The 131,449-nt window shown below is 44.4% G+C and overlaps 1 protein-coding gene across 1 annotated transcript; it reads right to left on the bottom strand.

Annotated features, from left to right (window-relative positions):
* Nucleotides 1-14,753: 14,753 nt before the first annotated feature.
* Nucleotides 14,754-116,005, bottom strand: LOC134395783 (zinc finger and SCAN domain-containing protein 16-like). The gene is made up of 5 exons (XM_063121945.1): nucleotides 115,838-116,005; nucleotides 112,503-112,629; nucleotides 111,848-111,913; nucleotides 20,760-20,830; nucleotides 14,754-14,786 (listed from the first exon to the last, which is right to left on the bottom strand). The coding sequence occupies exons 1-5, from the start codon at nucleotides 115,985-115,987 to the stop codon at nucleotides 14,754-14,756; spliced, it is 447 nt and encodes a 148-aa protein (XP_062978015.1). The 5' UTR covers nucleotides 115,988-116,005.
* Nucleotides 116,006-131,449: the final 15,444 nt, after the last annotated feature.

Raw genomic sequence — 131,449 nt, 5'->3', positions numbered from 1 at the left:
TCCTTTGCAGGGGAAAAGAGGCTGCAGGCGGCGGACAGACGAGACTCGTAGGAGCAGGGGGAGAATCCCAGGATCCTTTGCAACGGGGGGGGGGAAGGGAAGGAAGTGTGGGGCAGGAAGGGAGGGGCCTCATCCAGCCTTGGCTCTAGGACCCAGCCCCCTCTCCGCCTCTTTAACCCTTGCATGGAGGCAGCACGAGAGAGCCATAGAGGCTCCTGGGAGAGACGCGGACCTGGGAAGGGGGCTTTTCCATGGGGGTCTTTTATCCCCCCAGCAGCATCGCCACCCCATCTGCTCCTGGGGGCTCCGCGGGATCCACAGCTGTTTCCCCTTTGAGTGCGTAACGCAGCCTCCGGCATGGGAGCCCTCCCTCCTTCTGCCTGCCCTTGCTGCAGAACAGCGTTCCCCAACCTGGTGCCCTTCAGAACTCTAAACACGAATAGATGCTCTAAAAAGAGAGAGGTCAAGTAGGGTGACCCTGAGAAAAGGAGGACAGGGCTTTTCTATGAAACTGCTTTAGCGGTTTCATAGAAAAGGGAATTTTTGCAGGTGTCATTTGTATAATATGGAGAACCTGGTGAAATTCCCTCATCACCACAGTTAAAGCTGCAGGAGCCCTGCCCTCTTTTAAATCTGGTCACTATAGTATAGCGCCTGCAGCTTTAACTGTTGCGATCAAGAGGGAATTTCACCAGGTTCTCCATATATACAAATGACACCTGCTGGAATTCCCCTTTCAATGCAACTGTTAAAGATACAGGAGCCCTGTTCTCCTTTCCATAGGGTCACCCTAATGTTAGGTGAGGACCTATCAGGGTACAGGAAGATTCTGGACCCACGGAGCAGCTAGCCGTGAGGAGTACAACACACATGGCAACTTCTTCTCATGATGGCCTCTTGTTCCACACCTTGACCCCTGCTTTGAGGCAGGAAAACCTTCGGCCCTCCAGGAAATAAGAGGTCTGATGATGAACCAGAGTTTCTCTCCCAATGCATCCCATGGCTCCATTCTAAGCCCTCTCTGTTCCCAGCACTTGAACCCAAACAGGGACGGAAGCAAACAATGATTTCCACCTGCTCTTAGTATGTGAACAGCAGGGCTCGCTTCATCCATTTATTTATTTATTTATTTATTTATTTTATTTATTACATTTCTATAGCCGAAGCTCTCTGGGCGGTTCACATAAAAGCAGGACATATTAAAGCCAATGAAAGCATTTGCCCATAGCAAATCCATACTTGCCCACAGAGAAAACATAGCACAGTCCTTGCCTTTCAGTCAGCTGCACTTTGGTTTTATTTAGTGTAATTTGATTTTATATTTCTGACTTTTAATTTTATTTATTGTGATTAATTATCTTCTTGTGCTGCATTGTTTGGCATTGCAGTAGTAGTATTTATTACAGGGAACACAGCAGTTAGCTTCTTTCCACCTGCCTATTACAAAGTACATCCAAGTCATATGGGATATGTGCTTTGGGACAGCCAGGTGGAAAAAAAGTAACCTTTTGAATGGATTTCTCAATGTGAGCGAACAGTGTAAGGTTGCAGCATACAAGGCAAATGCAGTTTTTGGAAGCAGTATTTTAAAATTCATTTAAATCTCTGATGTGGCTATTACATGTGACTTCCAAGTCATATGTAATAGGTACGTCTTAGATTTAAAAGGTATCTGGTCATCTTTTACAAAAAGCCATGAAATTCAATAATAAAAAACCTACAGTTTACATAACAACGTTAAGGATGTACACTTTTCCACCAAGCACCAAAAAGCGGGGAAATTGGGAGTTAAGGCTCACAGGCCTTTAACGCCACATCCTCCCTAAGGAGGCAGAAAGTACCAGTGAAATTCTCATTCTCCCAAAGCAGATAAACCATGAGGACAGGATGGAGATTAGGATATGCAGAGGTGACTGTGGGGTTGTGGAAAACTGATGACGAAAACTTAGAGCCACCTACTTCTTTTTTTGTTTAGAACAGCCATTCCCCAACCTGGTGCCCTCCAAAGGTGTTGGACTGTGACGATGGAGCAGCTAAGAACCCTCCCTCCTGCCTGGCCCCACTGCCAGGAAAGCCGCCCCCACTTACCTGCTCCATCGTCACTGGGCCTGGGCTTGAACTAAGCGCCCTGGTCCACCCGGAAGCTCAATTCAAGCCTGGGCCAGGCGACAACGGAGCAGGTAAGAACTCCCCCTCCCACCTGGGCCCTTTCCTGAACCCACCTCCACCGCTGTACAAACTGCAGCGGCAGCTCCAGGCAAGCCCCCCCCCCACCTACCTGCTCCGTCATCACTGGGCCCAGGCTTTAACTGAGTGCCCTGGTCCACCTGGAAGCAAGCCTGCACCTTCAGCCTTGCTTCTGGGTGGATCCAGATAAGGGGCCAGTCAGGAGGGGGGTTGCCTGGAGTTGCCGCAGCTCATTCAGCGGCGGATCCAGGTAAGGGTCAGGTGGGAGGGGGGTTCTTACCTGCTCCGTCGTCGCCTGGCCCAGGCTGGAATAGAGCCCCTGGGTCCACCCTGTGGCCTTGGTTCCGGGTGGACAAGGGTGCTCAGTTCAAGCCTGGGCCCAGTGGCGATGGAGCAGGAAAGTGGGGTGGGGTGGGGGCTTGCCTGGAGCCACCACCCCACGTTCCCCATCCTGCTGTCCAAGCATTCCTGACCATGGGACATACTGACTTGCAATGATGGGAGTTGTAGTCCAACACCTTTGGAGGGCACCAGGTTGGGAAAGGGCTGCTCTAAACAAAAAGAAAAAGAAAAAGAAGTAGGTGGCTCTAAGTTGTTCGTCATCAGTTTTCCACAACCCCACAGTCACCTCTGCATATCCTATTCTCCATCCTGTCCTCATGGTTTATCTGCTTTGGGAGAATGAGAATTTCACTGGTACTTTCTGCCTCCTTAGCGAGGATGTGGCGTTAAGGCTTGTGAGTCCTGGCTTAAGCACTTGCCTGCTGATCTAGGAAAAATAAACTTTGCCTGACGCTGTGAGTCCCCATAGCCATGAGATTGTCCCATGAGTGCAGCTATGGCTACCACCTGGCACTTTCCCCCCAGAATCTCTGGGTTTTCATACCCTCTGGGGGACTCCGGGGGGGGGGGGAATTTTCAATTAATTATAAAACCTCTGGGGAAAGCGTGGAGGGCATAGGGGAGCAGGCTGCACATTTTCTGGGCTTCGGGGAAGTGCACAGATCTCATTCGCCATTAGCCTGGCTGAGGAATATTTGCACCCGGATGGACAATCCATGTGGGAGAGGTTGTTGCGGCAGCAGTAGTGGCAGCAGCAGCATGGGACGAGGTGGCGTTAGTGGCGGTGACCAGTGAGGCAAGGCAAGGCGGGCGCTATTTAATAAATTCTTCCCCGTGGCAGCCGTACAGTACTGTCCCCAAAGGCACAGACTAATATATATAAGGTGCCGGAAAGCACACAACTACCCAAACCATAAATGGGTTTCTTGTTAATCATCTCTCTTCACTAGTGGTTTGCGTAGTTGTGTTCTCTCAGGCACGTTATATATATTAGTCATTTAAAAACTATTGCCCTCTATTTATTTTTGCCCAAAGGCTCAGACGACGTATCTTCCTAGCATAATTTTTTAATTATTTCAAACATCACAGACATCCATACCACAAGAACATTACAAAGAGTACAGACAAAAGTACCAAAAAATAAATAAATAAATCATCTAAGATTAAGGTGTACTTTCGGCTTTCTTCATAACAGAAATGCGAACTATCCTTTCTCGTTCCTCGATTACATTTAACACAGTAAACAAATTCATTTCTTTCTTCTATCTTAACTATATCTGCACAGACAAATACATCGTTTCTCTCTGTTTCTTGCAAAAACTCTATCAGAGGTTTCCATTCAGATATAAACGTGGATGTGGACTTTTCTCTCATTATCGATGTGAGTTTTGCCATCTCCGCCAACTCCAACATCTTCAACATCCATTCATTCATTGTTGGTGTTTCATCCTACCATTTTTGTGCATACAACGGTCTCGCTGCCATTGTCATATATAGAAATAAAGTTCCCCTCTTCTCTTTCAGCTGTTTATCCATTAGTCCCAGGAGGAAGGGTCCCGTTTCATTTGTATGTTTGTCTTTAGTATTTTTATGAATTCAAGAGTGTATTTGTATCCAGAATGCTTTGACTTTTTTACAAGACTTTTAAAATGATAAAAGGTTCCTCCTCCTCCTCTTCCTAATTTCCAACAGTTTCCCGAGGCAGTCTTATACATTTTAGCCAACTTTACAGGACACATACACCATCTGCACATAATCTTATACAAATTGTCTTTAAGCGTTGAACATAATTAAATTTCAAACCTTCCCCTCCATATTCTCCCACTGTTCCATTGAAACGTTGTATCCAAAGTTTTGAGCCCATTTCATCATACAGTCTTTCACCTGCTCATCCTCCGTCTTGTACTTTAATAACGGTTTATATATCTTTGAGATAACATGTTCAGCATTTGGGCATAACGTCATTTCAAATCCCCCTGGGCCGATACCCAAAGTGGTATTTCCTGACAGAACCTTGGTTAATATTTGTTCCATATTCTTAAAACAGCACGTCTTAGGTTATGATTATTAAATTCTACCTTAACCTTGGCTTTATCGTACCACAAATAGCCATGCCATCCAAATCTCAATTCGTGTCCTTCCAGTTCCAACAGTCTCCTATTTTTCAGCAACACCCAATCTTTCATCCACATTAAACAGCAATCTGAAAAATTCACTTTGTGGTCTGGTAGGCCCAGCCCTCCTCTTTCTTTTACATCCTGCAATATTTTAATTTTAACTCTTGGTTTGATTGCTGTATAAATGTACATCTCTCTCTCTCTGCCACTGCTCAAATGGTAAATCCAATGTTACAATAGATATTGTATGAAACAAAAATAACATTCTAGGCAAAACATTCATTTTAATTGTTGCAATTCTCCCCAAAAGTGACAGTTGAACCTTTTCCCATCTTGCAAACCTTTTTTAAACTTCATTCCAAACCTTAACATAATTATTATGAAATAACATACAATTCATGTTTGTCAAAACAATTCCCAAATATTTTACCTTCTTTTCAATTTGAAAACTAAGGTTGTAAAATGCTTTCTCTGCAAACAGGGTATTTCGCCAGATATTCCACAACATTTAAAACCGTTCTTACATTGTCTCCCATCTGTCTTTTGGGTAAGAAGCCACCTTGATCCTCATGAATGGATTCTTGTAGGACTTTCTTCAGTCTTTCCGCCAAGGTTGCTGTGAATAACTTATAATCATTATTTGATAGTGATATTTGGTGATTTCTTTGGTTCACTAAAATTCACACACACCCCATATCCCATACTGTTGATAGTTGTCGTTGAAGCACTTTAATTTGTTGAAGAACACTTGCCTTTCCACGTGTTTTCCTCAGGTCTTCTTGTTGTGCACCTTCAGAGAAGATAGGACAAAGCACAGGCAATTCTCCTATAATCGGTAGACAATATGGACAGAAAGGAGTCTCTAGCACTGGTGACCTGCAAAGTGTGCACAATGTTTGTGTTCCTGCCTGAACTCGACATGAAGAGGAAACTCCCTGGAAAAGGGTGACAGTTAGGAGCAGAAGAACTTATAGGCATTCTATACTGGTGTAACAATTAGAATTAAACAACCACTTTCAGCTACAGGAGGATGCCACCGGAGGACAGTCTGCAGAGAAAGAATTACAGGGGACACAATGCAGCAGTGAACAAGACTCAGAAGGTCGGTTGACAAAGAAGAGAAGAGTAATTGTTGTTGGAGACTTCCTGCTGTGTGGAATTGAAACCCAGATATGTCGTGAAGTCCCCTGGACTCGCCAGGAAGGCTAAACCTGAGAATGAGCTGAGATTAGCGAGGGATGCTAAAAGCAATAAAAAGGCTTTCTTCGGATACGTGAATAGTAAAACACACAGGAAAGAAATGGTGGTTCAACTGCTTAACGAGGATGGGTAATTGATAACAGATGACAAAGAAAAGGCTGAAGTGCTCAATTCCTACTTTGGCTCAGTCTTCTCCCAAAAGAGGGTCTATGACACACACACTCCCCTGGAAAAAGTGAAGCAGAAGTTGAGGGGGCAGGATTGCAGTCAGAGATTGATAAACAAATGGTCAAAGACCACCTAATTTCCTTGAATGGGTTCAAATCTCCAGGGCCTGATGAACTGCATCCTAGAGTAATGAAGGAGCTAGCGGAAGAACTCTCAGAACCACTGTCCATTATTGCATTACTCTCACTGCATGATGATCTTAAATGTAATAAAGAAATGAAAGAATTGATAACGAACCTGCTGACAGCTGCGAGGTTGATAGTAACTAGGAATTGGAAAATTACAGGAGATTATTGTATTGAAGAATGGTATAAAGAAGTGTGGGACATTGCTATAAACGATAAATTGACATGTAATATAAAAATGAAAAGAGGCATAGTAAAAACGAATGATTTTGAGAGTATATGGAAAAAGTTCCTGGAGTTTGTATTTTCTAAAGGAAGGGGGGATCCACCAACAGATGAAACTATGAGTTTTTGGAAACAAGAATGAGATCCCGAGGTGGGGGGAGCACTGTTATGTTTATTATATTATGTTTAATAGGTTAACATTGAATATTTGATAGTAAGGTATTATAATATCTTGTATTAAGTGATTTTGATTTGTGTTTGTTGTTTCAATAATAAAAATATTTTTTAAAAAAATTCCTACTTTGGCTCAGTCTTCTCCCAAAAGAGGGTCTATGACACACACACTCCCCTGGAAAAAGTGAAGCAGAAGTTGAGGGGGCAGGATTGTAGTCCGAGATTGATAAACAAACGGTCAAAGAACACCTAATTTTCTTGAATGAGTTCAAATCTCCAGGGCCTGATGAACTGCATCCTAGAGTAATGAAGGAGCTAGCGGAAGAACTCTCAGAACCACTGTCCATTATCTTTGCGAAATCATGGAAGACGGGTGAGGTGCCATATGTCTGGAGGATGGCCAACGTTGTCCCTTCTTCAAACAGGGCAAAAAGGAGGAATCTAGGAAAAGACAGACCGTTCAGTCTGACATCCATCCCTTGGAAAATTCTGGAGCTGATTCCAAAGAAGTCAGTCTGGAAGCACCTTGAAAACAATGCAATGATTACTAGAAGCCAACAGGGATTTTTCAGGAACAAGTCCTGTCAGACTAATCTGATCTCATTGTTTAATTGGGTAACCTCCCTTGTGGACTGTGGGAATGCTGTGGACGTAATATATCTTGACTTCAGCAAAGCGTTTGACAAAGTGCCCCATGATATTCTGATTAACAAAAGAGCTAAAAGTGTGTGGTAAATAACTGGCAAGGAGTCCAACTGCATGAAGATGAGGCATCCCAAACAGGCGGCCCCGTCCTGGTTTTTATTAAGAACTAAGTGGTTACATTTCTTGTTTACAAGCTATGATTGGTTGTTAAGTACAGCATGTTAATGCATGATTACCTCATGCACAGGAGGTGTTTGTTAGTGTGTGTAAAGCATGAATATACCATATAAGGGTTAAGGAAATACGTGATCATAGCATAGTGCCTTCAATACTGTATTGTATTCTGTGGCTCTTGCATCAGCACATTCCAAGGCATGGTGAGCCAAGTGCCAAGATGTTCCTCAGCAAGGCTTATCTTTATCATTGTTGTCCTTGTGTTCCAGCACATCTCAGCATGGTATGCCAATACTGAATGTGTGCCAGAGAGGGACAACAATTTCCCCTACAAAAGTGGGCTTGATGTAACAACTATTAGGTGGATATATTGTTGGCTACAGAATCAGCCTCAAAGAATGCTTATCAACGGTACCTTCTCAATCTGGGGAGAGGTAAGGAGTGGGGTAATGCAGGGCTCAGTCCTGGGCCCAGTGCTATTCAACATTTTTATTAAAAGTTGAATGAGGTGCAGGGAATGCTCATCAAGTTTGCAGATGACACCAAATTGGGTGGGATAGCTAATACCCTGGAAGACAGAAACAAACTTCAAAGTGATCTTGATAGGCTGGAGTGCTGGGCTGAAAACAATAGAATGAAATTGAATAGGGATAAATGCCAAGTTCTACACCTAGGTAAAGGAAACCAAATGCACATTTACAAGACGGGGGATATGTGACTCAGCAATACTACAAAGAAGAAGAACCTTGGAATTGTTCTAGATCACAAACTGAATATGAGTCAACAGCGTGATGTGGTTGCAAAAAAAGCAAATGCTATTTTGGGCTGCTTTAAAAGTATAGCTTCCAAATCGCATGAGGTACTGGTTCCCTTCTATGCAGCCCTGTCTGTGCCACATCTTGAGTATTTCACCCAGTTCTGTGCACCACACTTCAAGAAGGATGCAGAAAAGCTGGAGCATGTTCAGAGGATGATCAGGGGACTGGAAACAAATCCCTAGGAGGAGAGACTGAAAGAACTGGGCATGTTTAGCCTGGAGAAGAAGATTGAGGGGAGATATGATCAAACCAGTCCAAACTCCAGGAAATAAAGCCAGACTGCTCACTTGAGAGAATGGTATTAAAGGCAAAACTGAAGTACTTTGGCCACATAATGAGAAGACAGGATATTCTGGAGAAGAGGCTGATGCTAGGGAAAGTGGAAGGCAAAAGGAAGAGGGGCCGACCAAGGGCAAGATGGATGGATGATATTCTGGAGACAGACTTAACCTTGGGGGAGCTAGGGGTGGCGATAGCCAACAGAAAGCTCTGGCATTGGCTGGTCCATGAAGTCACGAAGAGTCGGAAGCAACTAAACGAATAAACAACAACAAAATGACAGCACTCCTCAATGACTTGAAAGGTTGTCACACAGAGGAGGGCCAGGATCTCTTCACAATCATTCCAGGATGCAGGACACAGAATAATGGGCTCAAGTTACAGGAAGCCAGATTCCAGCTGGACATCAGGAAAAACTTCCTGTTAGAGCAGTACGACAATGAGACCAGTTACCTTGGTACCTTGGAAGGTTGTGGGCTGTCCCAAACTAGAGGCCTTCAAGAGGCAGCTGGACAACCATTTGTGAGGTATGGTTTAGGGTGGATTCCTGCATTGAGCAGGGGGTTGGACTTGATGGCCTTATAGGCCCCTTCCAACTCTACTATTGTATGATGCTATAAATGCTACACTAAGCATTTATAGGGCTTCTCCCCAGTGTGAATTCGTTGATGCTGCGTAAGGTTTTTGCTGTGAGCAAAGCTCTTCCCACACTCAAAGCATTTATAGGGCTTCTCCCCAGTGTGAATTCCTTGATGCAGCTTAAGGCTGCTGCTGTGAGCAAAGGTCTTCCCGCATTCTTTTTTTTATTATTAAATTTTTATTCATTTTCAACACTATATAAACATAGATAAACATTACCAAAATATAACTGAAACAAAACACAATAAGAAAAAGAAAAACATCAAATATCTGCTGCATACATATTGAATGATTGTTGAGTACAATATCAAAAACTATTACATATACCTTATCATACTACAACATCTTCGTTCTTAACATAAAAGTGCACCCCCCACCTCGGGATCATTCTTGAGTCCAAAATCTAATCGTTTCTTCTGCTGGTGGTTTCCCACTTCCCTTAGTAAACACAAACACTAGGAACTGTTTCCAAATTCCTTCGAACTCATTTATTTTAGTTACGCCTTTTCTCCACTTAATATTACATGTCAGTTTATCATTAATGGCTATGTCCCATACTTCTTTGTACCATTCCTCAATAGTATATTCCCCTTGGACCTTCCAGTTCCTAGCTACCATCAGTCGTGCTGCAACCAACAAATTCGATATCAGCTCTATAGTTCCTTTTCCACACTTTATATCTTCAAATAGTGACAGCAATGCTATTTTTGGTGTTTGTTCTATTTTCATTCCCACTATTTCTTCAATTTCTGAGAACACCATCTTCCATAATCTTTGTACATATTTGCATTGCCACCACATATGTAAATACGTTCCTTTTTCCCCACAACCTCTCCAACAATTTGCTGAATGTTGATCACTTATCTTATTCAATCTAACCGGGGTTAGGTACCACCTCCATAGGATTTTAAAATAATTCTCCTTTATTCTTACTGATAAACTTCTCAACACTCTTTGTTTCCATAGTCCCTCCCAGCTCTGTCGCCCTATTTGTATCTTCAAATCTGATTCCCAAACCATTTTCTCTGTATTCTCTCTAAACTCCTTCTCTAACAATATTTTATATATTTCACTCATTAATCCTTTTGAAACTATACTCCCTCCTTTCCCTTCCTCCTTACTTACTACTAATTCTTCAAACCTCGTCATCTTTCTGCACATTCTATTATCTTTAATCCACTTTTTATTCCATTGCTCTAATTGACCATATTCTAGCCAAGATAGCTTCTTCTCCTTTAACAAATTTTCCATATCCTCTCTTGTTTTAATATCTCTTACCCAATCCTTTAATCTTATTTTATTTTTCTCTTTTAATATTTTACATAATCTACCCTTTAGATCCTCTGGGAAATTCTTTAACATTATTATCGGTGCTAAGGGAGAGTTGCTCGGAAGCAGCTTCCCTTTAAATTTACTCCAAATTTCCCATTGAGTCCTCAGGAGTGGATTATCTATACTTCCAACCCACTTTCTTCCTCCGTCTTTAAAAAAAACATTCTCCAAATTCATCTCTACCTTATTTATGGTTTTTTCTTCCATCCAATATAAATCTCCTACTCCCATAATTGCTTCTACAATATGTCTTAATCTATTTGCTACGTAGTATAATTTTATGTTTGGGAGACCCATTCCCCCCTTTTTTTGGCTTAGGTACCAATTATTTTTATTCACTCTTGCTCTCTTTTCTCCATTACAATATTTATTAATAATATTTTGCCAACTTTTTATCTCGGTTTCTGATATTTTTATAGGTAACATTCTAAATACAAAATTAATTTTAGCTAATATCTTCATTTTTATTAAGGCTATTCTTCCGAACCAAGATAAATTTAATCTTTTATATTTCTCCAATTTCTCTAATACCTCTTTCTTTAACCTCGTTAAATTTTCCTTTTCAAGATTCTCTAAATTTTTTGTAATTTTAATTCCCAAATATTTAATCTCATTCTTAACTTTCAATTCCATTCCCTTAAATTCCCAATCCTTTTCTTCCTTCTTGGTATAGTTAAACAACATCATCTCTGATTTAGACCAATTTATTTTTAACCCTGTAATTTCCTCAAATTCCCTCAACTGATATTTAATTCTTTCTAACTTTCTTAATGGATTCTTAATGGTCAATAAAGTGTCATCCGCAAACATGTTTAACTTTATTTCCCTTACCTCTCCAATTCCTTCTAACTCTTCATCCTCCCTTAGTGCCTTCGCCAAAACTTCCATAACCATTACAAACAGGACCGGCGAGAGCGGACATCCTTGTCTTGTTCCTCTGGCTAGTCGTAACTTTTCAGTAAGTCCGTCATTTACCACCACTACCGCCGTATTTTGGGAATATAGCTGTTCTATTACATTTTTAAATTTATTTCCAAATCCCAATTTATCTATAATACTCTTTAGTGCCTGCCAGCTCACACAATCAAAAGCTTTAAAAATATCTAATACCATAATACCTGCCTTAATATTTGCTTTTTTAATTACATTTATTACATTTAAAACTCTACCCACTAAATTATGCATATGCCTTCCTACCACAAACCCACATTGATCTGCTCCTATATATTCTGCCAAAAATTTATTTAGCCGTTTGGCCATAATAGATGTAAAAATTTTAGCATCCTGATTTATTAAAGAAATAGGTCTATAAGAATCGGGATTAGTCAAATCTTTATCTGGTTTTGGGATCAGAATTATCACTGAATGTTCCCATGATTCAGGTATCTTCTCTCCTGATAATATCCTATTATAAAGTTCCATTAATTTTGGAACTAAACAGTCTTTGAAGACCTTATAATATCTTCCCGCATTCTAAGCATTCATAGGGCTTCTCCCCAGTGTGAATTCTTTGATGCAGCTTAAAGTTTGAGCTCAGAAGAAAGCTCTTTCCTCATTCTAAGCATTTATATGGCTTCTCCCCAGTGAATTCCTTGATGTTGCTTAAGGGTTGTGCTGTAAGCAAAGCCCTCTCCGCACTCGAAGCATTTATAGGGCTTCTCCCCAGTGTGAACTCTGATGCCGCTTAAGTAGTGAACCCTGAGCAAACCTCTTTCCGCACTCTAAGCATTTATAGGGCTTCTCCCCACTGTGAATTCTTTGATGATACTTAAGGCCTGTGTTCCGAGCAAAGCTCTCTCCGCACTCAAAGCATTTATAGGGCTTCTCCCCAGTGTGAATTCTTTGATGCTGCTTAAGGCTTTGACTGTGAGTAAAGCTTTTCCCGCACTCACAGCATGTATAGGGCTTCTCCCCAGTGTGAATTCGTTGATGATACTTAAGGCTTGAGCTCTGAGCAAAGCTCTCTTCGCACTCTAAACATTTATAGGGCTTCTCCCCAGTGTGAATTCGTTGATGCAGCTTAAGGGTTGAGCTGTGAGCAAAGCTCTTCATGCACTCGAAGCATTTATAAGGCTTCTCCCCAGTGTGACTACGTTGATGCAGCTTAAGGCTTGACCTGCGAGTAAAGCTCTTCCTACACTCCAGGCATTTATAGGGCTTCTCCCCAGTGTGAATTCTTTGATGCCGCTTAAGGGCTGAGCTTTGAGTAAAGCTTTCTCTGCACTCTAAGCATTTATAGGGCTTCTCCCCAGTGTGAGTTCTTTGATGCTGCTTAAGGTTAGTGCTTTGAGCAAAGCCCTTTCCGCACTCTAGGCATTTATAGGGCTTCTCCCCACTGTGAATTCTTTGATGATACATAAGGCTTGTGCTCTGAGTAAAGCTCTCTCCGCACTCTAGGCATTTATAGGGCTTCTCCCCGCTGTGAATTCTTTGATGCTGCTTAAGGGCTGAGCTTTGAACAAAGCTCTCTCCGCACTCTAAACATTTATAGGGCTTCTCCCTAGTGTGAGTTCTTTGATGCTGCTTAAGGTTAGTGCTGTGAGCAAAGCCCTTTCCGCACTCTAGGCATTTATAGGGCTTCTCCCCACTGTGAATTCTTTGATGATACATAAGGCTTTGACTGTGAGTAAAACTTTTCCCGCACTCACAGCATTTATAGGGCTTCTCCCCAGTGTGAATTCTTTGATGCAACTTAAGTTGTGTTTTGAAACTTAATTGTTTTTCACACTCTAAGTATCGAGATTTTTGATGTTTGCTAAGATGAATCTTTTGAGTCTTTATGTACCGAGAGTTTTTCCTCTCATTTTTCCTCTTGTGAGTGTTCTTTTTACTTGTTGCTTCTAGTATTGCTTCTAGTATTGGAATTTCACAGGCGTCTGATCCTTTAAAAGAAATGGATTTGTTTTCCCTCTTCTCTTCAGTTTCTGTTTTCCTTCTCTGGTGTAGGCCATTTTTCTCGCTCCCCCTGGGATGACCTGCAATTATAAAAACAGAAATCATCTTGAAATCTTGGAACAAAGCCAACAGTTGCTGATTTGATACAGAGGATATAAAAAAAATATCGTTAGTGAGGCATATATTTACAAACATATTAAATATCCTGATGATCAATAGAACTGAGAATTAGACTGCTGTACAATGCTTTCATTAACATGGAATAACTCATATATAGTAGCTCAGAGAATAAATGAACAACATAAAATACTCAAAATGAAAAGTAAGCTGTCCAGAGTTGTCTTCTGAATATGCCTTACTCTCCTCTTCTCCATGGAGACCATTAAGATAATATCAACGTTATGCAGAGGTTCAAAACAGCTGTAAAAATGTGAAAGGATGGATGGCCGGATCCTGTAAGTTCTGCACAAGGGAAGGCAGCTGGGGTGAATGAAGTTGGAAGGAGGCTGTTTGGACCAAGAAGAATCATTCTGGTACTGGCCCGTATTCACTGCTTTTGAACCTTGCTCTGAATTCATATTAATAAAGAAATTGCAGATCAGATGCCAATTGCATAAGTCTTGGCCACTTCTTAGAGATGAGAAGCCCCAACTCGAGGGACATCCTGCTATTTTCAGAGTTAAATCAATATCCAAATTCCATAGTGGCAGTAAGAAGACCCACAGGTAATGGTTGGACAGGATATGTAAGTGCTTTATCTACACCTTATGGCTTTATGTACATCACCTAGTGAGCTTTCTCTGGATTAGAGTATCCCAGGAACAAGGCCCAGGCACTGTTGTCCTCAATGACATTTGTATTATGCACTGACACAAAGAAAGAAGAGCTGAAATTCCACCTTCCAGGACCTGTCAAGAAGGCAGAGAGGGAGCCTTGCCCAGAGGAATCCCATTCCTTACCCAGAGAGGCCAGGATCTCACGATTCTCCTCCATGACTTCTTTGTGCAGAGTCCTCTGGCCTGGATCCAGCAGAGCCCACTCCTCCTCTGAGAAATGCACGGCCACCTCCTCAAAAGTCACCGGACCCTGAAAGCAGAAGACGAACTGAGGTTCTCCTTACACATAACATTGCAATCCATGAAGACAAGGATGGTGAGGTCCTCTTTCTGAATGCCAAAACATTGTGAGTGACATTCAAGGCCTTCCTAGCAGCCATCTTGGAGAAGAGCAAAGGCTAAAGGGGCAGGTTCTTCCAGGACCAAGGAGATGTGCAGGAGACAGAGGCCCCCAGGACTCCCCTACCTGCCCAGGCTGTGCAGAAACCGCTTCCACTCCACCACGAAGCGAACGAGGCCCAGAAGGTCCCTCCAGGATCAGTTCAGTTTCTCTGCAGTTTTTTCTGTTCCCTGTGAGGAAAGCAAAGAAGGTGAGAAGGTAAGTTAACGTTCTTAACTTTTCCCATTTTCATTGTTTTATTGGAATCAGTGTTTGTTTATTTATTGCATTTGTTTACCATCCCATAGCTGAAGCTCTCTGGGCAGTTAACAAAAGATAAAAGCACTTAAAAACAATGTCCAAATATTAAAAACTGCAAAAACATACAATATACACATACATATAAAGCTACTATAACACGTTTTAAAACTATGACCCTAAAAAAACAGACCTAGGCTAATTACACATTGCTAATTACATATTGCTAATTACATATTGCTAATTACATATTGCTTGACTTGGCACTGAAAAGATAACAATGTCAGCGGCAGGTGAACCACATTGGGGAGATTGTTCCACAGTTGGGGGGCCACCACAGAGAAGGCCTCTCCCTTGTTGTCGTCCTCTGATCTTCCCTCTGAGTAGGTGCCTGGAGGAGGACCTTAGTTGTTGAGTTTGCAAGTCTCACTCTGGCAAGCAGGCCACAGTGGGTCTTACACACTCAAACCACAATACTAAACAACATTTCCTTTTTGAGTATCTCCCCCAGGAAAATCAAACTCCAGGAGAATGTTAAAGCAGCTCATGCATCTCAGGTGTAATTGAGGGAGGGAGACCATAGGGAAATACATCCCACAAATCCTTACCCAGTGCGGAGGGTCCTCTGTCACCCTCCTGCAAGATCCACCCGTCCAGCGGCCTCTGTGTGATGCCCGGTGGAGCCTTCTCTGCCTCAGGGAAATCTGTGGGTGCTCTGGCCAACATCCCCTGGACCTGGAGCAGGAGGGAGGTTCCCAGGCAGGGAAGAGGGATTAGAGAAGGAAAGAAACGGGTCAGGTCAAGGCCAAGGGCATCATTTCCCAATCGCTTTATCTTTCAGGTCTCATTCTAAAGTTGATCTACCATCCAAGACACAAACCTGTGTGTCTTTGTCAGGGGGCTAAGATATCAACCCTGGCATAAGCAAAATGCTTGAACACCCTCCAAAAACCAGCCAGAAGGAAAGGCAGAACCTCCCAGACATAACCTGATATCCAGCATCTTCCGCTGTAAAAACAACAGTTTGGTGTCTACGAATGCTCTTCCTGTCCTGTTGGGAGAAGACTCGGCCATTGATTGAAGAAGGATCCCCTCCTTCCCCATAACCTCATAAACCCATTCAGTTCTCCTGAGATCATAAGAACAGCCATTCTGGATCAGAACAAGGGTCCATCTATTCCAGTTTTCTCTCCCCACAGTGGTCCATCAGCTGTTGACTACGAACTCACAAGCAGGACATGAGTGTCACAGCACCCTCCAGCCCATGTTCCCCAGCAACGGGTGTACATAGACATACTGCTTAGGATACTGGAGGTAGGATATAGCCATTCATAGCCTTCGCCTCCAGGAATTTGTCTAACCTCCAGTTTAAACAGTCCAAATTCATGGCCATCCGTGCATCCTATGGTAGGGAATTGCATATTTTAACGACGTACTGTTAATGTAACGAGGGCCCACTCTACACATGAAGAACAACTATACTTGCAGGTGTCACTGGAAAATGGGGCATCCCTTCTTTAGAGGACGTGCAAAAAGAAGTTGAGGGAAGTATTAAGAACACAGTCCCTGTTAGTCATCAGGATGAAATGCTCTCACCTGCTCTTGTTCCTCTGCCTGGCTCAGGAGGAAGCCTTCTGCCAGGGCCACCGCCTGGGAAGTGGTCTCCGCTCCACACTCTCTGACCCAGCTCTCCACCTCCGGCGGAAGGACAGCCAGGAACTGCTCTAGGACCACCAGATCCAGCATCTGAGCTTTCGTGTGCTTTTCTGGCTTCAGCCACTGGCAGGAAAGGTAGTGGAGACGGCTGCAAATCCCTCGGGGCCCCATGGCCTCCTGGTAGCAGAATCCCCTGAAGCCCTGGCGCTCCGTGTCTGAGCAGGTGCTGCTCCCAGGCTGGTCCTGCTGCACGCTTCCTTCCCAGGGCTCTGCACTGCTCCCTGCCAATTTCTCCTTTGAGGCAGGGACTGCGCTGTACGAATTAAAACGGAGAGTGTGAAGGAGGCACACCAGGGTTCTCTGTGAGAAGGTTCCCACCTTCAGCTGCACAGATTAACAACCCTGAAGAACAGCCTTGGCCAAACCTGGTAATGGAGCCAGATGGCTGCTTGACTGATCATTCTGTTGAAGGATGGCGGAACAAACTCCCCCCCCCCCCAGCAAAAAGGCCCATGTGCCTTCCCCAATAATTTGATACTTGTAAACACCAGCCTGGCAAGGTAGGCCACAGGCCCAAGCTTTAGAGCTGATATTTCGAGGGGGTGTCGAGGAACCCTGGAAAGGCACGTCTCCTCTAAGTGGGATCGCTGAGTGGTGGTCAAAGACTCTAAGACACGGTTCTCTCTTTTGAGAAAGCTTATTACAAGCAGCGCTTAGCATTGCAAGGCGGAAGCCCTCAGAGGACCCAAGGAACTGCCCGCTATTTTCAGGAAAGGCTTAACCTACTTATAGGGTCAGTCCCCTTCGAAACAAGGCGGAACCTCTCCATAGAATACACCAATCATAAAACAGTAACAGGTAAACTGCTCAGACATTTATTAGCAAGGATTTTACGCATGTGCAGAGTGCAATCTTTTCAAGGACAGAAAAATAACACGTCAATGATTACTAAAAAACTTGTGCCCATCTGTTCATTTCACAGTTAGCAGCTTCTAAAGCAAGCCACGACACACTCTAACCATTCTAGTTGGCACAGAATCTTGTGAAACTAGTGTTTCAACACTCTTCAGAAGAGTTGGTGTCATGGTTGCATCCTTAATACATTTTCCAGTTACTGCGGAGGGATAGATACTTTGATTTCTACAGAACAGGCCCAAAGCAATTATATTAGCACAGGGTGGGTAACAGCGATTTCTCCCCACTCTCAGCATGTGAACATCGGGCTCACTTAATACATCAAAGAGGGACGTCCTAAAACCAACAGCAGGCTCCCTTCTTAATCAACAAAAGCGCCCCAGGTTTTATTTCGAAGGCCTCGTGACCAAAGTGACTTATGAATTTTGCTTATTCACTAGGTTGAAATCAGGGGACATTCCTCCTCCCCACCTTGGACCTTTCCTCTTGGGTCCCTCCCAGACACCCCCCCCCCCTTTCTCCAGCCTTCCCTTCCGCGATCCCCTAGTTATGGGGAGGGAAGGAAGTGCAAGGCGGGGGGGGGGGTATCCTGGAGGGGGCCCAAGTGGGTCAGTCTCCTGGGGGGGCTCGGGGCTCCCTCTCTCTTCCCACCCAGCCCGTGCCCCAAACCTGAACCCCCTACCCTGGGGGGCTCTTTTTCCTCTGCCCCCTCCCCCTTGCAATCTGCACTCACCGGCTCCTTTGCAGGGGAAAAGAGGCTGCAGGCAGCGGACAGACGAGGCTCGTAGGAGCAGGGGGAGAATCCCAGGCTCCTTTGCAATGGGGGGGGAGAGGAAGTGTTGGGCAGGAAGGGAGGGGCCTCATCCAGCCTTGGTTCCCTTCCTGCTCCCTCCCTTCCTGCCCCACACTTGGACCCAGCCCGCTCTCCGCCTCTTTAACCCTTGCATGGACGCAGCACTAGAGAGCCGCAGAGGCTCCTGGCAGAGACGCGGACCTGGGAAGGGGGCTTTTCTACAGTGGGGGTCTTTTATCCCCCCTGCAGCATCGCCGCCCCATCTGCTCCTGGGGGCTCCGCGGGATCCACAGCAGTTTCCCCTTTGAGTGCGTAAAGCAGCCTCCGGCATGAGAGCCCTCCGTCCTTCTGCCTGCCCTTGCTGCAGAACAGCGTTCCCCAACCTGGTGCCCTTCAGAACTCTAAACACGAATAGATGCTCTAAAAAGAGAGAGGTTAAGTAGAGTGACCCTATGAAAAGGAGGACAGGGCTCCTGTATCTTTAACAGTTGCATAGAAAAGGGAATTTCTGCAGGTGTCATTTGTATAATATGGAGAACCTGGTGAAATTTCCTCTTCATCACCACAGTTAAAGCTGCAGGAGCCCTGCCCACTTTTAAATCTGGTCACTCTAGTATAGCTCCTGCAGCTTTAACTGTTGCGATGAAGAGGGAATTTCACCAGGTTCTCCATATATACAAATGACACCTGCTGGAATTCCCCTTTCAATGCAACTGTTAAAGATACAGGAGCCCTGTCCTCCTTTCCATAGGGTCACCCTAATGTTAGGTGAGGACCTATCAGGGTACAGGAAGATTCTGGAGCCGCTAGCCGTGAGGACTAAAACACACACGGCAACTTCTTCTCATGATGGCCTCTTGTTCCACACCTTGACCCCTGCTTTGAGAGCGGGACGGCCTCTATCTCAGACTCAAGGCAGGAAAACCTTCGGCCCTCCTGGAAATAAGAGGTCTGCTGATGAACAAGAGTTTCTCTCCCAATGCATCCCATGGCTCAGTTCTAAGCCCTCTCTGTTCCCAGCACTTGAAGCCCAAACAGGGACGGAAGCAAACAATGATTTCCACCCGCTCTTAGTATGTGAACAGCAGGGCTCTCTTAATCCATTTATTTATTTATTTATTTATTTATTTATTTATTTATTACATTTCTATAGCTGAAGCTCTCTGGGCGGTTCACATAAAAGCAGGACATATTAAAGCCAATGAAAGCATTTGCTCATAGCAAATCCATACTTGCCCACAGAGACAACATAGCACAGTCCTTGCCTTTCAGTCAGCTGCACTTTGGTTTTATTTAGTGTAATTTGATTTTATATTTCTGACTTAATTTTATTTATTGTGATTAATTATCTTCATGTGCTGCATTGTTTGGCATTGTAGTAGTAGTATTTATTACAGGGAACACAGCAGGGTTCCCTGTGTTAAGGATGCTCAGTAAAATAAGCATTCCACCATGTTAAAAGGAGTTATTGGAGGGTGGGTCATTCTAGCATCCTAAAATGAAAAATATTTCACCAATCTTTCTGAAACGGAGTACTACCAGAAAGAAATGCTGGTTTTACATACTCTGCGCGTTTCAAGAAGATTGGTGAAATATTGAGGGAAAGATGTCACTTTAAATGAAAAAAGTGGGGAAGCATCTCTCTTCCAAACTAGCACAGCAATCCTTCCGGGCTGGCGACCACTTTTTTTGCACACTTAAGGCTCTGAATTGGGAGCCTATCGATGCAATCCAGTTGTAGGATTGCGTTGCCCTATCCTCCCCATTGTTGGAATGGCCTTTCTTTTTTCAAAAGACCATTCCATCAATTTTTAATTCTTTTTTAAAAAAAATCTCCATGTTTCCCTATGGGGAATCTGATAACGCTACGCATGTGCCTCAGATTCCCCGGAGGGAGGGGGAGAAGCAGGGAGAGTGCAGCCCAAAAGGGATGGGGGGGCCCAACCTTCTCCGGCGGCGGCGGACCCGGGCGCTCAGTTGAAGCCCGGGCCCGCTGCCGCCAGGAAAGGTAGGTGAAGTGGGGTGGGTGGGCTTGCCTGGAGCCCCCGCCACCGCCACCATTTGTGTGGTGGTGGCAGCGGACCCAGGCATGACGGCGGGGACCGGGGGGCGACTTACCTGCTCCATTGGCGGCAGTCCCGGGTTTAAATTGAGCCCCCGGCTCCACCCGGAAGCAAGGCTGCAATTGTGGCCTTGCTTCCGGGTCGGGCCAGGGTGCTCAGTTGAAGCCCGGGCCTGCTGCCGAATGAACATGTAAGTGAAGTGTCTGTAGGGCTTGCCTGGAGCCACCACCGCTGCTGCAGTTCGTGTGTTGGCGGGCCCAGGTGTGGCAGCGGGGACCGGGGGCGTGCGACTTACCTGATCCGGCGGCGGCAGGCCCGGGTTTAAATTGAGCCCCCGGCCTTGCTTCCGGGTTGGGCCACAGTGTTTAGTTGAAGCCCTGGCCTGCCACCGATGGAGAAGGTAAGTGAAGTGGGGGGCAGTTGCCTGGATCCGGCAGCAGAGCCAGGTAAGGGGACAGGTCGGGATGGGTGGTTCTTACCTGTTCCGTATCAGCCGGGTGCAGGCTTGAATCGAGCTCCCTGAGGAAGGCAGCACCTGCGGCCTTGCTTCCTGGTTGACCAGGGAGCTCAGTTCAAGCCCAGGCCCGACAACGACGGAGCATGTAAGGGGGGGGGTGCCTGGATCCGCCGCTGCCGCACTCTGTGCAGTGGCAACGGAGCCAGGTAAGGGGACAGGCCGGGGTGGGTGGTTCTTACCTGCTCCTTGTCGGCCGAGTGCGGGCTTGAATCGAGCCCACTGGTCAGCCCAGAAGCAAGGCCATAGGTGATTGCTTCTGCACCTGCAGCCCTGCTTCCGGGTTGAGCCACAGGCTCTAGTGAAGCCACCGCCCAGCCACGACGGACAAGGTAAGTAGTTTGGGAGGGGGCGTTAAGTGCTGGGGGGCTTTTAAATCTCAGACATGCCTTTTACATATGACTTGGAAGTCACATGTAATAGCCACATCAGAGATTTAAATGAATTTTAAAATACTGCTTCCAAAAACTGCATTTGCCTTGTATGCTGCAACCTTACACTGTTAGCTCACATTGAGAAATCCATCCAAAAGGTTAGCTTCTTTCCACCTGCCTATTACAAAATATATTATTATTATTATTATTATTATTATTATTATTATTATTATTTATTTATTTATATAGCACCATCAATGTACATGGTGCTGTACAGAGTAAAACAGTAAATAGCAAGACTCTGTCGCATAGGCTTACAATCTAATAAAATCATAGTAAAACAATAAGGAGGGGAAGAGAATGCAAACAGGCACTGGGTAGGGTAAGCAGGCACAGGGTAGGGTAAAACTAACAGTATAAAGTCCACACAACATCAAGTTTTAAAAGCTTTAGGAAAAAGAAAAGTTTTTAGTTGAGCTTTAAAAGCTGCGATTGAACTTGTAGTTCTCAAATGTTCTGGAAGAGCGTTCCAGGCGTAAGGGGCAGCAGAAGAAAATGGATGAAGCCGAGCAAGGGAAGTAGGGGCCCTTGGGCAGGCGAGAAACATGGCATCAGAGGAGCGAAGAGCACGAGTGGGGCAATAGTGTGAGATGAGAGAGGAGAGATAGGAAGGAGCTAGACCGTGAAAAGCTTTGAAGGTTAACAGGAGAAGTTTATAGTGGATTCTGAAGTGAATTGGAAGCCAATGAAGAGATTTCAGAAGCGGAGTAACATGGTCAGAGCGGCGAGCCAAGAAGATGATCTTTGCGGCAGAGTGGTGAACAGAAACCAACGGACTGATGTGAGAGGAAGGAAGGCCAGGGAGAAGAAGGTTGCAGTAGTCCAACCGTGAAATAACCAGTGCATGAACAAGCGTCTTGGCGGAAGAGACAGACAAAAATGATCGAATCCTGGCAATATTATACAGGAAAAATCGACAAGATTTAGCTACTGCCTCAATATGAGGAATAAAGGAGAGCGAGGAGTCAAATATAAAGCCAAGGCTACGAGCTTCCTTGACCGGAGTAAGCATAACATCATTGACAGTAAGAGAGAATGAGAGATGAGGAGAAGGTTTAGGAGGAAAAACGAGCAATTCAGTCTTTGCCATATTGAGTTTCAAACGACGATGAAGCAGCCAAGCTAAGATATCTGAAAGACATGTCGAGATACGATCGTGAACATCAGGAGAAAGTTCCGGAGATGACAGATATAGTTGTGTATCATCGGCGTACAGATGATATTGGAGGCCATGAGATTGAATAAGCTTGCCCAAGGGCAACATGTATAAGGAAAACAACAACGGGCCAAGCACCGAGCCTTGCGGAACCCCTACTGAAAGGGGAAAGGAGGAAGACGAGCTGCCATTAGCCAACACGCTGAAAGAGCGACCCGCTAGATAGGAGGCAAACCAGTTATAGACAGAGCCACAAAATCCAAGGTCATGAAGGGAATCTAAGAGAAGATCATGATCAACCGTGTCAAAGGCTGCAGTTAGATCAAGGAGAATAAGAACGGAATAATGGCCTTTAGACTTGGCAGTAAGGAGATCATTGGTGATCTTAGTAAGGGCTGTTTCGGAGGAATGCAGAGGACAGAATCCAGATTGAAGTGGATCCAAAGCAGAGTTACTAGAAAGAAAGTCAAGACAGCGAGAGTAGACCGCCCGCTCCAGGATCTTTGAAACAAATGGCAACAAAGAGACAGGTCGGTAGTTAGACAGAGATAGCCTATCAAGAGTAGGTTTCTTGAGAATGGGAGAGACTGTAGCATGTTTAAAATTAGAAGGAAATGAACCAGAGGACAGAGAAAGATTAATAATATGAAGCAAGGAAGGGAGGACAGCAGGAATAAGATTAATAAAGACACGAGAAGGAATCGGATCACGAGAACAAGTGGAAGGCTTCGAAGAGTGCAGTATTGTAGACAGTTCATCCGCTGAGACCGAAGGAAACGCAGAGAAATTTGCAGGAGGAACTGACAGATGAGGAACAGGAACTGGAAGAGGAGCAGAGCTGGCCAGATCAGAGCGGATAGTTTGGATTTTAGCATTGAAAAAAGAGGCAAAGTTATTAGCAGACAGAGAGGCGGGGAGAGATGGCGGATTAGGCTTCAGAAGAGAATTGAAGGACGCAAAGAGCCGCTGAGGATGCCTAGCATTTGACTGGATCAGCGTTGAGTAGTACTGCTGTTTGGCCAGTGAGATGGCAGAAGAGAAAGAGGAGAGTACAAATTTGTAATGGACAAAGTCCGCCCTGTCCCTGGTCTTACGCCAAAGGCGTTCAGCTGCCCGGGAACAAGAGCGAAGGTAGCGGAGGAAAGAGGTGAGCCACGGTTGGGGTTGAGAAGGGCGAACTATCCGAGTTGTAGATGGAGCAAGATTATCAAGAGTTGAAGATAAGGAGGAATTAAAGAAGGAGACAGCTGAGTCCAAGGAGACAGCCGAACAGACAGAAGGAAGGGAGGAGGCTAGAGACTGGGAAAAAGCCTCATAATTGATAGATTGCAAGTTGCGACAAGAGCGAGAAGCGGGACGTGAAGGAGGAGGATTATGAGTAGTATTGAAAGAAACTAGGTGATGATCTGACAACGGAAAGTGAGCAGTAGAAAAGTCCAACACAGACAATTCCGAGTGAGAACAAGATCCAGACAGTGTCCAGGGGAATGTGTGGGTGCATCAGACCAAAGCTTAAGATCATAAGAGGAAGATAATGAGTGAAATCGTAGAGCTGCAGCATCTTGAGGGTCATCCACATGAATATTGAAATCACCCAAAATAAGAGTAGGACAGTTATCAGAGAGGAAAAAGGACAGCCACGAATCAAAATCAGAGATAAATTTTGAGGACGAGCCTGGGGGGCGGTACAGAACTGCAATCCGCAGTCGCAATGGAGCGAAGAGCCTCACCACATGTACCTCAAAGGAGGAGAAGCAATGTGAAGATGGAATGGAAAGAGGCTGGAACTGGCACAAACTAGATAATAAAAGACCCACACCACCACCCCGACCCTCTGGGCGACTAGTGTGAGAGAAAGAGAGTCCTCCAAGAGAGAGAGCAGCAGAGATGGCGGTATCATGGGCAGGAAGCCAGGTCTCAGTAAGAGCAAGGAGGTGGAGAGACCTAGAGATAAACAAGTCCTGGATGACAGGGGCCTTAGAAGCAACAGAGCGACAGTTCCATAAGGAACACGAAAAAGGCAGCTGAGAAGAGGGGAGACACCGGATAGGAACTAAGTTAGGAGAGACGAGATTGGAACGAGTCCAAGTCATATGGGATATGTGCTTTGGGACAGCCAGGTGGAAAAAAGTAACCTTTTGAACGGATTTCTCAATGTGAGCTAACAGTGTAAGGTTGCAGCATACAAGGCAAATGCAGTTTTTGGAAGCAGTATTTTAAAATTCATTTAAATCTCTGATGTGGCTATTACATGTGACTTCCAAGTCATATGTAATAGGTACATCTTAGATTTAAAAGGTATCTGGTCATCTTTTACAAAAAGCCATGAAATTCAATAAACAAAAAACCTACAGTTTACATAACAACGTAAAGGATGTACACTTTTCCACCAAGCACCAAAAAGCGGGGAAATTGGGAGTTAAGGCTCACAAGCCTTAACGCCACATCCTCCCTAAGGAGGCAGAAAGTACCAGTGAAATTCTCATTCTCCCAAAGCAGATAAACCATGAGGACAGGATGGAGATTAGGATATGCAGAGGTGACTGTGGGGTTGTGGAAAACTGATGATAAACAACTTAGAGCCACCTACTTCTTTTTTGGTTTAGAACAGCCATTCCCCAACCTGGTGCCCTCCAAAGGTGTTGGACTGTGACGATGGAGCAGGTAAGAACCCTCCCTCCTGCCTGGCCCCACTGCCAGGTAAGCCGCCCCCACTTACCTGCTCCATCGTCACTGGGCCCGGGCTTGAACTGAGCGCCCTGGTCCACCCGGAAGCTCAATTCAAGCCTGGGCCAGGCGACAATTGAGCAGGTAAGAACCCCCCCTCCCGCCTGGGCCCTAACCTGAACCCATCGCCGCCGCTGTACGAACTGCGATGGCAGCTCCAGGCAAGTCCCCCACCCCACCCCACCTACCTGCTCCGTCGTCGCTGGGCCCGGGCTTGAACTGAGCTCCCTGGTCCACCCGGAAGCAAGCCCGCACCTTCAGCCTTGCTTCTGGGTGGACCTGGGGGCTCGATTCAAGCCCGGGCCTGGCCATGACGGAGAAGTTAAGTGGTGCGGTATGGGGGGGGCTTGCCTGGAGCCGCCGTCCCCGCAGTTCGTGCAGCGGCGGGTCCAGATAAGGGGCCAGTCAGGAGGGGGGTTGCCTGGAGTTGCCGCAGCTCATTCAGCGGCGGATCCAGATAAGGGTCTAAGCGGGAGGGGGGGTTCTTACCTGCTCCGTCGTCGCCTGGCCCAGGCTTGAATAGAGCCCCTGGGTCCACCCTGAAGCAAAGCTGCAGGTGTGGCCTTGGTTCTGCGTGGACAAGGGTGCTCAGTTCAAGCCCGGGCCCAGTGGTGATGGAGCAGGTAAGTGGGGTGGGGTGGGGGCTTGCCTGGAGCCACCACCCCACGTTCCCCATCCTGCTGTCCAAGCATTCCTGACCATGGGACATACTGACTTGTAATGATGGGAGTTGTAGTCCAACACCTTTGGAGGGCACCAGGTTGGGGAATGGCTGCTCTAAACAACAAAAAAATAAGTAGGTGGCTCTAAGTTGTTTGTCATCAGTTTTCCACAACCCCACAGTCACCTCTGCATATCCTATTCTCCATCCTGTCCTCATGGTTTATATCTGCTTTGGGAGCATGAGAATTTCACTGGTACTTTCTGCCTCCTTAGGGAGGATGTGGCGTTAAGGCTGGTGAGCCTTAACTCCCAATTTCCCCGCTTTTTGGTGCTTGATGGAAAAGTGTACATCCTTAACATCGTTTTGCAAACTGTAGGTTTTTTGTTTATTGATTTACGTTTTAGTCAGAGGACTATACCTTAAGAGAGATACCTTTAAGCAGTTTGCAAGGGAAAGGTGGTAAACAAGAGTGTAGCAGAAATTGCTCACCTTCTGTACTGGAGTGTAGAAAGAGGTTCATTCACAGTTCGCAACTTCAAACCCATGGAGGAATCCACTTTGGGGAGATGCCATATAAATGCTCTTGGAAAGTTTTTCACTCATTGTGCAAGTCTTTCATCCCATCAAAGTATGCACTCAGGGGAGAAGCCCCTTCAATGCCCAGAGTGCGGAAAGAGCTTCAGTCAAAGCAATACATCTTAAATAGCATCAAAGAATTCATGCAGGCAGAAGCTCCATCAGTGCTCAAACTGTGCAGTGAGCGTCCATCATAGCAAAGGCTTGAAATCACATTGAAGGTCACATGTAAGGAAGAGTCCAGTAAATTCTAATAGTAACTGGAATGTGGAAAAACCTTTCAGTAGAGCAGAGCCTCTGTTCAAGACACCGTTCAAGAAGAACGAATACAACTGGAGTAGAATATTTCATCAATCAACCTTGATGATGCATAGAAAATTCACACAAGCATGGAGTGCTGAAAATGTGGAAGAAAAGTCCCCACGGCATGTCCGACTGTGGGGAAGGAACTTTCTCTGGAGCCAACACCTTCCAAAGCTGTCAGAGTAGTCCTGGCTTAAGCACTTGCCTGCTGATCTAGGAAAAATAAGCTTTGCCTGACGCTGTGAGTCCCCATGGCCATGAGGATTGTCCCATGAGTGCAGCTATGGCTACCACCTGGCACTTTCCCCCCAGAATCTCTGGGTTTTCATACCCTCTGGGGGACTCCGGGGAAGGGGGATTTTCAATTAATTATAAAACCTCTGGGGAAAGTGTGGGGGGCATAGGGGAGCAGGCTGCACGTTTTCTGGGCTTCGGGGAAGTGCACAGATCTCATTCGCCATTAGCCTGGCTGAGGAATATTTGCGCCTGGGTGGACAATCCATGTGGGAGAGGCTACTGCGGCAGCAGTAGTGGCAGCAGCAGCATGGGGCGAGGTGGCGTTAGTGGCGGTGACCAGTGAGGCAAGGCAAGGCGGGCGCTATTTAGTAAATTCTTCCCCGTGGCAGCCGTATAGTACTGTCCCCAAAGGCACAGACTAATATATATAAAGTGCCGGAAAGCACACAACTACCCAAACCATAAATGGGTTTCTTGTTAATCATCTCTCTTCACTAGTGGTTTGGGTAGTTGTGTGATTTCAGGCACCTTATATATTAAAAACTACTGCCTTCTATTTATTTTTGCCCAAAGGCACAGACAACGTGTCTTCCTAGCATAATTTTTTATTATTATTTCAAACATCAGAGACATCCATACCACAAGAACATTACAAAGAGTACAAACAAATGTACAAACAAAAATACAATAAAAAAACCATCTATGGTTAAGGTGTAGTTTCGGCTTTCTTCATATCAGAAATGCGAACTATCCTTTCTCGTTCCTCGATTACATGTAACACAATAAACAAATTCATTTCTTTCTTCTATCTTAACTATATCTCCACAGACAAACACATCATTTCTCTGTTTTTTGCAGAAATGCTATCAGAGGTTTCCATTCAGATATAAACATGGATGTGGACTTTTCTCTCATTATCGATGTGAGTTTTGCCATCTCTTTGCCAACAATTCATTCATTGTTGATGTTTCATTCTCCCATTTTTGTGCATACAACGCTCTCGCTGCCATTGTCATATATAGAAATAAACTTCCCCCTTCTCTTTCAGCTGTTTATCCATTAGTCCCAGTAGGAAGGGTCCCGTTTCATTTGTATGTTAGTCTTTAGTATTTTCTGAATTCAAGAGTGTATTTGTATCCAGAATGCTTTGGCTTTTTTACAAGTCCACCAAAGATGATAAAAGGTTCCTCCTCCTCCTCTTCCTAATTTCCAACAGTTGCACGGGGCACTCTTATACATTTTAGCCAACTTTACAGGACACATATATCATCTGTACATCATCTTATACAAATTCTCTTTAAGTCTTGAACATAATGTAAATTTCAAATCTCCCCCCCCCCATATTCTCCCACTGTTCCATTGAAACGTTGTATCCAAAGTTTTGAGCCCATTTTATCATACAGTCTTTCACCTGCTCATCCTCCATCTCGTACTTTAATAAAACTTTAAATATCTTTGAGATAACATGTTCATCATTTGTACATAACGGCATTTCAAATTCAGATTATGATTGCTCAAACCCACCATTCTTTTGTCTATTTTAAACCTTTTCATGACTTGTGCACAAAGAAACCTAATTTGTACATACCAAAACACGCATGACCTTCTTTCAGCAGTTCCTCCCTTGATTTTAACGTATATTCATCTTGTGACATTTGTAATACATTATTATATGTCAACCATTTAGGCATTTAGGCAATTCCCTTATATAAATAGCACCCTGGGCTGATACCCAAAGTGGTATTTTCTGACAGAACCTTGGTTAATATTTGTTCCATATTCTTAAAACAATGTCTTAGGTTATGATTATTAAATTCTACACTATGATTATTAAATTCTACAGTAACCTTGGCTTTATCGTACCACAAATAGCCATGCCATCCAAATCTCAATTCGTGTCCTTCCAGTTACAACAGTCTCCTATTTTTCAGCAACACCCAATCTTTCATCCACATTAAACAGCAATCTGAAAAATACACTTTGAGGTCTGGTAGGCCCAGGCCTCCTCTTTCTTTTACATCCTGCAATATTTTAATTTTAACCCTTGGTTTTTTTCCTTGCCGTATAAACGTAGATCTCTCTCTCTCTCTCTGCCACTGCACAAATGGTAAATCCAATGTTACAATAGATATTGTTTGAAACAAAAATAACATTCTACGTAAAACATTCATTTAAATTGTTGCAATTCTCCCCCAAAGTGACAGTTGAACCTTTTCCCATCTTGCAAAACTTTTTAAACTTCATTCCAAACCTTAACAAAATTATTATGAAATAACATACAATTCATGTTTGTCAAAACAATTCCCAAATATTTTACCTTCTTTTCAATTTGAAAACCTGTCTTTTCTATCAAAATTTCGAAACCCTTTAAAGGATCTTCCAGAGTCAAGACCAGATCATCCGCAAATGCCCTCAACTTATAGGTCTCTCTTTTTTTTTATCTTTACTCCTCCAATTCTCTCAGCTTGTCTTATATCTGAATCCAGCAATTCCAACACTAAAATAAACAGTAGCGGTGACAGTGGGCAGCCCTGTCTTGTCCCTCTTTGTATTTCACGTGATTTGGACACATCTCCATTAATCATTATTTGTGTTTTTTGAGTGTTATGGATGGATTTCACCCACTTTATGACATTTACTCCAAAGTCCAGTTCTTCTAAGGTTCTAAGTAAAAAAATCCAACTAAGGTTGTCAAATGCTTTCTCTGCAAACACGATATTTCGCCAGATATTCCACAACATTTAAAAACGTTCTTACATTGTCTCCCATCTGTCTTTTGGGTAAGAAGCCACCTTGATCCTCATGAATGAATTTTTGTAGGACTTTCTTCAGTCTTTCTGCCAAGGTTGCTGTGAATAACTTATAATCATTATTTAATAGTTATATTTGGTGATTTGAAATTGCTTTGGTTCACTAAAACCCCCCACCCCCATATCCCATACTGTTGATAGTTGTCATTGAAGCACTTTAATTTGTTGAAGAACACTTGCCTTTCCAGGTGTTTTCCTCAGGTCTTCTGGTTGTGCACCTTCAGAGAAGATAGGACAAAGCACAGGCAATTCTCCTATAATCAGTAGACAATATGGACAGAAAGGAGTCTCTAGCACTGGTGACCTGCAAAGTGTGCGCAATGTTCATGTTCCTGCCTGAACTCGACATGAAGAGGAAACTCCCTGGAAAAGGGTGACAGTTAGGAGCAGAAGAACTAGAAGGCATTCTACACCGGTGTAACAATTAGAGCTAAACAACCACTTTCAGCTACTGGAGGATGCCACTGGAGGACAGTCTGCAGAGGAAGAATTACAGGAGACACAATGCAGCAGTGAACAAAACTCAGAAGGTCGGTCAACCAAGAAGAAGAGTAGAGTAGTTGTTGTGGGAGACTTCCTGCTGTGTGGGATTGAAACCCAGGTATGTTGTGAAGACCCATGGACTCGCCAGGAAGGTTAAACCTGAGAATGAGCTGAGATTAGCGGGGAGCTAAAAGCAATAAAAAGGCTTTCTTCAGATACTTGAATAGTAAAACACACAGGAAAGAAATGGTAGTTCAACTGCTTAACGAGGATGAGTAATTGATAACAGATGACAAAGAAAAGGCTGAAGTGCTCAATTCCTACTTTGGCTCAGTCTTCTCCCAAAAGAGGGTCTATGACACACACCCCTGGAAAAAGTGACGCAGAAGTTGAGGGGGAAGTATTGCAGTCAGAGATTGATAAACAAATGGTCAAAGACCACCTAATTTCCTTGAATGAGTTCAAATCTCCAGGGCCTGATGAACTGCATCCTAGAGTAATGAAGGAGCTAGCGGAAGAACTCTCAGAACCACTGTCTATTATCTTTGCGAAATCATGGAAGACGAGTGAGGTGCCGTATGTCTGGAGGAGGGTTAACTTTGTCTCTTCTTCAAACAGGGCAAAAAGGAGGAACCTCGGAAAAGACAGACCAGTCAGTTTGACATCTATCCCTTGGAAAATTCTGGAGCAGATTCTAAAGAAGTCAATCTGGAAGCAACTTGAAAAGAATGCAATGATTACTAAAATCCAACAAGGATTTGCCAAGAACAAATCCTGTCAGACTAATCTGATCTCAATGTTTGATTGGTTAACCTCCCTTGTGGACTGTGGGAATGCTGTGGATGTAATATATCTTGACTTCAGCAAAGCTTTTGACAAAGTGCCCCATGATATTCTGATTTAACAAAAGAGCTAAAAGTGGGCTAGATGGAACAACGATTAGGTGGATACATAGTTGGCTACAGAATCAGACTCAAAGAATGCTTATCAACAGTACCTTCTCAATCTGGGGGGAGGTTATGAGTGGGGTACCGCAGGGCTCAGTCCTGGCCTAGTGCTCTTCAACATTTTTATTAAATGATAAAGGAGGTGCAGGAAACACTTATGAAGTTTGCAGATGACACCAAATTGGGTGGGATGGATAATACCCTGGAAGACAGAAACAAACTTCAAAGTGATCTTGATAGGCTGGAGTGCTGGACTGAAAAAAAACATAATGAAATTGAATAGGGATAAATGCCAAGTTCTACATCTAGGAAAAGGAAACCAAATGCACATTTACAAGAGGGGGATATGTGACTCAGCAATACTTCAAACAAGAAGAACCTTGGAATTGTTGTAGATCACAAGATGAATATGAGCCAACAGGATGATGTGGTTGCAAAAAAAGCAAATGCTATTTTGGGCTGCTTTAAAAGAAGAATAGCTTCCAAATCACTTGAGCTACTGGTTCCCCTCAATGCGGCCCTTGCTATGCCACAACTTGAGTATTTCACCCAGTTCTGCACACCACACTTCAAGAAGGATGCAGACAAGCTGGAGCATGTTCAGAGGATGATCAGGGGCCTAGAAACAAAGCCATATGAGGAGAAACTTGAAGAACTGGGCATGTTTAGCCTGGAGAAGAAGATTGAGGGGAGATATGATAGCACTCCTCAATAGGGGTGTGCATGGACCCCCCGATCCGCCCCGCAGGCCGATCTGAAATTTTCAGATCGGTCCGGCCCGCTCCACTCCGCGCCTCTCCGCCCATAGTCCGCTCCTCTTCGCCGTGGAGCTCCGGCTCCGATTCGGAGCTCTGCAGTGGAGGAGAGTGGCGCCAGGTAAGGCCGCCCTCCCTCCTCTCCCTTACCTGCAGAGACCAAGGGGGATGGGGGCCTTACCTGCGTCCATCCGCGGTCCCTCGGCTTCTTCAATTGAGCCCATGGCTCAACCAGGAAGTCTGGGCCGCAAGTGTGGCCTAGACTTCCTGGTTGAGCCGTGGGCTCAATTGAAGAAGCCGAGGGACTGCGGACGTACGCAGGTAAGGGAGAGCGGTTTACCTGGCCTTCCCGCCACCACCGCTCGTGCTGCGACAGCGGGAGAGCCAGGTAAGGGAACAAGGGGGAGGGTGCTTTACCTGCGTCCGTCCACGGTCCCTCGGCTTCTTCAATTGAGCCCGTGGCTCAACCAGGACGTCTGGGACGCAAGTGCGATCTAGACGTCCTGGTTGAGCCGTGGGCTTAATTGAAGAACCCGAGGGACCGCGGACGTACGCAGGTAAGGGAGAGCGGTTTACCTGGCCTTCCCGCCACCACCGCTCATGCTGCGACAGCGGGAGAGCCAGGTAAGGGACCAAGGGGGAGGGGGGCCTTACCTGCGTCCGTCCCCGGTCCCTCGGCTTCTTCAATTGAGCCCGTGGCTCAACCAGGAAGTCTGAGCCCGCGGACTCAATTGAAGAAGCCGAGGGACTGCGGACGGACGCAAGTAAGGGAGAGGAGGGAGGGGGGTTTACCAGGCCCTGCTGGTGTCACCGCATGGGCAACATCGACAGCGGCAGAGCCCGGTAAACCCCACTTACCTTTCTGGCGGAGCTCCAGATCGAGAGGAAGGATCCGCCTTCACCTCGATCCTCTTCGCAACACTCCGCCGGCCCCCCAATCCTCTTTGCCTCCGACTTAAGGGTAGGCGAAGCCCCCCGCTCTGCTCCTGCTTCTCCGGTTTGAGGAGAAGCGGAGCACATCCCTACTCCTCAATGACTTGAAAGGTTGTCACACAGAGAAGGGCTAGGATCTGTTCACAATCATTCCAGGATGCAGGACACAGAATAATGGGCTCAAGTTACAGGAAGGCAGATTCCAGCTGGACATCAGGAAAAACCTCCTGTTAGAACAGTACGACAATGGAACCAGTTACCTTGGAAGGTTGTGGGCTGTCAAACACTAGAGGCCTTCAAGAGGCAGCTGGACAACCATCTGTGAGGTATGTTTTAGGGTGGATTCCTGCATTGAGCAGGGGTTTAGACTCGATGGCCCTGTAGGCCCGAAACAACTCTACTATTCTATGATGCTATAAATGCTAGACTAAGCATTTATAGGGCTTCTCCCCAGTGTGAAATCTTTGATGCTGTTGAAGTTATATGCTCTGGGCAAAGCTCTTCCCACATTCTAAGCATTTATAGGGCTCCTCCCCAGTGTGAATTCCTTGATGCTGCTTAAGGTAAGCACTCTGAGTAAAGCTCTTCCCTCATTCTAAGCATTTATAGAGCTTCTCCCCAGTGTGAATTCTTTGATGCTGTTTAAGGCCTGTGCTGCGAGTAAAGCTTTTCCCGCACTCAAAGCATTGATAGGGCTTCTCCCCAGTGTGAATTCCTTGATGGTGCTTAAGGTGTGTGCTCTGAGTAAAGCTCTTCCCACATTCTAAGCATTTATAGGGTTTCTCCCCAGTGTGAATTCTTTGATGCTGCTTAAGGCTTGCGCTGTGGGCAAAGCTCTTCCCGCATTCTAAGCATTTATAGGGCTTCTCCCCAGTGTGACTTCCTTGATGCAGCTTAAGGCTTTTGCTGTGAGCAAAGCTCTTCCCGCATTCTAAACATTCATAGGGCTTCTCCCCAGTGTGAGTTCTTTGATGCCGCTTAAGGTGTATGCTCTGAGCAAAGGTTTCTCTGCACTCTAAACATTTATAGGGCTTCTCCCCAGTGTGAATTCTTTGATGCAGCTTAAGGTGTGTGCTCTGAGCAAAGGTCTTCATGCATTCTAAGCATTTATAGGGCTTCTCCCCAGTGTGAATTCTTTGATGCTGCTTAAGGTGTGAGCTCAGAACAAAACTCTTCCCGCACTCTGAGCAGTTATAGGGCTTCTCCCCAGTGTGAATTCTTTGATGCATCTTAAGGTTTGCACTGAGAGCAAAGCTCTTCCCGCATTCTAAGCATTTATAGGGCTTCTCCCCAGTGTGAATTCGTTGATGCTGCTTAAGGTGTGAGCTCAGAACAAAGCTCTTCCCACACTCTAAGCATTTATAGGGCTTCTCTCCAGTGTGAATTCCTTGATGCAAGTTAAGTTGTGAGTTAAAATTGAATTCTTTTCCACACACTAAGCATTGAAACTTTTGATATTTGTTAGGATGAATCTTCTGAGTTTTACTCTGTTTCTTTCTTTTACGAATGTTCTTTTTACTTGGTGCTTGTTGTATTGGAGTTTCACAGACATCTGATTCTTCAAAAAAAATGGATTCGGTTTCCCTCTTCTCTTCAGTTTCACTTTTCCTTCTCTGGTGTAGGCCATTTTTCTTGCTCTCCCTGTGATCTCCTGCAAGTATAAACACAGAAATCGTCTTGAAATCTTGGAACAAAACAAATGGTTGCTGATTTGATTCACAGGACAAAAAAAAAAGTTGATGAGGGAGATCCTTCTAAAGAAATTAAATATCCCGAAGATTAATAGAACTGAGAACTAGACTGCCATACAATGCTTTCATTTATATGGAATAACTCATATAAAGAAGTTGAGAGAATAAATGAACAACATAAAATACTGTAAAAATAAAATACACTTATAGTCTGCAATTTTCTCCTAGCTGATCATTTAACTGGGAACTGGAAAGTGGGAATTCAACCCTAATGGTTATTTTCAATGTCTACTTATATCTTAAAATGAAAAGCAAGCTGTCCAGAGCTGTCTTCTGATAAGGCTTAACTCTCCTCTCCTCCATGAAGACCATTAAGATAATATCTGTAACATCTTCAATATTACCCAGATGCAATTATAGCAGCAAAGTAAGATAGCTTGGCAGCCATCTCTGCCACAGAGCAAGTCCATCAATGGGCTTTTCTCAATGTTTTGTCAGGTCTTCGGAGTCAATGACATTTGTATTCTGCACTGACACAAAGAAAGAAGAGCTGAAATGCCACCTTCCAGGATCTGGCAAGAAGGCAGAGAGGGAGCCTTACTCAGAGGAATCCCATTCCTTACCCAGAGAGGCCAGGATCCCACGATTCTCCTCCATGACTTCTTTGTGCAGAGTCCTCTGGCCTGGATCCAGCAGAGCCCACTCCTCCTCCGAGAAATGCACGGCCACCTCCTCAAAGGTCACCAGACCCTGAAAGAAGAAGAAGAAATGATGTTCTCTTTAAGCATTATGTAGCAATCCATGAAGACAAGGATGGTGAGGTCCTCTTTCTGAATGCCAAAGCATTGTGAGTGACCTTCAAGGCCTTCCCAGCAGCCATCTTGGAGAAGAGTAAAGGCTAAAGGGGCAGGTTCTTCCGGGACCAAAGAGATGTGCAGGAGACGGAGGCCCCCAGGACTCCCCTACCTGCCCAGCCTGTGCAGAAACCGCTTCCACTCCACCACCAAGCCAACGAGGCCCAGAAGGACCCCCCAGGATCAGTTCATTTCCCCTGCCGGTTGTTTTGCTCCCTGTGAGGAAGGTAAAGAAGGTGGGGACGTGAGAAGGTAAGTTAACATTCTTAACTATTCCCATTTTCATTGTTTATTTTCAGTGTTTATTTATTTATTGCATTTGTTAACCATATCATAGCCGAAGAACTTAAAAACAATATCCAAATATTTTAAAATGAGAAAACATACAATATACATATACATATAAAACTTCTATAACAAGCTTTAAAACTATGAACCTAAAAAAACAGACCCAGGCTAATTAATTACATATTGCTAATTACATATTTCTAATTACATATTGTTAATTACATATTGCTTGACCTGGCACTGAAAAGATAAAAAATTCTGTGCCATGTGAACCACATTGGAGAGATTGTTCCACAGTTGGGGGGCCACCACAGAGAAGGCCTCTCCCTTGTTGTCGTCCTCCGATCTTCCCTCTGAGTAGGCACCTGGAGGAGGACCTTAGTTTTGGAGTGTGTAAGACTCACACTAGAGAGTGGGCCAGAGTGGGTCTGATACCCTCGAACCACATTACTAAACATTTCCTTTTTGAGTATCTCCCCCAGCAAAATCAGGCTCAAGGAGAACATTAAGACAGCTCATACACTTCAGGCATAATTGAGGGAGGGAGACCATGGGTAAATACGTCCACTAATCCTTACCCAGTGAGGAGGGTCGTCCGTCTCCCTCCTGCAAGATTCGCCCATCCAGCGGCCTCTGTGTGATGCCCGTTGGAGCCTTCTCTGCCTCAGGGAAATCTGTGGGTGCTCTGGCCAACATCCCCTGGACCTGGAGCAGGAGGGAGGATCCCAGACAAGGAAGAGGGATTAGAGAATGAAAGAAATGGCTCAGGTCAAGGCCAAGGTACCTCCGTAGGTAACTGATTCCATTGTCGTACTGCTCTAAGAGTCAGGAAGTTTTTCCTGATGTCCAGCTGGAATCTGGCTTCCTTTAACTTGAGCCCGTTATTCCATGTCCTGCACTCTGGGAGGATCGAGAAGGGATCCTGGCCCTCCTCTGTGTGACAACCTTTTAAGGATTTGAAGAGTGCTATCATGTCTCCCCTCAATCTTCTCTTCTCCAGGCTAAACATGCCCAGTTCTTTCAGTCTCTCTTTATATTTATTTATTTATTTATATTTCTATACCGCCCAATAGCTGGAGTTCTCTGGGCTGTTCACAAAAATTCATAGGGCTTTGTTTCCAGACCTCTGATCATCCTGGTTATAGGTCAACAGATCCACCCATAGATCCACTCCTAAAGCCCTTGGCAAGGACAAATTCATCACACCTTCTGCAAGAATCGCTTTCTGGATCGGGGAGAGCGCTCACCCTCCTGCCCAGGTGTTGAGCTGGGTGTGTTGCCTGCTCCTTCTAGCCCAGAAGACAAGACAGGCAGAATGGTAGCTTTACCCAGCCGCAACAAACAGGTCTAATGCCTTGAGCAGAATGCCAGACACCCCTCCATTATCCAGCAGAAGGCAGGAAGCGCTGCAGCCTAGATTCAGGGCGTGTTGGAGATGGACTGCAACATTGCATGGTGGATCTATGGGTGGATCTGTTGACCTACAACAGGTACAGCTGTGAAGGCTAAAGGGGTGTGTGTGTCAACCAATGGGGTTCTTTCAATTGGGAGAAAGCCATAGAGTTGATAGGCATCAGGCCTGAATTTTCACTGCACGTTCCTATGCAAGCTCAAGATTTGGGCTAGTAGCCACGGGCAGCCTTCTCCTCCAGCAATTTATCCAACCCCCTTTTAAAGCTATCCCGATTGGGGGCCAACACTTCATCTTGTGGCAGTGAGTTCCATAATTAAACTATGTGCTATGTGAAGAAGTCCTTCCTTTTATTTGTCCTGGGTCTCCCACCAATCAGTTTCATGGGATGACCCTATTGGGTTCTAGTATTTTGAGAAAGGGAGGAAAATGTCTCCATATCCACATTCTCCATACCATACAGGGTTGTAGTTGTGAAGATAACATGGAGAGGAGGGGGATTCTGTCCGCCGCCTTTGGTTCCTTGGAGGAAAGAAGGTGGGATATAACTGTAATTAATAAATAAAATGAGAGATCAAAATGAGAGATCCTACTTTACACTGGGAGAAGCCAATTGGATGCCCATGGTCACCTGTGTGTTCCCAGACACCGTTCTTGAAACCTTCAGTATGGCCCCTCAACTTGTTTTTTAAATTAACAAAGTGGTTTTTTTTAAAAAAAAGTTATTATGACCAGCAGCTGCACTTGCTTCATAGAATGGGATCACCATACCTGACGGAACGCCTCTCCCGACATGAACCTACCTGTACACTGCGCTCAACATCTGAGATCCTCCTCAGAGTGCCTCCTCCGAGGGAAGCTCGGCGGATGGCAACAAGGGAGAGGGCCTTTTCGCTGGTGTCCCCTCGATTGTGGAATGATCTCCCCGATGAGGCTCGCCTGGCACCAACATTGTTATCTTTCAGGCGCCACGTCAAGACTTTTCTCCCAGGCATTTAACAATATTTCACAACGCGAAGTTTGTTTTTAACAGCCCCCAGAACTGTTGTTTTTAAATGGATACTGTTTTTATGTTTTTGATGGTTTTAAATTTTGTATACTTTTTAAAAAAAGTTTACTGTTTTTAACCTTTATGAACAGAGAGCTTCAGCTATGGGGCGGTATATAAATTAAATAAATATAAATAAATATATATATAAGATGTTTATGATAGTAATTGTAGAGCAGGTGATAAAGCCAAGCAGACATGAGGTTTGAGGTAACAAAACAAAATAAAATGTTTATTTTCGTTTAGCTGATCTTAGTTACTTCCAATTCAAGTTAACCTGCTTAATCTACTAGTTTTAATAAAAACTGTGATCTTAAGTCTCTTAAAATCTTTTCTCCTTTCACTCTCCACACCACTGACAATCCCAACTGACACTCCCAACGCCCAACCAACTAACCAACCACCCTCAAGCTCTAGACTCCCCCATTTATGCTCCTCCCCCTTTCACAGCATCATCAGCCACACCCACTCAGTCCAATATTCTGCGCTCACTAGACATACAAAGGCAGACATACCTAAGGGAATGGAACTGTGGGGTAATACAACAGCTTTGCTTACAGCGCAGGCCCTAAATGACATTAAAGAAGTCACTCCGGTGAGAAGCCCTATAAATGAAGCACTCTAAGCTCAGGAGACAGCACACGGGGCGGATCACTCAGTGGCTACAAAGATGCGTCAGTCCGTGGCTTGTGGGAGAAGCAGGGAAGCCACCAAGTGAGCGGCGGCTTTGCCGGCTCTCCCGAAAGTCTCACAAGATGGGGACCTTCCGGGAGTGACGTGTCTTTGTAGCGGTGTGTCCCGCTGTATCCTGAATTGGCTCAAGAGCCAGCTGGTCAAAATGCTAGGAAGACACGTTGTCTGCTCCTTCGGGCACGGTACTGTACGGACAGATTGTCGAGTGGTCTTGGATGTAAGTAAGGCTTACATGAGAGGATATTTCACAAAACAAAATAGTCAACTTAAGAGGAAAAGGGAAGGAAAAACATCAAACATTCTGAATGAGTTTAAAATAATAATATTCAATCAATCATAGAATAGAAGACTTGGAAGGGGCCTACAAGGCCATCGAGTCCAACCCCCTGCTCAATGCAGGAACCCACCCTAAAGCATCCCTGACAGATGCTTGTCCAGCTGCCTCTCGAAGGCCTCTAGTGTGGGAGAGCCAATGTCTCCTGCCTGCCTGCCTGCCTTCCCCCAGGGTGCTGCTCTGGTAGGGCATCTGCCAGGACTGACACCCCCATACTAGATCTGCCCGCCTGTCCTCCTCTTCTGTGACCGCCTCGCTGGGATGGTTTGTGTGTGTCTTGCTTTGACTCAGGGGATAAGTCCTTCCTGCGCTCACTAAGACTTTTGGAAGTTCCAAATCAATTTTTCAAGTGTGCAAGAAGATTCATATAGGTTTGTGAACCGCCCAGAGAGCTTCGGCTATTGGGCGGTATAAAAATGTAATAAATAAATAAATAAATAAATAAATATCTCTACTCCCCAATTTATGGCATGTTGGGATTTCCTTTGTAATGGCCCCATTGAGCTGTCTGCAGCTTTAAACTCCTGAGATACTGGGGTGTCCGATTTTCAAAAATTCCCCCCAAATCAGGGGAGGCTTGGATTGGGTTGAGTCTTGACATGCGTGTGTATATGTCCATGAGGTGTCATGGTGCCGAATTTGAGGTTTCTAACGTGAAAATTGACGTAGTTCTAGCATTGGACTTTATTTGGGGTGAGTTAAAAGGTTAAAGCCTTCCAAAAATCAGGGGATGATGGGATTTGCTTGAAACTTGCCATGAATGTGAATCTAGATGGTATCTGTGAGGGTGCCCACTTCAAAAAATTTTGTCTGTCAAAATGTCAGAGCAAATCCCATGTCTGAAAATGGGGTCTCCGATTTTCAAAAATTCCCCCAAAATCAGGAGAGGCTTGGATTGGCTTGAGTCTTGGCATGCATGTGTATACATGCATGAGGTGTCATGGTGCCAAACTTGAGGTTTCTAACTTGAAAATTGACATAGTTCTAGCATGGGACTTGATTTGGGGTGAGTTAAAAGGTTAAAGCCCTGCCAAAAAACAGGGGATGTTGGGATTTGCTTGAAACTTGCCATGAATGTGGATCTAGATGGCATCTGTGAGGGTGCCCACTTCAAAAAATTTTATCTGTCAAAATGTCAGAGCAAATCCCATGTCTGAAAATGGGGTGTCCAATTTTCAAAAATTCCCCCAAAATCAGGGCAGGTTTGGATTTCCTTGAGGCTTGGCATGCATGTGTATACATGGATAAGATATCACGGTTCCGAGTTTGAGGTTTCTAACGTGAAAATTGATGGAGATATCGAAAGGAGTGTGAATTGGGGTTACAGGTGATGCGTTAGAGGTTAAAGCCCCGCCAAAAATCAATGGATGATGGGATTTGCTTGAAACTTGCCATAAGTGTGGATCTAGATGGCAGCTGTGAGGGTGCCTGCTTCAAATTTTTATCTATCAAAATCTCAGAGTAAATCCCATGTCTGAAAATGGGGTTTCCGATTTTCAAAAATTCCCCGAAAATCAGGGGATGCTTGGATTTGCTTGAGTCTTGGCATGCGTGTGTATACATCCATGAGGTGTCATGGTGCCAAACTTCGGGTTTCTAACTTTAACAGAAAAAAAGTTGTAAGTTTTTTTGGATTTCAATGCAAGACTACGGGGGCAAAAACTGGAGCTCGGATCCGGAGCTTCGCAGCGAACCAGAGTGGACTATAGGCGGAGCGGAGTGGAGTTGGAATCTGGAAGTTCCGGATCTGGAAGAGAAGTGGATCGGGGGTTCCGTGCACACCCCTACATACTACATATAAGATTGAAAATATATATCAAAACAATGACAAGAAATGAAAGAAAAGGAATGCAACAGAGCTGTACTTTAAAATAGAAGAACAGGATTACAACCAAGGCATCCAATTCCACTCTTCCTTGAGTCCTTGTGGTTGTAATGTCCTTAAGGTGAAAATCCAGAATATTTCCCTCCTTCATAGTGGATGGTCTACTCTTGTCCCATATCCTTGAACCCTTTCAATAATCCAGAGTCTCAGGTCTTTGTCATCATGTCCCATATCAAGAAAATGCTTGACCAGAGGTGCCTGAAGTCTTTTGCAGTGAATGCAGCTTTTGCGATTTATGCCATCAAGCGTCCATATAATTTATTGTACATTGGTATGAGCACAAGAACCATCAGAACCCGCATCTGTGAGCACAAAAGCTGCATTCGCTCCAAAAGTTTAAGTTTTCTTAAACTTACTTTGTTTACAGGAGGGAGGATCCCAGACAGAGAAGGGGGAGATGGGAAGGAAAGAAATGGGTCAGGTCAGGGCCGAGGGCATCATTTCCCAATCAGTTTGGCTTTCAGGTCTCATTCTAAAGCTGATCTACCATCCAAGACACGCAGCACAGGAACTTGTGTCTTTGTCAGGGGGCTGAGAATTCAGCCCTGGCATAAGAACTCTTAGAACCTTTGTCTATTATCTTTCCAAAATCATGGAAGACAGGTGAGATTCTGGATGACTGGAGGAGGGCTAACGTTGTCCCTATCTTCAGAAAGGGCAAAAAGGAGGAACCAGGGAACTACAGACCAGTCAGTCTGACATCCATCCCTGGGAAAATTCTGGAGCATATTATAAAGAAGTCAATCTGTAAACACCTTGAAATCAATGCAGGGATCATTAGAAGCCAACATGGATTTGTCAGGAACAAGTCCTGTCTGACTAATTTGATCTCATTTTTTGATCGGGTAACCTCCCTTGTGGACTGTGGGAATGACTTCAGCAAAGCTTTTGACAAAGTGCCCGATGATATCCTGATTAACAAACTAGTGAAAAGTGGGCTAGATGGAATAACTATTAGGTGGATTCACAGTTGGCTACAGAATCAGACTCAAAGAGTACTTATCAATGGAACCTTCTCAAACTGGAGAGAGGCAACGAGTGGGGTACCGCAGGGCTCAGTCCTGGGCCCAGTGCTCTTCAACATTTTTATTAATGATTTGGACGAGGAGGTGCAGGGAACGCTGATGAAATTTGCAGATGACACCAAATTGGGTGGGATAGCTAATACCCTGGAAGACAGAAACAAACTTCAAAGTGATCTTGATAGGCTGGAGTGCTGGGCTGAAAACAACAGGATGAAATTTAATAGGGATAAATGCCAAGTTCTACATTTAGGAAATAGAAACCAAAGGCACAGTTACAAGACGGGGGATACTTGGCTCAGCAATACTACAAACGAGAAGGATCTTGGAATTGTTGTAGATCACAAGCTGAATAGGAGCCAACAGTGCGATATGGCTGCAAGAAAGGCAAATATTATTATTATTATTTATTTATATAGCACCATCAGTGTACATGGTGCTGTACAGAGTAAAACAATAAAATAGCAAAACCCTGCCGCATAGGCTTACATTCTAATAAAATCATAATAAAACAATAAGAAGGGGAAGATAATCCAAAACTCTCACGTCGGCACCACCTTCGTAGCCAGTCGTTCATCCAGAGTATTTTTCTTTCCTGTTCTAATCATCCTCCAAGAACTGGGAGGATGGATGAGAAAACTCCCTGGGCCCCAAAGTTCTTCAGTTTCCTTCCCAGAGCTTCAAAGTCTGAAATGATTTCTTCATAGCTCTGCTTATTATTATTATTATTATTTATTTGTTTATATAGCACCATCAATGTACATGGTGCCGTACAGAGTGAAACAGTAAATAGCAAGACTCTGTCGCATAGGCTTACAATCTAATAAAATCATAGTAAAACAATAAGGAGGGGAAGAGAATGCAAACAGGCACAGGGTAGGGTAAGCAGGCACAGGGTAGGGTAAAACTAACAGTATAAAAGTCAGAACAAAATCAAGTTTTAAAAGCTTTAGAAAAAAGAAAAGTTTTTAGCTGAGCTTTAAAAGCTGCGATTGAACTAGTAGTTCTCAAATGTTCTGGAAGAGCGTTCCAGGCGGAAGGCGCAGCAGAAGAAAATGGACGAAGCCGAGCAAGGGAAGTAGAGACCCTTGGGCAGGTGAGAAACATGGCATTAGAGGAGTGAAGAGCACAAGCGGGGCAATAGTGTGAGATGAGAGAGGAAAGATAGGAAGGAGCTAGACAGTGAAAAGCTTTGTAGGTCAACAGGAGAAGTTTAGAAGTATAGCTTCCAAATCACGTGAGGTACTGGTTCCTCTCTATTCGGCCCTGGTTAAGCCTCATCTAGAGTATTGCATCCAGTTCTGGGCTCCACAATTCAAGAAGGATGCAGACAAGCTGGGGTGTGTTCAGAGGAGGGCAACTAGGATGATCAGGGGTCTGGAAACAAAGCCCTAAGAAGAGAAAGAACTGGGCATGTTTAGCCTGGAGAAGAGAAGATTGAGGGAGACATGAGAGCACTCTTCAAATACTTCAAAGGTTGTCACACAGAGGAGGACCAGGATCTCTTCTCGATCCTCCCAGAGTGCAGGACACGGAATAAGGGGCTCAAGTTAAAGGAAGCCAGATTCCAGCTGGACATCAAGAAAAACTTCCTGACTGTTAGAGCAGTACGACAATGGAATCAGTTACCCAGGGAGGTTGTGGGCTCTCCCACGCTAGAGGCCTTCAAGAGGCAGCTGGACAACCATCTGTCAGGAATGTTTTAGGGTGGATTCCTGCATTGAGCAGGAGGTTGGACTCGATGGCCTTGTAGGCCCCTTCTAACTCTGCTATTCTATGATTCTATGACTCTATAAGCAAAGTGCTAGAACACCAGCCAGAAGGAAAGACAGAACCTCCCAGACATTGGCTGATATCCAGCATTTTCCACTGTAAACACGGGAGGTTGGTGTCTACAAATGCTATTCCTGTTCTGTTGGGAGGACTCTGACACCAGTTGAAGAAAGATCCCCTCCTTCCCCAGAACTTCACAAACCCATTCACTTCTCCTCTCATCATGAGAAACTAAGAAGAGCCATTCTGGATCAGAACAAGGGTCCATCTAGTCCAGCATTCTCTCCCCACTATGGTTCTTCACCTGGAGGTAGGATATAGCCATCAGGACTAGTAGCCATTCACAGACTTCTCCTCCAGGATTTTGTCTAACCCCCATTTTAAACCATCTAAACTGGTGGCCATCACTACATCCTCTGGTAGAGATCTGCATATTTTAACCATCCAGTGTTAGCTTAACTATCGTCCAATGAGGGCCTGCTCTACACATGAAGAGCAACTATACTTGGGGGTTGGACCATTGGAAATTGGGGCATCCCTTCCTTAGAGGACATGTAAAATAAAGTTGAGATAAGTATTAAGAACACAGTCCCTGTTAGTCACCAGGATGAAATGCTCTCACCTGCTCTTGGTCCTCTGCCTGACTCAGGAGGAAGCCTTCTGCCAGGGCCACCGCCTGGGAACTGGTCTCCGCTCCACATTCTCTGACCCAGCTCTCCATCTCCGGGGGCAAGACGGCCAGGAACTTCTCCAGGACCACCAGGTCCAGCACCTGAGCTTTCGTGTGCTTTTCTGGCTTCAGCCGCTGGCAGCAAAGGTGGTGGAGACGGCTGCAAACCCCTCGGGGCCCCATGGCCTCCTGGTAGCAGAAGTCCCTGAAGGGCTGAAGCTCCACGTCTGAGCAGGTGTTGCTCCCAGGCTGGTCCTGCTGCACTCTTCCTTCCCAGGGTTCTGCACGGCTCCCTTCCTGGATGTTGCAGGAGACGTTTTCTGGTTCAGGGCCTGCAAAGCTTTGCTCTTCCATCTTCACTCTCTTCTCCATCTCTGCTCCCACCAGGACTTGAAACAGTCTCCTGCCTTGGCTGCCAATTTCTCCTTTGAGGCAGGGACAGCACTATAGGAATGAAAACGGAGCTTGTGAAGGAGGCACACATGGTAGACCTGGTTAAAGTTTCCAACCCAGCCACCCCCCTCCCACCGGTTCCCAGTGAAACAATGGAACTGGAGCCAGTTCACCTGAAAAATAACCACATTTCACCAAGGCTTCAGGCAATTTATTAAAGCAAAGAGTAAGGCCCTGAGTGTATGAACAATTAACAGGAGACAGGGGAGGGTGTGTGGGGGAAAACAGTCTAAAAGTTACAATGAAACTAAAAAGGCTACAGCAGAAATCAAACAACTTTAAAAGAGCAATAAAAGCCAAATCAAGTGAAGCCATTTAATCAGAGCGACCCAAAGTGAGACAAGAAATTCTGACTATCTAATACCTGATGGCACGGGGGTCCCTTCAGGGCCCCGAACAACACGACTCTTCCCCAAATGAAGAGACCCAAAACTGTAACCTCACTAACGTATCCCCAGAACTAAGCCGGTGGGGTGGCCTGGCTGCACCAATCCACAAACAACAAGCTCCCCATGGCTCCCGGTGAGGCGAGAAGGTTCCCACCTTCAGCTGCACAGATCAACAACCCTGTGGAACAGCCTTGGCCTACCGGCTGCCTTGGTAAAACCTGGTAACAGAGCCAGATGGCTGCTTGATTGATGTTTCTGCCGAAGGACAGCCGAACAACCCCCCCCCCCCCATGCCAGCTACAAGGCCCATGTGCCTTCCCCAATAATTTGATTCTTGATAACACCAGCCTGGCAAGGTAGACCACAAGTCCAAGCTTCAGAGGTGGCATTTCGAAGGGGTGTCATAGAATCATAGAATCATAGAATAGCAGAGTTGGAATGGGCCTACAAGGCCATCGAGTCCAACCCCCTGCTCAATGCAGGAATCCACCCTAAAGCATCCCTGACAGATGGTTGTCGAGGAACCCTGAAAAGGCGGGTCACCTCTTAGTGGGATCACTGAGTGGAGGTCAAAGACTCTAAGACATAGGAGGTTGTGGTCTCTGCCACACTAGAGGCCTTCAAGAGGCAGCTGGACAACCCTCTGTCAGGGATGCTTTAGGGTGGATTCCTGCACTGAGCACGAGGTTGGTCTCGATGGCCTTATAGGCCCCTTCCAACTCTACTATTCTATGATTCTTTTTTTTAGAAGGTTTATTACGAGCAGCGCTTAGCACTGCAAGGTGGAAGCCCTCAGAGGACCCAAGGAACTGCCCACTATTTTCAGGAAATGCTAACATACTTATAGGGTCAGAAACAAGGCAGAACCTCTCCATAGAATACACCAATCATAAAACAGTAACAGGTAAACTTCTCAGCCAGTTATAAGCAAGGATTTTACACATGAGCAGAGTGCAATCTTTTCAAGGACAGAAAAAAATACATCAATGATTACTGAGAAACTTGTGCCCATCTGTTCATTTCATGGTTAGCTGTTTCTAAAGCAAGCCACAACACCCTGTAATAGTCCTAGGAGGCACACAATCTTGTGAAACTAGTGTTTCAATACTCTTCACAAGAGTTGGTGTCATGGTTGCATCCTTAATACATTTTCCAGTTACTGCGGAAGCATAGATACTTTGATTTCTAGAGAACAGGCCCAAAGCAATTTTATTAGCACAGGGTGGGCACAGGGGAAGCCCACATACCTATTTGCTTGAATTCCTTGACAGGGTGCAGCTGAGAAGAACAGACCGCCGTGTTCATAAGAGCCAGCACCTGTCTCAATGGGGACTCCGCGACCCCCAGCCGACAGGAACCAGATTTGTGGTTGAAAATGAAGCTCTTACTCTACCCTGATGGGAGAGAGAGTGTGTAACCAGAGCTGAATTAATGGCATTAAAAGTGAATAATGTGTGAAAGTTTATTTTAAAATTAAGCAACAAAACACTGAATACTTTTTCAGCTTGTTAAACAAATGAAACATGCCACTAAGGAAGCCTTAAGAGATTAATGGTTTATATAGGGTGATCATATGAAAAGGAGGACAGGGCTCTTGTATCTTTAACAGTTGTATTGAAAAGGGAATTTCAGCAAGTGTCATTTGTATATATGGAGAACCTGGTGAAATTCCCTCGTCATCACAACCATTAAAAGCTGCAGGTGCTCTGCCCTCTTTTAAATCTGGTGACTCTAGTATAGCTCCTGCACCTTAACTGTTGTGATGAAGAGGGAATTTCACCAGGTTCTCCATATATGCGAATGACACCTGCTGGAATTCCCTTTTCTATGCCACTGTTAAAGATACGGGAGCCCTGTCCTCCTTTTCATAAGGTCACCCTAGTTTATAAGGGAATTAAATGCAAAAGGACATCACATACGGAAACAAACATGAAACACGCAATGACTGGACAGAAATACATGTGTACACTCTGCCAAACACACTGCAGTTTAACTCCTCCTAAGGCGTGTCAGAAAACAATGTGAAAAGAGTTCCAGACCCAACTAGCAGCAGTTGAATTGCTACTGAGCTCTAGTTAAACTTCCACCAGTCCAAAGTAGTTAGATGCAATGATAAAAGCTTTCAACCACATAACAGTATAGTCTACAATTTCATGGTTTTAGGCAGCCAATGTTACGTACAGCCTTATTAGGATTACGGAAGTGTTTCCCTGTGTTATAGGCGATCAGTGAAAAGTGCATTCCATCATGTTAAGGCCGAAATTGAGGGAAAGATTTTACCAATCTTTCTGAAACGGAGACCTGCCAGAAAGAAATGCTCATTTTACATACCCTGCACATTTCAAGAAGATTGGTGAAATATTGAGGGCAGGATGGCAGTTCAAAGTACCAAAGTGGGAAAAGCCTCTCTGCTTCAAACTGACTCAGATCTACTTCCGGGTGGCGATGATTTTTTTGCTCACTAAAAGCTCTGAATTGGGACCCTTACCCTTCAAACCAGTGGTGGGATCTTGTTCCCCTGTCCTTCTAGTTTTTGGAATGGCTTTTCTTTTTTTTAAATTCGCTTCCGTTGATTTTTAATTAATATGTTTCTTCACCCCATTAAAGTGAATGGAAGGCCCGCTAGAGCAGGAGCATGCTCAGTAGAGTTGTCTGTGATTGTGAAGAGGGAGGGGTGTGTGTGTGTGTTTGAAGTGCTGGTGCATCCTTCTTAATTCAAAGTAAAGAATATATGGCAAACTTTCCTTTGTAGTGGCAGTTCCTCACCCAAGCCTCTTATAAAGTTTAAACTTTATAAGGAATATTGAGTTGAGAATAGGAATGAGAAGAGGTTAACCCTGACCTATCTGCCATGAGTTTAAGCTTCTTCAGGTAGTCTGTGTTTCTTTTAAAGGTGCTGAACTACATTTTAAGCATTCTTTTATAGATTTGTGTGTGTGTGTGTATTTTGAATTTGAACACAGATATAGGTCTCTTAAAAATATATCTGCTGTGAAGGAAGGTGAATGGTTTTGGTTGTACATAGAAAAAAGTTTCCTTTCTCTGTGTTCCTGCTTCTTATAAGCTAAATCTGCTGCTTTATGTTTGTATGAAAGGAAAACGTTTTCTAAAATGTACATCCATGAATCTTATACCCAAAACATTACTTCACACCAGAGAAATGGTTAAGGGACCTAGTTTGTGCTACAACCTGGCACCCTCCAGTTGCTGTAGATTTAGATTCACAAAATCATAGAATTCAATGCCCCTCAGTAGTTGCAGTAGTCCAGGGCATGTAGTCCTCTTCATCCTCCTCTTCATTTTATCCTCACAACGACCCTGTAAGGTAGTGTAGGCTGAAGGAAAGCCGGGAAGTGGGGGCATAAGGAATTACATTTATATACCGCCCCATAGCCTGGGTGTATTTATTTATTACATTGATATACCACCCCATAGCCAAAGCTCTGCAATAAATACCTAAATGTATTGTTAACAATGATCTCCAGTTATTGACAGCAAGAAAATACGAGCAAGGAAGTAACATTTGGTGATGCCTTTCATTTGGAAGTTATGTGATATGTGGGTTATCAAGCAGTTATATGAAAAATGCTAGATACTCTGATCCTTGCTTTAAGTGGATTCTTTAATGTCAATATAGTAAAAATTATTAATTTTAGTGTAATTTTTAAATAATTACACTATAGTGTCATAATTTAAATTTTTTAAATAGTCTAAATTGGGAAATTATTTAAAAGATATTATTTTTCTCCCGTGTGGGTTCTTTGATGTCTACCCAAGGTCCCACTACAGCTGAAGCTTTCCACACATCCCATACATTTATATGGCTTCTTTGCGGTGTGGTCATCCGTTACACAAAGCCATGAAATTCAATAAAAAATAAATAAAAAAAAAACAATAAACAAAAAACAAAAAACCTATGTTTCACAAAACAACTCCAAAAAGCAGGGAAATTGGGAGTTAAGGCACACAGCCTTTAACACCACATCCTCCCTAAGGAGGCAGAAAGTGCTAGTGAAATTCTCATGCTCCCAAAGCAGATATAAACCATGAGGACAGGATGGAGAATAGGATATGCAGAGGTGACTGTGGGGTTGTGGAAAACTGATGACGAACAACTTAGGTCCACCTACTTCTCTTTTTTTGTTTAGAGCAGCCCTTCCCCAACCTGGTGCCCTCCAAAGGTGTTGGACTACAACTCCCATCATTGCATTATTGAATATAAGGAAAATTCTGGACTCTGGGAGCCTCTAGCCGTGAAGAGTAAAACACACATTGAAACTTCTTCTCATGGAGGCCTCTTGTTCACGATCCTGCATTGAGAGCAGGTCTGAGTCCATCTCAGGCTCCAGAAAGGAAAACCTTCGGCCCTCCAAGAAATAAGAGCTCTGCTGATGAACCAGAGTTTCTCTCCCCAAACAGTCCCAGGGCTCCCTTCTCTGCCTTCTCAGCAACCAGCACTTGGACCCCAAAATTGCACCAGAGTAACAGCGATTTCTCCCCACTCTCAGGATATAAATATTGGACTCACTTAATACATTAAAGAGGGACGTACTGAAACCAACAGCAGGCTCCCTTCTTAATCAACAAAAGCGCCCCAGGTTTTATTTCGAAGGCCTCGTGACCAAAGTGACTTGTTAATTTTGCTTATTCACTAGGTTTAAATCAGGGAGAGAAAACAAAACAAAATGCAATGCAAACAGGACACCAGGGCGGCCTTTTGCCCACAGGGTGACATTCCTCCTCCCCACCTGGGACCTTTCCTCTTGGGTCCCTTCCAGACACCCCCCTTTCTCCAGCCTTCCCTTCCGAGATCCCCTAGTTATGGGGAGAGAAGGAGGTGCAAGGTGTGGGGGGGGTCTCCTGGAGGGGCCCCAAGTGGGTCAGTCCCCTGGGGGGGGGCTCGGTGCTCCCTCTCTCTTCCCACCCACGCCCTGCCCCAAACCTGCACCCCCTGCCCTGAGGGGACTCTTTCTTCTGCCCCCTCCCCCTGGGACCCCCTTGCAATCTGCACTCACCCGTTCCTTTGCTGGGGAAAAGAAGCTGCAGGCAGCGGACACAAGAGGCTCGTAGGAGCAGGGGGAGAATCCCAGGATCCTTTGCAACGGGGGGGGAGGAAATGTGGGGCAGGAAGGGAGGGGCCTCATACAGCCCTTGCTCTAGGACCCAGCCCGCTCTCCGCCTCTTTAACCCTTGCATGGACGCAGCACTAGAGAGCCGCAGAGGCTCCTGGCAGAGACGTGGACCTGGGAAGGGGGCTTTTCTACAATGGGGGTCTTTTCTCCCCCCAGCAGCATCGCCGCCCCATCTGCTCCTGGGGGCTTCGCGGGATCCACAGCCGTTTCCCCTTTGAGTGCGTAACGCAGCCTCCGGCATGAGAGCCCTCCGTCCTTCTGCCTTCCCTTGCTGCAGAACAGCGTTCCCCAACCTGGTGCCCTTCAGAATGCCGAACACGAATAGATGCTCTTTTTTATTATTATTATGATTATTATTATGATTATTTTTAAAAAATTATTTACCACAAATTAAAACATCTTACAAAAAAGAAACAACAACACAACATACTACATACATTTTGAATAAATGTTGATTACATATATATTGAGTAAATATTAACTATAACCTATCCTATCATACAATATAATAATTCTTAACATATAAGTGCACCCCCCACCTCGGGATCTATTCCTGCTTCCAAAATCTCATACTTTCTTCCGCTGGCGGTTTCCCACTTCCCTTAGAAAACACAAATGTTAGGAACTGTTTCCAAATTCTTTCAAACTCATTTATTTTCATTATACCTTTCCTCCACTTAATATTACAAGTCAATTTATCATTAATAGCTATATCCCAAACTTCTTTATACCATTTTTCAATAGAATATTCCCCCGAATCTTCCAGTTCCTAGCTATCATCAATCGTGTTGCAGTCAGCAAACTCGATATCAATTCTTTAATTTCTTTTCCACATTTTAAATCTTCAAATAGTGACAGTAATGCAATTTTTGGTGTTTGTTCTATTTTCATTCCCACTATTGATGTGGGGGTCTGTATCGTCTGAAGGCCCTGATCATGTCCTATAGACACTTGGTAACCAATCAGGCTACCTGAATGCACAGCTGGCCATATATGGAGCAAAGTAACTGCTGTAAGGCGAACGTAGCAGCAGCCTTGAGAAGCACTGCCAGCTATACGCACGCATCCTGTACCTTGATGTATAAATAAACAATACCACATCCGCCCAAGTTAGTTGGAGCTGGGTGTAACATGCTGATGCTCTTGCGTGTATGACCTGTCTCTGTATCGATACAATAAACAACTCTTAAGAATACCTGGTTCTGTCTCACTTGGAGATAAGTCCGGTTGGACAACCTAACCCATCATCCACATCAATTGGCGAGCCAGCCAGGAGCAGAAAGTCCGACTGGTCGCGCGAGGCCGGCTCGCCCCGCTCGCCCCGCTGCGGCCCAGTGGGCGCCCGGTAGATATTTCTACAAGTCACAGCCGTCGGCGGGACGTGTCTTCCTCCGCTTCCATCAAAGGACGAGGCTCCTGACAGGTGAGACGAACCTTTTATTCTTAAAAAAATCTTAGAGGGCCCTTAGAAATTTAGGAATTTTTAAGTCATCCGGCGCGGTGACAGACATTAATCTTACTGACCTATAGTCATCCGGCGTGGTGACACGTTTACCCGGCGTGGTAATAAATCTACTCGGCGAAGTAGAAATTAATTAAGAGTGACCCATAGTCACCCGGCGTGGTGACTTGATTATCTGGCGTGGTAATCACCAATTAAACTTGTCGTGACAAAGGACAAGAGGAGAAAATTTGTTCAAAATGGGTCAAGGTCAGAGTATTCCGAGTGGGAGTCCACTCAGTGTTATGTGTGAACAGTAGGAAAAAGGGAAACTGCCTGGCATGGCAGGATTGTCAAAGAAACGTATGCTTATATTGTGTGTTAATAAGTGGCCATTGCTGAGTCATTCATGGCCAGAAATTGGTTCTTTCAATCAAGGAGTTTTAAGATCATTGAGACATGCCTTAGAAGAATCTCGCCCTGGCCAAATGGACTACTGGTATATGTGGGCGGATGTTGCCTATAAAAGAGCAGAACGTATTAAAAATCCTGGCCCTAGTGCTCCGCCAACAGCTTATCAGTGTGCATTGGGTGAGTCCGCTAAAGAGGCGCCGAATACTCAAAATGGCACCTCCAGTGTTGCAGCCGTGGTACCACTCCCTTCACTTCCGGAGCCTGAATATGTTACCATGCAGACTCCATTAATGCCAGTGCCCCAGTCTTTAGTAGTACGCCCTATACAGCCGGCTACTGCCAACAATGCGGAAATACCAGCACAAATTAATCATCTGACCCACTGGACTTATGTACCATTTAAGCCAAAAGACCTAGTTCTGTGGGCCAAAAACACCCAGACTTGTATGAAGATCCAAACAGAGCGGTAAGCCAATTTAAACTGATTATTGATATGTATAAGCCAACCCCAAGCGATCTGGCTCATCTCCTAAGTTCAGTTTTAAAACCTACCCAATATCAGGATTTTTGCCGAAGACTCACCGCTAATTTGACAGCCACCCCTCTAGCAGATGGAGCTGGGACTGTAGTCACATCTTTTCCTGTAGCATCCCCAAATAAACCCAAACAGCGATGCCCAAAGGGGACCATTAGATACATTGAACCAAAGAGCTCTGAGAGTGCTACAGGACATGGGACGGAAAACCATTAATTGGCCAAAAGTAAAAACCATTACCTAAGGAAAAACCGAGAGCCCAGCCGATTTTATGGCATGGTTGCAAAAGGGACTGAGGACATGGGGAGGAATCGATCCGGAGGCTGAACAAATGCAGCATTGGTGGTTAGTTTGTTTGTTGATCAAGCAGCGACTGACATTAAGGAATATTTCAAATTACATCAGCCAGGGTGGCAAGGAAACTCTGTTTCTCAAATTGTCATCATAGCCAAATACATTTTCGATGGTAGAGAAGATAGAGAGAGTGAGAAGCGTAAGAAAGAGAGGCGCGAAGAAGCTTCGATGCTTGCAGCAGCGCTGACACAGGCACACTACCCCTATTCAGGAAGGGGCCAGGGAGGCGGCCCAAGGGGGCGTGGGAGACCCATACCATTTATAGCAGGGAGAGGAAGAGGGCACGGCGGTCCTCCTCCTCAGCGTAGAGGCGGGTTTAGCCAGCAAGGAAAGGGTGGAGTGCAGAGGTAGTTTCCATTAGGACCAGCCCTCGTGACTCTCAACAGTCAGCACCCCGCCAATTGCCAGGGGTTTGCCATTACTGTGGTGAGCCAGGACACTGGAAGAACGAGTGTCCTTCTGGACACCCTAGTGCCGAGTCACAGTGGCCAACAGGGGCCACAAACCACATGCAACCTCAATGACTATCTGCAGAAGTATCAGCCCCTGTGATTGAAGCTGAACCTTCAAACCCAATTGAAAGGTGGAAATTAAATTTAGAACAACCTTTTCTTACTTTGAACATTGATGGTCAACCGGTCTCATGCCTGGTAGATACCGGCGCCGCAAAAAGCATGCTTAATTCCTCATGTTTGCCTGTATGTCCCGGACGCGGGACTAAAGTCATGAGTATTGAAAGGAAAGAAACTGTGTTAAACGAAAGCATACCTGTAAAAGTTCAAATTGGTTCAGCAACTGTCACTCACCCATTCCTGATGAAGCCAGACAGCCCCGTTTCACTATTAGGTCATGATTTGTTGGCTAAATTTTCTGCTGTCGTTTCTTGCAGCCCAAATGGCATGTACCTTATTGTCCCCTCAGACAAACTAATGTGTCTTTTAATGTCATTGATGCCTGAGCCTAAATTTACCCCCTATCTAGATCCCAATATCCCAGGACCAGACACTTTGCCCGAATCGGTCTGGGCTGAAACCTCTTAGGATGTTGGATGTCATCAAATTTGCAGATGACACCAAATTGGGTGGGATAGCTAATACCCTGGAAGACAGAAACAAACTTCAAAGTGATCTTGATAGGCTGGAGTGCTGGGCTGAAAACAACAGAATGAAATTTAATAGGGATAAATGCCAAGTTCTACATTTAGGGAATAGAAACCAAATGCACAGTTACAAGATGGGGGACACTTGGCTCAGCAATACTACAAATGAGAAAGATCTTGGAATTGTTGTAGATCACAAGCTGAATATGAGCCAACAGTGCGATATGGCTGCAAGAAAGGCAAATGCTATTTTGGGCTGCATTAATAGAAGTATAGCTTCCAAATCACGTGAGGTACTGGTTCCTCTCTATTCGGCCCTGGTTAGGCCTCATCTAGAGTATTGCGTCCAGTTCTGGGCTCCACAATTCAAGAGGGACGCAGACAAGCTGGAGCGTGTTCAGAAGAGGGCAACGAGGATGATCAGAGGTCTAGAAACAAAGCCCTATGAAGAGAGACTGAAAGAACTGGGCATGTTTAGCCTGGAGAAGAGAAGATTGAGGGGAGACATGATAGCACTCTTCAAATACTTGAAAGGTTGTCACACAGAGGAGGGCCAGGATCTCTTCTCGATTCTCCCAGAGTGCAGGACACGGAATAACGGGCTCAAGTTAAAGGAAGCCAGATTCCGGCTGGACATCAGGAAAAACTTCCTGACTGTTAGAGCAGTGCGACAGTGGAATCAGCTACCTAGGGAGGTTGTGGGCTCTCCCACACTAGAGGCATTCAAGCGGCAGCTGGACAACCATCTGTCAGGGATGCTTTAGGGTGGATTCCTGCATTGAGCAGGGGGTTGGACTCGATGGCCTTGTAGGCCCCTTCCAGCTCTGCTATTCTATGATTCTATGATTCTATGATTGTTGACCTCAGCAGAACCAGTTCGAATTACTATAAAACCTAATGTTCCTTACCCAAATGTTCGTCAATACCCCACGTCTCATGAAGCCCATCCCCTCAACCCTCCGGCTTCAGCACAAGCCGCTGAGCTCAGAGCACTCTTCTGCGCCTGCCACCTCGCTACAAACCGCACAGTGACTATTTACTCAGATTCTCAGTACTGTTGTTCATGCCATTGGCGCCATCTGGCGGCAGTGCAGCTACCTTACATCCTCCAGTTCAGAGACTGCACACGCCAAGCTTATACACGGACTTTTCCATGCCATTTTAGCTCCTCCGCCATCGTCCATTGTAAGGCTCATAGCAAATCTAGTGGTGATATACACCAAAGGAATGACTTTGCTGACCAGACAGCCAAAGCTGCGGCTTTGGCCACGACCCCCACCCCTGCCCACTTGTTTCCTATGCTTACTCCTGATGACACCCAAAATGACTGTTCCACTCATCAGTCATTAGCCTCTCATGATGAAATACAGACTTGGCGTGCAGCCGGAGCCACGCTCCAGAGAAGTGCCTGGACTATGCTGGATGGCCGCCTTGTGTTGCCCAAAGCCGCCTTACGCCCTTTATATATTAATGCGCATACCGGAGCCCACTTCGGTCTACGAGACTCACTCAAGCCATTCTTCACAGTTGGTTCCCCCCTCAGGAATTCACGAAGTCGCCAAGCGGGTAGTCTCTTCCTGTCCCCAATGTTCCCAAATCTCATGGAAGCCCACTCCTCCAGGGCCACAAGGGGGGCGGGGCGGCCATGGCTCCAATTACCCTTTGAAAGTGTTCAAATCGATTAAGCCCATATGCCCAAGTTTCCAGTGGCTCCTAGTAATTCCAGCATGCCCCGCCCGTCGGGCTACAGCACGAGAAATAGTGAAACTCCTCCTCCAATTAGTAGAGTGACTGGTGCTCTGCACGTCTCTCTACTAGGGGGGATGAGCAACTAACGTCTTATATCATTTAGTTACAGAAACAATTTCAGGTATTGCAGACGTATGCCCAAGATGCTCAATCCCTGCCACTATTATTATTATTATTATTATTATTATTATTATTATTATTATTTATTTATTTATTTATATAGCACCATCGATGTACATGGTGCTGTACAGATAACACAGTAAATAGCAAGACCCTGCCGCATAGGCTTACAATCTAATAAAGTTGTAGTAAACAATAAGGAGGGGAAGAGAATGCAAACAGGCACAGGGAAGTGTAAACAGGCACCGGGAAGGGTGAAGCTAACAGTATAGAGTCAGAACAAACTCAAAGTTTAAAAGCTATAGGGAAAAGAAAAGTTTTTAGCTGTGTTTTAAAAGCTGTGATTGAGTTGGTAGTTCTCAGGTGTTCTGGAAGAGCATTCCAGGCATGAGGGGCAGCAGAGGAAAATGGACGAAGCCGAGCAAGGGAAGTAGAGACCCTTGGGCAGGCAAGAAGCATGGCATCAGAGGAGCGAAGAGCACGAGCGGGGCAATAGTGTGAGATGAGAGAGGAGAGATAGGCAGGAGCTAGACCGTGAAAAGCTTTGAAGGTCAACAAGAGAAGTTTATATTGGATTCTGGAATGAATTGGGAGCCAATGAAGAGATTTCAGAAGCGGAGTGACATGGTCAGAGTGGCGGGCCAGGGAGATGATCTTAGCGGCAGAGTGGTGGACAGAGACCAGCGGACTGATGTGAGATGAGGGGAGGCCAGAGAGGAGGAGGTTGCAGTAGTCCAACCGAGAGATAACCAGTGCGTGAACGAGAGTCTTGGCAGAGGAGACGGACAAAAATGGTCGAATCCTGGCAATATTATACAGGAAGAAACGACAAGATTTAGCTACTGCCTCGATATGAGGAATAAAGGAGAGCGAGGAATCAAATATAAAGCCAAGGCTACGAGTTTCCTTGACCGGAGTAAGCGTGACATCGTTGACAGTAAGAGAGAATGAGAGATGAGGAGAAGGTTTAGGAGGAAAAACAAGCAGTTCAGTTTTTGCCATATTGAGTTTCAAACGGCGATGAAGCAGCCAGGCTGAGATATCTGAAAGACATGCTGAGATACGATCGTGGACATCAGGAGAAAGTTCCGGAGATGAGAGGTATAGTTGTGTGTCATCGGCATACAGGTGATATTGGAGGCCATGAGATTGAATAAGTTTACCCAAGGGCAGCATGTATAGAGAAAACAGCAGCGGGCCAAGCACTGAGCCTTGCGGAACCCCTACTGAAAGGGGAAAGGAGGAGGACGAGCTGCTGTTAGCCGACACGCTGAAAGAGCGACCCTCTAGATAGGAGGCGAACCAGTTATAGACAGAGCCACAGAGTCCAAGGTCATGGAGGGAATCTAAGAGAAGATCATGATCAACCGTGTCAAAGGCTGCAGTTAGATCAAGGAGAATAAGGACGGAATAATGGCCCTTAGACTTGGCAGTGAGAAGATCATTGGTGATCTTGGTAAGGGCTGTTTCAGTGGAATGCAAAGGACGGAATCCAGATTGAAAGGGATCCAGAGCAGAGTTACTAGAGAGAAAGTCAAGACAGCGAGAGTAGACCACACGTTCCAGAATCTTTGAGACAAGGGGCAACAGAGAGACAGGTCGGTAGTTAGACAGAGAAAGTCGATCAAGAGTGGGTTTTTTGAGAATGGGAGAGACAGTAGCATGTTTAAAAGCAGAGGGAAATGAGCCAGAGGACAGAGAAGAATTAATGATGTGAAGCAAGGACGGGAGGATAGCGGGGATAAGATTAATAAAGACGCGAGAGGGAATTGGATCACGGGAACAAGTGGAAGGCTTCGACGAGCACAGTATTTTAGACAGTTCATCAGCTGAGACTGAGGGGAACGCCGAGAGAGTTGCAGGAGGAACTGACAGGTGAGGCACAGGAGCTGGGAGCGGAGCAGAGCTGGCCAGATCGGAGCGAATAGTTTGGATTTTAGCATTGAAGAAAGAGGCAAAGTCATTGGCAGACAGAGAGGCGGGGAGAGATGGTGGATTAGGTTTCAGGAGAGAATTGAAGGACTTGAAGAGCTGCTGAGGGTGTCTAGCATTTGACTGGATCAGCGTTGAGTAGTGCTGCTGTTTGGCCAGTGAAATGGCAGAAGAGAAAGAGGAGAGAACAAATTTGTAGTGGACAAAGTCCGCCAAGTCCCTGGTCTTACGCCACAGGCGTTCGGCTGCCCGGGAGCAAGAGCGAAGGTAGCGGAGGAAAGAGGTGAGCCACGGTTGGGGTTGAGAGGGGCGAACTATCCGAGTTGTAGATGGAGCAAGATTATCAAGAGTTGAAGACAATGTGGAGTTAAAGGAGGAGACGGCTGAGTCCAAGGAGACGGCTGTGAAGACAGAAGGAAGAGAGGAGGCTAGAGACTGAGAGAAAGCCTCATAGTTGATAGAATGCAGGTCACGACAAGGGCGTGAAGCAGGACGTGAAGGAGGGGGATTGTGAGTAATATTGAAAGAGACTAGATGATGATCTGACAGAGGAAAGTCAACAATAGAAAAGTCCAGGACAGAGCAGTTCCGAGTGAGGACAAGATCCAGACAGTGTCCAAGGGAATGTGTGGGTGCTTCAGAGCAGAGCTTGAGATCGTAAGAGGAAGATAAGGAGCGAAATTGTAGAGCTGCAGCATCGTGAGGGTCATCCACATGGATATTGAAGTCACCCAAGATCAGAGTAGGAGAGTTGTCAGAGAGGAGAAAGGACAGCCATGAGTCCAGATCAGAGAGAAATTTAGAGGATGAGCCAGGGGGGCGGTAGAGAACTGCAACCCGCAGTCGCAGCGGAGCGAAGAGTCTCACCACATGTGCCTCAAAGGAGGAGAAACAGTGTGAAGGTGGAATTGGAAGAGGCTGGAACTACTGAAACCCAGAGACGCTGTGTGGATCCGCAACATACCTGCTCGCCCAGGCGAACCGAAGTTGGAGGGCCCGTGCCCTATCCTCCTTACTACACACTCAGCTGTTCGAGTGAAAGGAGTCAACACCTGGATCCACTATACTCATTGCAGCAAACAGCCACCAGTAGAAGGCCTCACAGCCAAGGTGAGCCCCCAGGGGAGCACCGCCAGCCTCCCTACGGACCCACAGGACGAAAAGAGGCCAGAAACAGACGAAGCAAGATACTCTTGCCACCACGACCCTGACAAACTCCTCACCCTCATCCTTCGCAGAACCACCTCCCTGTGACAAATGGACCACACGTGGGAGTGGTTCCTCATTAGCCTGTCATGGAATTACATGACAGTCCAGTGTGACATTGCATGTTGCCCTCCAGACATATCGAAGTGTGGCCCTTCTAACTATACCACTCCAGGGTACTGGTCACGAACCGTAGTTGGGCCAGTCCCAAAGGGGGGACACAATGCTTGTCGTGGCCAACAAGAATTGCAAAGACACCAAAGAGAAGGCTGCCTCAAGGTAGCACACATCACGGCCCATGCTTGCACCGAAAATGATTCACATGTATAGATACAAGAGCAGTATGAGCACGCTTAGCCAATACAGTATTGGAACATTTGTATGAGTACAAGCCTAGAGTGGGCCACAGCAATGGTCATACGCTGTTCCGCCACAGTGCAGCACAAGGTCGTTATCCCTTCAAACTTAATATGGTCCACCTTCAAGAAAGTTGGACAATTTTATGTAGTGAGACTGCGGTTTACCGGTAACGCCCAGCTCTGAATCCCAAATCAGCAACTGCGACCTATAACAAAGCCGAACAGAGGTGGAAAGCTCAGTTGTCAAAAAAATACAGCTTTGCAGCGCCCTTCTGGTGCCCTAAATCAAACTGTATGCACAAACATGACCATGAGGCCAGCAGATCTTAACTTACACAAGTATCAATATCTCTGCCTCACTCAGTTTAAAGTTTCCCCCAACCTTACTGAAAGAACGAGCTAGAAAAAGCAAGGGAAATCCATCTCCTGGATGCAGAAGCCGAAGACAAAAAGATTGGTTCTCATTCGAGCCTCTGGCTCCTGAGAACGCGATCATGTCCACCGTAGAAGTTATCCAGTCTACCTTGCATTTAAAACAAACAAACAAACTGTTTTGTGTGTCTTAATGCTGGAGCTGGGCGACCTGGGTCTCCAGTGCCATGGGGAATCCAGCCACTCCAATTATAGAAAAATCCTGAGAAAAATTAGCTCAAGACATCAGGGATGTCACATACTTCCCTGTCCAGACCTGGAAAAGCTGGGATGTCTAGAGTTAGCTCACCAGTTGGCTGCCAGATTGGCCCTGGTTGAAGCAGATAGTAGTCATCAGGTTAGCAGTCCTTTTGATCATCCTCTGCCTCCCGTGAGTAGGTAGATACAGCTGTTTAAGTTGATGGTGGACCTGCACCCGCTGGGTTAGGTCCAAAGGGGGGACTGATGTGGGGGTCTGTATCGTCTGAAGGCCCTGATCATGTCCTATAGACACTTGGTAACCAATCAGGCTACCTGAATGCACAGCTGGCCATATATGGAGCAAAGTAACTGCTGTAAGGCGAACGTAGCAGCAGCCTTGAGAAACACTACCAGCTGCGCACGCATCCTGTACCTTGATGTATAAATAAACAATACCACATCCGCCCAAGTTAGTTGGAGCTGGGTGTAACATGCTGATGCTCTTGCGTGTATGACCTGTCTCTGTATCGATACAATAAACAACTCTTAAGAATACCTGGTTCTGTCTCACTTGGAGATAAGTCCGGTTGGACAACCTAACCCATCATCCACATCAATATTTCTTCAATTTCAAGAAACACCATCTTCCATAATCTTTGTACATATTTGCATTCCCACCACATATGTAAATACGTTCCTTTTCCCCCACAAACTCTCCAACAATTTGCTGAATGCTGATTATTTATCTTATTCAATCTAATCGGGGTTAGGTACCACCTCCACAAAATTTTAAAGTAATTCTCTTTTATTCTCACTGACATACTTCTCAACACTCTTTGTTTCCACAGTCCCTCCCAGCTCTGTCGCCCTATTTGTACCTTCAAATCTGTCTCCCATACCATTTTTCCTGAACTATCCATTAGCCCTTTTTCTAACAATATTTTATATATTTCGCTCATTAACCCTTTTAAGACTAAACTTCCTCCTTTACATTTTTCCTTTTTAACTATTAACTCCTCAAACTTCGTCATTTCTCTACAAACTCTATTTTCTTTAATCCACTACTGTTCTAATTGCCTATACTCTAACCAAGATAATTTTTTCTCCTTTAACAGCTCTTCCATAACTTCTCTTGTATTTATATCTCTTAACCAATCCTTTAATTTCATTTTATTTTTCTCTTTTAATATTTTACTTAATCTACCCTTCAGTTCCTCTGGGAAATTCTTTAACATTATTACCGGTGACAAGGGAGAGTTGCTCGGAAGCAGCTTCCCTTTAACTTTACTCCAAATTTCCCATTGAGACCTCAGGAGTGGATTATCTATACTTTCAACCCACTTCCTCCCTCCTTCCTTAAAAAAAAAAACATTTTCCAAACTCATCTCTACATTACAAGTAATTTTATCCTCCATCCAATCTAAATCTCCTACTCCTATAATTGCTTTTACAATATGTCTTAACCTGTTTGCTACATAGTATAATTTTATATTTGGGAGACCCAATCCTCCCTTTTTTTGGCTTAAATACCATTTATTCTTATTTACCCTCGCTTTCTTATCTCCGTTACAATATTTATTAATAATATTTTGCCAACTTTTTATCTCAACTTCTGAAATTTTTATTGGTAACATCCTAAACACAAAATTAATCTTTGCTAAAATCTTCATTTTTATTAATGCTATTCTTCCAAACCAGGATAAATTTAGTCTTTTATATTTTTCCAATTTTTCTAATACCTCTTTTTTAAACCTCATTAAGTTCTCCTTTTCTAAATTATCTAAATTTTTTGTAATTTTAATTCCCAAATATCTAATCTGTTCCTTAACTCTCATTTCTATTCCCTTTCGTTCCCATTCCTTTTCTTCCTTCTTAGTGTAATTAAACAAAATCATCTCTGATTTGGACCAATTTATTCTTAATCCTGTAGCTTCTTCAAATTCTCTCAATTGTTGTTTAATTCTATCTATTTTTCTTATTGGATTCTTAATAGTCAATAGGGTGTCATCCGCAAACATATTCAATTTTATTTTCCTTACATCTCCAATTCCTTCTATCTCTCCATCATCTCTTATTGCGTTCGCCAATACTTCCATAACCATTACAAACAGGACCGGCGAGAGCGGACATCCTTGTCTTGTACCTCTGGCTAGTCGTATCTTATCAGTGAGTCCATCGTTTACCACCACTACAGCTGTGTTTTGGGAATATAACTGTTCTATTATAGTTTTAAATTTATTTCCAAATCCCATTTTATCTAAAATAATCTTTAATGCCTGCCAGCTCACACAATCAAAAGCCTTAAAACTATCCAATGCCAAAATTCCTTCCTTGATCTTTGATTTTTTTGATATTACATTTTTTGATATTACATTTAAAACTCTTCCCACTAAACTATGCATCTGTCTCCCTGCCACAAATCCACATTGATCTTCTCCTATATATTCTGATATAAATTTATTTAAACGTTTAGCCAAAATAGATGAAAAATTTTAGCATCTTGATTTATTAATGAAATAGGTCTATATGAATCAGGGATAGTCAAATCTTTGTCTGGTTATGGAATTAATATTATCAATGAGTGTTCCCATGATTCTGGTATCTTCTCTACTTGTAATATAGCGTTGTAAAGTTTCAATAATTTCGGAACTAAAAACTCCTTAAAAACCTTATAGTATTCTGATCCTAAACCATCTGCTCCCGGTGATTTACCCACTTTCAAATTATCAATTACGTCTTCAACTTCTCTTTGAGTTATTACCTTCTCCATTTGCTCTTTATGTACTATTTTTATTCCCTTCTTTATATACCTTCCTATATAGTCCTCCAACTTCTTTTTTTGAATTTCTTTACCCTTATATAATTCCTGATAAAATTTCTGAATTTTTTTTATTTTATCCTTCATTGTATGACAATAATTCCCTTGATTATCCTTCAATGCTCCTATCCCATTTCTCGCTTTTTCCTTTTGTGTGAGTCTGGCAAGCTATCTAGAATTCTTATTACTATTTTCAAAATACTCCCTTTTCATATACATTAAATTTTTTTGAACTTCCTCTAAATTTAAATTTTCTAATTGTTTCTTCTTAGCTTGTATTTCTATTAATTTATATTTATTTTTACCCTGCCAATATTCTTCCTCCAAACTCCTAATTTCTATTTCTAACTTCTCCTGCTCTGCATGCTGTTGTCTTTTTAAGTTACACATTTCTCTAATACAGATTCCTCTTACTACAGCCTTCATGGTGTCCCAAACGACTGACCCAGCTGTTCCTCCCTTTTCATTAATTTCCAAGGACTCTGACAATTCCCTCTGAATTTTTTCTACCACTTTATTATATTTCAATATTTTTATATTCATTTTCCACCTGTACGCTTCTTTGTAATTCTTCTTAATTGCAAATTCTAAACTTAACAATGCATGGTCTGTTACCTTTATTACCCCCATTTCCATTTTACAAATCTTAGTTGCAAAATCTTTTGAGACAAATATGTGATCTATCCTGGAGTATGTATGATGAACTGGGGAGTAATATGAAAACCCAGGCTTGGCCCTGTTAGAAATGCGATTTGAAATAAAGATTTCAAGGACAATGGTGAAAGCACTCTGTTCCTTTTATTGATACAGAATTGCAAGTCTGGGTGCTCTAGCAAAGTAGGCACACCCCTCAAGCACATGTGTAGCCATTTTTATACTTTACACCCGGCCGAAGAGGTCTCTCCTCGTCTCTTTATTGGTCAGAGACTCAAGGGTTACAGCCTATCCCAGCAAGCTTCTTTGTCCCGCCTTTGTTGACTTGCTTTTTTATTTCATTTGATATTCCACCTACTATTATTTACTTATGTCCATATAAAGAATTAATTCTCCATGATTACTCTAATTATTCTAATTATTCCCCCCACCTTCCTATTAGCCAAACCACAAGGTCATGAGTTCAGAAAACAACAAATGTTTTATCAACTGCTGTTTTCGGTTGGTCCTATTTCTCACTTCTCCTGACCACCAGTCCAACCACAAGTTCCGTATTATTCTCTTTTACTTCAACTGAATAGTCTAACAGCTAAAACACCTGTCTGAGCAGTTTCCTGTCCCTTAATCATCCTTCAGTAAAGATAACAGTACTTTAGGCTGGCTGCTATTCAGCCACATATTATTAGTTATATTTTATTTCTTTATATCATCTCTTTAACATAAAGCATTAGCATTCTTATACATATAGCATCATAGATTATATATTTTAGCATCCTTATAACATATAGCATCATAGATTATATATTTTAGCATCCTTATAACATATAGCATCATTGAAAAAGTAACATATCTCTCCATTTCTCACAATCCCTCCTCTTTATTTATTATGTGTTGTCTTTTTCACTGCAGTATATAAAGATGTATTCTTGACTGGACCACATGTTCTTAGACCATTTCTTATCTCTGTGCACACACTCTCATTGTTAAAGAATGCCATGGAGTTGTCCTAAGTTGTTTTCTTAGCGGTCTTCACTAAATGGCGCAAAGCCCGCATTCAGACTTTTCGTTGCGAGGATTATTATGCCTCGTTATCTCAGGAATATCTCTGATCTGAGTTTACAAAGACAGCCATGCTGATTGACCAGATGTCGTTCCATGGAGGGGGCTCTTCAGCAATCTCCTTCCACTGGACACCTGTCTTTAGTGCTCACAGGGGGCTTTCCAACTTCCTCCTGGCAGCTTGCTTCGTCTTTTAACTTCTCGATCAGATTTGGACAACTCTCAGTCTCTGGTACAGATGGGTCATCTGGATCACTTCCATGGCATCCAAGGTTCAGCTTTTCATATATGTTGCTTGGACTTTTTAGATTTGGGCTATCAGTCTGTGTAGGCTTAGAACACAACAGATTATTTCCTCTTTGGTAGTGACAGTCTTACAGCTATAGATTCTCCAAACATTTCTATATGTGTTGGACAGTCAAATACTTGCCAGTTGCTCATGTGCTTTGAACAATTACAGTGGTCAGTCAGGAACAAGGGTCCAAACTCTCTTGCTTCTAGCTTATAACTTCTGTTGTTTTAGTTTGGCATCAGGCAGCAGACCTGTGGCTTCTAGGTCTGGTGCTGTGAAAAACCTGTGAAGAAATCTTCTTGCACACTCATTAGTTTGGGAGTTCTCATCAAACAATCTTATGGTTCTAATTATAAATCACTCTGTCTTCTATTCAGTCTATTTCTAAGACTTATTAATACTCAGGAAAGAATTAAAACTAGTTTCTTAGATTCAAGGTGGTATAAAAAAAATCACTTTATATAAAGGTCTCTCTCCCCCCTTGGCAATGTATGGGAAAAGGCTCAGAACAGTGCTTGTTTAGATCATCACAACTGATCTTTCTCTCTGCCCTCCCGACATGCCCAGATGGGTGAGTGAACCCATCAACCTTGCAAACTTTACCATCACACGATTCTCTTAGCAATCTTGAAACCTTCTTGTCACATACTCTACCATCCTCAACCAATACCTGTTAACCACTCTTTCCCCGGTTTCTCCCTTTTTGGTGCTTGACATTCTTTCTAATGGGCGAGCTTCCCACCTCTTATTTCTCTCTCTGGTTTCCCACTGAGCTGTGGGGAAGGAGAAACAAGAGGTGTGTATGTGTGTCAAGCGCCTGGTGTTTTAACCAGCGGCTAGGGCCTGTCCCCAACCCTGAGCAACCGACCCCACCCAAATAGGCAAATGGGACCCCTCTCTCCCACCTGGGAGCAGGGGGTCTATTTTATTCAATTTAAATCATTTAAAAATCACTCAAGGGTGGCATTTTGGGAAAGGGAAATGAGGAATCTTGGAAGAAGGACGGGAGAGAAGAGATTGGGCGAAGGGAGTGGTGGGAAATCAGTTAATTTATCATAACAAAGGTAGTTAAGGTAACTGAACATTCAAGTCTCTCTACAGCATTAGTAAATTCAATTACTTTTTTTAAAAAAAACTCTATACATATTACATAATTCTTAATTAAGTCTCAGGATGCAATTGGCTTAACACCATAAGATATCCACACACTATTTTTTCCCCATCTTTCTTTGACAACTATATTTTTGAAATTAAGATTCTTTCAAACAATTTCTCAATGAGAGGGCTATTTGGCCATTGGGCCTCCCACAGCTGTCTTGAAATTCTTAGGTTTACAAAGTCTAGCTACGTAGCAAATTGAAAAGGAACATTGAACATTAGTGTGGATATTTATAGACAAGCCCTTTGCTTTATCAAAAATAATCTATTTTATGCTTCATACCTGGGACAGAACAAACACAACCTCTATTAGGGAGGTTGTGGGCTCTCCCACACTAGAGGCCTTCAAGAGGCAGCTGGAAAAGCATCTATCAGGGATGCTCCAGAGTGAACTCCTGCATCGAGCAGGGGGTTGGACTCGATGGCCTTGTAGGCCCCTTCTAACTTTGCTATTCTATGATTCTCTATTACAAGTATTTACTTCCTTTTTTCTGTCAGCTTGCTGAAACCACAACATTTTTTTTTCATAGTATGCTTTTTGCAATCTGGTGTTGTCAAGGCAACTTTCAGTTTTGCTCGGGAGTGGTTAACTCCTAAATTTCAACTTCTTAATCATGTGGATCTCAGATATGTTGCTTTCAACAAAGAAAACAAGATATTTGGATTCAAGGTAATAGATTTATCTGGATTCTCTATGCAATATCTATTCACATCAAGTCAATCCCTGATTTGATAAAAAAAAACAAAAAACCTTTCTACGCACAAAGCAGATGCAGCACCTGCTCCCAGACAAGGCGGAAACATGCCACTGGCTGCTGCTGAACAATCACACTGCAGCCATGTCAATAAATCATTCTCTGCAAGTTGGTAAGCTCAATGTAGGGGTTTGGGTTGTTTTATTTCAACTTCAATTTCACTTTAACCCCGTTAAATGCCAACACTCCAAACTGGAGGGTGTAGTTTCTGGGGTTCAGGATTGCTCATCTCTAGGCTCTGGGGCTTGTGTCTCAGGACAGTATTTACTTTGACCCCACTTCTCTGCCCCAGCCAGCACTGGTTTTGGAAATGGCTTTTCTTTTTACACTAATAACATTTAGGTCCATCTCCTTGGCTTCTTTGAGGCCCCTCCCCAAAAGCCTTAAGCCGCTGCAACCGCCTAGTTCACAGCTCTGTTTCTAACTGTTCTCTCTTTCCTCGCATATCATCCCAGCACCTGGGCAAGATCTACACCACTGCTCTAAATCATTCTAAAAGTGCTCCCTAACAGTTCTGACAACTGCTGGGGCCCAGGACACCCTGCATATACAGTTTTCAAAAGAACGTTTTCAAAGTGCTTCAAAGCGCCTTAAAAGCAGCAGTGCAGATTTCTCTAAAATTTCTCTGGCCTTCCTTCTTCTCACATCAGTCCGTTGGTTTCTGTTCACCACTCTGCCGCAAAGATCATCTTCTTGGCTCGCCGCTCCGACCATGTTACTCCGCTTCTGAAATCTCTTCATTGGCTTCCAATTCACTTCAGAATCCAATATAAACTTCTCCTGTTAACCTTCAAAGCTTTTCACGGTCTAGCTCCTTCCTATCTCTCCTCTCTCATCTCACACTATTGCCCCGCTCGTGCTCTTCGCTCCTCTGATGCCATGTTTCTCGCCTGCCCAAGGGCCTCTACTTCCCTTGCTCGGCTTCGTCCATTTTCGTCTGCTGCCCCTTACGCCTGGAACACTCTTCCAGAACATTTGAGAACTACAAGTTCAACCGCAGCTTTTAAAGCTCAACTAAAAACTTTTCTTTTTCCTAAAGCTTTTAAAACTTGATGTTGTGCAGACTTCTACTGTTACTTTCTACTGTTAGTTTTTCCCTACCCTGTGCCTGCTTACCCTACCCTGTACCTGTTTGCATTCTCTTCCCCTCCTTATTGTTTTACTATGATTTTATTAGATTGTAAGCCTATGCGGCAGGGTCTTGCTATTTACTGTTTTACTCTGTACAGCACCATGTACATTGATGGTGCTATATAAATAATAATAATAATAATAATAATAATAATAATAATAATAATAATAATAAAAATTTCACTGAAAGGCTCATTCAGGAGCCAATCAGTTATTTGCTTTATAGCACATTTTATCCAGATCTGTTCTTAGATGTACTTTCATCTTTAAACCATTTTGTATCTAGTCAGGGCTGGTGCCAGACTAATTTGCGCCTTAGGCAAAGCAAGCTACTGGCACCCCACGCCGGCCCCCCAATTGGTAACTTTGATTTTTAAGAACAGATGTTTTATAAAGAAAAAAATAAAAAGCACAAAATTTGAAACAAAAGAACATAAGAAGAGCCATGCTGGATCAGACCAAGAGTCCATCCAGCAGCACTTCTGCTCACACAGTGGCCAACCAGCCATCAGCCAGGGATGAGCAAGCAGGACACGGTGTAACAGCACCCACCCACCCATATTCCCCAGCAACTGGGGCACACAGGCTTATTGTCTTTAATACTAGAGACAGCACACGACCATCAGGGCTAGTAGCTATTGATATATATATATATTTAGGAATTTATCCAACCCGCTTTTGAAGCTATCCAAATTGGTGGCTATTGGTACATCTTGTGGTAGTGAGTTCCATCCTGGATCTCCCACCACTCAGTTTCATGGGATGACTCCACTGAGTTCTAGCATTTTGCGAGAGAGAGAGGAATGTCTCTCTATCCATATTTTCCATACTATGCGCCATTTTATACACCTCTATCCTATCTCTCCTCAGCCTCCCCTTTTCCCTTTTCCCTTTTCTAAACTAAACAACCCCAGTTGATGCAACTTTCCCTCGTAAGGGAGATGCTCCAGACCTTTTATCATTTTAGTTGCCCTTCTCTTCACTTTTGGCAGGAAACATATCAGGGGAGCAGGCATTTCCTTAGTGGTGTCTGCTTCTCCTTGAACACTTTAGAAGGGAAGAAGGGGGGCTCTACATTTTCCTCCTACTCCATCCCCCTCCTTAAAAACAGAAAGAGTCACGGTGACTTTCCCTCACTCCCAAGAAAAGAATCTAACTCCTCAAAGTCTTGCTCCTAGGGAGACCAACAAGGGCAGGGGTGTCAGGCAGCGCCAGTCCCTTTGCCTTCGATCTCCGAAGGGGGGCGTCTCCTCAGGAGCAAGTCCCCCAGATCTGGACAGCCCCTGCTCCCAAGGAGACCAGCCCAGGCGTAGAGGCCAAGCGTCCCCTGCCATCCTGCTTCTTGCGCACGCACACGCGGTACCTTACGCGTGTCTCTCCTCTATCTTTCTTCTCCTCAGATCGGGTCCAGTGAGCTCCCCTCCCCTCCCAAGGAGGCAGAGCCGTGCAGCCAGCCAGCCAACCAGCCAGCCAGCGTCTGCCTTGCGAGCCCCCCCCCCTGCTGCATGAGAAGGGGGGCCAGATCTGCCGCTCCAGGTGGCTGCTTTAGATCATTCTATCCTTCAACTTTCTGTATTTTCTTAGCCACGTCTTGTCAGTTCTTGGTGACAAAATTAATTTTAAAAAGACCTTGTGTTACCGGATCATCTGGAGACAATCTAGAATATTGTCTCATTCTTTCTCTCGAACGCTGGAGGAATTTTGGGTTTTAGATGTGGCTTTTTATTCCTCTTTTCACAAATCTGACAACTGGAGGTCTGCTTCTGTTAAAACAAGTTCTCCAGTGGGGAAGGGTTTTCTAGCTAGACCGTAAGGTCTAAGTAATCTCTGTTCAAAATTCTAATTATCAGCTGAATTCTAAAGCTGGTAAGCTCTGACTGGAGCTTGATTTGGGGCAGCAAAATTTTGGCACAGGAAACAATTTACAGGGAGCATTTTTCTCACTTTTTCTATCATGACTCTTTGGATCTTGGCCAAGGACTCCTAAAGGACAAGTCCAAATAGAATGCTTGCATTTGCTTTTCAAAGACTTTTCAAGCTCACTGTTCAAGTAGCCCATCACATTTGGTTGGGCCACCTGTCCAGCAAATAACCTAGAACTTTTATTTCTGGGAGTTGACATGTTGGCTTGAAGTCTTTTTACTTTTGGCAATCTAACCACAACTGCTGCTAGTACAGGAAAAGGAGAGGGTTTCCCCCCACGCCTTCTAAATAATGTTTCAAGTGCGTGAGCCTGTCTGTTTCAAATAAACCTTCGGCAGGCCACGGTAATGTAGGTTACTCTGGTGAAGAGTGGTCAATCTTCTTGACTCAAAGTCACTAATCTTTTTAACTTTAACTTAGATGGCATCTTATAAATTTTACATGTTTTCTTTATAATGTTTTTACTATTTCTGGGCAGCCTGACTTTAACTTGGTGAATCTAGCTGCAATGTTCTTATAACCACAATCGAACCACATACAGGGCTCTTGCATATGGCAATTTCCAGGTTTTGACACAGGCACACACCTGGAGTTTCTATTTCTTTCTCTTCTATTTTTCCCCCCTCCTCTTCTGCCCTCCTTTGTTCATGGTGCATTTGGCAGTATGTTACCAGCTTGGTTAGGCAGAAATACATAAGGAGGAGGCAGGCAATTTAACGGTTCCTATTTTAAATTCAGGATTTTAAATTCAGGTGTCTTTGGTATTTTGACTTGCTGCTTCTTCCTGTGGATTTTTAGGGGTATTAACTGCTCCTTATTATCCTTGGTCATCCAACAAGAGGCATACGTTTTCTTGTGATCCTGGAGTTTTATTATTAACATAGAAGTTTAAAGTCTGACACAATCCAGGCTTCATCAGACCCATATTTTGGCCAGAAAACAGGAGGTGGTTTTACACTTTTCTTTGGCCATTCAACACAACAATACTTAATCATTTATTTATTTATTTTTATCTTTCCCTCTTGTACAAGATAAATATTCCTAGGATTTCAACATCCTCCCTAACGGACTATCCGGAGGTATGTCATGGAAGGATTCACTGAAACCAGGTCCTTCCCATTCTTGGCCAATTTATTTCCCATTGTGGAACTGGGGCTATGTGAGAACCACAAAACATCTACCCAGAGCGTGGATATTTCTTGGGGCTAAGTGAGAACTGCCAAACGTCTACCCAATACTTGGGGCAAAGCATGAACCACAAAACGTCTACCCAAGATGTGGAAGTGTCACACAACAGTCAATTCTTCATTCGCTTCGTCTCTATCCGGCCATGCTCCTCGCGGAGAAATGGAACCGCGGATCCGAGACTCCAAACTTGCTTCGTGCCTCTTGGGCACATCACAGGCATCAGTCACACTCCACTCCACAGTCCACCCCGACCACCAAGGCAATACTTAATAGTCAATTTTCTTACCTTGGTTCGTGCACGAAGTTGCCTGGTCGATGCAGTGCCTACATTTGAATCCCTAAGTGGTTTCACCATTCCAAATGTTCCAGGAGTTTGCCAGTCAGACCACTGGCCCTCGGTGTCGCCCAAAGGGACTGCTATAACTCAGCAGGACGCATCTTCCCTGTGTCTGGCACCGATTGTCAGCAGCCACGATGGCTGTATCCCGGGCGAGCCCCCAAATTGTTAGAAATGCGATTTGAAATAAAGATTTCAAGGACAATGGTGAAAGCACTCTGTTCCTTTTATTGATACAGAATTGCAAGTCTGGGTGCTCTAGCAAAGTAGGCACACCCCTCAAGCACATGTGTAGCTATTTTTATACTTTACACCCGGCCGAAGAGGTCCCTCCCCATCTCTTTATTGGTCAGAGACTCAAGGGTTACAGCCTATCCCAGCAAGCTTCTTTGTCCCGCCTTTGTTGACTTGCTTTTTTATTTCATTTGATATTCCACCTACTATTATTTACTTATGTCCATATAAAGAATTAATTCTCCATGATTACTCTAATTATTCTAATTATTCCCCCCACCTTCCTATTAGCCAAACCACAAGGTCATGAGTTCAGAAAACAACAAATGTTTTATCAACTGCTGTTTTCGGTTGGTCCTATTTCTCACTTCTCCTGACCACCAGTCCAACTACAAGTTCCGTATTATTCTCTTTTACTTCAACTGAATAGTCTAATGGCTAAAACACCTGTCTGAGCAGTTTCCTGTCCCTTAATCATCCTTCAGTAAAGATAACAGTACTTTAGGCTGGCTGCTATTCAGCCACATATTATTAGTTATATTTTATTTCTTTATATCATCTCTTTAACATAAAGCATTAGCATCCTTATACATATAGCATCATAGATTATATATTTTAGCATCCTTATAACATATAGCATCATAGATTATATATTTTAGCATCCTTATAACATATAGCATCATTGAAAAAGTATCATGTCTCTCCATTTCTCACAGCCCCATTAAGTAGACGCCAAGAATCCACATAATCATCTTCTTTTACTAATTTATTCAATATAGTGATATCATTCCTCTTTTCAACGTTAGTGGGGTTTGACCTGTCCCATCTATTATCCATAACCATATTAAAATCCCCAGCTAAGATAACATACCCCTCCTTGAATTCTTTTATTTCTTTAAATAATTTTATAAAAAACTCTCTATGTCTTTCATTTGGGGCATAAACATTAATTAATGTATATACCTTTCCTTCAATTTTACCTTTTATCATAAGATATCTACCACTATCATCCTTTTTTATGGTTTCTAATATAAATCCACTTTTTTTTTAAATCAAAGTGGCCACTCCATTTTTTTTGAAGTTTATGACTTTTCATAATAAGCTAACCACTTTGTCCTTATCATATTTACATTTTCGTACCCTTGATGTGTTTCTTGAATCATAATAATGTCAGATCCTTCCTTATTAAACATTTGTTCTATTCTCCTCCTTTTCACGACTGCCCCCAAACTTTTAACATTGAGTGTTGATACTTTTATTTTTTTATCCGTATTCGCCCTTTTGATCTCTTCCGATCCCTTGTGCTCTGTAACTCAAATTCACATACATAAAAACACAAACACCATAACAAAACCCTCAAACCCCTTACTCTAACCCACACCATCCCCCCTTCCCCTCCCCCCACCTCTTCCCCCCAATCCCCGTAAGTCTAACACTCCAGCCATCTACTTTAGGGGGAGGGGGGGAGGCAGTGCTGCGCCTGGCCGGCAAGGTCTCTATGCTTAACATTTCTATCTACAATTATCTCATAATGCAGTTAACAATTCTATTACATCCCAGATGCCCCAGCCTCACTTCCCCCCGCCTGTTTCAGTCACACTTGCTTCTTCATATAGACCCAAGCTCTTCAGCAACTCCTTTCCCTGATCCAAAGAGGTTACTCTGTGCTCTCCCCCACCATATGTAAATCTTAAAAATACAGGAAAACCCCAAGCATATTTTATTGTTTTCTTTACTAATATTTCTGTTATCGGCTTGACACTGCGTCTCCAATTCAATGTGTGCTGACAAAGATCATTATAAATTTTCACTGATTTGCCTTTATACTGTAGCAGGGCCATAGATCTCAATTTCTTCATAACTTGCTCTTTTTTATAATAATTGCCAAATTTCACCAAAATATCTCTGGTAGCTCATCTATAATTTTGCCCCCACCCCCACTCTATGAATTCTGTCGAAATCACAGTCCTCTAATTCCAAATTAGGCATCATCTCTTTGAACCATTGCAGAATTATATCTCGCAAATTTTCTCCTTGAACTTGAATTAAATGTTTTATACGAAGTGATGAACGACGATTTTGATCTTCTAAAGCTATCAGCCTTAATTCATGGTCCTGGAATTGCACATTGGACGATTTTTCAAAAGCCTCCTGTCTCTTCTCGATCAGGTCTGCTCCTGCCTCCAAATCCTTTATACTCTTGACGTTCTGTGCTACTTTATCAGCCAACACAATCATCCGCTTGTCTAATTTTTCCGTTTGCTGATCCATTTTTTTAAAAATGATTACATTGTTTTCTGCAATAACACTCTTGATTTCAGCTAAGGTAGCTGGCTGGCTGCCAGCTGATTTTCCACCTTCCGGCATTTTAGTATCTTCTGCTGCTGTGTCTGTATCTCCCTGCTCTTCTTCCGAAGCCAATTTTTCCAAATGAGGGAGGTTGTGATTACTGGGTCGTTTCCTTGACCATGTAACTTTTGCAAATTCCGTTTTAATTTTTCTTTTTATATTCAACATAGGGCATAAATCCCTTTCTTAAGTCCCAGCTCCCAGTCTTGCCCAGGCTATTTTTATCTCTCTGTGCTTTTCAATACTTAATAACTCTTTCTTCCCTGTGGGGGGGGGAATTTCACCATATATCGAGACAGCATTCGCTGGGGGAGATCGAACAACCATAAAACACAGTTCAAAACGAATAGATGCTCTAAAAAGAGAGAAGTCAAGTAGGGTGACCCATGAAAAGGAGGACAGGGGTCCTGTATCTTTAACAGTTGCATAGAAAAGGGAATTTCAGCAGGTGTCATTTGTATATATGGAGAACCTGGTGAAATCCCCTCTTCATCACAACAGTTAAAGCTGCAGGAGCCCTGCCCACTTTTAAATCTGGTCACTCTAGGATAGCTCCTGCAGCTTCTTCATCCCAACAGTTAAAGCTGCAGGAGCTTTGCCCTCTTTTAAATCTGGTCACTCTAGGATAGCTCCTGCAGCTTTAACTGCTGTGATGAAGAGGGAATTTAAGAAGCTTCCCCATATATACAAATGACACCTGCAGGAATTCCATTTTCTATGCATCTGTTAAGGATACAGGAGCACTGTCCTCCTTTCGATAGGGTCACCCTAATGTTAGGTGAGGCCTTATTAGGGTACACAGGAAGGTTCTGGACCCACGGAGCAGCTACCAATGAGGAGTACTTCTGCTCATAGTGGCCTCTTGTTGCACACCTTGACCCCTGCTTTGAGAGCAGGTCTGAATCCATCTCAGGCTCAAGGCAGGAAAACCTTCGACCCTCCAGGAAATCCCACATGTACCTGCCCGGACCCTAAGGTAATCCTCAGGGGTCCTTCTCCGTGAGCCCCTGCCAAAGGAAGTGAGGCAAGTGGCTACCAGGAGGAGAGCCTTCTCTGCTGTGGCACCCCGGCTGTGGAATGAGATCCCTAAGGAGGTTCGCTTGGCACCTACATTATATGCTTTTAGACACCAGGTGAAGACCTTGTTATTCTCCCAGCATTTTAACAGTCTATCAATAAATTTTAACTTGGGTGTTTTAAATTTGTAATTTTGCATTGCTGCTGTTTTTATCTGGTTGAGCTTTTATATTGTATTTTATATTATGGTTTTATATTGTTTTATACTTTGAATGTGTTTAATTTTTGTGAACCGCCCAGAGAGCTCCGGCTATTGGGCGTTATAGAAATGAAATGAAATGAAATAAATAAGAGGTCTGATGATGAACCAGAGTTTCTTTCCCAATGCATCCCATGGCTCCATTCTAAGTCCTCTCTGTTCCCTGCACTTGAACCCCAAACAGAGGCGGAAGCGAACAATGATTTCCACCCGCTTTTAGGATGTGAACAGCAAGGCTCCCTTCATCCATAAAAGCAGGATATATTAAAGCCCATGAAAGCATTTGCCCATAGCAAATTATTATTATTATTATTATTATTATTATTTATTTATTTATTTATATAGCACCATCAATGTACATGGTGCTGTACAGAGTAAAACAGTAAATAGCAAGACCCTGCCGCATAGGCTTACATTCTAATAAAATCATAGTAAAGCAATAAGGAGGGGCAGAGAATGCAAACAGGCACTGGGTAGGGTAAACAGGCACAGGGTAGGGTAAAACTAACAGTATAGAGTCCAAACAACATCAGGTTTTAAAAGCTTTAAGAAAAAGAAACGTTTTTAGATGAGCTTTAAAAGCTGCGATTGAACTTGTGGATCTCAGATGTTCTGGAAGAGCGTTCCAGGCGTATGGGGCTGCAGAAGAAAATGGACAAAGCCGAGCAAGGGAAGTAGAGACCCTTGGGCAGGCGAGAAACATGGCATCAGAGGAGCGAAGAGCACGAGCGGGGCAATAGTGTGAGATGAGAGAGGAGAGATAGGAAGGAGCTAGACCGTGAAAAGCTTTGAAGGTCAACAGAAGAAGTTTATATTGGATTCTGAAGTGAATTGGAAGCCAATGAAGAGATTTCAGAAGTGGAGTAAAATGATCAGAGCGGCGAGCCAAGAAGATGATCTTAGCGGCAGAGTAGTGGACCGAGACCAACGGACTGATGTGAGAAGAAGGAAGGCCAGTGAGAAGAAGGTTGCAGTCCAACCGAGAAATAACCAGTGCATGAACAAGCGTCTTGGCAGAAGAGACAGACAAAAATGATCGAATCCTGGCAATATTATACAGGAAAAAACGACAGGATTTAGCTACTGCCTCAATATGAGGAATAAAGGAGAGCGAGGAATCAAATATAAAGCCAAGACTACGAGCTTCCTTGACCGGAGTAAGTGTAACATCATTGACAGTAAGAGAGAATGAGAGATGAGGGGAAGGTTTAGGAGGAAAAACAAGCAATTCAGTCTTTGCCATATTAAGTTTCAAACAACGATGAAGCAGCCAAGCTGAGATTTCTGACTTTTAATTTTATTTATTGTGATTAATTATCTTCTTGTGTTGCCTTGTTTGGCATTGTAGTAGTAGCATTTATTTACGTTGTAGTCAGCGGACTATACCTTAAGAGAGATACCTTTAAGCAGTTTGCAAGGGAAAAGTGGTAACCAAGAGTGTAGCAGAAATTGCTCACCTTTAGTACTGGAGCGTGAAAAGAGGTTCACTCACAGTTTGCACCTTCAAAACCATGGAGGAATCCACACTGGGGAGAGCCCATATAAATGCTTGTGGAAAGATTTTCAGTCATTGTGCAAGTCTTCCATCCCATCAAATTTATTTCTTTATTTATTTTATTACATTTATATACCACCCCACAGCCGAAGCTCTCTGGGCGGTTTACAACAATTAAAAATAGTAAACATTAAAAGTATACAAAAATTAAAAAAACATGAAAACAGTATAAAAACAACAGTAGCCATTTAAAAACAACAATTCTGGGGTCCATTAAAAACAAACTTAACGTTGTTAAATGCTGTTAAAATGCCTCGGAGAAGAGAAAAGTCTTGACCTGATGCCGAAAAGATAACAATGTTGGCGCCAGGCGAGCCTCATCAGATAGATCATTCCATAGTCAGGGGGCAACCACTGAGAAGGCCCTCTCCCTTGTTGCCATCCTCCCAGCTTCCCTCGGAGTAGGCACTCAGAGGAAGACCTTAGATGTTGAGTGCTGTGTACGGGTACGTTCATGTCGGGAGAGGCGTTCCATCAGGTATTGTGGTCCCAAGCCATGTAGGGCTTTATAGGTTAAGACCAGCACCTTGAATTGGGCTCAGAAACATATAGGCAGCCAATGCAAGCGTCCCAGAATCAGTGTTATATGCTCCAACCTCTCTGTTCCAGCTATCAATCTGGCCGCCACATTTTGCACAAGTTGCAGCTTTTGGACTATCTTCAAAGGCTGCCCCATGTAGATGGCATTGCAGTAATCTAATTTGGAAGTTACCAAAGTACAGACAACTGAAGCTTGTTTATCCCTGTCTAGATAGGGGCATAGCTGGGCCACCAACCGAAGTTTCATTTGTATGTTAGTCTTTAGTATTTTTTTGAATTCAATAGTGTATTTGTATCCAGAATGCTTTGACTTTTTTACAAGTCCACCAAAGATGATAAAAGGTTCCTCCTCCTCCTCCTCCTCTTAATTTCCAACAGTTTCCCAAGGCACTCTTATACATTTTAGCCAACTTTACAGGAGACATATACCATCTGTACATCATCTTATAAAAATTCTCTTTAAGTCTTGAACATAATGTAAATTTCAAACTTCCCCCCATATTCTCCCACTGTTCCATTGAAACGTTGTATTCAAAGTTTTGAGCCCAATTTGTTCATACAATATTTTATCTACTCATCCTCCATCTCATACTTTAATAAAAGTTTATATATCTTTGAGATAACATGTTCATCATTTGGACATAACATCATTTCAAATTCAGATTTTGATTGCTCAAACCCACCATTCTTTTGTCTATTTTAAACCTTTCCATGACTTGTGCACAAGGAAACCTAATTTGTACATACCAAAACACATATGACCATCTTTCAGCAGTTCCTCCCTTGATTTTAATTTATATTCATCTTGTGACATTTGTAATACATCATTATATCTCAACCATTTAGGCATACTTGTCAATTCCCTTTATATAAATAGCACCCTGGGCCGATACCCAAAGTGGTATTTTCTGACAAAACCTTGGTTAATATTTGTTTCGTATTCTTAAAACAGCACGTCTCAGGTTATGATGATTAAATTCTACCTTAACTTTGACTTTATCGTACCACAAATAGCCATCCAAATCTCAATTCGTGTCCTTCCAGTTCCAACAGTCTCCTATTTTTCAGCAACACCCAATCTTTCATCCACATTAAACAGCAGTCCGAGAAATACACTTTGAGGTGTGGTAGGCCCAGCCCTCCTCTTTCTTTTGCATCCTGCAATATTTTAATTTTAACTCTTGGTTTTTTTTATTGCCGTATAAACGTAGATCACTCTCTCTCTGTGCCACTGCACAAATGGTAAATCCAATGTTACAATAGATATTGTTTGAAACAAAAATAACATTCTAGGCAAAAAAATCATTTTAATTGTTGCAATTCTCTCCAAAAGTGACAGTTGAATCCTTCCCGTCTTGCAAAACGTTTTTTAACTCCATTCCAAACCTTAACATAATTATGAAATAACATACAATTCATGTTTGTCAAAACAATTCCCAAATATTTTACCTTCTTTTCAATTTGAAAACCTGTCTTTTCTATCAAAATTTCGATACCCTTTAAAGGATCTTCCAGAGTCAAGACCAAATCATCCATAAATGCCCTCAACTTATAGGTCTCTCTTGTTTTATCTTCACTCCTCCAATTCTCTCGTCTTGTCTTCTATCTGAATCCAGCAATACCAACACTAAAATAAACAGTAGCGGTGACAGTGGGCAGCCCTGTCTTGTCCCTCTCTGTATTTCACATGGCTTGGACACATCTACATTAATCATTATTTGTGTTTTTTGAGAGTTATGGATGGATTTCACCCACTTTATGAAATTTACTCCGAAGTCCAGTTCTTCTAAGGTTCTAAGTAAAAAAATCCAACTAAGGTTGTAAAATGCTTTCTCTGCAACCACGGTATTTCGCCAGATATTCCACAACATTTAAAACCGTTCTTACATTGTCTCCCATCTGTCTTTTGGGTAAGAAGCCACCTTGATCCTCATGAATGAATTTTTGTAGGACTTTCTTCAGTCTTTCTGCCAAGGTTGCTGTGAATAACTTATAATCATTATTTAATATGGATATTTGGAGATTCAAAATTTCTTTGGTTCACTAAATTTCCCCCCCATAGCCCATACTGTTGATAGTTGTCATTGAAGCACTTTAATTTGTTGAAGAACACTTGCCTTTCCAGGTGTTTTCCTCAGGTCTTCTTGTTGTGCACCTTCAGAGAAGATAGGACAAAGCACAGGCAATTCTCCTATAATCGGTAGACAATACGGGCAGAAAGGAGTCTCTAGCACTGGTGACCTGCAAAGCGTGTGCAATGTTCGTGTTCCTGCCTGAACTCGACATGAAGAGGAAACTCCCTGGAAAAGGGTGACAGTTAGGAGCAGAAGAACTAGAAGGCATTCTACACCGGTGTAACAATTAGAGTTAAACAACCACTTTCAGTCGACCAAGAAGAAGAGAAGAGTAGTTGTTGTGGGAGACTTCCTGCTGTGTGGGATTGAAACTCGGGTATGTCGTGAAGGCCCATGGACTAGCCAGGAAGGCTAAACCTGAGAATGAACTGAGATTAGTGAGGGATGCTAAAAGCAATAAAAAGGCTTTCTCCAGATACATGAATAGTAAAACACACAGGAAAGAAACGGTGGTTCAACTGCTTAACGAGGATGGGTAATAGATAACAGATGACAAAGAAAAGGCTGAAGTGCTCAATTTCTACTTTGCCTCAGTCTTCTCCCAAAAGCGGGTCTATGACCCCACTAGAAAAAGTGACGCAGAAGTTGAGGGGGCAGGATTGCAGTCTGAGATTGATAAACAAATGGTGAAACAACACCTAATTTCCTTGAATGAGTTCAAATCTCCAGGGCCCAATGAACTGCATCCTAGAGTAATGAAGGAGCTAGCGGAAGAACGCTCAGAACCACTGTCCATTAGCTTTGCGAAATCATGGAAGACGGGTGAGGTGCCGCATGTCTAGAGGAGGGCTAACATTGTCCCTTTTTCAAACAGGGCAAAAAGGAGGAACCTGGGAAAAGACAGACCAGTCAGTTTGACATCCATCCCTGGGAAAATTCTGGAGCAGATTCTAAAGAAGTCAATCTGGAAGCACCTTGAAAAGAATGCAATGATTACTAGAATCCAACAGGGATTTGTCAAAAACAAATCCTGTCAGACTAATCTGATCTTATTGTCATGTCTTGAGTATTTCATCCAGTTCTGCGCAACGGACTTCATTCAAGAAGGATGCAGACAAGCTGGAGCATGATGATCAGGGACCTGGAAACAAAGCCCTATGAGGAGAGACTCAAAGAACTGGGCATGTTTACCCTGGAGAAGAAGATGGAGGGGAGATATGATAGCACTCCTCAATGACTTAAAAGGTTGTCACACAGAGGAGGGCAAGGATCTCTTCACAATCATTCCAGAATGCAGGACACAGAATAATGGGCTCAAGTTACAGGAAGCCAGAATCCAGCTGGACATCAGAAAAAACTTCCTGTTAGAGCAGTACAACAATGAAACCAGTTACCATGGAAGGTTGTGGGCTGCCCCACACTAAAGGCCTTCGAGAGGCAGCTGGAGAACCATCTGTCAGGTATGTTTTATGGTGGATTCCTGCATTGAGCAGGGGGGTTGGACGCGATGGCCTTATAGGCCGCTACCAACTCTTCTATTCCATGATGCTATGAATGCTACACTAAACATTTATAGGACTTCTTCCCAGTGTGAATTCTTTGATGCTGCTTAAGGCCAGAGCTCCGAACAAAGCTCTTCCCTCATTCTAAGCATTTACAGGATTCTCCTAAGTGTGAATTCCTTGATGCTGCTTAAGCTGTGTGCTCTGAGCAAAGCTCTTCCCGCATTCTAAGCATTTACAGGGTTCTCCTAAGTGTGAATTCCTTGATGCTGCTTAAGCTGTGTGCTCTGAGCAAAGCTCTTCCCGCATTCTAAGCATTTATAAGGCTTCTCCCCAGTGTGAATTCTTTGATGCTGCTTAAGACATGAGCTCAGAACAAAGCTCTTCCCGCAATCTAAGCATTTATAGGGCTTCTCCCCAGTGTGAATTCTTTGATGCCGCTTAAGGCATGAGCTCAGAACAAAGCTCTTCCCGCATTCTAAGCATTTATAGGGCTTTTCCCCAGTGTGAATTCCTTGATGCATCTTAAGGCTTCTTTTGCGAGGAAAGCTCTTCCCGCATTCTAAGCATTTATAGGGCTTCTCCCCAGTGTGAATTCGTTGATGCTGCTTAAGTTGTGCACTCTGAGCAAAGGTCTTCCCGCATTCTAAGCATTTATAGGGCTTCTCCCCAGTGTGAATTCTTTGATGCAGCTTAAGGTTTGTGCTGTGAGCAAAGCTCTTCCCACATTCTAAGCATTTATAGGGCTTCTCCCCAGTGTGAATTCTTTGATGCCGGATAAGGTGTGAGCCATTAGCAAATGTCTTCCCACACTCAAAGCATTTATAGGGCTTCTCCCCAGTGTGAATTCCTTGATGCTGCTTAAGTTGTGAACTGTTAGTAAAGGTCTTCCCGCATTCTAAGCATTTATAGGGCTTCTCCCCAGTGTGAATTCTTTGATGCAGCTTAAGGTTTGTGCTGTGAGCAAAGCTCTTCCCGCATTCTAAGGATTTATAGGGCTTCTCCCCAGTGTGAATTATTTGATGAACCTTAAGTCTTTCATACTGAGCAAAGGTCATGCCACAGTCAAAACATTTATAGGGCTTCTCTCCAGTGTGAATTCTTTGATGCCGCTTAAGGTGCGGGCTGTGAGCAAAGGTCTTTCCGCACTCTAAGCATTTATAGGGCTTCTCCCCAGTGTGAATTCGTTGATGATGCTTAAGGTTTGTGCTGTGAGCAAAGGTTTTTCCGCATTCTAAGCATTTATAGGGCTTCTCCGCAGTGTGAATTTGTTGATGCTGCTTAAGGCTTGTGCTGTAAGCAAAGTGCTTCCCGCATTCCAAGCATTTATAGGGCTTCTCCCCAGTGTGAAGTCTTTGATGCCACTTAAGGCCTGAGCTCCAAACAAAGCTCTTCCCGCATTCTAAGCATTTATAGGGCTTCTCCCCAATGTGAATTCCTTGATGCTGCTTAAGGCGTGTGCTCAGAACAAAGCTCTTCCCGCATTCTAAGCATTTATAGGGCTTCTCCCCAGTGTGAAGTATTTCATGCTGCTTAAGGTGTGTGCTCAGAACAAAGCTCTTCCCGCACTCTAAACATGTATAGGGCTTCCCCCCAGTGTGAATTCCTTGATGCAGCTTAAGGCTTGTGCTGTAAGCAAAGCACTTCCCGCATTCTAAGCATTTATAGGGCTTCTCCCCAGTGTGAAATCTTTGATGCCGCTTAAGGCATGAGCTCTGAACATAGCTTTTCCCGCATTCTAAGCATTTATAGGGCTTCTCCCCAGTGTGAATTCTTTGATGGAGCTTAAGGTTTGAGCTCTGAGCAAAGGTCTTCCCACATTGTAAACATCTATAGGGCTTCTCCGCAGTGTGAATTCTTTGATGCAAGTTAAGTTGTGAGTTGAAAGTGAATTGTTTTTCACACACTAAGCATTGAAACCTTTGATATTTGTTACAATGAATCTTCTGAGTTTTCCTCTGTTTCTTCCTTTTACGAATGTTCTTTTTACTTGGTGCTTCTAGTATTGGAATTCCACAGACGTCTGATCCTTCAAAAGAAATGGATTCCTTTTCCCTACTCTCTTCAGTTTTTCTTCTCTGGTTTAGGCCATTTTTCTTGCTCTCCCTGTGATCACCTGCAAGTATAAACACAGAAATCATCTTGAAATCTTGGAACAAAACAAATGGTTGCTGATTCACAGGATAAAAGAAATCGTTGATGAGGGAGATCCTTCTAAAGAAATTAAATATCCCGATGATTAATAGACCTGAGAACTAGACTGCCATACAAAGCTTTCATTTATATGGAATTACTCATATAAAGAAGTTGAGAGAATAAATGAACAACATAAAATACTGTAAAAATTAAATACACTTAAAATCTGCCATTTTGTCCTAGCTGATCATTTAATTGGGAACTGGAAAGTGAGAATTCAACCCTAATGGTTATTTTCAATGTCTATTTATATCTTAAAATGAAAAGCAAGCTGTCCAGAGCTGAAAAGGCTTAACTCTCCTCTCCTCCATGGAGACCATTAAGATAATATCTGTAATATCTTCAAAATTATGCAGATGCAATTAAAGCTGCAAAGTACGATTGGTTGGCATCCATCTCTGCCACCGAGCAAGTCCATCAATGGGCTTTTCTCAATGTTTTGTCAGGTCTTCGGAGTCAATGACATTTGTATTCTGCACTGACACAAAGAAAGAAGAACTGAAATTCTATCTTCCAGGATCTGGCAAGAAGGCAGAGAGGGAGCCCATTCCTTACCCAGAGAGGCCAGGATCCCACGATTCTCCTCCATGACTTCTTTGTGCAGAGTCCTCTGGCCTGGATCCAGCAGAGCCCACTCCTCCTCCGAGAAATGCACGGCAACGTCCTCAAAGGTCACGAGACCCTGAAAGAAGAAGAAGAAATTATGTTCTCTTTAAGCATTACGTAGCAATCCATGAAGACAAGGATGGTGAGGTCCTCCTTCTGAATGCCAGAGCTTTGTGAGTGACATTCAAGGCCTTCCTAGCAGCCATCTTGGAGAAGAGCAAAGGCTAAAGGTGCAGGTTCTTCCAAAACCAAAAAGAGATGTGCAGGAGACGGAGGCCCCCAGGACTCCCCTACCTGCCCAGGCTGTGCAGAAACCGCTTCCACTCCACCACCAAGCCAACGAGGCCCAGAAGGACCCCCCAGGATCAGTTCACTTCCCCTGCCGGTTGTTTTGCTCCCTATGAGGAAGGTAAAGAAGATGGGAAGGTGAGAAGGTAAGTTAACATTCTTAACTATTCCCATTTTCATTGTTTATTTTCAGTGTTTATTTATTGATTGCATTTGTTTACCATACCATAGCCAAAGCACTTAAAAACAATATCCAAATATTTTATACTGCGAAAACATACAATATACACATACATATAAAACTACTATTACAAGTTTTAAAACTACGACTCTAAAAAAACAGACCCAGGCTAATTAATTACATATTGTGAATTACATATTGCTTGACCTGGGACAGAAAAGATAGCAATGTCGATGCCATGTGAACCACATTGGGGAGATTGTTCCACAGTTGAGGGGCCACCGCAGAGAAGGCCAGTCCCTTGTTGTCGTCCTCCGATCTTCACTCTGAGTTGGCGCTGGGAGGAGGACCTTAGTTGTTGACTGAAGGGTTACCGAAGCTCATAAAGCCCACGGACACATACCCCTTCCTTTTCATCCATGTGGGAACAAATTATGTCGCCAAGCAGAGCTATGAAGAAATCATTTCAGACTTTGAAGCTCTGGGAAGGAAACTGAAGAACTTTGGGGCCCAGGGAGTTTTCTCATCCATCCTCCCAGTTCTTGGAGGAGGATTAGAACAGGAAAGAAAAATACTTTGGATGAACGACTGGCTACAAAGGTGGTGCCGACGTGAGAGTTTTGGATTCTGGGACCACGGGCTACGCTACTTGGAACATGGACTGCTGGCAAGGGATGGGTTGCACCTCACAAGAGCTGGAAAGAATGTGTTCAGCCACAGCATGAAGAACTTGATCAGGAGGGCTTTAAACTGAATCTTACAAGGGCAGGAGACGTAAATTTTGAGGCAACAATGGATGAAGGCCAATGCACCACAGTACAGAGAACAGCTCCAAAATAGTGCCCGAAAATAGAGTCTGTAACAATGTAGAAACAAAGCCAGACTATAAAACACATGGTCTTCGATGTCTATATACTAATGCCCAGAGCAGGGGAAACAAACAGAATGAACTTGAACTCTTATTACATGAAGGCAAATACGACTTGATAGGTATAACTGAAACTTGGTGGGATGACTCCCATGACTGGAATATAGCAATTGAACGATATAACTTGTTCAAAAAGAACAGAAGAAATAGAAAGGGAGGTGGAGTTGCACTATATGTTAAAAATACCTATCCCTGCACCAAAATACAGGTGGATCAGACTGGGAGTCCCATCAAGAGCATCTGGATTAAAATAAATGTGGCAAGGAATAAAAAGAACATGATAATCGGAGTCTACTACCGACCACCCAATCAAGGAGAAGACGAGGATGAAACTTTTGAGAAACAAATTGCCGGTGTTTCAAGGAAGTGTGATGTAGTAGTGATGGGGGACTTCAATTACCCTGATATCTGTTGGGAGACTAATACTGCCAAAAGCGGCCCTTCCAAGAAATTCCTGACATGTGTGGGTGATAACTTTCTCCTACAGAAAGTGGAGGAAGGAACTAGAGGATCGGCAATCCTTGACTTGATATTGACCAATAGGGATGACTTAGTGGATAAAGTGGCAGTTACGGGAACTCTGGGGGAAAGTGACCACATCATACTTGAATTCTTGATTATGAAGGAGACAAAAGTTGAGTGTAGCCATACACGTACTCTGGATTTTAGGAAAGCTGATTTTAATAAACTCACAACTATGAAAAGTAAGGTCCCGTGGCAAGTGAGCCTAATGAGAAAAAGAGTGCAGGATGGGTGGGAGTATTTAAAAAAGGAAATTTTAAAGGCACAGTTTCAAACAATTCCAAATGGAGAAAAGATAGAAGACAACAGAGGAAACAAATGTGGCTCCACAAAAAGCTTAGAGATGACCTGAAAACAAAAAATGGATACATATAGGAAGTGGAAGGAAGGCCGGGCTACAAAAGAAGAGTACAGACAGGTGGCTCAGAACTGCCGAAATGGCATCAGGAAGGCTAAAGCTGTGAATGAGCTGAGATTAGCGAGGGATGCTAAAAGCAATAAAAAGGCTTTCTTCAGATATGTGAGTAATAAAAGACAGAGGAAAGAAATGGTGGTTCAACTGCTTAATGAGGATGGCAAATTGATAACAGATGACAAAGAAAGGGCTGAAGTGCTCAATTCCTACTTCGCCTCAGTCTTCTCCCAAAATCGGGTCTATGACGGCCGTGGAAAAAGTGAAGCAGAAGTTGAGGCAGCAGGATTGCAGTTTGAGCTTGATAAACAAATGGTCAAAGAACACCTAATTTCCTTAGAATCATAGAATCATAGAACAGCAGTGTTGGAAGGGGCCTACAAGGCCATCGAGTCCAACCCCCTGCTCAATGCGGGAATCCACCCTAAAGCATCCCCGACAGAAGCTTGTCCAGCTGCATCTTGAAGGCAGCTGGATGAGTGCAAATCTCCAGGGCCCGATGAACTGCATCCTAGAGTAATGAAGGAGCTAGCGGAAGAACTCTCAGAACCTTTGGATATTATCTTTGCAAAATCATGGAAGACGGGTGAGGCGCTGGACGACTGGAGGAGGGCTAACGTTGTCCCTATCTTCAAAAAGAGCAAAAAGGAGGAACCTGGGAACTACAGACCAGTCAGTCTCACATCCATCCCTGGGAAACTTCTGGAGCAGATTATAAAGAAGTCAATCTGTAAACACCGGTGATTACTGGAAGCCAACATGGATTTGTCAAGAACAAGTCCTGTCAGAAAAATTTGATCTCATTTTTTGATCGGGTAACCTCCCCTGTGGTCTGTGTGAATGCTGTGGATGTCGTATATCTTGACTTCGGCAAAGCTTTTGACAAAGTGCCCCATGATATTCTGATTAACAAACTAGCAAAAAATGTGCTAGATGGAACAACTATTAGGTGGATCCACAGTTGGCTACAGAATGGGACTCAAAGAGTACTTATCAATGGAACCTTCTCAAACTGGGATACCGCAGGGCTCAGTCCTGGGCCCAGTGCTCTTCAACATTTTTATTAATTAATTGGACGAGGAGGTGCAGGGAACGCTTATCAAATTTGCAGATGACACCAAATTGATTGGGATAGCTAATACGCTGGAAGACAGAAACAAACTTCAAAGTGAACTTGATAGGCTGGAATGCTGGTCTGAAAACAACAGAATGAAATTGAATAGGGATAAATGCCAAGTGCTACATTTAGGAAATAGAAACCAAATGCACAGTTACAAGATGGGGGATACTTGGCTAAGCAATACTACAAACGAGAAAGATCTTGGAATTGTTGTAGATCGCAAGCTGAATATGGGCCAACAGTGTGATATGGCTGAAAGAAAGGCCAATGCTATTTTGGGCTGCATTAATAGAAGTAGAGCTGAAGCGTGTTCAGAGGAGGGCAACCAGGATGATCAGGGGTCTGGAAACAAAGCCCTGTTAGAGCAGTACGACGATGGAATCAGTTACCTAGGGAGGTTGTGGGCTCTCCCACACTAGAGGCCTTCAAGAGGCAGCTGGACAACCATCTTTCAGGGATGCTTTAGGGTGGATTCCTGCATTGAGCAGGGGGTTGGACTCGATGACCTTGTAGGCCCCTTCCAACTCTGCTGTTCTATGATTCTATGATTCTATGTTGAGTGTTTAAGACCCACTTTGGGAAGCAGGCCAGAGTGGGTCTGATACCCTCGAACCACGTTACTAAACAACATTTCCTTTTTGAGTATCTCCCCCAGCAAAATCAGGCTCAAGGAGAACATTAAGACAGCTCATGCACTTCAGGCGTAATTGAGGGAGGGAGACCATGGGGAAATACGTCCACTAATCCTTACCCAGTGAGGAGGGTCCTCCGTCCCCCTCCTGCAAGATTCGCCCATCCAGCGGCCTCTGTGTGGTGCCCAGTGGAGCCTTCTCTGCCTCAGGGAAATCTGTGGGTGCTCTGGCCAACATCCCCTGGACCTGGAGTAGGAGGGAAGATTCCAGGCAGAGAAGAGGGATTAGAGAAGGAAAGGAACGGCTCAGATCAAGGCCAAGGGCAGTGTTCCCCACTCGCTTTACCTTTCAGGTCTCATTCTAAAGTTGATCTACCATCCAAGCCACACAGAACAGGAACTTGTGTCTTTGTCAGTGGGCTAAGAGTTAAACCCTGATATCCAGCATTTTCCACTGTAACCACGGGAGCTTTGGTGTCTACAAATGCTATTCCCCTCCTTCCCCAGAACTTCACAAACCCATTCGTTTCTCATGTGATCATAAGAACGTAAGAAGAGCACTAGCAGGACATGAGTGCTGCCCACGTTCCCCAGAAACTGGTGTACGTATAATCATAGAGTTGGAAGGAGCCTACAAGGCCATCGAGTCCAACCCCCTACTCAATGAAGGAATCCACCCTAAAGAATACCTGACAGATGGTTGTCCAGCTGCCTCTTGAAGGCCTCTAGTGTGGGAGAGCCCACAACCTCCCTAGGTCACTGGTTCCATTGTTGTACTGCTCTAACAGGGCTTTGTTTCCAGACCCCTGATCATCCTGGTTGCCCTCCTCTGAACACGCTTCAGCTATACTTCTATTAATGCTCTAACAGTCAGGAAGTTTTTCCTGATGTCCAGCTGGAATCTGGCTTCCTGTAACTTGAGCCCTTTTTCCGTTTCCTGCACTCTGGGATGATTCAGAAGAGATCCAGGCTGTCCTCTGTGTGGCAACATTGTAAATATCTGAAGAGTGCTACCATGTCTCCCCTCTTCTACAGGCTAAATATGCCCAGTTGTTTCAGTCTCTCTTCATAGGGCTTTGTTTCCAGACCTCTGATCATCCTGGTTGTAGGTCAACAGTTCCACCCATAGATCCACTCATAAAACCCTTGGCAAGGACAAATTTATCCCACCTTCTGCAAGAATCGCTTTCTGGATCGGGGAGAGCGCTCAACCTCCTGCCCAGGTGTTGAGCTGGGTGTGTTGCCTGCTCCTTCTAGCCCAGAATGGTAGCTTTTCCCAGCCGCAACAAACAGGTCTAATGCCTTGAGCAGAACGCCAGACACCCTTCCAGTATCCAGCAGAAGACGGGAAGCGCTGCAGCCTAGTTTCAGGGTGTGTTGGAGATGGACTGCAACATTGCATGGTGGATCTATGGGTGGATCTGTTGACCTACAAAAGGTAGAGCTGTGAAGGCTAAGGGGGGATCAACCAATGGGGTGCTTTCAATTGGGAGAAACCCATAGAGTTGATAGGCATCAGGACTGGATTTTCACCACACGTTCCTACACATGCTCAAGATTTGGGCTAGTAGCCGTGCGTAGCCTTCTCCTCCAGCAATTTATCCAACCCCCTTTTAAAGCCATCCCGATTGGGGGCCAACACTTCATCTTGTGGTAGTGAGTTCCATAATGAACTACGTGCTGTGTGAAGAAGTCCTTCCTTTTATTTGTCCTGGGCCTCCCACCAATCAGTTTCATGGGATGACCATTGGGTTCTAGTATTTTGAGAAAGGGAGAAAAATGTCTCCCTATCCACATTCTCCATACCATACAGGGTTGTTGTGAAGATAACATGGAGAGGAGAGGGATTATGTACAGCGTCTTGGGTTCCTTGGAGGAAAAAAGGTGGGATATAAATGTTATTAATAAATAAAATGAGAGATCAAAATGAGAGATCCTACTTTACACTGGGAGAAGCCAATTGGATGCCCATGGTCACCTGTGTGTTCCCAGACACCTTTCTTGAAACCTTCAGTATGGCCCCTCAACTTGTTTTTTAAATTAACAAAGTGGTTTTTAAAAAAATTATGAACAGCAGCTGCACTTGCTTCATAGAATGGGACTCCCATACCTGACGGAACGCCTCTCCCGACATGAACCTACCCGTACACTGCGCTCAACATCTAAGATCCTCCTCCGAGTGCTTCCTCTGTGGGAAGCTCGGTGGATGGCAACAAGGGAGAGGGCCTTTTCGCTGGTGTCCCCTCGATTGTGGAATGATCTCCCCGATGAGGCTCGCCTGGCACCAACATTGTTATCTTTCAGGCGCCACGTCAAGACTTTTCTCCCAGGCATTTAACAATATTTCACAACGCTAAGTTTGTTTTTAACAGCCCCCAGAACTGTTGTTTTTAAATGGATACTGTTTTTATGTTTTTAATGGTTTTAAATTTTGTATACTTTTTAAAAAATGTTTACTCTTTTTAAACTTTGTGAACTGCCATGGGGCGGTATATAAATTAATAAATATAAATAAATATATAAGATGTTTATGATAGTAACTGTAGAGCAGGTGATAAAGCCAAGCAGACATGAGGTTTGAGGTAACAAAACAAAATAAAATGTTTATTTTCGTTTAGCTGATCTTAGTTACTTCCAATTCAAGTTAACCTGCTTAATCTACTAGTTTTTATAAAAACTGTGATCTTAAGTCTCTTAAAATCTTTTCTCCTTTCACTCTCCACACCACTGACAATCCCAACTGACACTCCCAACTCCTAACCAACTAACCAACCACCCCCAAGCTCTAGACTCCCCCATTTATGCTCCTCCCCCTTTCACAGCATCATCAGCCACACCCACTCAGTCCCACACTCTGCGCTCACTAGACATACAAAGGCAGACATACCTAAGGGAACAGAACTGTGTGGTAAAACAACAGCTTTGGTTACAGCGCAGGCCCTAAGTGACATCAAAGAATTCACTCCGGTGAAAAGCCCTATAAATGAAGCACTCTAAGCTCAGGAGACAGCACACAGGGCAGATCACTCAGTGGCTACAAAGATGCGTCAGTCTGTGGCTTGTGGGAGAAGCAGGGAAGCCACCAAGTGAGCGGCGGCTTTGCCAGCTCTCCCGAAAGTCTCACAAGATGGGGACCTTCCGGGAGTGACGTGTCTTTGTAGCGGTGTGTCCCGCTGTATCCTGAATTGGCTCAAGAGCCAGCTGGTCGAAATGCTAGGAAGACACGTTGTCTGCTCCTTCGGGCACGGTACTGTACGGACAGATTGTCGAGTGGTCTTGGATGTAAGTAAGGCTTACATGAGAGGATATTTCACAAAACAAAATAGTCAACTTAAGAGGAAAAGGGAAGGAAAAACATCAAACATTGTGAATGAGTTTAAAATAATAATAATATTCAATCAATCAAAGAATAGAAGACTTGGAAGGGGCCTACAAGGCCATCGAGTCCAACCCCCTGCACAATGCAGGAATCCACCCTAAAGCATCCCTGAAAGATGGTTGTCCAGCTGCCTCTTGAAGGCCTCTAGTGTGGGAGAGCCCACAACCTCCCTAGGTAACTGATTCCATTGCCGTACTGCTCTAACAGTCAGGAAGATTTTCCTGATGTCCAGACACAATCTGGCTTCCTGTAACTTGAGACCTTTTTCCATGTCCTGCACTCTGGGATGATTGAGAAGAGATCCAGGCCCTTCTCTGTGTGGCAACATTTTAAATATTTGAAGAGTGCTATCATGTCTCCCCTCAATCTTCACTTCTCCAGGCTAACCATGCCCAGTTCTTTCAATCTCTCCTCATAGAGCTTTGTCTCCAGACCGCTGATCATCCTCATGGCCCTGCTTTGAACACGCTCCAGCTTGTCTGCATCCTTCTTGAAGTGTGGTGCCCAGAACTGGACGCAATACTCTAGATGAGGCCTAACCATTGCTAATGTAGGAGAACCATTTGGAAGCTCTATTAATGCATCCCAGAATAGTATTTGCTTTTTTTGCAGCCACATCACACTGTTTGCTCATATTCAGCTTGTGATCTACAACAATTCCAAGATCCTTCTCATTTGTAGTATTGCTGAGCCAAGTATGCCCCATCTTGTAACCATGCATTTGGTTTCTTTTTCCTGTGTGTGGAAATTGGCATTTATCCCTATTAAATTTCATTCTGTTGTTTTCAGCCCAGCACTCCAGCCTATCAAGATCACTTTGATGTTTGTTTCTGTCTTCCAGGGTATTAGCTATCCCACCCAATTTTGTTTCATTTGTAAATTTGATAAGCATTCCCTGCACCTCGTCAACTAATTGAGGAGTAAGTAATCTCCGAAATTTGCTCCTGATTAGGCTGCTTTTCAAATCCTAAAATGTGTAGCAACCGTGCTAACGGCCTGTATGCTCCCTTAAAGGGGACTGAGTGGACTGATATAATGCTTAAAACATAGTTAATACAAACCTAATAAAACTTACTACTAGACGTGTGCTCCGCTCAGATTAGAATCGGAGAATCAGAAGCGAATTGGCCTGCTCAGCCTTGCCCAGAGGCAGAGTAGAAGCGGACTGCGGACCCTTCAAAAAATGGCGAAGAGAAGCGGCCATAGGAGAAGCGCTTCTCTTTTCGTGAAGCGCTCCACCCACCATTTTGGATCATTTCGCCCATAGGATTGCATTGCGGAAAAGAATAGGGGATAACTGTGTTGTTTTTTAAGTTATCTTTCTGAAACTTCTTGTGGTTAGAGAGTCGTGGCTGGGGGTCATTTTGAGCCTACTCTCAGCTCTCTGTGTGGTGCAGTTCGCTTGCTATAATTTTTTTAAAAAAATTGTAAAAAAACCGGGAAAGGGTAAAAGCGGTAGGGTTTTTTTTTTAGCGATGACAGGCACATTCAGCTCCCAATCCTGATGAGAAGTGATGACATCATGAAGCATCCTCCAATCCCAGCGTTGGAGGGGGGACTAAGGCAGAGCCACCCTGAGAGCTTTCTGCTTTGTGTCTCTTTGTGGGTTGGCGTTCGTGGAGAGAGGAGTTAGTTATAGGTGCTGCTGCTGTGTTTGGAGTTGGAGGAGATTAGATTAGGATTTATCTTGGGTTGTGTGTGTGTTTGTTCGCTTGTAGAATCATAGAATCATAGAATAGCAGAGTTGGAAGGGGCCTACAAGGCCATCGAGTCCATCCCCCTGCTCAATGCAGGAATCCACCCTAAAGCATCCCTAACAGATGGTTGTCCAGCGGACTCTTGAATGCCTCTAGTGTGGGAGAGCCCACAACCTCCCTAGGTAACTGAGTTGTTTTTGACTGTTTGCTTAGTCTGCTCTGTGTTTTTCCCTTATGTTGATTTTATATAAACTTTATTTTAAAATTTTGGAGTTTGTATGGTTGGCTGGTCCCCCTCCCTTTCCCCTCTTAAAGCCTGACTGTGTTTCATCTTCCTTCTTTCTTCTATATAAAAAAAAATACCAAAAAATACAAAAACAATTATTCTCTATTTCTTCTCTCTCTCTCTCTCTCTGTGTGTGTGTGTGTTACTTGGACTGTGTGTGTGACTGTGTTTTTGTGTGAGTGTGCTGTGTGCACTGCTTGTGAAGTGCAAAAAAAGCCAATACAGTTAACTTGTCCCATTTCCCTAAATACATATTATTAGTAGTATTACTATTAGTATTATATATATTATCATCATGGGAAGAGGGAGCAGGTGCACGTCTGTGGCTGGGCGTGCTGAAAGCAGTGGTGGTCAAGGGAAGGCTCAGGCTGGCACCAGTAAGCAGGCCACCTCTCCTGCTGTGAAAATCAAACGGGCAAGTCCATGGTGGGGCATCTGCCAGGACTGACTCCCCCATACTAGATCTGCCCGCCTGTCCTCCTCCTCTGTGACCGCCTCGCAGGGATGGTTTGTGTGTGTCTTGCTTTGACTCAGGGCATAAGTCCTTCCTGCGCTCACTTAGACATTTTGAAGTTCCAAATCAATTTTTCAAGTGTGGAAGAAGATTCATATAGGTTTATCTCTATTCCCCAATTCATGGCATGTTGGGATTTCCTTTGTAATGACCCCATTGAGCTGTCTGCAGCTTTAAATCCCTGAGATACTGGGGTGTCCGATTTTCAAAAATTCCCCCAAATTCAGGGGAGGCTTGGATTGGCTTGAGTCTTGGCATGCATGTGTATATGTCCATCAGGTGTCATGGTGCTGAACTTGAGGTTTCTAATGTGAAAATTGACGTAGTTCTAGCATGGGACTTGATTTGGGGTGAGTTAGAAGGTTAAAGCCCCACCAAAAATCAGGGGATGATGGGATTTGCTTGAAACTTGCCATGATTGTGGATCTAGATGGCATCTGTGAGGGTGCCCACTTCAAAAAAAATTATCTGTCAAAATGTCAGAGCAAATCCCATGTTTGAAAATGGGGTGTCCAATTTTCAAAAATTTCCCCAAAATCAGGGGAGGCTTGGAGGCTTGGCATGCATGTGTATACATGGATAAGCTATCATGGTTCCAAGTTTGAGGTTTCTAACATGAAAATTGATGGAGATATCGAAAGGGATGTGAATTGGGGTTACGGGTGATGCATTAGAGGTTAAAGCCCCGCTAAAAATCAGGGGATGATGGGATTTGCTTGAAACTTGCCATAAATGTGGATCTAGATGGCAGTTGTGAGGGTGCCTGCTTCAAAGTTTTTATCTATCAAAATCTCAGAGTAAATCCCATGTCTGAAAATGGGGTGTCCGATTTTCAAAAATTCTCCGAAAATCAGGAGATGCTGGGACTTGCTTGAGTCTTGGCATGTGTGTGTATACATCCATGAGGTGTCATGGTGCCAAACTTCAGGTTTCTAACTTTAACAGAAAAAATGTTGTAAGGTTTTTTGGATTTCAATGCAAGCCTATGGGGGCAAAAAGCGGAGCTCCGATCAAGTCCTTGTGGTTGTAATGTCCTTAAGGTGAAAATCCAGAATATTTCCCTCTTTCATAGAGGATGGTCTACTCTTGTCCCCTATCCTTGAAACCTTTCAATAATCCAGAGTCTCAGGTCTTTGTCATCATGTCCCATATCAAGAAAATGCTTGACCAGAGGTGCCTGAAGTCTTTTGGAGCGAATGCAGCTTTTGCGATTTCTGCCATCAAGTGTCCATGTAATTTATTGTACATTGGTATGAGCACAAGAACCATCAGAACCCGCATCTGTGAGCACAAAAGCTGCAATGCTTCTTAAGGCCCATTCAACCTCACTCTTCAGGATGTCTGGCTCTAACTCACTGACCACACCATCTGAGCTATCCCCGATATTATTATATTTCCTATACAGATCTTCCATATATTCTTGCCACCTTTTCTTGATCTCTTCTGTTTCTGTTAGGTCCTTGACATCTTTGTTTTTGATCATACTGGTTCCCCTTTATGCGACCCCGGCTATGCCACATCTTGAGTATTTCGCCCAATTCTGCACAACACACTTCAAGAAGGATGCAGACAAGCTGGAGCATGTTCAGAGGATGATCAGGGGCCTGGAAACAAAGCCCTATGAGGAGAGACTGAAAGAACTGGGCATGTTTAGCCTGGAGAAGATAAGATTGAGGGGAGACATGATAGCACTCTTCAAATATTTAAAAGGTTGTCACACAGAGGAGGGCCAGGATCTCTTCTCGATCCTCCCAGAGTGCAGGACATGGAATAACGGGCTTAAGTTAAAGGAAGCCAGATTCCAGCTGGACATCAGGAAAAACTTCCTGACTGTTAGAGCAGTACGACAATGGAATCACTTGCCTGGTAAGGTTGTGGGCTTTTCCACGCTAGAGGCCTTCAAGAGGCAGCTGGACAACCATCTGTCAGGAATGCTTTAGGGTGGATTCCTGCATTGAGCAGGGGGTTGGACTCAATGGCCTTGTAGATCCCTTCCAACTCTGCTATTCTATGATTCTATAAGCAAAGTGCTAGAACACCAGCCAGAAGGAAAGACAGAACCTTCCAGACGTTCCCAGCATTTTCCACTGTAAACACGGGAGGTTGGTGTCTACAAATGCTATTCCTGTTCTGTTGGGAGGACTCTGACACCAGTTGAAGAAAGATCCCCTCCTTCCCCAGAAATTCATAAACCGATTCACTTCTCCTCTCATCGTGAGAAACTAAGAAGAATCATAGAATAGCAGAGTTGGAAGGGGCCTACAAGGCCATCGAGTCCAACCCCCTGCTCCAGCCATTCTGGATCAGAACAAGGGTCCGTCTAGTCCAGCATTCTCTCCCCAAAGTGGTCCATCACCTGGAGGTAGGATATAGCCATCAGGACTAGTAGCCATTCACAGCCTTCTCCTCCAGGATTTTGTCTAACCCCCATTTTAAACCATCTAAATTGGTGGACATCACTACATCCTCTGGTAGAGATCTGCATATTTTAACCATCCAGTGTTAGCTTAACTATCCTCCAGTGAGGGCCTGCTCTACACATGAAGAGCAACTATACTTGGGGTGTTGGACCATTGGAAATTGGGGCATCCCTTCCTTAAAGGACATGTAAAATAAAGTTGAGATAAGTATTAAGAACACAGTCCCTGTTAGTCATCAGGATGAAATGCTCTCACCTGCTCTTGGTCCTCTGCCTGGCTCAGGAGGAAGCCTTCTGCCAGGGCCACCGCCTGGGAACTGGTCTCCGCTCCACATTCTCTGACCCAGCTCTCCAGCTCTGGGGGCAGGACAGCCAGGAACTTCTCCAGGACCACCAGGTCCAGCATCTGAGCTTTCGTGTGCTTTTCTGGCTTCAGCCATTGGCAGCAAAGGTGGTGGAGACAGCTGCAAACCCCTCGGGGCCCCATGGCCTCCTGATAGCAGAAGTCCCTGAAGGGCTGAAGCTCCACGTCTGAGCAGGTGTTGCTCCCAGGCTGGTGCTCCTGCAGTCTTCTTTCCCAGAGCTCTGCACTGCTCCCTTCCTGGATGTTGCAGGAGACATTTTCTTGTTCAGGGCCGGCAAAGCTTTGCTCTTCCATCTTCACTCTCTTCTCCATCTCTGCTCCCACCAGGACTCGAAACAGTCTCCTGCCTTGGCTGCCAATTTCTCCTTTGAGGCAGGGACTGTGCTGCAAGAATTAAAACGGAGATTGTGAAGGAGGCACACAAGGTAGACCTGGGTTAAAGTTTCCAACCCAGCTGCCCCCCTCCCACTGGTTCCCAGTGAAACAATGGAACTGGAGCCAGTTCACCTGAAAATAACCACATTTCACAAAGGCTTCAGGCAATTTATTAAATCAGAGTAGGGCCCTGAGGGTATGAACAATTAACAGGTGACAGGGGAGGGGGGGGGGAAACAGTCTGAAAGTTACAATGAAACTAAAAGGCCACAGCAGAAATTAAACAACTTTAAAAGAGCAATAAAAGCCAAATCAAGTGAAGCCATTTAATCAGAGCGACCCAAAGAGAGACAAGAAATTCTGACTATCTAATACCTGATGGCACGGGGGTCCCTTCAGGGCCCCAAACAACACAACCCTTCCCAAAATGAACAGAGACCATAAACTGGAAACTAACTAACTTATCCCCAGAGCTAAGCAGGTGGGGTGGCCTGGCTGCACCAATCCACAAACAGCAAGCTCTCCAGGGCTCCCGGTGAGGCGAGAAGGTTCCCACCTTCAGCTGCACAGATCAACAACCCTGTGGAACAGCCTTGGCCTACCGGCTGCCTTGGTAAAACCTGGTAACGGAGCCAGATGGCTGCTTGATGGATCTTTCTGCCGAAGGACAGCCGAACAATTCCTCCCCCCCCCCCCATGCCAGATACAAGGCTCATGTGCCTTCCCCAATAATTTGATTCTTGTAAACACCAGCCTGGCAAGGTAGACCACAAATCCAAGCTTCAGAGCTGGTATTTCGAGGGTGTGTCGAGGAACCCTGGAAAGGTGGGTCTCCTCTAAGTGGGATCGCTGAGTGGTGGTCAAAGACTCTAAGTCGTAGGAGGTTGTGGTCTCTGCCACACTAGAGGCTTTCAAGAGGCAGCTGGACAACCATCTGTCAGGGATGCTTTAGGGTGGATTCCTGCATTGAGCAGCGGGTTGGACTCGATGGCCTTATAGGCCCCTTCCAACTCTACTATTCCACGATTCTCTTTTTTTAGAAGGTTTATTACAAGCAGCACTTAGCACTGCAAGGTGGAAGCCCTCAGAGGACCCAAGGAACTGCCCACTATTTTCAGCAAATGCTAACATACTTATAGGGTCAGTCCCCTCAGAAACAAGGCAGAACCTCTCCATAGAATACACCAATCGAAAAACAGTAACAGGTAAGCTACTCAGCCAATTATAAGCAAGGACTTTACACATGTGCAGAGTGCAATCTTTTCAAGGACAGAAAAACAATACATAAATGATTACTGAGAAACTTGTGCCCATCTGTTCATTTCACGGTTAGCTGTTTCTAAAGCAAGCCACGACACCCTCTAACAGTTCTAGGAGGCACAGTCTTGTGAAACTAGTGTTTCTATACTCTTCACAAGAGTTGGTGTCATGGTTGCATCCTTAATACATTTTCCTGTTACTGCGGAAGCATAGATACCTTATTTTCTAGAGAACATGCGCAAAGCAATTATATTAGCACAGGGTGGGCTCAGGGGAAGCCCACATACCTATTTGCTTGAATTCCTGGACAGGGTGCAGCTGAGAAGAACAGAACCCCTTGTTTGTAAGAGATAGCACCTGTCTCAAAGGGGGCTCCGCGACGCCCGGCCAGCAGGAACCAGATTTGTGGTTGAAAATGAAGCTCTTACTCTACCCCGACAGGAGAGAGAGAGTGTAACCAGAGCTGAATTAATGCCATTAAAAGTTAATAATGTGTGAAAGTTTATTTTAAAATTAAGCAAGAAAACACTGAATACTTTTTCAGCTTGTTAAACAAATGAAATATGCCACTAAGGAAGCCTTAAGAGATGAATGGTTTATATAGCGTGATCATATGAAAAGGAGGACAGAGCTCCTGTATCTTTAACAGTTGTATTGAAAAGGGAATTTCTGCAGGTGTCATTTGTAGACTACGGAGAAATTGGTGAAATTCCCTCGTCATCACAACCATTAAAAGCTGCAGGTGCCCTGCCCTCTTTTAAATCTGGTGACTCTAGTATAGCTCCTGCACCTTAACTGTTGTGATGAAGAGGGAATTTCACCAGGTTCCCATATACAAATGACACCTGTTGAAATTCCCTTTTCTATGCAACTGTTAAAGATACAGGAGCCCTGTCCTCCTTTTCATAAGGTCACCCTAGTTTATAAGGGAAGTAAATGCAAAAGGACGTCACATACGGAAGCAAAACATGAAACACGCAATGACTGGAAAGAAATACATGTGTACACTCTGCCAAACACACTGCAGTTTAACTCCTCCTAAGGCGTGTCAGAAAACAACGTGAAAAGAGTGCCAGGCCCAACTAGCAGCAGTTGACTAGCTACTGAGGTCTAGTTAAACTTCCACCAGTCTAAAGAAGACAGATGCAATGATAAAAGCTTTCAACCACATAACAGTATAGTCTACAATTTCATGGTTTTAGGCAGCCGATGTTACGTCCAGCCTTATTAGGATTACGGAAGTGTTTCCCTGTGTTATAGGCGATCAGTGAAAAGTGCATTCCATCATGTTAAGGCCAAAATTGAGGGAAAGATTTCACCAATCTTTCTGAAACGGAAACCTGCCAGAAAGAAATGCTCATTTTACATACCCTGCACGTTTCAAGAAGATTGGTGAAATATTGGGGGCAGGATGGCAGTTCAAAGTACCAATCTGGGAAAAGCCTCTCTGCTTCCAACTGGCACTGATCTACTTCCGGGTGGCAATGATTTTTTTGCTCACTAAAAGCTCTGAATTGGGACCCTTACCCTTCAAACCAGTGGTGGGATCTTGTCCCCCTGACCTTCTAGTTTTTGGAATGGCTTTTCTTTTTTCAAAATTCGCTTCCGTTGATTTTTAATTAATATGTTTCTTCACCCCATTAAAGTGAATGGAAGACCCGATAGAGCAGGAGCATGCTCAGTAGAGTTGTCTGTGATTGTGAAGATGGAGGGGTGTGTGTGTGTGTGTTTGAAGTGCTGGTGCATCCTTCTTAATTCAAAGTAAAGAATATATGGCAAACTATCCTTTGGAGTGGCAGTTCCTCACCGAAGCCTCTTATAAAGTTTAAACTTTATAAGGAATATTGAGTTGAGACTAGGAATGAGAAGAGGTTAACCCTGACCTATCTGCCATGAGTTTAAGCTTCTTCAGGTAGTGTGTGTTTCTTTTAAAGGTGCTGAACTACATTTTAAGCTTTCTTTTATAGATTTGTGTGTGTATTTTGAATTTGAACACAGATATAGGTCTCTTAAAAAATATATCTGCTGTGAAGGAAGGTGAATGGTTTTGGTTGTACATAGAAAATATTTTCCTTTCTCTGTGTACCTGCTTCTTATAAGCTAAATCTGCTGCTTTATGTTTGTATGAAAGGAAAACGTTTTCTAAAATGTACATCCATGAATCTTATTCCCAAAACATTACTTCACACCAGAGAAATGGTTAAGGGACCTAGTTTGTGCTACAACCTGGCACCCTCCAGTTGCTGTAGATTTAGATTCACAGAATCATAGAATTCAATGCCCCTCAGTAGTTCCAGTAGTCCAGGGCATGTAGTCCGCTTCATCCTCCTCTTCATTTTATCCTCACTCTGACCCTGTGAGGTAGTGTAGGCTGAAGGAAAGCCAGGAAGGGGGGCATAAGGAATTACATTTATATACCGCCCCATAGCCTGGGTGTATTTATTTATTACATTGATACACCACCCCATAGCCAAAGCTCTGCAATAAATACCTAAATGTATTGTTAACAACGATCTCCAGTTATTGACAGCAAGAAAATACGAGCAAGGAAGCAACATTTGGTGATGCCTTTCATTTGGAAGTTATGTGATATGTGGGTTATCAAGCAGTTATATGAAAAATGCTAGATACTCTGATCCTTGCTTTAAGTAGATTCTTTAATGTCAATATAGTAAAAATTATAAATTTTAGTGTAATTTTTAAATAATTACACTATAGTGTCATAATTTAAATTTTTTAAATAGTGTAAATTGAGAAATTATTTAAAAGATATTTTTCCTCCCCTGTGTGGGTTCTTTGATGTCTACCCAAGGTCCCACTACAGCTGAAGCTTTCCCCACATCCCATACATTTATATGGCTTCTTTCCTGTGTGGTCATCCGTTACACAAAGCCATGAAATTCAATAAAGAAAAAACCTACGTTTCACAAAACAACATTAAAGGCTCTACAGTTTTCAACCAAACTCCAAAAAGCAGGGAAATTGGGAATTAAGGCTCACAAGCTTTAACACCACATTCTCTCTAAGGAGGCAGAAAGTGCCAGTGAAATTCTAATGCTCCAAAGCAGATATAAACCTTGAGGACAGGATGGAGAATAGGCTATGCAGAGGTGACGGTGGGGTTGTGGAAAACTGATGATGAACAACTTAGGGCCACCTACTTCTCTTTTTTTGTTTAGAGCAGCCGTTCCCCAACCTGGTGCCCTCCAAGGGTGTTGGAATACAACTCCCATCATTGCATTATTGAGTATAAGGAAAATTCTGGACTCAGCGAGCCTCTAGTCGTGAGGAGTAAAACACACATTGAAACTTCTTCTCATGGAGGCCCTATGTTCACGATCCTGCATTGAGAGCAGGTCTGAGTCCATCTCAGGCTCCAGAAAGGAAAACCTTCGGCCCTCCAGGAAATAAGAGGTCTGCTGAGAAACCAGAGTTTCTCTCCCAATCCCTCCCAGGGCTCCCTTTCTATGCCTTCTCAGCAACCAGCACTTGAACCCCAAACAGGGACCTGAGTAACAGCGGTTTTGCCCCACTCTCAGGATGTGAATATTGGGCTCACTTAATACATCAAAGAGGGACGTCCTAAAATCAACAGCATGCTCCCTTCTTAATAAACAAAAGTGTCCCAGGTTTTATTTCGAAGGCCTCGTGACCAAAGTGACTTGTTAATTTTGCTTATCCACTAGGTTTGAATCAGGGAGAGGAAACAAAACCAAAAATGCAATGCAAACAGGACGCCAGAGCAGCCTTTTGCCTGCAGGTGTTACATTCCTCCTCCCCACCTGGGACCTTTCCTCTTGGGTCCCTCCCAGACACCCCTCCTTGCTCCAGCCTTCCCTTCCGAGATCCCCTAGTTATGGGGAGAGAAGGAGGTGCAAGGCGGGGGTCTCCTGGAGGGGCCGCAAGTGGGTCAGTCTCCTGGGGGGCTCGGGGATCCCTCTCTTCCCACCCACGCCCTGCCCCAAACCTGCACCCTCTGCCCTGTGGGGACTCTTTCCTCTGCCCCCTCCCCCTGGGACCCCCTTGCAATCTGCACTCACCGGCTCCTTCGCAGGGGAAAAGAGGCTGCAGGCGGCAGACAGACGAGGCTCGTAGGAGCAGGGGGAGAATCCCAGGATCCTTTGCAACGAGGGGGCGGGGAGGAAGTGTGGGGCAGGAAGGGAGGGGCCTCATCCAGCCTTGGCTCTAGGACCCAGACCCCTCTACGCCTCTTTAACCCTTAGATGGAGGCAGCACTAGAGAGCCGCAGAGGCTCCTGGCAGAGACGTGGACCTGGAAAGGGGGCTTTTCCTCAATGGGGGTCTTTTATCCCCCCCTGCAGCATCGCCGCCCCATCTGCTCCTGGGGGCTTCGCGGGATCCACAGCCGTTTCCCCTTGGAAACGTCCTTCTGCCTGCCCTTGCTGCACAACAGCCTTCCCCAACCTGGTGCCCCTCAGATCCGTTGAGATGCAACTCTTAACACGAATAGAAGCTCTAAAAAGAGAGAGGTCAAGTAGGGTGACCCTATGGAAAGGAGGACACGGCTCCTTTATCTTTAACAGTTGCATAGAAAGGGGAATTTCTGCAGGTGTCATTAGTATATATGTAGTTTGTTGTTTATTCGTTCAGTCGTTTCCGACTCTTTGTGACTTCATGGACCAGCCCACGCCAGAGCTTTCTGTCGGCTGTCGCCACCCCTAGCTTCCCCCTGGTGAAATTTCTTCTTCATCCCAACAGTTAAAGCTGCAGGAGCTTTGCCCTCTTTTAAATATGGTCACTCTAGTATAGTTCCTGCAGCTTTAACTGTTGTGATGAAGAGGGAATTTCACCAGGTTCTCCATATATACAAATGGCAGCTGCTAAAATTCCCTTTTCTATGTATCTGTTAAGGATACAGGAGCCCTGTCCTCCTTTCCAAAGGGTCAACCGAATGTTAGGTGAGGCCTTATCAGGGTACACAGGAAGGTTCTGGACCCACGGAGCCGCTAGCCATGAGGAGTACAACACACTTGGCAACTTCTGCTCATAGTGGCCTCTTGTTGCACACCTTGACTCCTGCTTTGAGAGCAGGTTTTAATCCATCTCAGGGTCAAGGCAGGAAAACCTTCGGCCCTCCAGGAAGTCCCACATGTACCTGCCCGGACCCTAAGGTCATCCTCAGGGGTCCTTCTCCGCGAGCCCCTGCCAAAGGAAGTGAGGCAGGTGGCTACCAGGAGGAGGGCCTTCTCTGCTGTGGCACCCCGGCTGTGGAATGAGCTCCCTAAGGAGGTTTGCTTGGCACCTACATTATATGCTTTTAGATGCCAGGTGAAGACCTTGTTATTCTCCCAGCATTTTAACAGTCTATAAATAAATTTTAACTTGGTGTTTAAAATTTGTAATTTTGCATTGCTGCTGTTTTTATCTGGTTGAGCTTTTATATTGTATATTATATTATGGTTTTATATTGTTGTTTCATACTTTGAATGTTTTTAATTTTTGTGAACCGCCCAGAGAGCTCCGGCTATTGGGCGCTATAGAAATGAAATGAAATAAATAAATAAATTGTTGGCTTGTTTGGCATTGTAGTAGTAGTATTTATTTACATTGTAATCAGCGGACTATACCTTAAGAGAGATACCTTTAAGCAGTTTGCAAGGGAAAAGTGGTAATCAAGAGTGTAGCAGAAATTACTCACCTTTAGTACTGGAGCGTGAAAAGAGGTTCACTCACAGTTTGCACCTTCAAAACCATGGAGGAATCCACACTGGGGAGAGCCCATATAAATGCTTGTGGAAAGATTTTCAGTCATTGTGCAAGTCTTCCATCCCATCAAATTTATTTATTTATTTATTTATTTTATTACTTTTATATACCGCCCTGCAGTTGAAGCTCTCTGGGCGGTTTACAACAATTTAAAATAGTAAACATTAAAAGTATACAAAAATTTAAAAAACATAAAAACAGTATAAAAACAACAGTAGCCATTTAAAAACAACAATTCTGGGGTCCATTAAAAACAAACTTAACGTTGTTAAATGCTGTTAAAATGCCTGGGAGAAGAGAAAAGTCTTGACCTGATGCCGAAAAGATAACAATGCTGGCGCCAGGCGAGCCTCATCGGATAGATCATTCCACAGTTGGGGGGGGAACCACTGAGAAGGCCCTCTCCCTTGTTGCCACCCTCTGAGCTTCCCTCGGAGTAGACACTCAGAGGAGGACCTTAGATGTTGAGCGCAGTGTACAGGTAGGTTCATGTCGGGAGAGGCATTCCATGAGGTATTGTGGTCCCAAGCCATGTAGGGCTTTATGTTAAGACCAGCACCTTGAATTGGGCTCGGAAACATAAAGGCAGCCAATGCAAGCGGCCCAGAATTGGTGTTATATGCTCCAACCTCTCTGTTCCAGCTATCAATCCGGCCGCCGCATTTTGCACAAGCTGCAGCTTCTGGACCGTCTTCAAAGGCTGCCCCATGTAGAGGGCATTGCAGTAATCTAATTTGGAAGTTACCAAAGTATGGACAACTGAAGCTAGGTTATCCCTGTCTAGATAGGGGCGTAGCTGGGCCACCAACCGAAGTTTCAATTGTATGTTAGTCTTTAGTATTTTTTTGAATTCAATAGTGTATTTGTATCCAGAATGCTTTGGCTTTTTTACAAGTCCACCAAAGATGATAAAAGGTTCCTCCTCCTCCTAATTCCCAACAGTTTCCCGAGGCACTCTTATACATTTTAGCAAACTTCACAGGAGACATATACCATCTGTACATCATCTTATAAAAATTCTCTTTAAGTCTTGAACATAATGTAAATTTCAAACTCCCCCCATATTCTCCCACTGTTCCATTGAAACATTGTATTCAAAGTTTTGAGCCCATTTTTTTATACTGTCTTTTACCTGCTCATCCTCCGTCTCATACTTTAATAAAAGTTTATATATCTTTGAGATAACATGTTCATCATTTGGACAGAACGTCATTTCAAATTCAGATTTTGATTGCTCAAACCCACCATTCTTTTGTCTATTTTAAACCTTTCCATGACTTGTGCACAAGGAAACCTAATTTGTACATACCAAAACACGCATGACCATCTTTCAGCAGTTCCTCCCTTGATTTTAACTTATATTCATCTTTGACATTTGTAATACATCATTATATGTCAACCATTTAGGCATACTTGTCAATTCCCTTCTATAAATAGCCCCTTGGCCGATACCCAAAGTGGTATTTTCTGACAAAACCTTGGTTAATATTTGTTCCATATTCTTAAAACAGCACGTCTTAGGTTATGATGATTAAACTCTACGTTAACCTTGACTTTATCGTACCACAAATAGCCATCCAAATCTCAATACGTATCCTTCCAGTTCCAACCGTCTCCTATTTCTCAGCAATACTCAATCTTTCATCCACATTAAACAGCAGTCCGAGAAATACACTTTGAGGTCTGGTAGGCCCTGCCCTCCTCTTTTGCATCCTGCAAGATTTTAATTTTAACTCTTGGTGTTGTTTTTATTCCTGTATAAACGTAGATCTCTCTCTCTCTGCGACTGCACAAATGGTAAATCCAATGTTACAATAGGTATTGTTTGAAACAAAAATAACATTCAAGGCAAAACATTCATTTTAATTGTTGCAATTCTCCCCCAAAGTGACAGTTGAATCTTTCCCATCTTGCAAAACTTTTTTTAACTTCAACAATAAAATAAACAGTAGCAGTGACAGTGGGCAGCCCTGTCTTGTCCCTCTCTGTATTTCACATGATTTGGACACATCTACATTAATCATTATTTGTGTTTTTTGAAAGTTATGGATGGATTTCACCCACTTTATGAAATTTACTCCAAAGTCCAGTACTTCTAAGGTTCTAAGTAAAAAAATCCAACTAAGGTTGTAAAATGCTTTCTCTGCAACCACAGTATTTCACCAGATATTCCACAACATTTAAAACCGTTCTTAGATTGTCTCCCATCTGTCTTTTGGGTAAGAAGCCACCTTGATCCTCATGAATGAATTTTTGTAGGACTTTCTTCAGTCTTTCTGCCAAGGTTGCTGTGAATAACTTATAATCATTATTTAATATGGATATTTGGAGATTCGAAAGTTCTTTGGTTCACTAAATTTCCCCCCCATAGCCCATACTGTTGATAGTTGTCATTGAAGCACTTTAATTTGTTGAGGAACACTTGCCTTTCCAGGTGTTTTCCTCAGGTCTTCTTGTTGTGCACCTTCAGAGAAGATAGGACAAAGCACAGGCAATTCTCCTATAATCGGTAGACAATACGGACAGAAAGGAGTCTCTAGCACTGGTGACCTGCAAAGTGTGTGCAATGTTCGTGTTCCTGCCTGAACTCGACATGAAGAGGAAACTCCCTGGAAAAGCGTGACAGTTAGGAGCAGAAGAACTTATAGGCATTCTACACCGGTGTAACAATTAGAGTTAAACAACCACTTTCAGCTACTGGAGGATGCCACTGGAGGACAGTCTGCAGAGGAAGAATTACTGGAGACACCACGCAGCAGTGAACAAGACTCAGAAGATCAGTCGACCAAGAAGAAGAGAAGAGTAGCTGTTGTGGGAGACTTCTTGCTGTGTGGATTGAAACCCAGGTATGTCGTGAAGGCCCATGGACTCGCCAGGAAGGTTAAACCTGAGAATGAGCTGAGATTAGTGAGGGATGCTAAAAGCAATAAAAAGGCTTTCTCCAGATACATGAATAGTAAAACACACAGGAAAGAAACGGTGGTTCAACTGCTTAACGAGGATGGGTAATAGATAACAGATGACAAAGAAAAGGCTGAAGTGCTCAACTCCTACTTTGCCTCAGTCTTCTCCCAAAAGCAGTCTATGACCCACCCACCCCCGGAAAAAGTGACGCAGAAGTTGAGGGGGCAGGATTGCAGTCTGAGATTGATAAACAAATGGTCAAACAACACCTAATTTCCTTGAATGAGTTCAAATCTCCAGGGCCCGATGAACTGCATCCTAGAGTAATGATGGAGATAGTAGAAGAACTCAGAGAACCACTGTCCATTAGCGTTGCGAAATCATGGAAGACGGGTGAGGTGCCGTATGTCTGGACGAGGGCTAACATTGTCCCTTTTTCAAACAGGGCAAAAAGGAGGAACCTGGGAAAAGACAGACCAGTCAGTCTGACATCCATCCCTGGGAAAATTCTTCGCAACATACTTCAAGAAGGATGCAGACAAGCTGGAACATGTTCATTGGATGATCAGGGACCTAGAAACAAAGCCCTATTAGGAGAGACTCAAAGAACTGGGCATGTTTACCCTGGAGAAGGGGAGATATGATAGCACTCCTCAATGACATGAAAGGTTGTCACACAGAGGAGGGCAGCGATCTCTTCACAATCATTCCAGGATGCAGGACACAGAATAATGGGCTCAAGTTACAGGAAGAAAAGATTCAAGCTGGACATCAGGAAAATCTTCTTGTTAGAGCAGTACAAAAATGAAACCAGTTACCATGGAAGATTGTGGACTGTCCCAAACTAGAGGCCTTTAAGAGGCAGCTGAAGAACCATCTGTCAGGTATGTTATAAGGTGGATTCCTGCATTGAGCAAGGGGGTTGGATGCAATGGCCTTAAGTGGCCCCTTCCAACTCTTCTATTCTATGATGCTATAAATGCTACACTAAACATTTATAGGATTTCTTCCTAGTGTGAATTCTTTGATGCCGCTTAAGGCCTGAGCTCTGAACAAAGCTCTTCCCGCATTCTAAGCATTTATAGGGCTTCTCTCCAGTGTGAATTCTTTGATGCTGCTTAAGGCTTGTGCTGCGAGCAAAGCTCTTCCCGCATTCTAAGCATTTATAGGGCTTCTCCCCAGTGTGAATTCTTTGATGCTGCTTAAGGATTGAGCTCAGAACAAAACTCTTCCCGCATTCTAAGCATTTATAGGGCTTCTCCCCAGTGTGAATTCTTTGATGCTGCTTAAGGATTGAGCTCAGAACAAAGCTCTTCGCGCATTCTAAGCATTTATAGGGCTTCTCCCCAGTGTGAATTCCTTGATGCAGCTTAAGGCTTATTTTGTGAGCAAAGCTCTTCCCACATTCTAAGCATTTATAGGGCTTCTCCCCAGTGTGAATTCTTTGATGCTGCTTAAGATATGCACTCTGAGCAAAGGTCTTTCCACACTCTAAACATTTATAGGGCTTCTCCCCAGTGTGAATTCGTGGACGCTGGTTAAGTTGTGCACTCTGAGCAAAGGTCTTCCCGCACTCTAAACATTTATAGGGCTTTTCCCCAGTGTGAATTCGTCGACGCTGCTTAAGTTGTGCACTCAGAACAAAGGTCTTCCCACATTCTAAGCATTTATAGGGCTTCTCCCCAGTGTGAATTCTTTGATGCCGCTTAAAGCTTCTGCTCAGAACAAAGGTCTTCCCGCATTGTAAGCATTTATAGGGCTTCTCCCCAGTGTGAATTCCTTGATGCAGCTTAAGGCTTATTTTGTGAGCAAAGCTCTTCCCGCATTCTAAGCATTTATAGGGCTTCTCCCCAGTGTGAATTCTTTGATGCAGCTTAAGGCTTATTTTGTGAGCAAAGCTCTTCCCGCATTCTAAGCATTTATAGGGCTTCTCCCCAGTGTGAATTCCTTGATGCAGCTTAAGGCTTATTTTGTGAGCAAAGCTCTTCCCGCATTCTAAGCATTTATAGGGCTTCTCCCCAGTGTGAATTCTTTCATGCTGCTTAAGGGTTGTGTTGCGAGCAAAGGTCTTCCCGCATTCTAAGCATTTATAGGGCTTCTCCCCAGCGTGAATTCTTTGATGCTGCTTAAGGATTGAGCTCAGAACAAAACTCTTCCCGCATTCTAAGCATTTATAGGGCTTCTCCCCAGTGTGAATTCCTTGATGCAGCTTAAGGCTTATTTTGTGAGCAAAGCTCTTCCCGCATTCTAAGCATTTATAGGGCTTCTCCCCAGTGTGAATTCTTTGATGCTGCTTAAGGTGTGCACTCCGAGCAAAGGTCTTCCCGCACTCTAAACATTTATACGGCTTCTCCCCAGTGTGAATTCGTTGATGCTGCTTAAGGCTGGAGCTGCAAGCAAAGGTCTTCCCGCATTCTAAGCATTTACACGGCTTCTCCCCAGTGTTAATACTTTGATGCCGATAAAGGTGTGCGCCCTTAGCAAAGGTCTTCCCACACTCAAAGCATTTACAGGACTTCTCCACAGTGTGAATTCGTTGATGCTGCTTAAGATGTGCACTCTGAACAAAGGTCTTCCCGCACTCCAAACATTTATAGGGCTTCTCCCCAGTGTGAATTCTTTGATGAAGCTTAAGTCTTTGACACTGAGCAAAGGTCTTCCCACACTCAAAGCATTTATAGGGCTTCTCCCCAGTGTGAATTCGTTGATGCTGCTTAAGTTGTGCACTCTGAGCAAAGGTCTTCCCGCACTCTAAACATTTATAGGGCTTCTCTCCAGTGTGAATTCGTTGATGCCGCTTAAGTTTTGTGCTGTGAGCAAAGGTCTTCCCGCATTCTAAGCATTTATAGGGCTTCTCCCCAGTGTGAATTCCTTGATGCTGCTTAAGGCTGATGCTGTGAGCAAAGCTCTTCCCACATTCTAAGCATTTATAGGGATTCACCGCAGTGTGAATTCTTTGATGCCGCTTAAGGCTTGTGCTCAGAACAAAGCTCTTCCCACATTCTAAGCATTTATACGGCTTCTCCCCAGTGTGAATTCCTTGATGCTGCTTAAGGCGTGTGCTCACAACAAAGCTCTTCCCGCATTCTAAGCATTTATAGGGCTTCTCCCCACTGTGAATACTTTGATGTAGCTTAAGGTTTGTGCTCCGAGTAAAGGTCTTCCCACAATCTAAGCATTTATAGGGCTCCTCCCCAGTGTGAATTCCTTGATGCAGCTTAAGGCTGATGCTGTGAGCAAAGCTCTTCCCGCATTCTAAGCATTTATAGGGCTTCTCCCCAGTGTGAATTCTTTGATGCCGCTTAAGGCGTGTGTTCAGAACAAAGCTCTTCCCGCATTCTAAGCATTTATAAGGCTTCTCCCCAATGTGAATTCCTTGATGCTCCTTAAGGCGTGTGCTCAGAACAAAGCTCTTCCCGCATTCTAAGCATTTATAGGGCTTCTCCCCAGTGTGAATTCCTTGATGCAGCTTAAGGCTTGTGCTGTAAGCAAAGCTCTTCCCGCACTCTAAGCATTTATAGGGCTTTTTCCCAGTGTGAATTCTTTGATGCTGCTTAAGGCGTGATCTCAAAACAAAGCTTTTCCCACATTCTAAACATTTACAGGGCTTCTCCCCAATGTGAATTCTTTGATGCAAGTTAAGTTGTGTGTTGAAAGTGAATTGTTTTTCACACACTAAGCATTGAAACCTTTGATATTTGTTAGAATGAATCTTCTGAGTTTTACTCTGTTTCTTCCTTTTACAAATATTCTTTTTACTTGGTGCTTCTAGTATTGGAGTTTCACAGATGTCTGATCCTTCAAAATAACTCTCTTCTGTTTTCTTTCTCTGGTGTAGGCCATTTTTCTTGCTCTCCCTGTGATCACCTGCAAGTATAAACACAGAAATCATCTTGAAATCTTGGAACAAAACAAATGGTTGCTGATTTGATTCACAGGGGGGAAAAATCGTTGATGAGGGAGATCCTTCTAAAGAAATTAAATATCCCGATGATTAATAGACCTGAGAACTAGACTGCCATACAATGCTTTCATTTATATGGAATAACTCATATAAAGGAGTTGAGAGAATAAATGAACAACATAAAATACTGTAAAAATTAAATACACTTAAAATCTGCCATTTTCTCCTAGTTGATCATTTAATTGGGAACTGGAAAGTGGGAATTCAACCGTAATGGTTATTTTCAATGTCTACTTATATCTTAAAATGAAAAGCAAGCTGTCCAGAGCTGTCTTCTGAAAAGGCTTAACTCTCCTCTCCTCCATGGAGACCATTAAGATAATATTTGTAACATTTTCAATAGTATGCAGATGCAATTATAGCAGCAAAGTAAGATTGGTTGGCAGCCATCTCTGCCACAGAGCAAGTCCATCAATGGGCTTTTCTCAATATTTTGTCAGGTCTTCGGAGTCAATGACATTTGTATTCTGCACTGACACAAAGAAAGAAGAGCTGAAATTCCACCTTCCAGGATCTGGCAAGAAGGCAGAGAGGGAGCCTTACCCAGACGAATCCCATTCCTTACCCAGAGAGGCCAGGATCCCACGATTCTCCTCCATGACTTCTTTGTGCAGAGTCCTCTGGCCTGGATCCAGCAGAGCCCACTCCTCCTCCGAGAAATGCACGGCCACCTCCTCAAAGGTCACCAGACCCTGAAAGAAGAAGAAGAAATGATGTTCTCTTTAAGCATTATGTAGCAATCCATGAAGACAAGGATGGTGAGGTCCGCCTTCTGAATGCCAAAGCATTGTGAGTGACATTCAAGGCCTTCCTAGCAGCCATCTTGGAGAAGAGCAAAGGCTAAAGGGGCAGGTTCTTCCGGGACCAAAGAGATGTGCAGGAGACCGAGGCCCCCAGGACTCCCCTACCTGCCCAGGCTGTGCAGAAACCGCTTCAACTCCACCACCAAGCGAATGAGGCCCAGAAGGACCCCCCAGGATCAGTTCACTTCCCCTGCAGGTCTTTTTGCTCCCTGTGAGGAAGGTAAAGAAGGTGGGAAGGTGAGAAGGTAAGTTAACATTCTTAACTATTCCCATTTTCATTGTTTATTTTCAGTGTTTATTTATTTATTGCATTTGTTTACCGTAGCATAGCCGAAGCACTTAGAAACAATATCCAAATATTTAGAAATGCAAAAACATACAATATACACATACATATAAAACTACTATAACAAGTTTTAAATCTATGACCCTAAAAAAACAGACCCAGGCTAATTAATTACATATTGCTAATTCCATATTGCTTGACCTGGGACAGAAAAGATAACAATGTCGGTGCCACATGAACCACATTGGGGAGATTGTTCCACAGTTGGGGGGCCACCACAGAGAAGGCCTGTCCCTTGTTGTCTTCCTCCGATTTTCAGTCTGAGTTGGCGCCTGGAGGAGGACCTTAGTTGTAGAGTGTGTAAGACCTCGAACCACGTTACTAAACAACATTTCCTTTCTGAGTATCTCCCCCAGCAAAATCAGGCTCAAGGAGAACATTAAGACAGCTCATGCACTTCAGGCGTAATTGAGGGAGGGAGACCATGGGGAAATACGTCCACTAATCCTTACCCAGTGAGGGGGATCCTCCGTCACCCTCCTGCAAGATCCACCCATCCAGCGGCCTCTGTGTGATGCCCGGTGGAGCCTTCTCTGCATTAGGGAAATCTGTGGGTTCTCTGGCCAACATCCCCTGGACCTGGAGTAGGAGGGAAGATTCCAGGCAGAGAAGAGGGATTAGAGAAGGAAAGGAACGGCTCAGGTCAAGGCCAAGGACAGTGTTTCCCAATCGCTTCACCTTTCAGGTCTCATTCTAAAGTTGATCTACCATCCAAGACACACAGCACAGGAACTTGTGTCTTTTTCAGGGGGCTAAAAGTTCAACCCTGATATCCAGCATTTTCCACTGTAAACACAGCAGTTTGGCTACAAATGCTATTCTTGTTCTGTTGGGAGGACTCTGACACTTGTTGAAGAAGGATCCCCTCCTTCCCCAGAACTTCACAAACCCATTCATTTCTCCTGTGATCATAAGAACGTAAGAAGAGCACAAGCTGAATATGACCCAACAGTGTGATGTGGTAGCAAAAAAAGCAAATGCTATTTTGGGCTGCTTTAAAAGAAGTTGTTATTTGTTCAGTTGTTTCCGACTCTTCGTGACTTCATGGACCAGCCCACGCCAGAGCTTTCTGTCGGCTGTTGCCACCCCTAGCTCCCCCAAGGTCAAGTCTGTCACCTCCAGAATATCATCCATCCATCATGCCCTTGGTCGGCCCCTCTTCCTTTTGCCTTCCACTTTCCCTAGCATCAGCCTCTTCTCCAGGGTATCCTGTCTTCTCATTATGTGGCCAAAGTACTTCAGTTTTGCCTTTAATACCCTTCCCTCAAGTGAGCAGTCTGGCTTTATTTCCTGGAGTATGGACTGGTTGGATCTTCTTGCAGTCCAAGGCACTCTCAGGATTTTCCTCCAACACCACAGTTCAAAAGCATCTATCTTCCTTCGCTCAGCTTTCCTTATGGTCCAGCTCTCGCAGCCATAGGTTACTACGGGGAATACCATTGCTTTAACTATGCGGACCTTTGTTGTCAGCGTGGTGTCTCTGCTCTTAACTATTTTATCAAGATTTGTCATTGCTCTCCTCCCAAGAAATAAACGTCTTCTGATTTCCTGGCTGCAGTCAGCGTCTGCAGTAATCTTTGCGCCCAGAAATACAAAGTCTGTCACTGCCTCCACGTTTTCTCCCTCTATTTGCCAGTTATCAATCAAGCTGGTTGCCATAATCTTGGTTTTTTTGAGGTTTAACTGCAACCCAGCTTTTGCACTTTCTTCTTTCACCTTCGTCATAAGGCTCCTCAGCTCCTCCTCACTTTCAGCCATCAAAGTGGTGTCATCTGCATATCTGAGATTGTTAATGTTTCTTCCTGCGATTTTAACTCCAGCCTTGGATTCGTCAAGCCCAGCACGTCGCATGATGTGTTCTGCATACAAGTTGAATAGATAAGGTGAGAGTATACAGCCCTGCCGTACTCCTTTCCCAATCTTAAACCAGTCCGTTGTTCCGTGGTCTGTTCTTACCGTTGCTACTTGTTCGTTATACAGATTCCTCAGGAGGCAGACAAGATGACTTGGTATCCCCATACCACCAAGAACTTGCCAGAGTTTGTTATGATCCACACAGTCAAAGGCTTTTGAATAGTCAATAAAACAGAAATAGATGCTTTTCTGGAACTCCCTGGCTTTCTCCATTATCCAGCGGATATTGGCAATTTGGTCTCTAGTTCCTCTGCCTTTTCTAAACCCAGCTTGTACATCTGGCAATTCTCGCTCCATGAATTGCTGGAGTCTACCTTGCAGGATCTTGAGCATTACCTTGCTGGCATTTGAATTAAGTGCCACTGTCCGATAGTTTGAACATTCTTTAGTGTTTCCCTTTTTTGGAATGGGGATATAAATTTATTTTTCCAGTCTGATGGCCATTTTCCCCCCAAATTTGCTGGCATATGGCATGCATCGCCTTGACAGCATCATCTTGCAATATTTTAAACAGTTCAGCTGGGATACCGTCGTCTCCTGCTGCCTTGTTATTAGCAATGCTTCTTAAGGCCCATTCAACCTCACTCTTCAAGATGTCTGGCTCTAACTCACTGACCACACCGTCTGAGCTATCCCCGATATTACTATATTTCCTATACAGATCTTCCGTATATTCTTGCCACCTTTTCTTGATCTCTTCTGTTTCTGTTAGGTCCTTGCCATCTTTGTTTTTGAATATACTAGTTCCCCTTTATGCGGCCCTGGCTATGCCACATCTTGAGTATTTTGCCATATTCTGTGCAACACACTTCAAGAAGGATGCAGACAAGCTGGAGCATGTTCAGAGGATGATCAGGGGCCTGGAATCAAAGCCCTATGCGGAGAGACTGAAAGAACTGGGCATGTTTAGCCTGGAGAAGAGAAGATTGAGGGGAGACATGGTAGCACTCTTCAAATACTTCAAAGGTTGTCACACAGAGGAGGGCCAGGATCTCTTCTCGATCCTCCCAGAGTGCAGGACATGGAATAACGGGCTCAAGTTAAAGGAAGCCAGATTCCAGCTGGACATCAAGAAAAACTTCCTGACTGTTAGAGCAGTACAACAATGAAATCACTTGGCTGGTGAGGTTGTGGGCTTTCCCACACTAGAGGCCTTCAATAGGCAGCTGGACAACCATCTGTCAGGGATGCTTTAGGGGGGATTCCTGCATTGAGCAGGGGGTTGGACTCGATGGCCTTGTAGACCCCTTCCAACTCTGCTATTCTATGATTCTATAAGCAAAGTGCTAGAACACCAGCCAGAAGGAAAGACAGAAACTCCCAGACATCCCCTGATATCCAGCATTTTCCACTGTAAACACAGGAGGTTGGTGTCTACCAATGCTATTCCTGTTCTGTTGGGAGGACTCTGACACCAGTTGAGGAAGGATCCGCTCCTTCCCCAGAACTTTACAAACCCATTCACTTCTCTCATCATGAGAAACTAAGAAGAGCCATTCTGGATCAGAACAAGGGTCCATCTAGTCCAGCATTCTCTCCCCACAGTGGTCCATCACCTGGAGGTAGGATATAGCCATCAGGACTAGCAGCCATTCACAGCCTTCTCCTCCAGGATTTTGTCTGACCCCCATTTTAAATAATCTAAATTGGTGGCCATCACACATCCTCTGGTAGGGAACTGCATATTTTAACCATCCAGTATTAGCTAAACTATCCTCCAATGAGGGCCTGCTCTACACATGAAGAGCAACCATACTTGGGGGTTGGACCATTGGAAATTGGGGCATCCCTTTCTTAAAGGACATGTAAAATAAAGTTGAGATAAGTATTAAGGACATAGTCCTTGTTAGTTATCAGGATGAAATGCTCTCACCTGCTCTTTGTCCTCTGCCTGACTCAGGAGGAAGCCTTCTGCCAGGGCCACCGCCTGGGAACTGGTCTCTGCTCCACATTCTCTGACCCAGCTCTCCATCTCTGGGGGCAGGACAGCCATGAACTTCTCCAGGACCACCAGGTCCAGCATCTGAGCTTTCGTGTGCTTTTCTGGCTTCAGCCACTGGCAGCAAAGGTGGTGGAGACAGCTGCAAACCCCTCGGGGTCCCAAGGCCTCCTGGTAGCAGAAGTCCCTGAAGGGCTGAAGCTCCACGTCAGAGCAGGCGTTGCTCCCAGGCTGGTCCTGCTGCACTCTTCCTTCCCAGGGCTCTGCACGGCTCCCTTCCTGGATGTTGCAGGAGACGTTTTCTGGTTCAGGGCCTGCAAAGCTTTGCTCTTCCATCTTCACTCTCTTCTCCATCTCTGCTCCCACCAGGACTCGAAACAGTCTCCTGCCTTGGCTGCCAATTTCTCCTTTGAGGCAGGGACTGCGCTGTAGGAATTTAAAAGGAGATTATGAAGGAGGCACACAAGGTAGACCTGGGTTAAAGTTCCCAACACAGCCGCCCCCCTCTCACTGGTTCCCAGTGAAACAAAAGAACTGGAGCCAGTTCAGCCTACAATTTCATGGTTTTAGGCAGCCGATGTTATGTCTGGCCTTTTCAGGATTACGGGAGTGTTTCCCTGTGTTATAGACGCTCAGTGAAAAGAACATTCCATCATGTTAAGACCGAACTTGGGGTTGGGTCATTCTGATGTTCATAAAATGGAAAATGTTTCACCAATCTTTCTGAAATGGAGACCTGCCAGAAAGAAATGCTGGTTTTACATACCCTGCACGTTTCAAGAAGATTGGTGAAATATTGAGGGCAGGATGGCAGTTCAAAGTACCAAAGTGGGAAAAGCCTCTCTGCTTCAAACTGACACAGATCTGCTTCTGGGTGGCGACAATTTTTTTTTGCTCACTAAAAGCTCTGAATTGGGACCCTTACCCTCAAACCAGTGGTGGGATCTTGTCCCCCTGTCCTTCTACTTGGTGGAATGGCTTTTCTTTTTTCAAAATTCACTTCCGTTGATTTTTAATTAATATATTTCTTTGCCCGATTGAAGTGAATGGAAGGCCCGATAGAGCAGGAGCATGCTCAGTAGCATTGCTCTCCCCCCTCCCTCCTGTCTCAAATAGATTGGAACGTTGGAAATAAGATTTGTCGCCTGACTCATCTAGGAGCCATTTCCTTCTGCAGCCAAGGCCCAGTCTGGGCCCTCTCCTTCCCCACACTGATGTGGAGGCCAGGGAGGGAGAGAAAAACTATCTGCCTTGCTTGGAGGGAGTCCCTTACCTGGCCTCCAAGGAAAAAGAAAACCTGGCTGGCTCAGGTAGGAGTTTCATTGACTTTGTTGTGTGTCTGTGATTGTGACGAGGGAGGGGTGTGTGTGTGTGCATTTGAAGTGCTGGTGCATCCTTCTTAATCCAAAGGAAAGAATATATGGCAAACTTTCCTTTGGGGTGGCAGTTCCTCACCCAAGCCTCTTATAAAGTTTAAACTTTATGGAAAGAAATATTGAGTTGAGACTAGGAATGAGAGGAGGTTAACCCTGGCCTATCTGCCATGAGTTTAAGCTTCTTCAGGTAGCGTGTGTTTCTTTAAAAGGTGCTGAACTACATTTTAAGCTTTCTTTTATAGATTTGTGTGTGTGTGTGTGTGTATTTTGAATTTGAACACAGATACTGGTTTCTTAAAAAAATCTCTGCTGTGAAGGAAGGTGAATGGTTTTGGTGTGAAGGAAGGTGAATGGTTTTGGTTGTACATAGAAAATATTTTCCTTTCTCTGTGTACCTGCTTCTTATAAGCTAAATCTGCTGCTTTAGGTTTGTATGAAAGGAAAACATTTTCTAAAATGTACATCCATGAATCTTATACCCAAAACATTACTTCACACCAGAGAAATGGTTAAGGGACCTAGTTTTTGCTACAACCTGGCACCTCCAGTTGCTGTAGATTTAGATTCACAGAATCATAGAATTCAATGCCCCTCAGTAGTTCCAGTAGTCCAGGGCATGTAGTCCTCTTCATCCTCCTCTTCATTTTATCCTCACTACGACCCTGTGAGGTAGTGTAGGCTGAAGGGAAGCCGGGAAGGGGAGCATAAGGAATTACATTTATATACCGCCCCATAGCCTGGGTGTATTTATTTATTACATTGATATACCACCATATAGCAAAAGCTCTGCAATAAATACCTAAATGTATTGTTAACAATGATCTCCAGTTACTGACATAGCAAGAAAATACAAGCAAGGAAGCAACATTTGGTGATGCCTTTCATTTGGAAATTATGTGATATGTGGGTTATCAAGCAGTTATATGAAAAATGCTAGATACTGTGATCCTTGGTTTAAGTGGATTCTTTAATGTCAATATAGTAAAAATTATAAATTTTAGTGTGGTTTTTAAAATAATTACACTATAGTGACATAATTGAAAATTTTAAAATAGTTAAATTGGGAAATTATTTTAAAAATAATTTTTTTCTCCCCTGTGTGGGTTCTTTGATGTCTACTCAAGGTCCCACTACAGCTGAAGCTTTCCCCACATCCCATACATTTATATGGCTTCTTTTCAGTGTGGTCATCCATTACAGGAAGCCATGAAATTCAATAAACAAAAAACCTACGGTTTACAAAACAACATTAAAGGCTCTACAGTTTTCAACCAAACTCCAAAAAGCAGGGAAATTGGGAGTTAAGGCTCATAGGCCATTAACGCCACATCCTCCCTAAGGAGGCAGAAAGTGCCAGTGAAATTCTCATTCTCCCAAAGCAGATATAAACCATGAGGGCAGGATGGAGAATAGGATATGCAGAGGTGACTGTGAGGTTGTGGAAAACTGATGACGAACAATTTAGGGCCACCTACTTCTCTTTTCTTGTTCAGAGAAGACTTTCCCCAACCTGGTGTCCTCCAATGGTATTGGACTACAACTCCCATCATTGCAAGTCAGTGTGTCTCATGGACAGGAATGGCTGTGACTTGTACTCTCAAACATGTGGAGGGCAGAAGGCTATCATATGCAGAGGTGACTGGGGAGTTCTGGAAAACTGATCAGGGAATGCTGTTCTAGAGCAAGGGCAGGCAAAATGTAGATCTCTAGATGTTTTGACATTCAACTCATAAAAGTCTCTGTCAGCATGGACAGTGATCAAGAACGCTGCGAATGCTGTGACCGCAGAGGTGATCAGCAGTGTGAGATCAAAGGCAGAGCTACCACCTACTAGATTCATGTGTAAGGAAGGATTATTTTAAAAACTATTGATGAAAATGATTTTTGTCCTCACCATAACATGGGAGTTGCAGCGCAGCACATCTGGAGAGCACCAGGCTGGAGAAGGATGGTTTATACTTGGATCCTATACATGTCTTCTCAGAAGCCGGTGCCACTGAGTTTACTAGGGCTTCCCTCCAAGTGGTATAGGATTGCAAACTAATCTCATCTGAAAGGAGTTCAAGACACCCAAACTAATCCTTTTCTGTTCCTCTGTCGCTCTGATGAGATGATGTATTGTGGAGGGATTGTGGGGAGTGAACTGTATATTTTGTATGAACACATTTTAAGAAAAAACATTGGTTCTTTGAAGGGCAGGGTATTTGCCAAAAGCGGAAAGTGCCAGCCCTTGCTCTGGTTCTACATCTCTAACAAATAGGGCCCCGTCTGTTATCAATCATGTTGCTCTATGCGAGATGTGTGTGGGACAAAAATATTGCGCAGCCCCTGTATTTGGTAAGGATATAGAACAGCGTTCCCTATCCTGCTGTCCCAGCTTTCCTGACCATGGGACATACTGACTTGCAATGATGGGAGTTGTAGTCCAACACCATTGGAGGGCACCAGGTTGGGGAAAGTCTTCCCTGAACAAGAAAAGAGAAGTAGGTGGCCCTAAGTTGTTTTTCCACAGTTTTCCACAACCCCACAGTAACCGCTGCATATCCTATTCTCCGTCCTGTCCTCTACGTAAACTGTAAAGCCTTTAATGTTGTTTTGTAAACCGTTGGTTTTTTGTTTTTTGAATATATGGAAAATTCTGGGCTCAGCAAGCCTCTAGCCGTGAGGAATCAAACACACATTGAAACTTTTTCTCATGGAGGCCGCTTGTTCACGATCCTGCATTGAGAGCAGGTCTGAGTCCATCTCAGGCTCCAGAAAGGAAAACCTTCGTCCCTCCAGGAAATAAGAGGTCTGCTGATGAACCAGAGTTTCTCTCCCAATGCATCCCACAGCTCCCTTTCTATGCCTTCTCTGCAACCAGAACTTGAACCCCAAAATTGCACCAGAGTAACACCGATTTCTCCCCACTCTCAGGATGTGAACATCGGGCTCACTTAATACATCAAAGAGGGACGTACTAAAACCAGCAGCAGGCTCCCTTCTTAATCAACAAAAGCGCCCCAGGTTGTATTTCAAAGGCCTCGTGACCAAAGTGACTTGTTAATTTTACTTATTAGGTTTGAATCAGGGAGAGGAAACAAAACAAAAATGCAATGCAAACAGGACACCAGGGCAGCCTTTTGCCCACAGGTGGGACATTCCTCCTCCCACCTGGAACCTTTCCTCTTGTGTCCCTCCCAGACACCCCTCCTTTCTCCAGCCTTCCCTTCCGCGATCCCCTAGTTGTAGGGAGGGAAGGAGGTGCAAGGCTGGGGGTCTCCTGGAGCGGCCCCAAGTGGGTCAGTCCCCTGGGGGGGTTCGGGGCTCCCTCTCTCTTACAACCCACCCCTGCCCTAAACCTGCATCCCCTGCCCTGGTGGGGGCCCTTTCCTCCTCCCCCGGACCCCCTTGCAATCTGCACTCACCGGCTCCTTTGCAGGGAAAAAGAGGCTGCAGGCGACGGAAATACGAGGCTCGTAGGAGCAGGGGGAGAATCCCAGGTTCCTTTGCAATGGGTAGGGGGTGGAAGTGTGGGGCGGGAAGGGAGGGGCCTCATCCAGCCTTGCCTCTAGGACCCAGCCCCGTCTCCGCCTCTTTAACCCTTGGATGGAGGCAGCACTAGAGAGCCGCAGAGGCTCCTGGCAGAGACGTGGACCTGGGACGGGGGCTTTTCCATGGGGGTCTTTTATCCCCCACAGCAGCATCGCCGCCCCATCTGCTCCTGGGGGCTTTGCGGGATCCACATCCGTTTTCCCTTTGAGTGCATAAAGCAGCCTCAGGCATGGGAGCCCTCCCTCCTTCTGCCTGCCCTTGCTGCAGAACAGCGTTGCCCAACCTGGTGCCCTTCAGAACTCTAAACACGAAAAGATGCTCTAAAAAGAGAGAGGTCAAGTAGGGTGACCCTGAGAAAAGGAGGACAGGGCTCCTGTATCTTTAGCAGTTTCATAGAAAAGGGAATTTCTGCAGGTGTCATTTGAATATATGGAGATCCTACTGAAATTCCTTCTTCATCCCAACAAAGCTGCAGGGGCTTTGCCCTGTTTTAAATCTGGTCACTCTAGTATAGCTCTTGCAGCTTTAACTGTTGTGATGAAGAGGGAATTTCAGTAGGTTCTCCATATATACAAATGACACCTGCAGAAATTCCCTTTTCTATGCATCTGTTAAGGATACAGGAGCCCTGTCCTCCTTTCCATAGGGTCACCCTAATGTTAGGTGAGACCTTATCAGGGTACACAGGAAGATTCTGGACCCACGGAGCCGCTAGGCGTGCGGAGTAAAACACACATGGCAACTTCTTCTCATAGTGGCCTCTTGTTGCACACCTTGACCCCTTCTTTGAGAGCAGGTCTGAATCCATCTCAGGCTCAAGGCAGGAAAACCTTTGGCCCTCCAGGAAGTCCCACATGTACCTGCCCGGACCCTAAGGTCATCTTCAGGGGTCCTTCTCTGCGAGCCCCTGCCAAAGGAAGTGAGGCAGGTGGCTACCAGGAGGAGGGCCTTCACTGCTGTGGCACCCCGGCTGTGGAATGAACTCCCTAAGGAGGTTTGCTTGGCACCAACATTATATGCTTTTAGATGCCAGGTGAAGACCTTTTTATTCTCCCAGCATTTTAACAGTCTAACTTGGTGTTTTAAATTTGTAATTTTGCATTGCTGCTGTTTTTATCTGTTTGAGCTTTTGTATAATATTTTATATTATGGTTTTATATTGTTATTATTATTATTATTATTATTATTATTATTATTATTTATATAGCACCATCAATGTACATGGTGCTGTACAGAGTAAAACAGTAAAACACAGTAAATAGCAAGACCCTGCCGCATAGGCTTACATTCTAATTAAATCATGGTAAAACAATAAGGAGGGGAAGAGAATGCAGACAGGCACTGGGTAGGGTAAACAGGCACAGGGTAGGGTAAAACTAACAGTATAAAGTCCAAACAACATCAAGTTATAAAAGCTTTAGGAAAGAGAAAGGTTTTTAGCTGAGCTTTAAAAGCTGCGATTGAGCTTGTAGATCTCAAATGTTCTGGAAGAGCGTTCCAGGTGTAAGGGGCAGCAGAAGAAAATGGACGAAGCCGAGCAAGGGAAGTAGAGACCCTTGGGCAGGCGAGAAACATGGCATCAGAGGAGCAAAGAGCACGAGCGGGGCAATAGTGTGAGATGAGAGAGGAGAGATAGGATGGAGCTAGACCGTGAAAAGCTTTGAAGGTCAACAGGAGAAGTTTATATTAGATTCTGAGGTGAATTGGAAGCCAATGAAGAGATTTCAGGAGTGGAGTAACATGGTCAGAGCGGCGAACCAGGAAGATGATCTTTGCGGCGGAGTGGTGAACAGAAACCAACGGACTGATGTGAGAAGAAGGAAGGCCAGAGAGAAGAAGGTTGCAGTAGTCCAACCGAGAGATAACCAGTCCGTGAACAAGCATCTTGGCAGAAGAGACAGACAAAAATGATCGAATCCTGGCAATATTATACAGGAAAAAACGACAGGATTTAGCTACTGCCTCAATATGAGGAGTAAAGGAGAGCGAGGAGTCGAAGATAAAGCCAAGGCTACGAGCTTCCTTGACCGGAGTAAGCGTAACATCATTGACAGTAAGAGAGAATGAGAGATGAGGAGAAGGTTTAGGAGGAAAAACAAGCAATTCAGTCTTTGCCATATTGAGTTTCAAATGACGATGCAGCAGCCAAGCACTTTGAATGTTTTTAATTTTTGTGAACTACCCAGAGAGCTCGGGCTATTGGGCAGTATAGAAATGAAATAAATAAATGAATAATAAGTCTGCAGATGAACCAGAGTTTCTTTCCCAATGCATCCCATGGCTCTGTTCTAAGCCCTCTCTGTACCCTGCACTTGAACCCCAAAAAGAGGCGGAAGCAAACAATGATTTCAACCCACTCTTAGGATGTGAACAGCAGGGCTCCCTTCATCCATAAAAGCAGGGATTATTAAAGCCCATGAAAGCATTTGCCCATAGCAAATCCATAGTTGCCCGCAGAGAAAACATAGCACAGTCCTTGTCTTTCAGTCAGCTGCACTTAGCTTTTATTTAGTGTAATTTCATTTTATATTTCTGACTTTTAATTTTATTTATTGTGATTAATTATCTTCTTGTGTTGCCTTGTTTGGCATTGTAGTAGTAGTATTTATTTACGTTGTAGTCAGCGGACTATGCCTTAAGAGAGATACCTTTAAGCGGTTTGCAAGGGAAAAGTGGTAACCAAGAGTGTAGCAGAAATTGCTCACCTTCTGTACTGGAGTGTAGAAAGAGGTTCATTCACAGTTTGCACCTTCAAAACCATGGAGGAATCCACACTGGGGAGAGCCCATATAAATGCTTGTGGAAAGATTTTCAGTCATTGTGCAAGTCTTCCATCCCATCAAATTTATTTATTTATTTATTTTATTACATTTATATACCGCCCCACAGCCGAAGCTCTCTGGGCGGTTTACAACAATTAAAAATGGTAAACATTAGAGGTATACAAAAATTAAAAAAACATAAAAACAGTATAAAAACAACCGTAGCCATTTAAAAACAACAATTCTGGGGTCCATTAAAAACAAACTTAACGTTGTTAAATGCTGTTAAAATGCCTGGGAGAAGAGAAAAGTCTTGACCTGATGCCGAAAAGATAACAATGTTGGCGCCAGGCGAGCCTCATCGGGGAGATCATTCCACAGTCGAAGGGCAACCACTGAGAAGGCCCTCTCCCTTGTTGCCACCCTCTGAGCTTCCCTCGGAGTAGACATTCAGAGGAGGGCCTTAGATGTTGAGCGCTGTGTACGGGTAGGTTCATGTCGGGAGAGGCGTTCCATCAAGTATTGCGGTCCCAAGCCATGTAGGGCTTTATAGGTTAAGACCAGCACCTTGAATTGGGCTCGGAAACATAAAGGCAGCCAATGCAAGCGGGCCAGAATCGGTGTTATATGCTCAAACCTCCCTGTTCCAGCTATCAATCTGGCTGCCGCATTTTGTACAAGTTGCAGCTTCCGGACCGTCTTCAAAGGCTGCCCCAAGTAGAGGGCATTGCAGTAATCTAATTTGGAAGTTACCAAAGTATGGACAACTGAAGCTAGGTTATCCCTGTCTAGATAGGGGCATAGCTGGGCCACAAACCGAAGCTGGTAGAAAGCACTCCGTGCCACTGAGGCCACCTGAGCCTCAAGTGACAAAGATGGTTCGAGGAGAACCCCTAAGCTACGAACCTGCTCCTTCAGGGGGAGTGCAACCCCATCCAGAACCGATTGAACGCCCCCCATCCGATCAGAGGAACCACCCACCTGCAGCATCTCAGTCTTGTCTGGATTGAGTTTCAGTTTATTAACGCTCAACCAGTCCATTGTTGCAGCCAAGCTCCAGTTCAGCACAACCACAGCCACACCTGATGAGGATGAAAAGGAGCAGTAGAGCTGCGTGTCATCAGCGTACTGATGACAGCGCACTCCAAAACTCTGGATGATTGCACCCAATGGTTTCAAGTACATGTTAAACAGCATGGAGGACAACACCGACCCCTGCAGAACCCCATACTGGAGAGTCCACGGGGCCAAGCACTGTCCCCGAAGCACCACCTTCTGGAGCCGTCCTGCTAAGTAGGAGTGGAACCACTGCAATGCAGTGCCCCCCCCCCACTCCCAACTCAGCCAGACGTTCCAGAAGGACACCATGGTCGATGGTATCAAAAGCTGCTGAGAGATCAAGGAGAATCAACAGAGTCACACTCTGTAGGCATATAGGGGAGAAGCCACTTCAATGCCCAGAGTGCGGAACAAGCTTTAATCAATGCAATACAACTTAAATTGCACCAAGGAATTCATGCAGGCAGAAGCTCCGTCAGTGCTCAAACTGTGCAGTGAGCATCCATCATAGCAAAGGCTTGAAATTGCATTGAAGGTCACACGTAAGGAAGAGTCCAGTAAATTCTAATAGTAACTGGAATGTGGAAAACCCTTTCCGTAGAGCAGAGCCCTTGGTTTTAAAAGACTCCGTTCCAGAAGAAGGAATACAATTGGAGTAGAATATTCCATCAATCAACCTTTATGACCCATAAAAAATTCACACAAGCACGGAGTGCTGAAAATGTGGAAGAAAAGTCTTCACAGCATGTCGATTGTGGGGAAAGAAACCTTCCCTGGAGCCAGCACCTTCCAATGCTGTCTGAGTAGTCCCGGTTTAAGCACTTCCCTGCCGATCTAGGAGGAATCAACTTTGCCTGACGCTGTGAGTCCCCACAGCCTTGAGGATTGTTCCAGTAGTGCAGCTCTGTTAACCACCTGGCTGGCTTCCCCCAGAAACTCTGGGTTTTCATACCCTCTGGGGGACTCGGAGGGGGGATTTTCATTTTATTTTAAAACCTCTGGGAAAAGTGTGCGGGGCATAGGGGAGCAGGCTACACATTTTCTATATTTCAGGAAAGTGCACAGATCGCATTTGCCATTAGCCTGGCTGGGGAATATTTGTGCCCGGATGGGCTGCTGCGGTAGTGGCGGTCACTAGCGAGGCAAGGCGAGGGCGGCACTATTTAATAAATTCTTCCCTGTGGCACCTGTACAGTACTGTCCCCGAAGGCACAGACAACGTATCTTCCTAGCATATTTTGTTTTATTATTTCAAACATCACAGATCCCCGCACCCTGTGAGGTGAGACAAGGCTGTGTGCTTGCTCCTCTTCTGTTTAACTTGTATCTAGCAGACCTCCCCCATGCATTGGAGCCATTACCATCCCATCCACCCAAGATACAGCACACCAAAGTCTCTCTTCTTCTGTATGCAGACGATGCTGTTCTGATTTCTCAGACTAGGGTGGGCCTCAAGAGATTGCTGTGTGGCTTTGCCAACTATTGTACAGAAAACCTTCTTTCCATCAATTACACAAAATCCAAGGTACTGGTGTTTTCCAAACGCAAGGTCAGATTTTCCTGGGTCATGGGGAACTCTAAGATTGAGCAAGTGGGCTCCTATAAATATCTGGGCATATGGTTTCATGACGCCATTTCATGGAGAGAGCAGGGAAAGCATTCCAAGATTAAAGCTGAACAACATGCAGGTGGAATTACCTGCTTCTTTTTTACAAGGGGTGGGAAATGTCTCCCGGCAGCTGTCCAGGTCTTCAAGGCCAAAATCATCCCTCAGATTCCCTATGGGGCACCAATCTGGTTCCCGTGTTCTAAGGGCTCCTACGAGGGCATTCAGTCATCTTTCCTTAGGGTGTTATTTGGTGTTCCCAAGTGTGTCTCTGGAGCTGTCCTTAAGTTAGAGGCTGGTCTGAATTCTGTTAACTGTCTGGCTTGGATCCATGCGATCCATTTCTGGCTTCGCTGCAAGTTGGCACTTCCAACAAATCCCCTGGTATCCAAGATCCTGTCAGACCATTTAGAATCTCCCTGGTCAAAGGCCATGACAAGTAAAATCAACTCAGTAGGCCTATCATCCCCTATGTTACTATCAAGGGATCTAGCTAGTGCCAAATCACTAGTGAAACAGAGGCTGCTGGATGTAGACATGCAAGTTCTCCAGAGTGCTCCTCAGGGCCCATGCTCCCCCCAGTCCCTAGGACTGCCAGTCTCCTTAACAATCCCCAAATACAGGAGAGCGTTCTCACTAGCCAGACTTAACGTCCTTCCCTCTAAACTTTTAGATGGCCAATACAACAAAACCCCATTGCTCAACAGATGCTGTCCCTGTAACAATACTGAGGTGAAAACCGTATCACACATGTTACTGTTCTGTAGAGCTTACCAGGGGGCGAGGAATGATCTTCTGAACGCTACCAAGCATGGGGCGGATTGGGACCAGGCTCTGCCTTATCTCCTCTTTGCCGCCCGCGATGCGAAGAGTGACAGCTTGGGGTTTTTGGCGAACGAACTGGTGTTCAGGCGAGAACTGAGGGGCCCTCTGAAGCTATTGAGGGAGGGGTGGGAAGGGCAGACCAGTCCCACCCCTGTTTCGGTAGTAGCGTATATGCAATACCTGCAGAATTTGTTGAGGGAGGTGGGGGAGGCCATACAGGAAAACTTAGCCCAAGCCCAGCAAATTCAGAAGGGGTGGTATGACCGGAAAGCGCGGCAGCGCGTATTTCAGGAAGGGGACAAGGTGTTGGTGTTAAAGCCGCTGAAACCGGAAAAGCTGGCGGTCAGGTGGGAAGGCCCTTTGGTGGTGGAGAAAAAGTTGAATGAGGTCAATTACTTGTTAAAGGATTCCACAACCCAACGCCGCTCGAAAGTGTACCATGTAAACATGATGAAGCTGTTTCAGGATCGAGCCGTTTGGGTATGCCAGGTTGAGGAGGGGGGCCCACTAGAGGGAGAGGCTGGGATGGATGTGCTGGCTAGTTACCGGGGAAGGGAAGGGCTAGCAGACATTCAGATGCCAGAGGAATTGGACCCCAAACAGCGAGAGCAGCTTAAGCGGTGCCTGGGGGATTTTGAGAATTTGTTTTCGGGGCTGCTGGGGCAGACGTCCCTGATAAAGCATTCTATTTGCACCGGGAACCACCCACCGGTCCAGTCTCCCCCCCATCGGTTGAATGGCAAACAGTTAGAGATAGTGAACAAGGAGATTGAGGAAATGTTGGCTATGGGAGTTATAAAAAAAAGCCAAAGCCCATGGTCCTCCCCCCTCGTCCTCATGGCGAAGAAAGATGGCTCGGTCAGATTCTGCGTGGACTTCAGAAAGCTGAACAGTATTTCCACGGTGGCGGCTTACCCCATGCCGCGCACGGATGATTTGATAGAGACGCTAGGGAAAGCCAAATACATCTCCACCTTGGATTTAACCAAAGGGTATTGGCAGGGTATTGACTTGGGACTGGAATGTTTTTAATTGTATTTTATGGTTTCATAGCAAGAGAGATAAGGATGCCAGGCAGCTGCATGGGGGAGAAGACCGGAGCCAGGCTGGCTGTAACTGTCTTGCCCTTGAGTGATTAAGCAGCCCAGGCGAGAGGTGTGAAGACACTCCACGCATGAAAGCGGAGGGGAGGGGGGAAAGGACTGAAAGCCCTATGAAGAGAGACTGAAAGAACTGGGCATGTTTAGCCTGGAGAAGAGAAGATTGAAGGGAGACATGATAGCACTCTTCAAATACTTAAAAGGTTGTCACACAGAGGAGGGCCAGGATCTCTTCTCGATCCTCCCAGAGTGCAGGACACGGAATAACGGGCTCAAGTTAAAGGAAGCCAGATTCCGGCTGGACATCAGGAAAAACTTCCTGACTGTTAGAGCAGTGCGACAGTGGAATCAGCTACCTAGGGAGGTTGTGGGCTCTCCCACACTAGAGGCATTCAAGAGGCAGCTGGACAACCATCTGTCAGGGATGCTTTAGGGTGGATTCCTGCATTGAGCAGGGGGTTGGACTCGATGGCCTTGTAGGCCCCTTCCAACTCTGCTATTCTATGATTCTATGATTCTATGATTCTATGATTCTATGAAAAGAATGGTATAAAGATATCCCCTGTGAAAGGAACAGGGTGGTTGTCGGCTGAGATCGGTCTGGGGTGATGTAAAAATTTGTAGCATTAGTTTTAGCTCGCTTGCACTGGGTTCTTATATATATATGCATGCTTTTATTGTTTTTTATTCTGCTAGTCCCATGTATTCCTACCCTTTTCCTAAATAAAAGTTCTTAAACCTCACGTTGTGAGCTGTGAGTGTCTGGGCCAGGGGATCCGTGCTAAATCCAGTCAAGAAGCCAGCTGGGTGCTGGGCACTCTTCCTTTACACCTTTTTACTTCGGAACTCAGACAAATCAATTTCCGAGCAAGTGGCCAAGTTTTTGAACATGGCCATTTCTATTAGATCCTCTATGATTACTTGTCTTTTTAATAGCTAATTCTATGCTCAGTCCTTTTGTATGTAATTTTTGTTGGAATGGTCTATTGACTGCAATAAAGTTGCTGTTGTTGTTGACTAGATGCTCTAAAAAGACAGAAGTTAAGTAGGGTGACCCTGTGAAAAGGAGGACCGGGCTCCTGTATCTTTAACAGTTGCATAGAAAAGGGAATTTCAGCAGGTGTCATTTGTATATATGGAGAACATGGTGAAATCCCCTCTTCGTCACAACAGTTAAAGCTGCAGGAGCCCTGCTTTAGCCTTCCACAGAGCCTCTAGCCATGAGGAGTACAACACACATAGCAACTTCTGCTCAAAGTGGCCTCTTTTTGCATACTTTGACCCTTCCTTTGAGAGACGGACGGCCTCCATCTCAGGCTCCGGGCAGCAAAACTTTCTCCCCTCCAGGAAAAAATAGGTCTGCTTATGAACCAGTTTCACTCCCAATACGTTCCATGGCTCCCTTCTAAGCCCTCTCTGTTCCCTGCACTTGAACCCATCTTCCTCTCAGTCTGAAGCGTCACAGGTCTCTAGTGCCAGGTAAGCGCCCAAATTCCCCTCTTGCAGTGCGGACGCTGCTTCGCTTTGCTTCTTCACAGCGAGTTTCAGGCACTATCTCTTGAAATGTCCTTCCTCTTTGCAATAAGGCCTTCGAGTCCAACCCCCTGCTCAATGCAGGAATCCACCCTAAAGCATCCCTGACTGGTGGTTGTCCAGCTGCCTCTTGAAGGCCTCTAGTGTGGGAGAGCCCACAACCTCCCTAGGTCACTGGTTCCACTGTCAAACTGCTCTAACAGTCAGGAAGCCTCTGGCCCTCTCCGCTCCGCTTGTGCCAGCCAGGCTGCCAGCATTCCAGTATGAGCCCGTGCTGAGCCAGTGGTGGTAGCGGGAGGGGGATTCCCCACCCCAGAGCATTTCAGTGAAGCAGGCTTGGCTGTCTCCCCACGGCGATACACCCCCATCTGATCCGCAAGCAGGGCAGCGTCTCTCAGCGACGCAGGATAGTGATCACCAACCAACGTGGTGAGATCTTCTGGCAGGGTGGAATAGAACAGCTCCATGTTCATGGGCTCAAACGCTTTGGGCAGGGAGTCGATATCGGCCTCCTCAGCCCTCATATCCATAGCGTTCTCAATCCGGGTGGCAATATAGCAATTGAAGGATATAACTTGTTCAAAAAGAACAGAAGAGATAGAAAGGGAGGTGGAGTTGCACTATTTGTTAAAAATACCTATCCCTGCACAGAAATACAGGTGGATGAGCCTGGGAGCCCCATCGAGAGCATCTGGGTTAAAGTTAATGGTGCAAGGAATAAAAGGAATAAAAAGAGTGTGATAATCGGAGTCGACTACCAACAACACAATCAAGGAGAAGACGAGGATGATACTTTTGAGAAACAAATTGCCAGTGTTTTAAGGAAGGCTGATGTATTAGTGATGGGGGACTTCAATTACCCCGATATCTGTTGGGAGATAAATACTGCCAAAAACGGTCCTTCCAAGAAATTCCAGACATGTGTGGGTGATAACTTTCTACTACAGAAAGTGGAGGAAGGAACTAGAGGATCGGCAATCCTTGACTTGATATTGACCAATAGGGATAACTTAGTGGATAAAGTGGCAGTTACGAGAACTCTGGGGGAAAGTGACCACGTCATACTTGAATTCTTGATTATGACAGAAACAAAAGCTGAGTGTAGCCATAGATGTTCTAAACTCAGAACTATGATAAGTAAGATCCCATGGCAAGTGAGCCTAATGAGAAAAGGAGTCCAAGAAGGGTGGGAGTATTTAAAAAATGAAATCCTAAATGCACCATTACAAACAATTCCAACAAGGAAAAGATAAAAGACAACATAGGAAACCAATGTGGCTCCACAAAAAGCTTACAGTTATTATTATTATTATTATTATTATTATTATTATTATTATTTATATAGCACCATCAATGTACATGGTGCTGTACAGAGTAAAACAATAAATAGCAAGACCCTGCCTCATAGGCTTACATTTTAATAAAATCATAATAAAACAATAAGGAGGGGAAGAGAATGCACCAAACAGGCAGTATAAAAGTCAGAACAAAATCAAGTTTTAAAAGCTTTAGGAAAAAGAAAAGTTTTTAGCTGAGTTTTAAAAGCTGCGATTGAACTTGCAGTTCTCAAATGTTCTGGAAGAGCGTTCCAGGCATAAGGGGCAGCAGAAGAAAATGGACAAAGCTGAGCAAGGGAAGTAGAGACCCTTGGGCAAGTGAGAAACATGGTATTAGAGGAGTGAAGAGCACGAGCGGGGCAATAGTGTGAGATGAGAGAGGAAAGATAGGAAGGAGCTAGACAGTGAAAAGCT

This window comes from Elgaria multicarinata, chromosome 3 (assembly GCF_023053635.1).
Source record: "Elgaria multicarinata webbii isolate HBS135686 ecotype San Diego chromosome 3, rElgMul1.1.pri, whole genome shotgun sequence".
In the NCBI taxonomy this organism is placed as follows: domain Eukaryota; kingdom Metazoa; phylum Chordata; class Lepidosauria; order Squamata; family Anguidae; genus Elgaria; species Elgaria multicarinata.
The sequence above is the reverse complement of the archived record's forward strand: the minus strand, read 5'-3'. Positions and strand labels throughout refer to the sequence as shown.

What these genes read in the sequence shown, in the direction of transcription:
- LOC134395783 (XM_063121945.1), bottom strand. Translation starts at nt 115,987, where the DNA reads ATGCTGGACCTGGTGGTCCTGGAGAAGTTCATGGCTGTCCTGCCCCCA. An exon ending in AGGCAGAGGACAAAGAGCAG is followed by an intron (nt 112,630 to 115,837) that starts GTGAGAGCATTT and finishes CTCCTACTCCAG; the next exon opens with GTCCAGGGGATGTTGGCCAG. An exon ending in CGGAGGATCCCCCTCACTGG is followed by an intron (nt 111,914 to 112,502) that starts GTAAGGATTAGT and finishes CCTTCCTCACAG; the next exon opens with GGAGCAAAAAGACCTGCAGG.